This window comes from Bemisia tabaci, chromosome 3 (assembly GCF_918797505.1).
Source record: "Bemisia tabaci chromosome 3, PGI_BMITA_v3".
Classification (NCBI taxonomy): domain Eukaryota; kingdom Metazoa; phylum Arthropoda; class Insecta; order Hemiptera; family Aleyrodidae; genus Bemisia; species Bemisia tabaci.
Window position 1 is genome coordinate 45,507,128 of NC_092795.1, and position 144,179 is coordinate 45,651,306.

The 144,179-nt window shown below is 38.2% G+C and overlaps 10 protein-coding genes across 16 annotated transcripts in view; 5 read left to right on the forward strand and 5 right to left on the reverse strand.

The window, feature by feature from the left end:
* Window positions 1-226: 226 nt before the first annotated feature.
* LOC109030528 (uncharacterized) lies at window positions 227-10,311 on the reverse strand. The gene is made up of 2 exons (XM_019041525.2): window positions 6,759-10,311; window positions 227-4,593 (listed from the first exon to the last, which is right to left on the reverse strand). The coding sequence occupies exons 1-2, from the start codon at window positions 7,275-7,277 to the stop codon at window positions 4,240-4,242; spliced, it is 873 nt and encodes a 290-aa protein (XP_018897070.2). The 5' UTR covers window positions 7,278-10,311; the 3' UTR covers window positions 227-4,239.
* Window positions 10,312-13,843: 3,532 nt separating this feature from the next.
* Window positions 13,844-26,067, reverse strand: LOC109030513 (putative serine protease K12H4.7). The gene is given in 11 exon segments (XM_072298455.1): window positions 13,844-14,046; window positions 14,746-14,915; window positions 15,305-15,437; window positions 16,760-16,874; window positions 18,929-19,073; window positions 19,075-19,079; window positions 19,595-19,734; window positions 23,072-23,304; window positions 23,727-23,905; window positions 24,656-24,883; window positions 26,044-26,067. Coding segments are annotated over 11 exon segments (1,506 nt in total). The 5' UTR covers window positions 26,053-26,067; the 3' UTR covers window positions 13,844-13,897.
* Window positions 26,068-26,519: 452 nt separating this feature from the next.
* LOC109030514 (phenolic glucoside malonyltransferase 1-like) lies at window positions 26,520-29,206 on the forward strand. Its single transcript, XM_019041511.2, has one exon. It carries the CDS (start codon window positions 27,131-27,133, stop codon window positions 28,514-28,516), a length of 1,386 nt encoding a protein of 461 aa, XP_018897056.2. The 5' UTR covers window positions 26,520-27,130; the 3' UTR covers window positions 28,517-29,206.
* A 4,171-nt stretch (window positions 29,207-33,377) lies between these two features.
* LOC109030575 (uncharacterized) lies at window positions 33,378-64,704 on the reverse strand. Its single transcript, XM_072297599.1, has 19 exons — window positions 64,483-64,704; window positions 62,917-63,138; window positions 60,706-60,893; window positions 58,841-59,073; window positions 57,887-58,022; window positions 56,112-56,298; window positions 54,591-54,705; window positions 53,388-53,520; window positions 52,259-52,428; window positions 51,251-51,399; window positions 46,420-46,653; window positions 44,545-44,726; window positions 43,472-43,704; window positions 42,070-42,208; window positions 41,433-41,607; window positions 40,538-40,649; window positions 39,495-39,627; window positions 34,809-34,978; window positions 33,378-33,610 (listed from the first exon to the last, which is right to left on the reverse strand). The coding sequence occupies exons 2-19, from the start codon at window positions 63,136-63,138 to the stop codon at window positions 33,459-33,461; spliced, it is 3,063 nt and encodes a 1,020-aa protein (XP_072153700.1). The 5' UTR covers window positions 64,483-64,704; the 3' UTR covers window positions 33,378-33,458.
* Window positions 64,705-67,727: 3,023 nt separating this feature from the next.
* Window positions 67,728-81,191, reverse strand: LOC109030576 (putative serine protease K12H4.7). Of its 2 annotated transcripts, XM_019041610.2 has the most exons (10): window positions 80,890-81,191; window positions 79,152-79,370; window positions 76,308-76,489; window positions 75,122-75,354; window positions 74,278-74,413; window positions 73,373-73,541; window positions 72,424-72,541; window positions 70,772-70,907; window positions 69,670-69,839; window positions 67,728-67,967 (listed from the first exon to the last, which is right to left on the reverse strand). In XM_019041610.2, the coding sequence occupies exons 2-10, from the start codon at window positions 79,368-79,370 to the stop codon at window positions 67,819-67,821; spliced, it is 1,512 nt and encodes a 503-aa protein (XP_018897155.2). In that variant the 5' UTR covers window positions 80,890-81,191; the 3' UTR covers window positions 67,728-67,818. The 2 variants fall into 2 exon arrangements, with proteins under 2 accessions (XP_018897155.2, XP_018897156.2); XM_019041611.2 differs by lacking the exon at window positions 80,890-81,191 and having other exon boundaries at window positions 76,308-76,391; window positions 79,152-79,369.
* Window positions 79,504-103,767, forward strand: LOC109030579 (putative serine protease K12H4.7). 4 transcript variants are annotated; one of them, XM_072298458.1, is made up of 10 exons: window positions 79,504-80,311; window positions 94,871-95,074; window positions 96,015-96,196; window positions 96,561-96,793; window positions 97,350-97,485; window positions 97,955-98,135; window positions 99,113-99,239; window positions 99,462-99,594; window positions 102,079-102,248; window positions 103,564-103,767. In XM_072298458.1, the coding sequence occupies exons 2-10, from the start codon at window positions 94,961-94,963 to the stop codon at window positions 103,707-103,709; spliced, it is 1,422 nt and encodes a 473-aa protein (XP_072154559.1). In that variant the 5' UTR covers window positions 79,504-80,311; window positions 94,871-94,960; the 3' UTR covers window positions 103,710-103,767. The 4 variants fall into 4 exon arrangements, with proteins under 4 accessions (XP_072154559.1, XP_072154557.1, XP_072154558.1 ...); XM_072298456.1 differs by lacking the exon at window positions 79,504-80,311 and adding an exon at window positions 84,528-84,671; XM_072298457.1 differs by lacking the exon at window positions 79,504-80,311 and adding an exon at window positions 93,639-93,929.
* On the reverse strand, window positions 86,024-92,842 carry LOC109030577 (uncharacterized). Its single transcript, XM_019041612.2, has 6 exons — window positions 92,683-92,842; window positions 91,675-91,777; window positions 90,393-90,506; window positions 89,435-89,667; window positions 87,695-88,103; window positions 86,024-86,779 (listed from the first exon to the last, which is right to left on the reverse strand). Exons 2-6 carry the CDS (start codon window positions 91,775-91,777, stop codon window positions 86,523-86,525), a joined length of 1,116 nt encoding a protein of 371 aa, XP_018897157.2. The 5' UTR covers window positions 92,683-92,842; the 3' UTR covers window positions 86,024-86,522.
* A 1,923-nt stretch (window positions 103,768-105,690) lies between the features above and the next one.
* On the forward strand, window positions 105,691-117,760 carry LOC109030578 (putative serine protease K12H4.7). The gene is made up of 10 exons (XM_019041614.2): window positions 105,691-105,850; window positions 106,757-106,978; window positions 108,411-108,592; window positions 109,622-109,854; window positions 111,005-111,140; window positions 113,585-113,765; window positions 114,184-114,310; window positions 114,868-115,000; window positions 115,721-115,890; window positions 117,201-117,760. Exons 1-10 carry the CDS (start codon window positions 105,845-105,847, stop codon window positions 117,350-117,352), a joined length of 1,542 nt encoding a protein of 513 aa, XP_018897159.2. The 5' UTR covers window positions 105,691-105,844; the 3' UTR covers window positions 117,353-117,760.
* Window positions 117,761-119,669: 1,909 nt separating this feature from the next.
* On the forward strand, window positions 119,670-125,442 carry LOC109030580 (cuticle protein 7). Its single transcript, XM_019041616.2, has 2 exons — window positions 119,670-121,501; window positions 124,605-125,442. The coding sequence occupies exons 1-2, from the start codon at window positions 121,487-121,489 to the stop codon at window positions 124,920-124,922; spliced, it is 333 nt and encodes a 110-aa protein (XP_018897161.1). The 5' UTR covers window positions 119,670-121,486; the 3' UTR covers window positions 124,923-125,442.
* A 2,532-nt stretch (window positions 125,443-127,974) lies between these two features.
* LOC109030681 (long-chain-fatty-acid--CoA ligase 1) overlaps window positions 127,975-144,179 on the forward strand; it is a 52,064-nt gene continuing 35,859 nt past the window's right edge. Inside the window, exons 1-3 of one of the 3 annotated variants that reach the window (XM_019041768.2) lie at window positions 127,975-127,993; window positions 131,740-132,031; window positions 143,986-144,109. In XM_019041768.2, the coding sequence (XP_018897313.2) occupies window positions 131,936-132,031; window positions 143,986-144,109 (220 nt within the window). In that variant the 5' untranslated portion in view covers window positions 127,975-127,993; window positions 131,740-131,935. Of the gene's footprint in view, window positions 127,994-128,225; window positions 128,242-131,355; window positions 132,032-143,985; window positions 144,110-144,179 lie in introns of those variants that run through there. The other 2 variants (XM_072298461.1, XM_072298460.1) reach the window with 2 other exon arrangements.

The following is a 144,179-nucleotide window of genomic DNA, read 5'->3' on the forward strand; positions in this document are numbered from 1 at the left end:
AGCTCTCTGTAATTCAGCTCATCGTGCTCTAGGGCTAGGAAAACAAAGTGATGGTGAAACTCCCAAACCTCGTATCTCGTTGGCAGTGTTTTAAAATCTCTATCTCCATTTTACTTTACAAAAGAGAAAAAATCAACATAATTCCTTGGGGATCTCAAATCATTTTCTTCGCACGGAGAAGGAATAAAAAAAAAAAAAAAATAATCACGATGGTTTGCAAGCATTACTGTCAGGTAGTTTTCCATTTTAAAAAAATGCATTATGACAAGAAGTCTACAACGTCACAAACCAATATACCAACCTAGAAGATTGGGAGTTTCACCGTCAAAATGCTAAGGAGGTAGGTAATTATATCTGTATGATATGAGATGTTCTAGTTAGTCCTCACACTCTTCAAATGCTGGTTGGAAATAACAATGTTTGCGTTGAGCAATTATGAAGGAGCAAATATACGGAATTGTAAACCATTGATATGGAATCACAGTCAAACAAGGAAAGGACGAACAATGAAAATAGCTTAAAGGTCACTGTGGATAAACGTTTTTTAATTGATCAAACATGATTGGAACAATGAGAAAAAGGTGGAAATGGTTATACTATCATGAATGTGAAAACAAAAGTTGAGCTATTAGCCGATTTTAAAAATATGCAATGATTGCGACTCAGGCCATGGTTTAATAAAATAGTTAGTTAGTTAGTTATTTTATTCATAGACATTCAGCATCCGCGGCTATTAACGTCTTTACAAAGAACTTGAAAGATGGATGTATATACAAAAATTTACATTTTTTTTATATTAAGGGAGGCAAAGAGTTTCAGCAGTTTTGTTGTGACATTGGGTTCATCGTATGTTGGTGGGTTTGTATTACTTTTGGCTGTTGGTGAGTAAATCTGTGATCGGAGATCCCTGAGGGTAGAGCAGTCCATAATCACGTGTTTGACGGTGAGAGGTGATAAATTGCAGAAGTTACAGATGGGTTTATCTCCTCTACAGATGACATGATTGTGACTGAAAAAAGTGTGACCAATCCTAAGACGCGCAATTTCAACTTCATATGATCTTATTTGTGTAAGAGGATGTTAAGATATTTATACAATTTTGCCTTAACATGGTGGACAAGCAAACGTTTCGAGCAACACTTCGCAAACACTTTGAAATACTTTGAAACGTTTGAATTTGGGACCTTGGTTATAGAGGACGAAGTATGGAAATCATTAAATTCTACAAAAAACAGTGAAAAAAGCATCGCAGCTATCGAATAACCGCGTATTCTCAATACGGGCCTTGCAGGCCCGGGTTACTCATTCGTGTAGGTAAAAACGGTTACTCATCTAAGGGTTAAATATTGGCTCAAGGAAATACGTTGACAAGGCGCTTTTGAAAACTTCAATTCAATTTTCAGCTGAACCTCAAATTCCACCCACCATATAGACGAATTTATAGTTAAAGGAACGAGAGACGGGTGGGAATGATGGAGTGTGTTTGTCAGGTGAGAGCCGTACTGCCGTGATAATGCCGCAATCACACGCTGAATGTGGGAGCTGAATGTGGCTTGAATGTGGAAGTCATCGGCCCGATGCCTGAATTTTGCGCGTCACGCGCAAAATTCAGCAACGATTCTCACCAACCATCGGACTAATGTTGAATTTGTCTGAGCTATTCGAGTAGATTTGATACACATCTGTATGAAAATAACTCGAATTTACTAAATTTTAGCCGTTGGGCGATGACTGTTGACTTCCACATTCAGCTGCTAAAATCAGCGTGTGATTGCGGTATAAGGATGAACGCCGTATGAACATTCGAGAGTTGCCAAATTTCCTTCGATAAATGTTCTCAAATAATTTGCTTACACTGATTTTTTTCATTTTTATCAACAGCAGACGGTCAAATAGATCGTATTCGATAGTGGTTTGGTTCGAAACACTATAGAACATAACCTAAAAAAAAAAAAAAAAAAAAAAAAATAGGATTTCATTTGGAAGAGCTGAAAATGAACAAATTCCTGACAATTTCACTTTTCATTGCCATTTGATACTCGAAAGAATAAAAAATCGACCACAAAAGACCCGTTACATTTCATTTTTAAATTGACTTTTGAGGCTATGTTTACGTATTCAACTAATCGATATCGATACAATCGCACCTGTTTGATGCATTGAATACGATCTATTTGTTCTCGGCCAAAACTGCAATGTTGTTAAATGGACCACTAGACAAGGTACGAATTTCAGCATTCTGATACATGATCCTAAACCAAAATTTCGGGTTTGCATGCCCAGAACCGCACATCCATCGCGAATCCAGCCCTAAACCGCACAGTATGGCACAGCCCAAAACAGCAAATTTTTTTGGCGGACAAAACCGCACACACAGCGTAACAACGTACATGCGAAATGAAACAAATGCTTTTACTGCAATAATTTGACAACATGGGATCGCGAGGCCAGTTCGAAGATGATAGGAAAAATTGAGTTGTTACGCAAGTATGTGTGCATTATCGCATATTTTCGACGAGGATCGGCAGTATTTTTACGCCTCTGAACCCTCGGTTTTTTTAGTTACTGACGTCCTAGCTCAAATGCAGGTAGATACTGATCTGAATATTAACTCCTTCCTGAAGAACCGGCGAGCAATAATTAAAACTGCTGTTAAAAAAAAACAGAACTTTTCATTGAGAGAATACGCAGTCCTTCACACTACAGTAAAACCTGCAGAAGATCGCGATGATTATGAAGAGAGAGATGAGTCTAAGCTGCTGCGCTTTCTTCGGCACGTTGGCGTCGCCAACGTGCTGCAGGAAGGCTGCAGGAAGGCTGTACCTGGCGCTTACAAACCTAGAGGGATACTTCATGCATTGCGCAATGCGTCAAGTATCATTTAAGGTTTATAGGCGCCTATGCGCGTGTCACGCTGTTTGCCCAGCGGACAAATGTTTGTACAGCCTGTAAACGTCTTTACGGAATATATGAAAGTCGGATACAAATACGATAGTGTTGCAAACCAGTCAAAATATAAGGTACGTTCCTTTTCCCCTCTATTGCTAATGACACATCATTGTGTGCGGTTTAGGGTCTCTGGTTTTCAGGTAGGGTATTTCGATCTGTGCGGTTTTGGGTCGTCCCCCAAAATTTCACGTAGAACATGATGCGCACAACAAAAATTACGGAAATAACTCCTTAAGAAGATGTTTACTGATTCTTAGTGCGTGGATTCAAACCACCCGCTCATGAAAACTCAATGCTCTACGTGATTCACATCGTGCGCTAAACGTTATCATGACAGTCTCTTGCGGTATAAAAATCTGGCAACCTCAATCTTGACGCTTTGGCTTAGCTATAGCAAATTGCTTATATTTTGAACAATACATGGTGGGAAATTAACATGCTTATTTGCGAAGCTTGCTGAAACCGTTGTAGTGCGCGATTTGCCTCACGTAGAGCTTTGAGTTTCTTGTGAGCGGGCAGTTCAAAATCCGCGTAACAAATGTGAAATAAAAAAGGTTAATATCTTCATTAGGAGTCAGTAATTTTCGTTGCGCGAATCGTATTCTACGTGAAATTTTGGTTTAGAAACATGTATCAGATTGCTTAAATTCGTACCTTGTCTAGTGGTCCATTTCAAATTTCGCGCCACAGCTCCAGGAGCGGAAGTCGAAAGCCGAGTTCTAGCTGGAAGGGTCGGGCAGAGCATACCTACGTAGTTATAGCATGTTTAATGTTAATTTCCAGTTCCATTTAGCAGAAATACGTCCATAACATCAAATGGCCTGTTAGGTATGCATCACGTTATTTGTCTTCTTATGGAGATGCGTTAAAGTCCATTCTATATGTATCATGCTGGTGGACCAAGCAAGTAGAGTACCTCTATAGTGAGAGTATGGACAGATTGCTTCATGGAGAGCTTAATGCCCAAAAGTGCAGCCACCCTTCTAACCAACTTCTAACGCACAAAATTTCACTGCCAGTCTGCAGATTCCAATTCTAACCATGATGGCAAAGAATGTACAGAAATGAGCGTTCTTCCGCGAAATTGAGTAAATTTATGCAAAAACTGAGTCAAACACGTGCTTAATAAACGACGGTTCGTAACAATAGTATTAGTAAATCGTTCTGGATAATTGAAATTCATAGGTTGGCTGCATTTCTGGGCCCTAACTTTATTCGCAGAAGTATCGGTGTAGGCCTGATGGATTTTCGGAGTTTCACATCTGTCCATACTCTCGCTATACAGGTACTCTAAAGCAAGTAACCGTCCGTTTCTCGCTCAACATTCTGCCTGTACTCCTCTGGTTTTAAATCATTGACACAATCTTTCAATAAGAAAGCTAGTCCGGTAATAGACGGGACAACAGTGGGATTGTCGTGTACGAAAATGGAGCATTTGTGGACTTGAACACCGGTACGTAAAGGCCACCATTGACACATGGCCACAAATGCAGATCTACATGTGCCGCGCAAATCTCTGGGGATTGACTGGAATTCATCAAGAGCTGCCTGGCAATTCTCATCCGAGATTGAGACGTGATTAGAACAAGTGTCTAAGCGCACTTTTTGAAGTAGAGAGGCTTTCTTCTGGCTGAGTTCATCTGCCTGAAATCGAAATGACACAAATCATCATCAGAGCATGAGTAAGAAAAACTCCTCAAATATCAAATTGCTGAACATTCTAGAAGCTTGGCTACGTGAGACTCTGCAAGGATCTTGTAATACTAGACGCGACCCGACCCCCAGAGGGCGCTTCGCGCTCTCTTAGGCCCACAGGCCCACGTCGACAAAAGAATGACAAAAAAAAAAAAAAAAAAATGAAAATATTTTCATACCCGACTCTCATTTGTCCAATCTCCCTCTGACCAGGAGCGATTGGACCAATAAGAATTGAATGAAAAAATCGGAATTTATTTCAAACTTCACAGAAATTCGTGTAATCATGGGCTCTTAGGAAACTACCACATGGCTAAAATTGGCAATATACGAGTTCCAGTGCTTAAAATAATCGTGCGTAGGAAATGCATCAGGCATTGAACTATCGAGTCAATTTCTGTTCAATAATATAATGGGATTTTCTAGCGGTGATTTAGCTACAGCCCCAAAATATCTACAAACCTAGCTTTACCAACCGGTCTAAACAGGCCCTAGGATGAAAATTTTTGTCATTTTCCAATTTTTCCACCTAAAATGCTGTGCTTCATAAAGTGATTCACAAAAACCCTCTAAAATCGGGTGCTAACGTGGTTTTGAAAAGAAAACAAGAAGAAACATCCAACATGAATATGTTGGAAAAGCGTGCCGAAGAACTGAAATCTAGTGTGTGCACTATTTCCATTTCAACGAGATGTGTATAAATTAGTACTCTCTGCAAATTGGGGAGGAATTATTGATTTGATACCGTTGAATGTAAATACATTTTATTGAAAATACATTTTATTGAATAAAGAAAGTAACATAATTATATTGGATGAACAAAGAAAATAACATCATAAATCATTTAACTGAATTGGTTCATTCAGAATTTCAAATTAAAGTTTGGAAATTGTTCAGTTTGTTGCGTCATGTTGGAGATTGCTCAGTTTGCAGCAGCAGAGTATGGAGTTTACTCTGTTTAATGAGTCAAACTTTGTCTTTTCTCTTTTCTTCGATTGATTTGTATTAAAATGAGACTTTAAGGTATCTTTTCTGGAAATAAAAAAAAAAAAAACGTGACACCAAAAAAAAAAAAAAAAAAAAAAAAAAAAAAAAAAAAAAAAAAATGCAACTTACACTCAAGGGAACCTAACCTCCAAAACTCTGCCTTCCAATTGGTCGAATTGGAGATTGCTCACTTCGCTGCAGTTGTAACTATGGAGATGCAGCCAACTTGGGTTTAACCGCTTTTGAAAAGACGCTGATTCGCTAAATAGTTATGGCGGCATTTAAACTTCTAATTTAAATCCTCCGAGCGTAGAAAAGCTTATTTGACGTACCTATGAAAGAAAATAATACGGTTTCCACGGGAAAATGTTCTCAAGGGTTTCCAGTAACAGGATAATTCGGTTTCTCGATGAATGACCTTCAGGGCTTGACACTATAACGGTTCAAAAACGGAAGAACGGATCCGACGGAAAAAAAATTCGGACCGCCCCTTGAAAAGCATTGGTCGATCGGTGTGCTGTACTACAGTACATCCGAGTGATTTCAAAAAGCGAGCCCTATAGGCACGCTTAAAAAAAATTGTGGCCCCAGTGAGTTTTTATTCATCGCTACCCCTCAAATTCCCAACCGCGGCCTTTATAGAAACTTATTTAAAATACATAGAGTTCACAAGTTTTACCTGTTAGCTCCACAATTAGGTGCAGTGAGTGAATAAGAAAACAGTGACCGAGAGTTAAAATATAAAAATGTAAAAATTGCAGTTATGTAAATATAGGCATAGTTTCGTGGACGTAAGTGCTACTTTTTTTAATGTGATTTTAGTGTAGGTTGTTCCTCATCAATTCAAGATAGCCGTTTACAATATTTGTATGGGTATTGGACAAAAATTGCTCCATCCCTAGTTCTGGACAGCATGTTCTTCCTCGAAGTTTATGCAGAATTTCCTTCGCACAGACAAGAAAAGTCACAGAAGTTTTAAAGAATTGCCGCTGAATAGTTTTCCGTTAAAAAATAAAGTATGAGAGGAAGTCAGGTCTGCGACATCGCAAAACGAGTTATTATGTGATTGCTTACCTACACCATCGAAATAATACTGAAACAGTCTAAGTAACATAGAGAACAATTACCGTCATTTCACCCGGTTGCCTGTGAAACTTAGCGATGTATCCCTGGATTTTTGTGATAACCGCTGGAGAATGCGCTTTGATGGTCACGGGAATGGCCGGGTAGGGGTACCATGGAAATAAAATCGGTTGGGGCTGTGCTGCCTGGGTTGGCTGTGGGGGCAGTGGGGGCCGTGGGGGCAGTGGGGGCCGTGGGGCCAGTGGGGGCCGTTGGTGAGATTGGGGCCGTTGCTGAGTTTGGGGCTGTTGTTGAGGGAAGGACCATGGTAGCTGAGATGGGGGTCGTGGCTGAGGTTGGGGCCATTGCTGAAATGTAGTCGGCCTGGGTGACAGTTCTGCGGGTGAAGTGCCACGACTTCTACCCTGTCTGCTTGATGAGGCACCGGTGGAGCCGCGACTGCGACCGCGGCCAAACACTGAGTTACTCAAAGTACGCCATCGCCCAGAGCTTTTTCGCTCGGGCGGCCCTTGAACAGCACCGAAAATCACAATACACACAAACGTCCAAAGATGCAGTTTCATCGCGGCTCTCAACCCTCTACTGCATGGAATTTTTTTGGCGACGCCGATTTTGATGAAAAGAATATATGTTATAGTAAAATGTAATCAAAAAGGCACGTTTTTGAGCTTTTTTTGAAATTTAAATTTTTTCTTTAACTTTTAAAGCTTAAAAAAGCGCGTTGCCATACGGCAACAACATGTGGTAATTTCTTGCCAGAGTATCCACTTGTTTCCATATGGTAACAACATACAGTGCAGGAGTGGAATAGTGATACCGGGGCATAACTCTTGTGCGGGACTTTTGACAAAAAAAAGCTAGGGAAACAAGTTTTTTTGATTCTTCTAACATTACCAAATTCAAAAAGCGTCTAATGCTGAATTTTAAGCTCCATTTTTGGACAGCACACGATACATGATTGCGTCGGAGCCAGTATGTTGGCCAGTACGTATGGCAACAGGAAAAATATTGGGCCAGAAGTTTGTCGGTATATTGTTGCCATATGGCACCTTGCCGTTTTTGAGTCGAAAATAATATTTCAATAATATTTTTTTCTTATCAGTCCATAAAATTTTCAATCTAGATAGTGTAGGCAATGACTGTGATTTTTTTCCCGTCTCTGAAGGCAAGCTAAGTCATTCAAGACATTCTCCAAAGTTGGGGCTACTCGCTGCTACTCCTTGAAAATGGCCGCGTTAGAAAAACGGGATTATATACTTGATTTGGCAGCTCCAGTTCCATCCACCACTATTTTTTTTAGGTTGGTAATGTTGTTAAGTTCCCTAGAATCCACACGGGGTACCGATATGAGCGTTCCTGAATTTACTATGAATTAAATAATTGCTGTTGCCATATGACAACGCGATGCGGTAAAGGGTTAACGAGCGCCTAAAGTCGCCCAGAGCTTCGGGCGAGGGGTGGTATCACTGCACAAGTATTGATCAGCATAGACACTAGAGAGACACTGAGCACTTTAGTGAAACTGAGCGACTCGGCTTCGAGGAGATAGTAGTTGCGCTGACTTTTTTTTTGGGGACGCATCAGTCGAAATTGGTGGATTTTTTTGTGCAGTGGCGTCGCGTAGATGCTCGATTATCGATATTTCCCCTAGGTAAAGGATCGATTATCGAGGTCTCCGTTGCAGACACCACACTCTATTTATCGATCTTTTTCCATGTAGGTTTAAATGGATGAACAATCGATTTCTCGCAAAACACGCCACGGTACTGTTTTCGTGTTCCGAGTACGACGCAGAATTTTCGAGCAAGAGACCCGGAAAAAGTAGCATTAAAGTACAAAGTGCTCCGAAAATAAAACTTATGAACGACGCATGACACCGAAACGCAGAAGCCGTTCTGAGTGCTTTCACAAATTCACTAATGATGCATCATCAGTCGACAGCTCTATAGCTCTATAGTTTGCGTTAATGGTAGCGCTCAATGTCAAAGCCCAATCACTGACGACAGTTTTTGAGAGATTCGGGATGTTCTATGCGCCCTAAAAAATTCAAAACTCGTGGGAATTTCCGCTCTCACTCGGAAAGCATTAGATTTTCCTCAGAGGAAATTTTCGAATAAAAAACTAAAGCAGCAAAAACGCTTTAGTGATTCTGAAATTGCATGACTACTCGGAACAGAAACAGGAAATAGCTTTTCACAAAATGGGAAGTGCTTACATCAAAGTCGAGCAAGTTCGCCTTAAATTACAGCGCAGGCACTATAACCTCCCAAGTAGTCGAATAATGGTATCGTCGTGAAATGGCGCGAAAATATTGAAAAACTGTAGCTATATACCAAATCAGAAGACGTAATTTTAACGGTACAGCGGTTTGCTGCAATGTTCTGTGTAGGCAACACAACTTCCCACGTAATCGAATAGTGGTATTATCGTGAAATGGCACGCTCACTAAGAGATTACATTAAGCAGGTGATTCGATGGACGCCGTATTTTGTGTCAGAACGGCATGCGATATATCGCATCAATTGGTTCCATTTTTTCAGCTACTCGTCATTTTTCTCCAATTTTGAGATCGCAATTCTGTTGTCCGGAGACTAAAGCACGCACTTACCAATTTTAACAAAGAAATTCAACGTAATAAAGGCGTGGTTTTTTTTTTAGAGAGAAAACATCGCATTCGATACTGATATCGAAACTGCACTCGAATGCGATGTTTTCTCTCTAAAAAAAAACCACGCCTTTATTACGTTGAATTTCTTTGTTAAAATTGGTAAGTGAGTGCTTTAGTCTCCTAACAACAGAATTGCGATCTCAAAATTGGAGAAAAATGACGAGTAGCTGAAAAAATGGGACCAATTGATGCGATATAACGCATGCCGTTCTGACACAAAATATTGCGTCCATCGAATCACCTTAAACGAGCTCTTATTTGGTTGAAAAGTGGTATCATCTACCACACAATCACAGTCCGTCGTCGAATTTGTTATTCACTCGATTATTTTTTTTAGAGCCGCGCGTCGAGCCCACCCACTCAAATTATATAATGGTGTGCATTTTGGTCGTATTTTGATTGAGTTTCTCAGTTCACGGGGCGATTATTTCATACTATTTATAATTCACGAGCTTTTCCTTAGTGTATAGAAGCGAGAAGGTTATGCACATAGTTACGATCCTACGCCATCAGGAGAACAACTATGAATCACTCGCAATTATTTTACTGAATTAGTGATAACAATGGGATGCCAGCTGTGTTACTGGAATGATTCAACGGTGGAGCCTTGAACGTCTAGTAACACTTAAATTACATGCTTGGTTTTACAACAGAGCACGCCTGAGGATCTAAAATTAACTTTTAGCTTTTTAAAAGTGAGCCGGTATTTCATGCTTCCTGTGAACCGCGCTTTGACTTGTCAGGAAAAAGGTGTCAGAATACATTAGTGCGAACTGGAGTACGTGATGAAGTAAAAAACCCTCCGCGTCATACCGAAAAGTATGAGGAATTTTGTGCAATACTAGGTGGCGGCTCAGGATATCAATAAATTATACCGACGAAGATTAAAAGTCAAGCGTCATATAGAAACGTTTTATGCGGGTAAAAATAAAAAATGTGTAGATTGCTCTTTCATTTGGAAGGGTTTTGATGGGCATTTCAATTACTCTTGTGGACTTTCACCCGGATGAATTTCCTCGAAAAATAAATTCTAAAAAAGTAGTTTTCCAGAACAATTTACTTGATGCAGGGTATGTTTTTAGTAAAAGTTTACATGGAGGGCCAGTAACACGCAACTGTTGTCGATGAATCCGAGAATGACCTCAATTCGTTTCCTCGGGGCACCAATAATTGTTCAAACATAAGATCCCCTCCTTCTTTTTCTTTAGAAAAAAAAATAGAGATCGATTTTCTAGAAAAAACCTCTTGCGCGGTCGTCTGCAGGGCCGTTGGAACCTTTGAATCTAACCCTTTTATGTTAGATAAAGGTCAGGTCTCTACTTATCACACCCATCGCCGTATTTTCTTTTCTTAAGGCTTTTGTTTAAGCGTGCCAGTAGGGCTCGCTTTTTGAAATCACTCGGATGTACCATAGTACAGCACACAGATCAACCAATGCTGTTCAACGGGTCGTCCAAATACTTTTTTCCTCGCACCCGTTTCTTTGTCTTTGAACCATTACACTGTCAAGCCCTGATGGTCTTTTACCAAAAAATCTAATGAACTGCTAATTGGAAACCCTTGAGAACATTTTTCTGTCAAAACCGTATTATTCAGTTTGACAGAAACCTCATAGGAGCTTTCTTACGCTCGGAGGACTCAACTCTAGAACCATCTTTCCCGCCAAAACTCTATAGCCAATGAGCGTCTTGCACTGTAAGTGCAATCTGTGATGAGCCTCGTGACTCATTATACTATGCACTAACCATGGCCCCTGCCGAAATCCACTTAAACCACTACAGTTATCTCGCGATTTAGCTTTGGGTGTCCGGTTTCGAGCAAGGCAATAAAAGACGGCGAGGCGATTAACCGATTAACCATTCACCGTGATGCCAGGATCCACCAAATTTTCTCAAAAATTGTTTTTCGTCTATTTAGCGAGTTTTTCTTTACTTTCCGTTGAAGTACAAATAAAAAGAGACCTCATTTGTACAAATCGGCCGAATAGGAGAGAAGTTACAATTCGAAATCCAAAGAGATTAACTGAACGCGATTTCGATGCACGGCAGTTCGCCCAAATCACGGTCGTGCGCAAATGCCGCATATCAGCTTAAAATCAAGATAATTGGACGGAATCTTTAAAATTAATTTACATTCAACGTTCATGAATCAATATTTTCTCTCAAATTTAGCAAAAAGTACCAATTGATGCAAAAAGCAAAGACGTGAAAATAAGAGGTATTTGTCCAACATTTCAGTTATTCGGCACGCTTTTCCAACATACTCATGTTGGATTTTTTCTTCTTGTTTTTTTTTCTTTTTTTTTTTTAAAATATACAGTTGAACATAAATTCTAACTATTTGGATAAATTGATATACGACTATTTCTGACCCATCTAAAAAACCACTTATCTACATAGATCAGGTAATGGCGCGGCGTATATGTTGTTTTCCAAACGAGTCACACATTGTGGCTCTTAATCGCACAATGAAGCTTACAACATCTTGATTTTAATGTTAATTCTACCTGTATGAGTGAGGTAAATCAAAAGGACAATCTTAGGAAAGCAGGTTCAGCGGCAATTAGATTTCAAATGACTAAAAATTCGTGTTTCCCGTCCATAAATAGTCCACGTTACCACGTTTAACAAAATTAAACGAACGGAGGCCGAGATAGCACTTAAAGTTCGTCCGCGATCTTAAATTTTAGAACTCAGAAAATTAGAGTTAGGACGAGTGATATCCAAAATCTAAGCTCAGATTCGGATTTCTCGTTAAAAATCTGTAATATTTCATGTATCATACGATAGTAAAGAGTGATGGAAAGAGGCCTAACCAAGGCATGCCGATTCTAACATATCAAGTCACAACTTGGCAACATGGGTGCTCACTGAGCGGGTCAGCTGATCACCAAGAGTTTTCTCGGAAATTATTCGGGACGAAACCAAATGCTTAGCGCCGGCGCCAGGGCGAATTCCGAGAAGCTGGCGGCATATAGATAAGAGGGTTGAATTCCTTCATGATAAATAAATTCTTCTTCCTCCTCAGCTGACCTACTCAGAATGACCATGTTGCCAAGTTGGATTGATATGTTAGAAGCCTTTGCTTCATGCTATGCTAACGCATGATGCATGAAATTGCATAGATTTTTCACGAGGAATCCAAATCTGAGCTTGGATTTTGGTTATTTTGCGTTTTAATTTATTTACAACTGCATGATGAATTACAGAGTGTTCTTAATTTGTCAGGCAGTAGCGATTGTTATATTTTTTACTTTTTTTCGATTTTTATAAATTAAACAACGAAGATGAAAAAGCTCAGTTCTTACATCCAGTAATCAAAACACGCATTTGAACCGCATTGCAAGTAAGCACAGTTAAATTTTAGGTCTCTTCTTTGCCTTTTTTAATTAGGGACTGAGAGTTACGTATGTATTGTCTGTTTTTGTTTTTTGGATGAAGGATTTGGCTCCATATTTTTTAGGGTAAGCTGTCTTATTCTGGATAAAGATCACATGAGGAGCATTGTAATACTCAAAAAGTTTAATACGATGTACAAATGGATAGAAAGGCAATACAAGTTTTGTGTATCTACGTATATTTAATTTATTTATTGATTATCAACTTTTTTTTTTAATCACTGCAATGGAGACGGAGGTTGAATTATTCCGCCCGACCTAAATTTGTGTTGTACGCAACCTTACTAATAATATTGAACAGCGTGTTTCAAGTTATTTGATCAGCAAAAAAATTATGTAATTTTAACTACTTAAAACATTAGTACAACTCCAATGAGTTGACGTGCTATTCCAATAAGTTGAAGTGTAGCCCGAATAAGTCGGAGCACAACTCAAATTTGCTGCACGGCACCGATAAGTCTTTGTACAACACTAATTTGGGTTAGCTGAGTCGAAATGCGGAGATGTTGCATGTGTGAGGGACTTGCGATTTGACTGTTGATTCGAACGTAAAATTTCGCGAGAAATACGATGGTGCCAATGGTTTTCTCTGAAATCAACTCCCAAGCTCAAAAAATAAGCTCTCAAGTTGAGGCCAAAATGAAGGGGATATCCCACGCTATCCTGAGAGTCCACGTCTACATCAAGACAAACTCTCCATGCAAAGCTAGGGAGCAAATACATCAGCAGGGTTGACGTGTTTTCAGTTTTAGAGTTCCCAAATAAAGTGGCAGCCCTGTCAATGTATTTTCTCCGTATCCTTGCAAACTCTGAGTTTGTCTTGATGTAGAGGTAGACTCTCAGGATAGCGTGAAATATCCCCTACATTTTGGCCTCAATTTGAGAGCTTTTTTTGAGCTTGGGAGTTGATTTTAGAGAAAACCAGTGGAACCATCGTGTTTCTCGCGAACTTTTACATAAGGATTAATAGTCAAATCGCAAATTCCTCACACATACAACATCTCCATTACCTCCTAAAACACATTGTGCAGTCAAAGTCATGGTAAATGATAATACTTTTGCAATGGATTTGATGTCACTGTTATTCTACACTGTTTTGATTTTCCAAAGTGTGATTTTCAAAAATCTGCTAGAGACAATTCTTCATCTTCAGAAGTCTTTGCTTTTATCCATCGTTCCAACATCCGTGATATCCTTGCTCGCGCGTTTTTGAGCGGTTGTGAATCAGTGTCTTGATCTGGCATCATGTCCGCACAGTGAGCAACTCCTGTAATGACCGTTATTCATTATTCGATGGCAAAAAGGAGAAGAAGAAAATGAACTCAAGTCTCCATGGTATAGAAATAAGGTTAACCCAACGACTCGGAACTGAGTTTCATTTGGACATATTTCTATCAAACGGAACTATGTGTATTATAACGTGAGCCCTGTTATGAACATATTCTTATGGGTCCCAGGGCTCATGTGTTAATGTACATAGTTCCGTTTGGCAGAAATACGTCTATTTGCGAGTGAGCATGAGTCAGTTGCGCTAAAATCGTGTTTTGATGGTTTAAGCTTATAAATTAGCAAAACAATAATATGATCTCCTCGAGCGCTGAGTTTCTGCGTCCAATATTAATAGAGATATCGCCCTAAAAAAATGACGTCATCAATGTATGACGTCATCCACTATGATAGTGCATATAACGATTTTTATCGGAATTGCATACTGTAAAATTGTATTATCAACTGCTTTCCCTGAGGAATCTCCCCGTCTTCCGAAATTCATTTGAAAATGTACGTAAGTCCTCTAGAATTGCTCGTTGCATGGATATGGTTGAGAGATGAAAGGTAGGAAATCTGCCTAAAATCTAAAAGTTTGTAACCTCCTTACTAAGGCATTCTCTAATTCAAATGAATCAGCAAGAATATTCGTCAAATTACTGCACACGAATGAATAAAAGTACAAACGTTTGCAACGAACCTTTAATGGTGATAGCGACACTTCCTTTGGGAGCTTTTTTCATGATGCCAAGTGGAGACCATGGGTCATTCATTCCGTGAACAAACGCCACTCTGGTCACAGGTAAGTTATACCCTCCGTAGTTCAAATTAGTCTCGTTCACAGACCTTTCGACGAAAGATGTGTCAAACCTGAAAGTAATTTTCAAAATAAAAGTTCTGAGCCTTTAAGAAAATCAGTCAATACTCGTATTCCATAAATAACTCTACATGTATGAATGTAACTCTATAAGTGTGACTTTGAGGGTATGATGATATTTTCTAAATGCATATATTGTGCGTAGAAGTATTATCACTAAATGCGGACGTGCAGAGATTAATAACTTTTAAGGAGTACTTTTTCTTGTGGCAAACCTCAATTTCTGCTAAAGTTTATAAAAAAAAAAAAACTTAGTTTGAAGGGACATAGTTAAAAATGTATCTTAAAATAAAACTTCGATACACAACGATATGAAAGCTTATAATGAAACGATTCCTGATTGTGGTAACTTTTTCCAACTAATTAAATGCTTTTGACTTACTTTCTATTGTACGCGTCTGTGCAAATGCTGTCGCCAAAGTCAGTAGTTATTTTATCTCCAAATAAGTCATTCTTCCTGTTGGACGTAAAGAACCAACCGAACTCGGTGCAAGTTTGGTAGAACCATTGTCGAACTAAAAATGTGAATGAAAATTGATGGTATAAGAAAACATTCGCAATTGCAATATATCGACGGTATAACCGAAAAAATCCGTACTTCGATATGTGATGCTGCAGTAGCATGATTCCTGCATGTTTTAATTTATTTTTCAAATGAAAAAATACGTAACATAATTTCTTGAAAAGATCCCTGATTTCATTTTCTCTAATGAGGAATGTTCCGCAAAAACTCCAAGCAAGATTGTTGCTTTGCTCCACTAATAAAATACAATTGTAGCGGCGATTTTGCATCACCGCAAACGAGATACGCGTTTTTGAAAAGTCACCGTCAATATCTGGGTCAAAACGGGCTGCAGGCTGATTACTGAAACTGATAGACGAAGTGATAGACATAAAAGACATATATAAGGAGTATGGAGCGTTCTTATTGGTTGAAGTGGGTGGTTCCTATATACTAAAGGAGAAAACGATGGACGAATTATAAGCCTCTTGTTGGTGGCCGTTATTTAATCTATTACCGACCTCCTTTGTCCATTGTAACCACCCTTTTCCACCAATAGGATCCTTATTCTATATCCCTTTTTTCTTCCCCTTGTCTATAGCTTTGTCTATCAATTTCAATAATCGGCCCGCTTGCTTCTCCGGCGAATTTCCCTTGCTCGATATAATGTTGTATATCTGAACGGTAGTGGAATCCCGTGTTTATCATTCATTAACATCTTTAAAGAGACAGCCTATAGATACAGTTGTATTGACATTGCAAGTGGTTATCGATGTAAGGTGACATTTACAGAAGACTGATGCCTGTCACCGCAAAGAGGTAGGTCCCTAACCACCTCCGACCATGATGAGTGACAGAATTTTCTAAAAGGGAATATCATTATATCTCAGAAGCTTTGCGCACTGGAGAGCCAGGAAAAATTGGCGGGGATTTTGGAATTGCTTATACGGGTGATCCAGACCACCCGTCCACTATCTCTATCCGGAGAACCACTGAAAATCGAGTTTTGAGGGTCAGGCCCGCCACAAAGGTGGGGACACTGGGTCCAAGGCCCGGGCCCCGGTACCATGGGCCCAGTATCCCCACTCTTGTGGCGGGCCTGGCCCTTAAAAATCGATTTTCAGTGGTTCTCCGGATAGAGACAGTGGACGGGGTGGTCTGGATCACTCAGTATATTGCCACCGCTAAAAGCAAAGAGAATCGTAATATTCCTCAAAAGTATTTTCGCGACGTGCTTGAAAATTCTCTGACTCAATGATGAAGGGTGAGAGATCAAGAGAGGCATATTAACGAAACCAGGTAAGGATACGCATAGTGCACGCTTAAAGAACTCACCTCCAAAAAGAACTCCCAAATTAGTATCCTTAAGAAAAGCCACCAAGTTCGCAAATTCATGGGCGAGGCATTGGCCCCCTCTGATGAGTTTGCTGAACTCGGCATATCGATGAACCTGGCAAGAATAGAACATTTCTATAGCTTTAATCGAAACTAATGTACAGGGTATGTTTAAGGTCACTGCAGGCACGTATTTTGTGGACCGTAATGAGCGTTATCACTACTTTATAGTTGTTTTTATTTTTTGGAAACAAGCGAAACAATGAGCTTACAGCCCCCTTCCCTAGATTTTTGGGAAACTAATCTTTTTCACTGAATTTTGGCGGTATGTAAGGAATAAAAGGAATAAAAAGTGGCTACTTCCATGCTATTTTGCCTTGAAATTATCAAAATGAACTATATGTTATCTAAATAATAAAAGGGAAATGAGAACCTCAAAAAAAGTTACATCTCAAGTTGAAGGGAAATTTTAGGGGGTCTTGGGTCTTTCAAGGGGAAAGACTTGCCTCCCCCTCCTCCTCTTCTTCTTCGGTGCCCCAATCCAAAAGCAACCCTTAAGTTGAGAAATCGATATTTTTGAAGTCATGGATGAATTCATCGCTAGAAAGTGTGAGAGCTGGAGGGTTATTTTTCTGACTTATGGCGCATCAATGCCGAAATTTAGGAAAAATCTGTTAGATAGCCACAAAATAGAAATGCACAATCAGTAAATCGAAAATTAGAAGATGAATTTTCATAGATCCGGTTGGCGATCAAGTATACCTGTGATGAAATTGATAATAATAGCCAAATTTTGGCTATACTACATCCACAATATGTTCCACACTAATAACAGTTCACTAAATAACTGTCCCAAAAATGGGAGGAAGATCTTGGCATCGACTGAAAACGATGTAGACAAACTTTTTGCGAAGGTGAAAATATCTTTTTTGACCCATGGATTATGCTTCTGCAGTCAAACTATTTAGCCCAGGAAGACCGTGCAGCGCAGCGTACTCATCAACAAGACCATCATGCCGAAGATACTGTCCACAAATTACGTAAATGCACCTAGGGGGAGAGGAGAGGGGGTCAAGAGGTGCCTTACGGGTGCCTAACGGGATAGGGGGAAATCAAGGGCTGGCTTAGGCGTACGTCGTTTTTGTTTGTCAAAATTTAATTTTCTAGATTCTATTTCTTCCAAATTTCGTTACTTTAAAGACTGACTACAGTCCAAATTTCGTTCTTTTTAAACGTTTAATGTTTTTTTTTTGTTAAAATGTAATTCTTTATGAATTTTTTGAATTTAAAAAAAACTGATTATTTTTTCAATACAGCTGTTATGAATTTTTTGAATTTAAAAAAAAACTGATTATTTTTTCAATACAGCTGTCATGATCTTATACCAGCGATTAGTAATGTTTAAAACAATACGATTTGTTTCAACACCATTTTTTCATTAAATTATGCATTTAAAAGATAGAAGAGTGGGGGGGGGGGGTCTGACCAGCCTTACGTAATTATTTAAGGGGGGTCTAGGCTAGCCTTACGAGTGTCTTACGGGGGGGGGGGGGGTGTAAAAGTCGGGGAAAGTACCGTACGTAATTTGTGGACGGCCCCTTAAATTGAAATGTAGATGGCTCATTATTCAATTTAAAGTCACTCATTAATTACGATTTTATGAGGTATCCAAAGATAGCGGGAGCGCGTGAACTTATATAGGGTCGAATTTAAACCATCTTGACAGCGGTGTCTCAAAATTTTCTCTCCTTAATTTTTAGAAAGGTAACCAATGAACATCCTCTTTCTAAAATTGTTAAAAATTTTCTTGCTCGTATGAAGGTTATTATCACAAGCAGTTGCACTCAAAAAATAATATCTTAGATTTTACCATACTCTGACACAGTGATACGGGTATGGTAATAAACACCAGACTCTATGGTGGCATTTACCATATTGTTGTAAGTATCGCTGAAGTTCTGGAAAATACAACCATAATTCAGGTGATTTTCACTAAATAGTTTCACTGTGTGAAGAATCGAGTAGACGTATGGTAGATGTTACCATATTTTTTTTTTTTCAGTGTGGTACTACCTTTCAAAAAATTATAAAACAGAAGATGAAATAATGTGACTGGTTTGCTTTTCTCTATTCAAATAAAAATCGTGAACGTGCTGAATCACCACTTACGGGACATTTAATACTCTCGTCCGTCATGTATTCACAGGCATTCTGGATTATTCCCACGTCCCCATACTGGGCGGCTGAACCGATAGGTATTGCGAGACTCAAGAAGAAATAACTGATATCATTTTTATTATCCTCCAGTGGTCTACAAGTGCTAGAATATAAATTTTCAAAATGTAGAACAGGGGAGACATAATTATTTCATACCAATAATTATTAAACAAACAGATCTTATGCAATAAAGATTAAACAAAAACAAAGACAACGTTAATGATTGCGGGGTGCTCATTCTTTTACGAGGGTCTAGCCTTAAAGCAACGACTGTATAATTGTCCTTGTCATCGTGTTGCATAGCCATTGTCTAGAAGGCAATTTTTTTAAACTGAAAAAGCAAACAAGAAAAACTACACACATTGTATTGCATCGTGTTGCATCGTATTTGTAGCCGTGCATGAAACTGAAAGCCGCAGCATGAAAGCTAAAAGACAGTGTTCTCGTGAAAAGTATGGCGTATTCATAATTGCACGAGACACGTTGCTGGGCGATTTATGCCCATGACATGTTCGACATGCTCATTAATACGAGACTATTCGACAAGTACATTGATACATTTTCTTTTCCAATTTCGTTTTTGTTTCTTTTGTCGGTTTAAAAATAGAGAAGACTTACTCGAAAAGATCGTGGTAATGTGCTCGCTTTGTTGCGTTTCAGCACACCCTCGCTCATAATTTTATTCGCAGCTCTGACTGCTTCCTCGCACTTGTGACTACCCAGGGATGACAATGACTTCGAGACGGTTTCGAAATATTCTGAAAATTAAGAGTCTTACAATTTTCAACGATAGTACATAACATCCTTTATTTTTTGTACTTTTTATCGACAAAATACGTATATGAACACGAATGTATGCATGCTTGCAGTTATTATGGCAGACGTTTATGAATGAGTTCTTGGCTGCCGTTATTTTTTGTAGTGCTCCGAAAACACAAAAAAATAAGGCCAAGAAAAAACAATCAACCGATTTCAGCTCCCTCTTAAGACAAGCGTGGCGCGCGCGCCTTCAACCTGTTCGATAGGCAATCTGCCTCGGTTTTAATGGTCACAAATTCTTGTATCTAAGGTAACCTAGAATCAAAGCGGGTACTCGGTACTCGTAATCCCATCTTACGCGGAGTAGCGATCGACCAATTAATAAATTGACTATCCACTTTCTGAGTGGTCACGCAATTTGAAGCTAAAGCGCACGAAAAAAAGCACGGCAATAAGGGAAGCATTAGAGGAATTTTAGCGATTTTAGACGATAATTTCTCGAAAAAATGGCGAGCCTGCATGAAGGCTATTTCCATTTAAATCTTCCGTCACATTCATACGGCGCAATGATACAACTATTTGAATTCTCCGGAATGCGTAAGATATTACGCCGCATTCGAAGGCGTTTTCAAAACAGCCAAGTTCCGATACCCGGATAATCGTTTTGCCTAGTTCATATTCTTTTGTTATATTCCGTACCACTCGTTTATTTTTTATCCTCGTAGAAAAACCACCCATTTGCTAAATACAATTCTAGCTGGAGCGCACTTCAGCTATGCATTCACCACTGCAAAAATGTCAAAGGAAATCGACACGCCCAGCGTGCATGGGGGCTATTTCCATTTAAATCTTCCGTCACATTCTTACGGCGCAATGATACAACTATTTGAACTCTCCGGAATGCGTAAGGTATCACGCCGCATTCGAAGGCGTTTTCAAAACAGCCAAGTTCCAATACCCGGATTATCGTTTTGCATAGCTTATATTCTTTTGTTATATTCCAAGCCCTCTTGTTTATTTTTTATCCTCGTAGAAAAATCACTCATTTGTAAATACAATTCTAGCTGAAGCGCACTTCAGCTATGCATTCACCACGGCATAAATCTCAGAGGAACTCGACAAGCCCAGTGTGCATGGAGGCTATCTCCATTTAAATCTTCCGTCACATTCTTACGGCGAAAGGATACAACTATTTGAATTCTCCGGAATGCGTAAGGTATTACGCCGCATTCGAAGGCGTTTTCAAAACAGCCAAGTTCCGATACCCGGATTATCGTTTTGCATAGTTCAAATTCTTTTGTTATATTCCGTACCACTCGTTTATTTTTTATCCTTGTAGAAAAACCACCCATTTGCCAAATACAATTCTAGCTGGAGCGCACTTCAGCTATGCATTCACCACTGCAAAAATGTCAAAGGAAATCGACACGCCCAGCGTGCATGGAGACTATTTCAATTGTAATTTTCCGTCACATTCTTACGGCGCAATGATACAACTATTAGAACTCTCTGGAATGGCGTGAGGTATCACACCGCATTTGGGTCGCGTGGGGATTCGGCCGGTCGGATTTTTCATGGGGATTCGGCCGGTTTCCGATTTATTATCCAGAGTGCGGAAAGTTTGGCAACAATGTACTAATGCGAAGCAGAGGAATACTCTTATCATGTTGGTGACATCTCGAGATTGAAATCACGCTTACCGGGGTCGTGAACTGACAGTCGGACGGATCAAATTTTTTAATTTGTGACGACGGTCAAAAAGACCGAATTTTAGTGTTTGGATGGACAAAATTAATCCAAGAAGTACTATTAAACAAGACTTTTTTATTGACGGGACATTTTTTGCATGTCCAAAACAATTTACTCAACTGTATACAATTCATGCAAAGTACAGAAGCACCCACCATTCTGTTTGCTGCATTCCTATTTTTTACGCTTTACTTCCGAACAAGCAGAAACGTACTTATCAACGCTTATTTCATTTGTTAAACGAAAAAATTTCCAACGTGGAAGCCAGAAAGTTTCTGTTTAGATTTTGAGATTGCTGTCATATCCGTTTTGTCAAAATATCCTGACGCAAAATTGCACGGGTGTAACTTTCATTTTAACCAGTCAATTTGTAGGAAAGTTCAGGAATTGGGTCTCAGCGTTGAGTATAAAGTAAGTACACCACGTTTTATTCATGTTTCTTCTGTGCATTGTTGCCAAACTTTCCATACTCTGAATAATAAATCAGAAACCGGCCGAATCCCCACGAAAAATCCGACCGGCCGAATCCCCACCTAATCCGCATTTGAAGGCGTTTTCAAAACAGCCAAGTTCCGTTATCGAAATAATCGTTTTGCATAGTTCATATTATTTTGTTTCCATTTCTAACCACTTGTTTAATTATAATCCTCCTATGAAAACCACCCATTTTTCCCTCGGACCCCCCCCCCCCTCCGTGCTAGGGGCTCGGACCTTAAAACTGGTACCAGGGCCCGAGGTGGGATGTGGCGAGCCTGCTTCAGGCGCTTGCTTGAAAAAGGCGACTATTCAGGCAACAAGCTTAACATGAATCTGGTACAATTTTATTTCAAACTCCCCCTCTGTAATCGCAATTATCGTCACACCGAAAATTGGAATTATGTTCCAACTATTCGCGCAATTTAATTGCAATATTTCTCGTGTGGTATAAATTTACAGCTTTCAACAATCTAATATATTGCAAAGTTCTTGCAAGACGCGTTTCTTAGAAATTGCCAAAAGTATACAATACATAAAAGTCATGACAAGATGCGGAACTAAATACTGAAGATCCACCGTAAGATGTAACCCATAAAGTTTTCTGGTTAAAGGATCAAGTATTTCTATTGAATTTGGTCCATACTGCCGTGCTGGGGAAAAACGCCGTATGAACCTTCTGGCGTTGCCAAATTTCCTTTGATAAAACGCTAATTTCCCGGTAAATTAATGAGTATTTACCTTTCGATTTTTCAGAATATTTTGCATGTAATTTCACCTAAAATTCCTGAAAATTCCAAGGGAAACTATTCATAACTTTCCTCAAAAATAAACATTTAATAGAAAGAAAATGTGGCAACTCTTGAATGTTCATACGGCGTTCTTCCTCAGCATGGCAGCATAGCGTCGCGTATTGTGGTGCCGAACATAATCGCCGAACTCCTCATAAATGCGATCAAGCCTTCTCATCTTCTGCGGCTCACTGGTATCTATTTAAGCCACATTTTTATGGAACTTGTTGTTGCTGTTGTTGTTGTTGTTATAATTTTTGTTGTTTATTTTGATGCTGTTGCCTTTGTTTTTTTTTTATTTTTATGAAGTTCAAATACTCACCGTGAAAATCAACCTTCGCGAGTAGAGGACCACTGGAAGCTACAGCAGCGTATACCAAGTGAGGATACCTATATCTGAGCCAAGCAGCCAAGGATCCAGCGTAGGACCCTCCGAAGACGATCCATTTTGGATTTTTGAAACCATGTTTGATGTTCATCTGAGTGATAAAATGCGCCAGATCAGCCAGTGCTTGTTCACTGCTCAAATACCTCAATGATTCTATTGATAAGTCCCTAAACAAAAGTAAAAGACGGTCAGATTCGTGGACAAAATCATTATGAAAAGTCAGACGTTTCAATACTTAAAAAATCAATTTTTTCGTGAAATTATCTGTCTTCATCGTTGTTATGTACACTTCTCACGGGACAATAAATAATTGAAGGCTTCACCTAGCTGTACTTTAGGACACTACTCAATGAGTTATTGCATGTAAGAATGTTGCAGCTATTGAAGAGCCCTTATTAATTGCACGTAGACTTGCATGTTCACGTTGAAAGAGTACGGCAGAAATTTCTAAAATCCATCCCTTTACGCAATACTTGCTCATGGCATCCTACTCGCAATTCTTGCAAGTAGTTTTTTTTCTTTATAATTCTAAAGGAAGTGCTTTAATAACAAGTGCTACAAAAATTGCAAATTGATTAAGTTACGATACCGTGGTATACTTTTTCCGTAGAATCTATGTTCAGTTGTAAAAGTTGCAGCTTTAAATTTCTCAGCTTGCTTAGACATGAAACTTCGCCGCAACCAGTCAGTGCTGATTGAACTTTCTCCTCCTATCATTAAAAAAATTAAATTGTTGCCACCATAATGCTCAAAATTTTCTGCATAAAGCTGGAAAAAATAACGAAAAATATACTTTAAAATAACGGTAAATAACTTTAAATAGTGAGGAAGTTAATTAATTTATGTTTAAATAGGTATAAATTTTAACTATTTTGCCAGGGCCTTTATTGTATTGAATAATTTCTCATTGCATTGTTTAATCAATACACCATTGTTTTCAGCAGAAACATCAACCACGATAGCAGTAGAATTCCAGTTTCTGGTATGTAATTGAGAATCATCTTGTCATTTTATAGTTAACACTTTTGCACATTATTATTGCAAATGGTAAACATGGTACTAAGTTCATTCGTAAAACCAACTGAACACAATTGTTGCCATTCATAGTAAACAGATCTTTGCTTCCAACTAAAATTAGACAAAAAATATGATATTTGCACAGTTGGTTGTTCGATAAATTGTGATGATGTCTTGCTGTCTTGGATAAAAGCCCTACTTGACACTTAATCCTCAGATTTTGTTGGCCAGAAATTTGTGACACAGTGATGTGCATACGTTTTGACTGGATACATTTTTTGGACTCGTTGAAAAAACATTTCCATTTTATGAGACCAAACGTGAATCGGAAACATCTGTCGTAATAAGGGTGATTAATGTGAGTGTTTATTTTATTAATATTAAGGTAAGATTATTTTTATTCTAAAATCTCGCAGAGGCCTAAGGAGTCCACATATTTATAAGTTTTCTCTTTTTGCATCTTCAAAATGTATTCCAGCATTTCGCGCATTAATCGCTTACCTGCTTCCAAGTATCCGTAACGGAGGGCGTGAAGTGGTCTAGTCTCTGCGTCAGATACTTCAGATCTATATCTTTGTATCGCTCTTCAAGCGATAGTTTTTCGGCATAATTTTCTAGTCTCCTCTTGACTCCCTCATAACCACTCAAAAGTCCAAGTTGTAAAGCTGAGTCCTGTGCAGAGACGCTTGCCAGTAGAGCAGCACATGTTACCAGTGGGAGCATCAGCATCTAAAACCAAAGGACGTTTAAGGCATGCTGGATCAACTTAATCTCTTTTTTTTTTATATGTACTCGCACTAAAATATTAAACTGAGTGATTGCCGTTAATTTGCGTAATATTTTAGAAAATATACCTCTAGTGTGTGTTGGGCATAAGTATAAGTGCCACTCTTTTTCCTGAGAGTGTACGAACCGAATTTGGAGATCTTAACAATTTTTAACGAAAATTTATCATTTCTGAATCACAATGACAAATTCCTGAGAATATCGTGTTCTAAGAATTTACATCAAATTCATATCTTACATTGATGGCTTAAGTGTGACGCTGCGTATCTTCATTGCGGTGTCCTATTTTCACTCCTGTCTTATTGCTTTAAAGAGGTACAAACCAACTTAAAAAAATATTGAATCATTCAAAATATTCCGCTTAGAAAAAAGAGAAATAAAAAAAAAAATGATTTAAAAAAATTACGATGACTAGTTATCCGACGTAAAAATGGATCGCGTTTAACAGGAAGGAATCAAGTCACATCAGCTATTGGCAAATTTAATCGAGCAATTAAATTTTATACACGAAAAATGTTCTGCGGATTTTCCTGCAAATTTTAGTGAATTTTCTCCATAAGGCGAAGCAAATTCCCTAACATTTTCAAAGAAATCCGTACAGACGTTCTCACATGAAATGTTAAATTGCCCTGTTAACTTTTGCAATAGCTGCTGTGGCTTGGTTCGTCTCTGTTAAAAGCGGTCCAAATAAGGTGTAGCAGGAGTCCGCAGCATCTCAAATGAAGAAACGTGATTTTACAGTTTGCTAATGACGTGCGTTTTAAAAGCACATATTTGGATCAATTGTTTTACGCGATTTGTGTTTCATTACTTACTATATCCTTTCATGCCATTCAAAATTCAGACAAAAAAGCTGGCGTGAACTCATGAGCAAAGACATTAATACCTACAAGCTAAAACAAGTTGATAATCAGTGGCGTGGCGTGAATTGCGATATATCGATTGTCATGCCATTTAAACCTATGGTAATGAATCGATTATTAAGGTGTTCGCTGCAAACACCCTGTTTATCGATCCTTTTCCATAGGTTTAAATGCCATACCAATCGATATATCGCAATTCACGCCACGCCACTGTTGATAATTTAGCAAAAGAGGATTAACCGGTTTCATCCGCCCACCATCACAATTACTGGATCGATGAACAGACCCCCGAGAGTACCGTGACTCTCTCCTGCGGGTCGATTGTTGAAATCGTTATCGAATGAGCCTGATCGATACATTCCTATCGCAGCAATGATTTCTATCGATTCAGGTCATTCGATAACGAGTCAAAAATCGATTGGGGTCTGCGGATCGATTGTTGAAATCGTTATCGAATGAGCCTGATCGATATATTTCTATATCGCAGCAATGATTTTTATCGATTCAGGTCCTTCGATAACGAGTCAAAAATCGACTGGGGTCTGCGGATCGATCGTTGAAATCGTTATTGAATGAGCCCGATCGATATTTCCCTATCTTAGCAACGCTGTCTATCGATTTAGGCCATTCACTAACGATTTAAAAATCAACGTGCAGATCCAGGGGCCCGGGCCCCTACCCAAACGGAAGAAGTGGTAGTCTGGTAGTGACTGGTGCGCGAGAGAGAGAGAGAGCGGACTCGTTTTCAGCAACAACGGAAGTTCGGCCCCCTTCATGGTTGTTACCTACATATGTTGAGCTTTTCGACTGCAGCAGACATCTTATCTCACTGATATTCAAGTACTGGTTGAACTTGTCGCATCCGCCTCCGAAAACTCTTCTCTCTTTTTAAAGCAGTGGAACTCTCTTTTTATCACCCACGTGATCGCGCGATGATTAAGGTTTACGTTACTCGAGTGTCTACATCGCGTGTTTGAAAGTGAAGTGTCTCTTCCTTCTTTTTCGTCTCTTTTTTTGGAAAAAAAACTAGTCAACTCAATCGAGCATCATTACAAACTGTAGTGTAATTTCTTCAGCCGTGTTAAAAATATGTATTTTACATATTATCCTATATGAAATTCTGAAATTCATAAATTTTCCGAGTGCATAAATGGCCTAAACTTGATGTTCCGCAACGACGTTCAGTGATATCTTAAATTAATCGGAATATTCGATATCGATGTATTCGATATCGATATAATCGATAAGTTTACTACACGCCAATACATATCAGTTTTCATTGATTTTCACACAGCGTTCTCCGACTTTTAGCTTTCAACGAGCAGTGATGTCAATATCGAGCTCAGTAGCCGTACTAAACGTAGTTCCAGTTTCTCCACCGACCGCCCCGGTAAACAACGCCTTTCAAGATCGCATCGGTCTCACTCATTTCGACTTATTGGCCCTACGCGCTCCTCCCAATCAGCGTCTCTTCTTTTACGAGACGCATCTTCCTATCTCTGCTTTTGCAGAGACAGTTATTCCAAAACTCCGTGATTCCCTTTCTCTCACCCTTCAAAACTTTCGACCTTTGGCGGGGACTTTGATCTGGTCGCTGCACTCTGACGAGCCCCACATCCGTATTAAGGACAACGATTCAGTCCCTCTTACGATAGCCGAAACGGATGCCGACCCCCAAAAATTATTCGACGATCCCTTCCAACAAGAAACAGACCTCCAGCAATTGCTGCCTCCACTGCGAGTTTCAGAAGCGGAAGCATCACTGTTGGCGCTACAGATCACACTGTTCCCGAGTGGTGATATCTGTCTTGGCATCACCTTCCACCACGCTGCGCAAGATGGGGCATCATTGGCTCTTTTCCTCAAATCGTGGGCTCACATCTGCAGACATGGAGACGACCCACCGTTACCTCAAAATTTGATACCGATCTTTGACCGTGCCTTTATCGACGATCCGAAAAATATCAAACAACTTTTTTTGGATCACTTATCAACACCCCTGACACCAGGCGGACCTAGGAATAGGAGCGTCAAACCTATGGAAAAGCCATTTAATGATAGGATGCACGGATCATTTAGATTAACAGTCGACGACATCGAAAACCTCAGGAGGCGAATAACCTCTTTGCAGGTTCAAAATACCTCACAAGAGCCGCCAGTCAGGATGTCTACAGTTGTAGTTACTTGTGCATACGTGTTGACATGCTTCGTTAAGGCCGGGTTGACAAACAAGCACGTTCGGTTTATTTTGCCTGCTGATCTTAGGAAGCGATTACAGCCCCCCGTGCCTGACAATTACTACGGGAACTGCGTGTTCGGCTGTACTGTTGATATGTCTAGTGATGATATAGCTGGACAAGATGGTCTAATAGTAGCAGCCAAAGCTATCAGCTCCGTAGTGAGCGAATTGGATGCAAATGATCATCGGAAATTTTTTGAGAATTTTCTGTTGAATAACACGATATCTCAGGAGGAAACAAAAGTGGGTGTGGGAGGGTCAATGTATTTCAGTCTTGATGAAAAGGATTTCGGCTGGGGTGGCCCAAAACATTTGAAGAATATCCCTCCGTGGCCCAACCACATTTATTTAGCGGAGAGGCGGGATGGTGATAAAGGTGTGGACTTTTGCTTGATGCTAGCGAAACAGGAAATGGCAGCATTCGAGTCAAAGTTCCTTGATGATCTTAAGTTATTGGAAAAGTGGAGCTGCTGACAGCTCTGGGTGAGACTTTAAATCTTTTCGATCGCGTATTCCGAGTCTCCAAAAACAATATTTTCCTTTTGGCAAAGAGGAAAAAAGGAGTCACTAGTTTAAGGGATGGAGATTAATCAATTAATTATTGGTTTCGTGAATTTCACGTATAGTATAGAGAATATTAATTCCGGCACACAATTTTAAGGCAAAATGTTGCTTGGTTTTATTGTAAGAAACAAAAGCCGAGAGAAAATCAGGCAACGCTTGATGTGGATAGGCTGATGGTAATCGATATTCACACTACATATCGACGGTAAAACTCAGAAACCACGTATCTCGTTTGGGGTGTGTTCAAATTTCCGCTCCAATTATATTTTTTAAAAGAAGCGAAAATCAACTTCATTCATTGAAGTTTTCAGAGGACTTCATTCACACGAAGATGGAAAGTCACTGCAGCCTTTAAAAACGATGTTAAGTATTCAAAAAATACAGTCTATGAGGAAGTCTGTAAAGTCACAAACCTATATACAGGGTTTGGTAGTGCTTCCGTTGATATACTCACTTTTATTAATTTGTAAATGCTTTACATTTCCATGTTTAATCTCAAAAAATAATTATGGTTAAAATTGATTCTTGTTAAAAAATATTATAATTTTCATTTGTGACTTTTAAACTGTTCGGGTATAAATAAAATAATTTTTATCATGATGACGTCTAAAAATTGGAGAAAAATACAAAAAAAATTTTTTTACACATGTCTGTTTTCAACAAATCGTATTCAAAAGTGTGAAATCGGGGCACAATGTGATAAAACGTCCGTCTCCGACTCACACTATTCTTCAGTGGCGTGGCGTGAATTGCGATGTATCGATTGTTATGCCATGTAAACCTATGGTAAAGAATCGATTATTAAGGTGTTCGCTGCAAACACCCTGTTTATCGATCCTTTTCCATAGTTTTAAATGGCATATTAATCGATATATCGCAATTCACGCCACGCCACTGTTATTCTTAAGCGTCTAATAGATAGGCAGAAAATGATGATGAGATTAGTTTGAACAACTTTTTTCATCAACCATCAATGTAAGAGATCTCATCTTTCGTAAAACCTAGTGATTGATATCTTCAATCTCATTAGTGCGCCTGCGCATTCACATCATAGTTTCGTTCACCGCAATCAAATAAAGTAATGACTGCCACTCGCAAATTGTGCGCACACATTGGAGTAAAGACAAAAATGTATTTGTTACTTTGGAGACTTCATAAGTCTCATTCAAAAACTGGCGATTATTCAATTATTGCAACTTGAAAGTACGCTGGAAAAAAGTCTCTACGAGCCAGGGTCCAGACACTTAAAAAAAGTGACATGAAAAAATCCTCTTGATTCAATAGAATTTTTGCTTGAGTCAGTAGGAAACCCGCTTCAATTAACAGATTTACCTCTCGATTCAAGCGAGAATCAAATTAAATAAAGAGATCTTTTTCTTGTCAATTTTTTTAAGAGTCAGAACTTTAAATCCAATAGACTTTTATTCCAGTGTAGCAAGAACGGTAGCAAAAGGATACCATGATGACCAGTATGTAAGAACTATCTTATTTCACATCAAAATTTTGGGCTTTGAATTAAAGTTCCTATACGTACCTTCAAATGCTAGAAATAACCAATAAACTGATTCACAAGAAAATTGTATTGTTTATATCATGAATTGGTCTAATTACTGGGTGAACTAAGCAAGTCTGATCCAGTAACTGTCCGCTGATATCTTCATAAACATATTTATGGAAGTGCTCCTATTTAAATTGCAACGTATCTTGGGCGGAAGTGAATAATCTTGAGAAGAGTGACACATTAAACGACTGATGACATTACGAGCAGAGATTGATTCATGCATGCACGGAGAAAAGAGATTGGTGGCCGCAACCAGGAAAAGGGCTATGTTTACCAACCCGCCTATTTCGTTTTCGTCATAGCTACACTCCTGTTTGATCCGAACAAAGCGGGTTGGTAAGTATGGCTAACGGTGTCACGGGCGGGCGGGTTGCCTTCTCCGACTACGCGGGTTGGTAAATCTTGCCAAGTATTAAAGTTTCACTCCTTACTCGTATTGTTATGTAAGAATAAACGCCTGGTAGGCTTTATTGAATGCCTGGTTTACAGAATGAATCGAGATTGTTCCAGCTCCAATCTGGCGGCACACAAAAACTGGGGCTTGTAACAGAAGGTGTTGGAAAAGAGCCCTTTTCCCCCCAAATAAAACGATTATGCACAATTAAACTCACCGAAACCGTGAAAAATGAAAAAGATTAATCTCTCGGAGGCTAATCCAGTGTATTTTGGCGACATTATTTTTTCACCTTTGTCGGGGTTCGAACCTACAACCTACCTAATACTAGCCGAGAACCCTACGCATTAAGCTAAAACCGAGCGATAATCGTCGCGACGAAAAATCGGCATATAACTTTGATTTTGTTGAAAAACTAGAATTTCTGCAATCAACTTAGATTTTTCCGCCAAGATGTACAATATATTATGAGATCCATACCGACTTACTTGCAATTTTTTGCTAAGGCCTAAATTTCATATAATTTTGTTATTTATTAGGTAGATTTTTTAAATTTATTTTTATTTTACCTAATTAATTAATTTTTTTTTACTTAATACTGTACTGTTTGCTATTTTTAATTCATCTAGCTCATTTACGCAGGTACTTTATTTTCTTTGTTATTTAATTTAATCTTTAAGAACTCAATGGATAGAGCCTGATCGAATTCTGAACTAACACTTGACTTTCACTAGTTTTCACTGGAAACACCTAATTTTTCCATCTGAAGAAACATTTTCAGAAAAGAACAAGTATAACTTCTTAGTTTGTAATTAGTAATTGGAGCATGGAAACAACAAATACACATACTTATCTACATCAGTAAAATTGTTATTAGGATCTTAAGCAAGAAATGCAGAAGTCACTAGAGTGTACATAAATTTACTTACATCAGAATTAATATCTCGAATTTGATTCTCCCACCAATTCTTTTTAGAAATGCAACTTATTTCATAGTACGCATTACCTTCAAATAAGTGTATGTTGAAAGTTCCAGATTGGTCGTAAAATACAACTTAGTGCTGTCTTTGTTTACCATATTTCAAGGTAAGCAAACCTGACGAGGTGGACAATGCAACTATTCCGGGTTGGTAAATTTGAGAGTGAAGGAGTTGGGTTTCTGTGACTAGTCGGTGTGTCAAGTGGTATCACGGTCCCAGTTAGGAGCACTAGATCATCATTTACCAACTCGGGTTAGCATAGGCCGCTAACTCAATGAGTAATAGTTTCTAATTTTTCTGTTGCGTGAAACTAAATCCTGTTTTACCAACCACGAATAGTCACAGCCACTAATCTTTTTTCTCCGTGTGAGTGTATCGGAAGTGGAAATATAGAGATCACGTCGTCTGGATTGCAATCTTTCATAAAACCTTCCGATTTTTCTTCTTTTCTTTCAAGATGATATTTTTACATGCGTTGTTCAACTTTGTTTGAATCTATAGGTATAAATATAAGCAATTTTAAGATGACTAAACTTGGCGGGGTTTACCGCAAGATAAAAATTTTCGGTCGCGAAAATGTTTTTATAATGCTTTTATAATGCTACACAAACTTTTTCTGAAAAGTTTCCGCGAAGTTACCTAAATGATTTTAAATAAAAGGATCGAAAATTTCGACGCAATATTTTTGTTCGTTCTATTTTTTTTTTAATGTAACCAAAAAAAAAAAAAAATTAAATATCATCGAAGTGTCCCAATTGTTACAATGAGGATACATATTCTCCCTTTAATTATGCTAAAATCTGGAGCAGAGAGTCAAGAATGATGATACGCAGTCCTAACAGCATTCCTACGGTCTTGTAGACGCTAATATGCGTTCCACGCCAACTGACCGGCTGCCCTACGTTTGGCGTAATGCGAGAAGTATTCACGCAGTCTCGTAGGCGCCAATATGGGCTGAGCGCTGACCGCACTGTTTGGTGCAATGCCTGAAGTATTCCTAAGGTCTTGGAGGCGCTGATATACGTTTAACGCCGGCCGCACACTGTGTTTGGCGCGATTATTCGAACTCGCGTTAGAATAATCGTGGCATCGAATAACAGAAAAACCTATCTCGTGTTTCGACAACGTACGAGCATTCCAACGTTGCCTCGTTTTTCCCGATTAAATGTTTTCTCCGAGAAAAGTTAGGAAAGTTATTAAACGCCCGACGATTGTTCAATCTTTTCACTTCCTTTTATCATCAGAAGGCAAGACATCGATGACTTGTCAACGAACTAACCCTTAAGTAGCGTTAACATTGAAATACGTTTATTTTCAAACTGTTCCCTGTTTTGCCAAACTTCTATCTTAATTAACTTCAAATAAATTTGAGCATTCCTGTAGCATATGTTAGGGTGTCTATTCGCGCAATCTTTGTGCTTTTTTTGCGCAATCCTCATATATTTTCTTCAACCTTTCGCGCAATCCTGGATTACCAAAAACGGTAGATTTCACCCGCAGATCAGTGATGGAGATTAATAGTAAAATAGCGTTTTCGAACTTTGAAAAACTGCTGTTTCTTCGACGAGGATTCGAAATTTCGTCCCTCAAAACTCCTGCTTACATATTTTTTGGATGGAGGTAAACAATAGTCTTCTTTGAAACTTTTGAACCATAAAAATAAAACAATAATTCGTTCAATGAAAATTATGGCTTGCTTACACCTGAATAAAATTCAATAAATACACTACATATGCTTCGAAATTGAAGTCCACAGCACAAAGTGAGAGTGAAAGTGACAGAATTTAAATCGGAGGTAAGAAACTCAGAGGAGATAAAATCAGAAAGCATAGTAGATCCAGTTGAAAATCTTGTAATTTAGAGTTTAGTATACGTTAGAATGAAACTATAATTTTGTGGGTCAGTTGTTTACAATTTCTAATAATAAAATACGGATTCTTTTTCAGACAAAAACTCTTTTCTTCCATTCACCCAGCGTTTGACGATGCGTGAAATTTTGTCCTTTGCCTTTTTTATCTGTGGCAGATCCTTTCCATTGTCAACAAACATATCCGCGCAATGAGACGTTCCTGAAATTGGGAAGACGTATTTTATTAATATCATGGCTAATGACCTCTTTTAATTCGGCCCTCGGTCAGAGGTTAAGATTTTTAATTCGGACTATTAATTGCAAAATTAGGATTGCGAATCCATCATGAAAGTAATCAAAGTTTGCCTTCAAACATTGTTAGGTGATAATCAGTGGCGTGGCGTGCTTTGCGATATATAGATTAGTCTGTCATTCAAACCTATGGAAAAGGATCGATTAACAGGGTGTTCGCAACTAACACTTTAATAATCGATTCTTTGCCATAGCTTCAAATGGGGAAATATTGCTTTATATCGAAGCACGCCACGCCACTGGTGATAATCCGTTTCAAGGTCTTTATCAAAAAGGAAAGAAAAAATTGGCATGGAAAGATACACGATTCCGAATGAGCTCCAGAAAGCATAGATTCATACGGAAAACAGGGCTCACGTGAAAATCGAGATACCCCCTTACATCAGAGGGCTGTTCGATTATTCGAGCTTGGAGGATGGGCTTGTTGCATAATCACATAAATGAAGGCTTTGCGGCTTGCCTAGTTCTATCGACACTAATGTACAGGAGGGAGTAGATGGCGCATCGGCAGCGCCCGATGGGTTACCGGCAACATTTCAACTTATTTTATTTTTTCCCCTCTTCCTCATTACCTGTTAGCGAAAATTTATTTTCCAAAAAAAATAATTCAAATTTGTCAATAATATGTTTACTGAAACTTTCAATTTTATTTTTGGCTATAATACAGCATTATGATCTCTCGCATACCTCTGTAAAAAATACAAAGATATTTTTCTGACTGAATTCATCAAAGATCACCAGAGTTTTGTAACTATCACAGTTTTGTAAAAATTTATGTCAACGCCTCTTTTTCATAAATTAAAGACATGAAGTAACTTTCAAGGTGCTCAATCCCCCAAGATTTGTGGTTTGAAAGAGAGCAGTGGAGGTTAGGGGTCGTAGAGCGCGAGGGAGTGCTGTAAAGCGACCTATATGTATGTAGTAACTTTCAAATATAGGATGATAAGATATGTTGGGAACGGAAATACGGCATTAGGTGAAAGCCAGATATTTTCGTGTGTATTGCTGATTTATTAGGAATTTGCCAGCCTTGAAATTAATATGATTGTTTAAATTTCTACTGTCTCGTTAGATGTGAATTAATTTGATATCTTAAAAGTACGAACCTTTAATGAAAATTGCGAAACTTCCCTTTGGGGGCTTCTTCTTGATGCCGAGAGGATTCCAGGGATCGAGGGATCCGTGGACAAAGAGGACTCGGCTGACTGGTATAGAATAACCCTTGTATTTTTTATTCGTGGCTGTGGTGGCTTCGTCTATCGTTGACGCATCAAACCTGAAAATGTCATTCCTTTATAGTGAGACATGTTGGCAAAAAAAGCAAAAAGAAATGCTAACATGAATATTAGCAGCCGCGTATCCCCGTCAATATTATGGATGTATTACAGTACTGCCGTGCTAAGGAAAAACGCCTTAAGAACCTTCAGGCTTGGTCAAATTTCCTTTGATAAAACACAGATTTTCCGGTAAACCTGGGGATCTTCTCCTTCCAATTTTGGCGCGTATACGTAGTATACCGCCTTTGCGATCGTTTCGAACCCTGCTCGATACAATAACCGAGTCCCTTAGTTCCTTACCGAAAAGTGACTACCGCGAACTTTTGAGATTTTCCAAAGCGTGTAAAAAGTTTATTTATCCATCAATAATTATGATTTAAAGTTGTTTCTCATTCTGGGGGTCGCTAGTTTATGTGCAGTGAATACCAAGAGTCTACGTTACTTGGTTTTTTTAAAAAAAGCCTAAGAATGCGACGCGCTGATTTAAAATATGCATATATAAGCAGAATCAAGCGAATTGATTCGAGGATGGCTGAGCAGGTCGGCACTCTCGGAATGAGAATCTAACTCCTCCGTTTTGTTCAAAACGTTGCTTTGACAGATCTGTAACCTCGGTTATACTGTTCAAAAGTTGGTACCCGTGCTCTGAAAAACCCAAATAAGCCAAGTTCGTGTAACTATGGTGTCATTGCCTCGACCGGGCTGTGCTGTGTTGCCAATTGTTGGAGGATAGGTTACTTGCCCGGTGGTGGCTACCGCCACTCATGATAGTGCAATCTGTGTAAGTGCAATCTGTGATGAGCCTCGAGACTCATTAGACCATTAGCTAAACGTGGCTCATACAGGAATCCACTTACCCCTCTCTTCCCCACGCTCCTGATCACTGCGTCGGCGTCTCGACGAACAATACGAAAAACAACAGAAAAAGCAACTAAATTTGAGCTCAACTTAAGTAAGCTAAAATTCAATGGTATCTAAATAATATGGAATAATTCTAAGATAAAATTTGTTAAACTCAATTTATGTTTTAATTTTTGCATCTATATATAATACTCACCTTATATATAAATATCAAAGATTAAAATGCAAAAATGATAATAGACAACCATTTTTTCCATTTAGTAAAATATAGTCCATGACCTCTTTTAATCGCATTAAACTTACAAAGACTTGGCTAATGACGGTCGCCAAGCGAGGCCGGGATCCTCAGCCCCTCGCCCAATTACTTACGCTTCATTAACCATTTCACCGTCACGCTAGGATTCGCCCAATTTTCCAAAAAAAATTGTTTCGCGAGTTTTTAGCAATTTTTTCCTTACTCTCCGTTGAAACACGAATTAAAAGAGGTCTCATTCATAAAAATCGGCCAAATAGAAGAGAAGTTACAGTATTCGAAATCCGAAGAAATCAACAAAACTTCTCCAAACAAAAAATTAAATAAAGGGGGAAAAAAAGAAATGTATAAATTACAATTTAATATGATTGACCTCAGAATGTGACAAGCAATTCAATTATAAGAAGGAGAAAAAATTGAGTGAAATTACAAAAAATTAGCCTCTTGCAAGGGACTTCCTTGTATGAGTTTTGACCTGAAGACAAGTAAATCCCGTTACATTATTAAAACGAAATTGACTCCATAGTTTAATGCCTTAGTTTCTTGAATACGATTATTTTAAGCTCTCGAAAATTTATACCAGCAATTTTACCCATGGGGTGATTTCCTGAGAGCTGATAATATCACGAATTTCTCATAGAGCCCTTCAAAAATGGCTTGCTTTTTGGGCAGCCGATTCGGCCATCAAACCGGGGTTTAAATGGAAGCTGATAATAACACAAAGCTCTGATAAAAATTTTGAGATGAGTATAGGAACGGTTTGTAAATTACGAGGAGAGGCGGGCATTCTGTTCAGCATATCGATACATAAGTATTTTCACACGTAGAATTTAATTTTCACGTCAGGGAGTCGACATATTTTGATTTTTTTTATTTTATACGGAAAATTTATGGTTTTTCGGGATTGAAATTACTTACAATTGTTTCATGAAAAATGAATGCACCCAAAATGACTATAGCATTTTGACTTTCACATACGTGCACTCACTAAATTGATTGGTAAATTCAAAGAGTGGGTACATCGACCTGGTATATCAAGTTTCTGCGATTTTTTACGGCAAATCGGTAGATTTTCGGGATGTGGATTGCTTACTTTCAATTCATGAATGAATAAAGCATGGGCATGGTTGAGCTTCTTTGCATGAAAAGACGTTTAAAATAACAAAATCAAGACATATTTAAGACAATGGACCACTAGACAAGGTACGATTTTAGGCATTCTGATACATGTTTCTTGACCAGAATTTCACGTAAAACACGATTCGCGCAACGAAAATTACCGAAATCAACTCCCAAAATAAGCCCCAAAATACCTTTAAATCGACTTTATCTTCTAGGAGTTCGACAGAATTTTTCCTTTCTTCGCTTAAATTTTTCCGTAGCACTTTTCTTCAAGAATCTGAAAAGATTTTGCTTGAGGCAGATCAAAAAACTTAAATTTGTTCGAATAGCTTTCTAGATTCACAATACACGGTCTCGTGAAGGTGCGTCGTTGACCTTGCAGTGTTGGATCGTGAATTCTCTTGTTGTGCTGCTTGCCTTTTTTGAAATCTCTGTAAATGAAAACTAAAGGGGTTGATATGTGCGAGTTAATGACGCGCCTTATCAACACATTGTGTTGGAGTTCACTGCTTGTTTTTAGATAATTTTGCTCTCAATTCCACCAAAAGTTTCTGAAAATTTGAAGGCAAAATATCCATGGTGTTCCTCAAAAATAAACATTTTATCGGAGGAAATTTGGCAACTCTCGAATGTACATACGGCGTTCTTCCTTTGCACGGCAGAATAGCACTGCATTTTGCAATAAGGATCGTACTATATTTCTGGCTCGCTCATAGAAGTTCATAACTGCAAAAGGAAACTAATAGCATAGACGTTGTTTCTAAAATGAGGCATGGATGATTTTCCTCACTGCAGAATGTTACCTGTTCATGCCTGGTCAACTTTCTCGAGAAGAATCTCAACCTGTTTAAATAAAAGAATTATGATGCAAAGTTTTAGTTCACCTGATCACTCAGTGGTGAACTCAAAAAGTAATAATGTTTAGACTTACATGATGAATTAATTTAAGTCCGTGAAAAAGTGTTTCGGTTTAAGGGGCCATCCATAAACGGCACTACTACGAGTAGTTGGCACACTCACCCATTCTCATAATGCTTCGTTTTCTCGAGTTAAAAACCTCCCTCGCCGGGCCGGATTTAGGAGGTGACCATATGGGCCGCGGCCCATGGCAGCTAATTTAGGGGGCGGCAAATTTTGTAATTTTTTCAAATGTAGGTATCAAGAAAAAAATCGGATTAAAAAAAAAATTCACGAACGAGAAAAGGCGGAAAAATCTCTCATTTCCTGAGAGTCAAAGTATAGTAATTTCTAATTTGTTCGTCTTTTGGTGATACATGTGACAGCGCCTTTCATTCGTCTAGTTGAGAGAGAAACCAAACACGCAGTCTGGCCTGGAGCGGCGCGGTGCAGAGAGCAATGATGACGCCGCGGACCTGAGATGGAAAGGAGAAGCCCTCGGCGCGGTGGAAAAACACATATTATAGCGCCTACAAGACTGAATACTTGAAAGAATGAATACTTCATGCATTGCGTCAAACGTAGTGCGGTCAGTATAGCTGTTGGCGTGAAACTCATAGTGCCTACAAGAATGCATGAATACTTCCCGCATTGCGTCAAACGTAGTGCAGTCAGCAGTGGTCGGTGTGAAACGCATAGCGCCTATAGGACTGTAGAGATACTTCACGCATTGCGCCAAACACAGTGCGGTTGGCGCGGTGGCGGAAATTAAAATCATTCAATTGCATTCATGTTTATTCCTTCATAATTTTTTCGTTCTTTTCTTATAAATGAAAGGCCTCGTCCACACAGTGATAGGTTTACGGAACTTAATTTTCGCGCAAAGTTCCGTGAACTTTTGCTAGTGTTGACAGGGCTTTCACAAAAAATGTGCCCAACACGGTGTAAACGCGTGTTATACGCCCCTCTTCCTCCGGCACGTTCACTTGATGGTTTGTATCGATGTTTCAAAACGAATAAGAAGGGGCGGCAAAATACAGGCGGCCTATGGGTGGCAAGTAGGTAAATCTGGTCTTGCCTCCCGTACACCCTTCACAAACAGCGTGGCCACGGGCCTATAACTAAAACCACTTCTTTTTCCTAAATATGTGACAGAGATCTTGTAGAAGCGATCGGAAAGATCAGTGTCATTTCAGAGATGAAGATTATCAATAATACATATTTGAAACGCATTGAAGGGAGGGAAAATGTGTGATTCCTCCGTTTATTTTTCAGATAGTATACGATATTTTGCAATGCATGTTCTGTCTTAACATTTAACAACCATGTGTTTTTGACCGTTACGTAATTCATGACCAACTCTTAATGGTGGTTAATCTTACTTGGCATTGAAGACGTCCTTGCAGAAGTCTGTGAAATAACTAATGGGAAGTTTGTTCCCGAAGATATCGTTTTTCTTGCTGGAGGTCTGGTACCAACCAAACTCGTTGCATGTTTGATACAAATATTGGCGGTCTGGAAACGATAGAAAAATTATATTGACGTAGAACTTATTTTACGACACGATTAAAAATACCATTATGTTAGAATCTCTTATAATGGGATACTCGTAACTTTACAGAGCAACAATGATTTTAATACTGTGATTGTAATACGTCTTTAGTAATTGGCTTATTGATGAAATTGCATTTATTTTCCTTCAATTTTTGAAGTTGGCTTTAAAAGGGAAATACTTACTAATATAGTAGAAGTAGTTGCTTTGCCAAGTAAAATAATAACTGAAATAATGTTTTGATTTTTCCAGGAAAATTACCTTTGCTATCCTCTCTTTTAACCTCTAGTTGATTTGTCCATATTATTGGATACATTAGTTGGTTACCCTAAATTAGTAATTACGCAAATATTTTGTTTGGTAAAGGTATTTTCACAGTTGGAGCTGTTTTACGTGCCCCTTTTGCTAGTTATTCTTGCACAAATATCGGTCGAGTTAAATGTAATATCCGCCAGGCAAGTAGTGGCGATTCTGCAGGTTTTATTGCTGCTTTTCCTCCATTTATAACCATTAAAAATATCGATTTTTGGGTGAGGCAATCGATTATGTTACATTTATTTAAATGGAAGAAAAACAATGTTGCCAACATTCAAGAGTCGTCATTGCAAAGAAAGATAAACAATCCGCTCAACTGCATAATCAAAACTTCAATAGTACATTATTAAACTGACAAACTTTAGGATTGAATGGGATTAGAACTTATTGCAAAGATCGTCCTACGTCATTTCTGTCGTGCAGATCTACTTACGACCTACCTCCTCCTCTGAAATGTTCCTCATTAACATGATTTACCAAGTATCTAGTAGAAATATATATTTACATCACTCAAACTTCCTGATAATATAGACACATGGGCACATGGGTATAACTTACATGGACAGAAAGAATATTTTGTTGTATTTAAGGCATTGACGAGTGCGGAATAATTAGCATTTAAGCAGTAATCACCGAATATTTCTTTCTTCCACTTGGCATAGCGCTCAACCTGAAAATAAAATGGCATGTTAATGAAAAGGAATTTCACGTGCATTTGGACGTATTTATGCTAAAAGGAACTATGTCGCACACGATCGATCTGCCCATACTTCTTTTTAGCGTATATTCGTCCATTTATGCTTCGCAACGCTGTCAGATCTCTTAGACCACACTGAAAGTTTTGACCCTATGATTCAAAATGAAACATTGTTGCCATCATCAGAAATGCCGATCCTCTAAGTCATATTTTTTCTTGATTTTAATAAATGCTCCAGTTTGCCTCTCGCTGTAAAACGCGTGCAATTTAATATTAAAAGCTCTCGTTGTAATTATGTTGTTTGCCCAATCATAAAGGCTCTACTCTTCGGTTTTATTTGAAAATTGTTACTTCTTTTATTTAATATTACAGTCCTGAGACCTGCAAAAAATCAAAAAAATTTCGTGAATAATACAAAAAATGTAGAGCAAAATACACCGGAAAATTCGTGAAAATAGCCCAAGAGTTGGCAAAGCCTTAAAAAACCCCCAGACCGAGTTGACACGGGTTAAATTATTAAAGCGTTTAATTATAAATGTGCGCTTCACAAAATTTCACCCAAAAAAAGACAAGAACCGCAAAAAGTGGAGACATTCCATTATTAAAGGATAGATGGTTTTGATCTTTTTCCAACAACCATTACATAGAACACTATCATTTGATTAAATTTTCGTCAATCGCATTACATTCTGCCTTCGATAGAAAAGAAATTCCACCAACTTAATCACACCGAAAAAACTGATGATGACGACTTACAGGACTTTCGATGGATTCGTCAGTCATGATCCTGCATAGTCCAACTGCATTGGCAGACACACCATGTGTCTTTGCTTCCGGTCGATAAAACGTTACCACTCCAGAGACTGTATTAGCGAGTGTTGCAAAGAAAATGGAAATATCTTTCTCATTGTTTTCCAACGGTTTGCATATACTGTGGGCAGAGAACATATTTATGTCAGGCCCATTTATTCACATGAAAAATGTGTAAGTAACTATAATTCAAATAGATTCAAATGACTGAGAAAGAAAGGCAAAGAAATAGAAAATTTAGGGTAGATACAGAAAGGAAAAGTAGTTTGATGTTAAACACACGAAAGTGAGTGAAATATCTCGATTCCGAATGGTTTTCACTACGCTGAGCGTGATTATAATTAAATTTTAAATGTCAATTTTTTGTGCATTTTCAAGTACAAAACTTTTCGTCTATCAAATTTCAAAAATTGTGTGGTCGGAAAACCCAATACATACTATAATTTTTTTTTATTCAAATTTATTTTTAATCATCAGAGGTTTGAAACTGATTATTTGCGACAGACAAGCATCAAAAATATTACTCTAATGCACGCTTAGAAGATGTTTTTTGTTCTTTCTTTTTTTTAAGAAAGGAACTTACTCGAAAAGATTCCGATATGTCTTTCTCTTCTCTGGATCATGGATGTTCTCGCTTATTTCCCGGTTGGCATTCCTGATGGCTTCCGAACATTTAGGACTGGAAATTTTTCCCAACGAGTGTGAAACTGTGTTGAAATATTCTGAAAACGAAACGTTTAGAGTTTCCTGGAATTAATAGTTGTTTTTCAGTCTTCTCGAATAGTTTCATCTCATTTTTCTTGGTGATGATATGCATTTATGCTCTTATAGAGCTGTAATTTAATTGGCCTGGTAATGTCGGAGTGAGAAAAGGCTTCCTAAAAACACGTTCTCCACGGGTCGGATGGGGCTGATACATAAAGGCTTTAGATTTGGGTCTATAAATACATCTTTAAAAAAATATCTGACAATAAATTGAAAAAATAAAAAAAAATCCATCGTAAACACAGCCGAAGATAGGAGAGACTATTGGGACCTCGTGTTTTAACTTTTCCCCCAACTCTAAACAACACCTCATTGACAGTATAAAACAAAGCATCGCGAATTCACGCTTCGCGCCATTCCGCCTTCAATTTTGCAGATGCAATACAGGCATCCATTAAGCACGAATAGTTGTATCTCTATAACGTCAACATCGCGTTGAGGTGTCTCTGTTTTGCATTTGAGACAGTGTAGGGTTGAGTTTGCTCAAGACTATGCTATGATGTGTCCAAATCAATAATTATTTTGAAAATATATAGACTTGTCTCTCAAATGCCCTCAAGGTGGAACGTCTAAATATTGGTGTATTTGGTGAGAGAGTGCTTTCGCGTCAAATTGAATTGGAATATTGGTTTAGCGACTATCCCTAGAATTCACAAGCCAAGACGAATTGACCCGATTGTCTCGGGGGGTGGGGGGTACACGTGGTGGCGGATGAAAAGAGGAGGGTATGAGAAAGTGCTAATATGTCACCCAAGAAATTAATATTTCAAAAAAAGTGCATCTCACCTTCAAAAATAAATAAATAACTTACAATATACATTAAACTTTGAAAACTATCAAAATAAACATATTTAAACATATGTGTCAATCTGACTTAACTTATGGGATTATGCGCACAAAAGAAGTCTTAGGTATCAAAGTTTCAATAAGAATTTTTTTTCTTTTCCAAACAAATGCTTGAGGAAAACAGTTTATTTTGGGTTAAATTGATCAAACACCTATTGCAATTACTTTCTCGACATGTGTTACTTCCAGTAATGAAGCAAATGAAAGAAGATCCATGGGTAACCAACAAGAGGTAACCAAAACTCCGTATTGAGTTTAAAAAATCAAAGTATCGGCGATAATGCAAAATGTTTTGATTTCAATGTAGTCCAAGAGTAGATTAGATGAATTCCTCATCAAAATCGATTTATATATACACTAGCTAAGCAGCTTACCGGGAAAATTGACTTGCGCTTGGAGGGGTGCGCTTGAGGCGACAGCAGCGTAAACCAAGTCTGGATATTTATACCTCATCCAAGTAGCCAACGATCCCGCATAAAATCCACCAAAAACAATCCATTTTGCCTTCCTAAACTTGTGTTTCTTATTCATTTCTTGGATGAAATGTGCATAGTCAGCCAGGGCTTGGTCACTGCTCAAATATTTCAATGAATCTACACTTATGTTGCTGGGGGAAAAAAATAAATAAAAATTAAACAGATTTTGATTATAGGACCATCATAATTAGTTCTTTTGGATGTTGCAATACGAATAAATGTAACGGATAAATGTAAAAAAAATTCAATTTAAGAAGAGCATTTGGCTCCAAATTGTCAAAACCACATATTTTACGAGGCTAATTGTAAGTTCAATACTTATGGACGGTCATGCTATCCTAATGTGGCACATGTATACCAAAAATTGCCTCTCAGTGCACGCGCTGATGTAGGAAAATATGAATTAAAAAATTCGGCAAATATAATTTTTTGCTACGGTATAAAAACGATTATATACGTCTTTTCTGGGTTTATGGGGGCGGAAGTAACTATAATTTTCAAAAACATTTTTTAAAGCAGCAAATTTGCTTGTTTTTCCCCTTTTAGAAACAAGTTGGCCATTCTAAGCTCATGAAAGTATGATTTGTCTGAAAACTATCTCCGCACGACAAGTTTGAATGCCAAAAATGTTGCTATACAGTCAATAATATGATAATTTTAGGGGTTGCATGGTTTAGTAACCTTGAAAGTAAACAATCCCTTGATCGAAATATCTGTTTTAAAATAACAAACGACGCACTGTGTTTTTGCCTAAAATTTCATGCATGACGTTCAAATTTTACGCCTAAACTGATATTTGAACTTACATACCTACATACGACTCCTCCTCTTATTATATTTTTAAATTTCTTCGAACATTTCTAGACGTGCGTTACATGATCTGTTTCGTATGTGTAATCTATGTACTGAAATTGTCAACATGAAACAAAATCATAATGTTGTCCTCTATAGATAATTTGTTACGGACATACTCTATTGGTTGACTAGCTCCATAGAATCGGTGTTCAATGATGAACATGTAGGCATTGTATTTCTCAGCTAGTTGAGACATAAAGCTGTGCTGGAACCAGCCTTCGCTCATTCTAGCTTGACCATCAATCATCAGAAAGGCCAGGTTGTTATCTTTGTAGAATTGGTTTCTCTCTGCAAAGCGCTGAAAAATATTTGGGAAACACGACTATTATTCATTGTTTTTGTTTTCATATTCTCCTGGTATCTATTTTGGCGTTCGACCCATTAGGTGGGAAGCAAGACACTTCACCCTATTTTTTTACCTGGTATCTAGTTTGACCAACAAATGCAATTCAAGTTAAACTTTGACTGTGTTGCTCACATAGCCTTTTAAGCACCGCTATAAATAAGACAAACGAAGCCAAAACAACATGGAGATCGAGTGAGAGAAAGGACTCACTTTGATGACGGCGTAGAGATACAACTATTCGTGCTTGATGGATGTCCGTGTTGCATCTGCAAAATTGAAAGCGCGATGGCGCGAGTTGTGAACTCGCAATGGTCCGCTTTATTCTAACAATGAGGTGTCGCTCAGATTTGGGAGAATTTTTTTAAAAAAAAGCCCAATTACATCTCTCCTATCTTCGGCTGTTTTGCTAACGTAGCCCTTGAAGCACTACTACAAATAAGACAGACAGAACCAGCACAACGTGGAAATAGAGGAAGGGAAAGGTCACGCAGGGATACAACTATTCGTACTTGATGGATGTCCGTGTTGTATCTGCAACATTGAAGGCGCTAGGGCGTGATATGTGAGCTCGCGATGAGCCGCTCTAGGCTGCCAATGAACTGTCACTCTGGTTCGAGAGAAAAGTTTTAAAAGAACCAGACCCAAAACGTATGTACGACGTATCTTTGGCTGTGTTGATACTTATGTGATTTTTTTCAATTTGATATCTTGTTCTTTTTTCAAGCAGTATTTGTAGACTTACATCTCAAGTTCGGATGCACCCGCCCTATAAAACCTGCGGGGCATGCGTGTTGTCAGCGATCTTTGGGTCAGTTTGACCCGGTCTGGGCATCTAAGGGTTAAATTTCATTATTTGGCGAAATGTAGCACCTATGTCGTTGCTTGTAACTGGACTAAGTAAACTCATTTTAATAAATTACCAAGTCCTAAATAAACTATTAGTTCAAATAACATTGCACAAAAAACTATCGGACAAACTTAAAAATGGACCACAAAAACTTTGGACCAAACGAAATTGGGTAGAGTCTGGCCATTACTAGCTTTGGAAGAGTGGCGATTGGGAAAATAAAATAAAAAAAACTTTCAAATTTGCAAGGTAGCTATTTCGCAACATTTTACTACTTTTATTAATATGACCGATCATTGTAGTCGTGCGGAATTTTTTATGATTTCGTTTTTCTTTTTAAAGATATTTTCAGAGATTATCATGCAAAAGTATATCAGATAATCTTTCCAACGAAAAACAAACTGCGGAGGGAAATTTTGAAACACTGCCTTAAAGTACGTGTTTTTATTCCACCAATTTATTTTCATTAAACGATTTCTTTAGGCGGCAGTGCAAGGAAACACAAATTGTATTAAATTTTGCAGCAAGTAGGATACTACGATTAAAACATCCATTCTATTTCACTCCACTGTAATAAGAATCGAGGAACTCCCTCTGATCACCAGATTGTTTTTTCAAAATGTATTATTTATTTTTCTTGCTATTTGCTTCGTCACCTTGCAAAAATATTTTATTTTTAATACGTAGCTTTCAAATGAAGCGTACTCATTTAATTTTTTATTTGTAATACAAAGTATTTGCGTGTTTTTCTTCCATATGTGTACGACCGATTTTATGAATGTTCATGTTGAAACCTACCTGTCTCCAAGTTTTGTTGTTCGAGGAATCAAAATTATCCAGTTTTTGCACAATCCACTGTTTCTCGTCGTCATCTTCGAGGACCGCGTCTTGGGCAAATTGTTTTGCTGTGTATGTGTCCAATCGTCTTTTAACTCCTTCAAATCCATTAAAGAAGTCCACTTGCTGATGAAAGTCATTTGCAAAGACCCTCACCAGCGTAAGAGCGCAAACCACTAAGTGAAGGTGAATCATCTAAAAACATGATTCAAGCCGAAGTCGCGATTTTTGTAAAACATTACCAGTAGAGAGGAAATGGGGATCCGAGCATCATTGTTTCTTATGGACGGGGATCCGAGAATACTTAATTGGTTCTTATGGATGGAGATCCGAGCACTAAAATGAAACATTACATTGGTTCTTATGGATGGGGATTCGAGCAATAAAATGAAACATAGATGGGGATCCGAGCTTCATTTAGTGCTCGGATCCCCATCCATAAGAACCAATGTAATAATTCTCGGATCCCCATCCATAGGAACCAATGTAATTATTCTCGGATCCCTCGTATGAATAAATAATGAATTATTTTTTGTAAAAACAATACTTAATAGATGATCAAAGTTGTACATTAAAGTAAAGGTGAAAACTTTTAGATTAAAAACTGGCAAAACTTTCACGCAAATTATCGGTCATTGTGCCTTTGATGTGATCAAATGTTTGTCATATTGTGTCGGATGACCAAAGAGCATGTCTTAAATTTTCCCGCTAAAAGTAAAGGTCTGCATTGCAGTTCCACGGAAAACATTTTGAAATCTTCATTTGAGCCATTGAGAATCAAAGCAAAACGACGGTGTAAGTCGGCAATCACCTAACTCACGCCTCTGTGTTATTTTTTTCAAGAAGAACAAATTTACATCATTTCTTGAAGTTTTTGCAGAATGGACCACTAGACAAGGTACGAATTTCAGCACTCTGATATATGTTCCGAAACCAAAATTTCACGTAGAGCACGATGTGCACAATGAAAATAATTGAAATCACTCGAAATCCTCACAACGATATTTAATGATTCTTGATGCGTGAATTCAAACCACCCGCTCATGAAAACTCAATGCTCTACGTGATTCACATCGCGCGCTAAACGTTATCATGACAGTCTCTGCGCGATGTAAAAATCTGGCAACCTCAATCTTGACGCTTTGGCCCAGCTATAGCAAATTGCCTATAGTTCGGACAACACATGGTGGGAAATGAATATTGCGCGATTATAAGAAACTTGCTGAGACCGTTGTCGTGCGCGATTTGACTCACGTAGAGCTTTGAGTTTCTTGTGAGTGGGCAGTTCAAATTCCTCGTAACCAATATGAAATGAAAAGGTTAATATCCTCGTTAGGAGTTGGTTTCAGTAGTTTTCGTTGCGCGAATCGTGTTCTACGTGAAATTTTGGTTAAGAAACATGTACCAGAATGCTTAAATTCGTACCTTGTCTAGTGATCCATTGTCTTCGCATAGAGAAGAAAAATCACGACAGTTTTAAAGAATTGCCATTGAGTAGTTTTCCGTTAAAAAAAATGAAGTATGACAGGAAGTCTGCGACGTCGTAAACCGAGTTATGTGATTGCCGACTTACACCGTCGAAAAGTAGTTTCCTTGACGGAAATCTGTCGAAAGTATGTAAGAAAATCGCGAGCTAATTTAATGCAAGGATTATTTAAAGAAAGTTGGTTTTTTGATTTTTCAAAACTGAAAAAACAGGCTTACCTTCAAAATGTATCCTTAGATTCAGATGAGATGCATGTCGCTCAAAGTGAATGGCGAATTTGCATACGTTTTGAGAGGGAACAGACAAGTGCTCCGGGGCGTTCTTTTTCTGCACTCGGTGGCGAATATTGCGGATATTTGTCAGGAAGTTCACTCAACGTGTCTTAACTGATACGTTTAGTTATTTTCCTATCCGCTTTGTTTTAAACAATATAAGTGGTCAACATTAAGGACCCCGTTAAAATGTTACAACATCGATAATATTAGTAAAGTATGTCCTCGAGATGGAAATTCTGTTAAGTGCAGATGGCTACGTGGCAATTGACTATACGTGGCAAGTTTTAAAAACTGATATCATTAGAATAAAGTGACAATATTGCCATATTAGGGTATGATTAGGATTACAGCATACAATACAAAGGGGGCTCGCTTTTTGATCCATTTAATTTTTAATGCCCGAATATGAAGTTCTGTACTCTCCAAAAACGCGAGGTTGAAACCTCCCAATTTCATCAAATTGGTAAATATGCTATGGTTAATATGCATGGTGGGAATTCAAGGATGAGTAGTCTCGAAAAATTTCACTTATATGTCTGCCCGGTAAATACACTAAAATTATAATTTTCTTCGCGTTATCAAATGATAAAATCCTAAAATAATGAGTCAGTTGTACTTGTCACTGCATCTTGTTTTGATGGAAAAAAATCCCATTAGTATGAATCAGAAGTAAGACTTAAGAGCTGTCCATTCGTCGACTTTCTGCGTCAAAAATTGAAGGTTACGTTTCAAATTGGACCCTCCTCAACCCCAGGAAATAAACGGTAATCTGTGAAATGGGATACTAGAAATAAGTTGATGAAGTTCACTATTGTCACTGTTTCTTCCGCTAATGGACCTTTAGACAAAATAGACGAAGTCAAGCATTCTGATACATGTTTCCTGACCAAAATTTTACGTAAAACACGATCTTTGCAACGAAAATTACTGAAATCAACTCCTAACTAAGATATTCAATGTTTCTTGGCGCGTGAATTCAAACTTCCCGCTCATGAAAACACAATAGTCTACGTGAGTCAAATCGCACACTAACTTTACTTTGACGATCTCTGCTATATAAAAATCTGGCAACCTCAATCTTGCCGCTTCGGCTCAGCTACAGCAAATTGTTTACTTTTTGACCGATTAAGGGTGGACAAATATTCACCGCAATACTCGATTGAGAAGCGTGCCAAAACTTTTGTGAGACGCGATGTGACTCGCGTAGAAAATAGCGTTTCTCGTGACCGGGCAATTCAAAACTCCTGGCATAACCAGTGTAAAATAACAACGTTAATATATTAATTAGGAGTTGATTTCAGTAATTACCAATGCAGGAATCGTGTTTTACGGGAAATTCTGAATATAAAACATTTATCAGAATGCTTAAATTCGTACTTCCTCTGCTGGTCCGTGTGGTGTATAGATTAGCTCAGGAAAATCTGTGACCTCTTGAAAGAAGGTCATTATGCCAATTAAGACGGTAAAGGACCATCACTGCAGTAAATTTCACAGCCAGCATTAGTTACATTATCAATGCCGCAACGGGTGCATTAACTTTCCTTTGGATCGTATTTGATAGTGATTCGATACATCGTTTGGTTCAAAATAATAGAATATAATCTCAAACAAACATTTTAGGATATCAGTTGAAAAAGCTGATAATGAGAATATTCCTAACAATTTCACTTTTCATTACTATTTTGCACTCATAAAAATAAAAAAATCGATCACAAAAAACCCGTTCTCTCTGATTACCCAATTAACTTTTGAGGCTATTTTAACATCTTTAACCAATCGACATCGATACAACCTCACCTGTTTGATGTATCGATTACGATCTTTTAGCACCTCGGTGCCTAGAGCTTGCATTCACAGCTGTAGATATTGCAACCTTGGCACCCTATTTGACACTATTTCAATAACTCGCTGACTGTGGTTTTTCGCACGTACTCTCACTTTCATTATGATACTTGAAAGATATGGTAACAACGCAAATCAAGTTAATGTATTGATTAACTCTTAATATCCACGCATTTCGAGGATATTGTGAGTGGCTGAATTTTTTTGAGCATTGCCTCTCTTTAGAATCAGCCGTCGAATAAACGGTCTTTGATAAGTGCATTGCTTATTTGTTTGTATCATTGAATGCCACTATTAAAAATTGCCTCTCTTCAGAATCAATAGCCGTCGAATAGAGTGCCTTTATTGTGTGCATTGCTTATTTGTTTGTATCATTGAGTGACACTTTTACAAATGAATAGGTATTTTGACAGGAGTCAACTGTGTGACACTTCTCAAGTACAAATTATGTATGCCAATCTTGCAATTAGTACACTTAATTTCATTTCAACGTTTCATCCGAGTGAATTTTCCCCCTCCGGATTAGCAGTTTTTCAATTCTGTTTTTAGAATTTTGTAGAATAGTATCAACGTCTCTAAAGAGACAATGTAATAATTTCATAATCAAATTGAACCAGTTTGATAAATCGGTCAAATCGATGTAATATTGCGGATGGGACAAAAAAAAAAAACTTAAAACATGAGACAAGAAATTTCGGTCCTCTCCAACCTCTATTTACTTACATTAAAATTTGAAACATCATGAGGCAATAAAATATGAAGACAACAGAGTACAACAAAGTTGATCAATATTTGAATGCGTGTCATGACTATTTTTTTTTTTTTTTAAATGTGTATTGTTTTGATTGTCTAATTTTAATTGCTTGATTTATGTAAAGCGTTTCCCTCGTCATGTATCATTAAGTTCAGAACATAATGTAGATAGATTAAAAAATAAGGTAAATTAGTGAATGACACGTAAAAAATGTTTATTCTAGTATAGAAACACACATATTTTTTAATCAATTGAGACAACACGGCTTTGATTTCATTGGATAAAGAAGGGTACCTCTGTGAATCTTGTAACTCACAATAGTTACTTGATCCTAACAAATATATTAACGTTCGCTATAAAAAACGACATTTTATATTGATTGCATTTATCGGAAGCTACATTTTTGAATGATCAGTCTCTTATTTCGGGTGGTCACTGAAAGTGGAAAACAGATTCTGCTTCGGACTCCATTTTCTTTCCGCTCGTCCATCGTCCTAAAATTCGTGAAATTTTTGCTTTTGCCTTCTTCAATTGTGGTATATCCGAAGCGTTTTCTGTGAACATATCTGCACAATGTGCTACTCCTGAAAAATTGGAAAATAATGACCGGATTACACTCAGAACGTTCATAATCTCTCACAAAAAATGGAAGAGGAGGTAGAAGGTTTCAAGGTTACGACCTTTCTTAGGCTCTCTATTTTGAAATGTGCCTCCTGTTAGAAGTTAGCTTTTTTCAAAAACCAATGTTAGTCATTAGGGTCTACACACAGTTTTATATTTTCAACTCGAATGCTGTCACCTCCCAGGCAAAGTATCACAAGCGCCATACTACGTTCAAAAAATTCCGCAGCCATTTATTAGAGAAACTGTTCAACGAATTAAGCTGTCCGAAAATTTCACTGAATTTTCTTTCTGCTGCCGATAAAATTTGGTGAAATTTTCAAACAGATTAAACCAACAATTTATTTGAAAAAAATAAAATGGCGGTGAAAATTTGTAAACGTTGCATGGCGCTTGTGATACTTCGGTCGGGAGGTGACGATATCTCTATGACTGTTAAATAATTTGCCGTCTCTTATATTATTTCAGTACCGATACATCAAGGGCGAATGAAAAGGTTGACATTTTCCCCAAAAGATCGATGTTTTACAAGTAAGTGTTCTACTAACCATCCGTTTTATGAACATTGTTGTTACAAACCTATTTTTTGTTTATCAAGTTTTATTCCTCTTCACGTTATATTGGCGGATCCAGCAAATTGGCGATATTTTTTTCTCCACCTAAACCTATGGAAATGTATCGATTCTTAGAGGGACAGGGTACTCCGACAAGAATCGATTATTTAACTCAGGGTTAAATGGAGGAAACCCGGCGTTGCCAAATTACTGGATCCGCTCCTGATCCGTTACTATTTACAAAAATTATGATTATTTTACCCCATACCTTTTACAAAGATAGAAACGCTTCCTTTGGGAGGCTTTTTCGTGATACCAATAGATGACCATGGATCGATGGTTCCATGAACAAAGATCACCCTGCTGACGTCCAAGGAAATGCCTCCGTAATTCAAGTTTGTCTCTTGAATAGACGATTCTAAGAATGAAGCATCAAATCTGTAATAAAAGAATCAAGTTAGAATAAATAATGTATTTTAAAGGTCACAATCAATATAATTATTCGTTAAATAAAATTAACTAACTAACTAATTATTTTATTTCATAAAACTTTTTAATTACATTTGTGTGGAATTGACATCACAGTTCAGAACGGTTTGATTTCTGCCATTTTCATATTAACTGGCAGGTCTCACCTTATGTAGGTCTCAATGATTGAAACTTAAGTTCATGGCATCAGCCGCGAAGAAACTCCGCAGAAGTTTATTTTTCCGCGCTTAAAATTCATTCTCATCAATGTCTATAGCCGTCTTCGGGAAAATAGACCTTTGTACACATAGTAAGAACATTTCAATGGAATTACAGTTGTCACGTGTGGTTGAAAAACCGGATTTTGAGATTCCCATCGGAAACTCTCATGCTACGAGAGGTTTAGTTCGTTTTGTCGCGGCTCTGAATTGCACGTATTACTGTCAAACGGAACTATGTGCATCAAGACATGAGCCCTGAGACCCATAAGAATATACGCGTAACAGGGCTCAGGTCATAATGCACATAGTTGCGTGTGACAGAAATGCGTCCAATTATGTACGTATCTCTGACGTGAGCTGCGGAAATGATATCTCGTGGAAATGATATGCACCATGCACCAATACGTCGGAAAGATGACGTTTAATTTAAACGTAACTTGACAAACAGATTGTCATGTTGTCATATAATTCGGGTTGCAAATCAAATTCTATAATATTAAATCACAACAGGAACGGATATGCATAACGCCTAAGAGGCCTGAAGGGCGGGGGGGGGGGGGGGGGGGGGGGGGTTGGATAGCGAATCTGTTAGGGGACGTGGCGGCGTGGAATTTCGTGCCCCCTATTCGCGTAAAAAGTTTCGGTCCTGGATTAATTTTTTTGAGTTGAAGCAGATAAAAATAAATCTAAAAGTATAACAAAATAAACCTTTTGTCGTAAACGTCTCTGCAAAGGTCGACGTAGTAATCAATACGGAGTTGATCGCCGAATGTTTCGCCCTTCTTACTAGACGTCTGATACCAGCCAAACTCGGTGCATGTCTGGTACAACCATTGCCGCACTGGAAGAAAAGTTTCATTTATTTTTAAGGATTCCGTACAAACGCACGAAGTTTGGTAGTCTTTTGCACCTTGCCAGCTTTAAGTTGCAAACTAAGATGAATTACCCGTAAGTATATGAAACACAGGTGGCAAGTGATTTTTCTTAGAATGTTTTTTCCTACCACGAGCTTACACCAAATACTTTTCTCCCACTCGTTTTTTATCCTATTACAGTTAATCCTACGAGTGGGATGAAAAAAAAAAAAAAAAAAAAAAAAAAAAAAAAAAAACCCATAAATGACGAATTAACCCCCTATGGCATGATTTTATTTCCAGGGTCGGATTGTAAGGGACACGCATCCTTGCTGTAGCTTTCGTAAAAACATAGAGTCCCAAATGTTTTCCACAGAACTTGAATATCTTGGCAATACATTTTTCAAATAAGAAAATTTACCACAGAGAGGTGACATAGAGCGTTAAATATACATATGAGTTATAATAGTGGGGCTGTCGCTTAGAGACCAATATACGCTTCGAGCTCCTAGGTCGATGACTTTTCTTTCTGTTCTATTCATGTTCAAGTTAGGACACATTAGGTTCACAATTAGGACAAATAACCTTGGGGAAAAGGCCGGTAGGTCATCTTATTCGTCGGTTTTACTGCAAATAGACAAAAAACGAAGGGAACAAAGTACTAGGAAAACTTGTGGCAGAAAAACAAACTTTAGGACAAATATGACCTGACCTAGCACCGAATCACAGCGTATAAGCTAAGAGCAGAAAATAGTTATTTTTTACGTCTCGTAACGAATTGTAACCATTGAACATTGACTTACTGGCCAAAACGTGAAACGTAAAGGTAGTTCATTACATAAATTTATGTGCGTTATCTGGGACGCAAGAACAGCAAATAGGCTAAATATGTTGAACTGTCATTGCTGCATTATTATGCGGGTTATTGACCACTCATGGTTTGTTTACCTTGGCTATCATTGAACTGGAAATGCTGGAAGCTTGCCCTTTGGTTATTCGAGAGAAATCACAGCACATATCTTCAAAGAATAAGAGCGTTAGGTCATAATATACTTACAAATCATGTGTTCGTGAGGTTTAGTTATCTTCAGCTCTTCAACTACTTTAGAGTATCTGTGCTCCCAGCATGTGTTTCCAAAAATTTCTTTCACCCAAGCCGCATGTCGATGCACCTGTAAGAAAGGGATATCATTCATCTCTATTGCATCCTTTATGACCACTCCTAGAGTTTGTTAAGTGAATGAATTAAATATTGTCTTGGTTCCAACATCTTCAATTATGAGTTATTATAATTTAAGATGGAGCATAATGAGAAACATGTACCTTAAAAATAAGAAAGGAGCCAAAAAATGCAAGCTTTATTTAGGAACTGTATCCAGGGCCGGATTTACTTACTTGCCGCTCATATGGGCCGCCCGTATTTTGTCACCCCCTTTCTCATTCGTTTTGAAACATCAATAAAAACCATCATGTGAACGTGCTGGAGGAGATGGGGGGCATAAGACGCGTTTACTCGTGTTGGACACATTTTTTGTGAAAGCCCTGTCAACACTACTAGCAAAAGTTCACGGAATTTTGCGCGAAAGTAAAGTTCCGTAAACCTATCTCTGTGTGAACAAGGCCGTGGTTTATAAGAAATAAACAAAAAAAAGTATGTAAGAACAAACATAAATGTGGTTTATCATTTTAACTTTCGCCGCCGGCGCCGCGCCGCGCCAAGCTGACTGCACTGTGTTTGACGCAATGCGTGAAGTATTCATGCAGTTTTGTAGGCACTAATGTGTGTTGCATGCCTACCGCCACGCATTACTCTCTGCGCCGCGCCGCTCCAGGTCAAAGTGCGTGTTTGTTTTCCCTCTTAACTCAAGTGATTGGAGGTTCTGTCTCTTGTATCACCGCAGGACGACAAAATTACAAATTACTATACTCTCATCTTAGGAAATGAGAGATTTTGTCGCCTTTTCTTGTTTGTAATTTTTTTCCTGAATCCGATTTTTTATTATACCTACAGCTAAAAAAAATCGCAAAGTTTGCCGCCCTCTAAATTTGCCGCCATGAGCCGCGGCCCATGTGGCCACTTCCTAAATAAGGCTCTCACTGTATCTAAAACTTGCTACCAGATAAAATGTAGACTTTGGGTCCCACCAATTATTTGATTTTTAGGTATTGTATTTACTTAATATAATAATTAATCTCCTTAACATGAGAATTGCAGTCTACGATTACAAATGGCGAATGGAAATACGATGAGTTTACCGTGCTTCAAAATGATCATAACACATATGAAAACATATTAATGTAACGGTTCCGTAGAGTGCAGCTAGGAGCATATATCAGCGTTAATATCTGACGCTATTTAATTATTTGATGAGTAAGAATTTCTGGAAAAATGACCTTACTCCATCAGTTTAATTGCATTTCTGCCGTGCCGCAATTAGGTCAGAGATGTCAAACATGAGTACAAGTTTGAAGTTGTTGTCACGTTTTCTTAGAGATTATAGTTTACATGTACATGGTATATTCTGGACGTTTTGTCGAACGAAGCTATGTCTAATATCTGCAAGATACAAAAACTTACTGGGCATTTATTTGTTTTATCATCCAGCATGATATCACAAGCACCCTTCATGTCGATGGACTTCAATCCATTTTTGGATCCACTTAGTGATGGTTGATGGTACTGAACGACGTACGCAAAAGAAGTCATGATACCCTCAAAAAATGTGTAGATGTCATTCTTATCATCCTTCAGGGGCTCACAGAGACTGAAAATGAAAGAGGGGAGATATTTACAAGATTTTCTAATATCAAGGCGCTACCTTCATTACATGTAATTAGTTAGTTAGTTATAATTAATTTATTTACATACATTCAGCATTTTAGGTTATTAACGTCTTCACAAAGAATTTGATAGATGGGTGTATACACAACAATTTAGATTTTTAAATTAAGGCAGGCAAAGAGTTTCAAAAGTTTGGTAGTGGCATTGGGTTCATCGCATGTAGTGCGTTTGTATTCATTTTGACTGTAGGTGAGTAAATCTGTGATTGGAGATCCCTGAGGGCAGAACAGTCCATAATCACGTGTTTAACGGTTAGAGGTGATTAATTGCAGAAGTTACAGATGAGTTTATCTTCTTTGCAGATGATATGATTGTGACTGAAAAAAGTGTGACCAATCCTGAGACGCGCAATTTGAACTTCACATGATCTTGTTTTGTGAACAAAACATTGACCACTAACAGTACGTATACAACGAAATCGACGTACACACTAAACTACATGTTTACATTTAAGGAAACAAAAACTAAACAATTGGGAAATTAAGGCTAAAAACAAACAAAATGCCATGGGTGTCTCGAGGTGGTTCCAACTCCCTCTTCAGTTGGGAAAAAAAAATACAAAAATCAATGAATCCCTAGGCTCAGTCCTCCAATCGTGATAATAAAAAGAGAGGGCCTCTCTTTTTCTCATCACAAATGGGAGTCTGAGACGTTCTTTGATTTTTGTATTTTTGTATTTTTTTTCTGGTCGAGGAGGAGGTTGAAATCATTCCAAAATGTCCCGGGCATTTTGTTTGCTTTTAGCCTTGATTTCCTTTTCTCTCATATTTTGTTTTGTTGAATTATTTATGGGTTATTTTCTTGCATCATTTTTATAACTAAATTGTCTTAGTTGTGCTGCAAATGTATCTAAGACTATGAAGCATCAAAATGCGGTGGGTGGTATAGTAGGTGGTATTATGGGTTCAAAAATTGCTCAGGTGGCCTTTAGACACATAAAAGTTGTCTATACCTTGGAGTGAAGCGGTATGCATGAAACATCAACAATTCGAATCTTTATACTTTCAAAATTTTAAATCAATGTTTTAAACTCATGCTCTCGTAATTTTTGTCACACAACTTAGAAATATTTGCGGTTTTTGATGATTCGATTTGAATTAAGTACATAAATTGGATTCTAATTCATTCTGGTCCAAAATATTATCTCCTAAGTTTAGAGTCCACCATGTGGAATAAATTATTTTTGGAAGAGATACTGTGGATCTTGAGAGGCATTAAAAGCCATGTCATATGCATATTGAGTAACAAGTAACCGAAACATCGTAGAAAGTAATACATTTGGCATCAAAAATAAAAACGACGGAATCAGACGGAAGCTTGCGAACACAGGGCTGAGACACTCAGGAAAATCTTGTATCTAGCGCTTAGTAAAAGAGAAATGTGTGATCTTTACAAAACGCAACTGAGGAGTTCGCCAGGAGATTAAATAACGAGTGCTCTTTGAAAAGTATGAGAGGTACTCAACATGATTTTTACGAACCATGAGTTGGCACAAATACTAAAGAACTCACTTGAAAAGTTGCCGGTAGTGTTCCCGTTTCGTTGAATTTTTAATTCCGTCGCCCATAATGCGATAGGCATCTCTAATAGCATCCACACATTTTGTGCTCACAGTCGACAGGGATTTTGACACAGTTTGGTAGTACTCTGAAGCAAAAGAAAAAACGAACAATGTATTGGAACGATTTTCCAATGAATTGAATATCCCTATTCGCGGGAAAAACCTCAGTTTTCCGATCTAATGTTACCCTGACGTGAGTTAATCACTTTAGAGCAGTTAAGATTTAAAAGAACCGAACGCTATATTTTTTGCTTTTAAATTTCACACGAAATACGTTAGACGTATTGAAATGTTCTAAAATGGATAGCTTAAAATAAAAGTCAGTGTTTATTTTTTTACATTAGAAGGTAAAACGTGGTTCCGTTTTTTGGTCATCGATGAGAATAAAATCGTGTCCTCGCTGCAGTATAATTTTTGAAGCGGGAATCTCAAAAATGTGCCCATCATGCACGCAAGCGTGTGGACTTTGTCGATACATCAATCAATCATATCAATTTTTAGTTACAAACCCATTTGATTTTTGCCCTATGGCACGGAAAAACGTGTCAGGTACTGTACCCTACAATTTTGGTACAGCCCTGATTTGTAGAATGATATGGACATGCTACTGATGAGACAGGTTGCCGAAGAAGGTCCTTGATTGGGTTCCTCCTGGGAGAAGACGCAGAGGGCGCCCAATAAAAGGTTGGAGGGAAGGGATTGAAGCGGAAATGTTAAGGTGCTCAGTCCCCCAAGATTTGTGGTTTGAAAGAGAGCAGTGGAGGTTAGGAGTCGTAGAGCGCGAGGGAGTGCTGTAAAGCGACTTATATGTATGTATATGGACATGCTCTACCTCTTTTTCCGTGCTGACTTATGCAGCAGGCGCATTTGTTTTAAACTAAAAAAAAATAGAAATCTTACGCACCAGGGAAATCGACTTCTGCGAAAAGAGGACCACTCGAAGACACAGCTGCATGGACCAAGTGAGGGTATCTGTATCTCATCCAGGCTGCCAAAGATCCAGCGTAGGATCCGCCAAAAACGACCCATTTTGGATTTTTAAAACCATGATCGATGTTCATCTGCATTATGAAATGTGCGGCATCAGCCAGTGCCTGCTCACTGCTCAAATATTTCAAATTCTCTATTCCAAGGTCTCTGAAAAACAGAATTGCTACTAGAGTGCAAACAGTGCAAACAGTGCATTACAGTACTAGCAATCAATATTGATCATCTTACATAATACTTGAAATTTTCCTTCTATTCATTCTTCTACTAGAAAATTAACCAGGACCAAGAGGAGAAGATAAATAGGGAAGCGGCAAAGCTTATTTGAAAAAATAGTTATGTTTTGCATTTCAGCATACTGAAGAATCCTCAAGGAGACACTATTGCAGACAGTAGCGATTCTTGAGAGTTGGCAAAACTGTATTTCCTTAATTCAAATGTATGTAAACCAATCGATTCTTGGTGAGGCACTTTGCCTCGTCCAAAATCGATATTTTTAATGGGATTAAATGGAGGCAAAACATCTGCTGATAGATCAGGTAAAATCGAAAACACCTCGTGGCATTTTTTAACTTCAAAATGTATATAAAAAATGATCGTCACAACGGAGCGTTTATAAATCAATTTCTTAAGAAGATTTAAGCACGTGTAAGTAAAAGTATAGTTCAAAGACAAAAATGAGAATCCGTCAACTGTTTTGTATCATTCATATTCCCTCTGATCAAAGTTAAATGTACGTAATAATATTTCACCTATAACTATCAACTTCCGAATTTATCGCTTCTTGAATCGTATCCCACGTAAAATATGAGAGAAAAAAGGACAAACTCACCACGAGGTGCTTTAATGTATATAAGTACATTATTTATTGACTCCTTGTACGAATTTATATGTATACAGGTAGGGGGTGGCCAATTTCGTTTTAGCGTTTTAAATTCATCCAATTATACAGAGACGGATCATGAGTCATGACGTTTGAAATCAGCTTTCATTCAAAAGATCGTGATGAAGAACTTGACGGCAAATCGACCACTAATAACGACTTTTCTTTTTTCTTCTTTTTTTTTGTAACTCGGAAGAGGGAACACCGGAACACTTCCGGTACAAGTATTACTGACGGGCCACAGGCCAAAGTCAGTAACACATACTATCTTGCTTGAATAAAAAGTAAATGTTATTTTAAAGTAAAATTAAAAAATTTAAAAAAAAAAAAAAATTTTAAGTGAAATCAAAAAATTACTCGATATTAAGAAACGACCTAACAATACTTGACGTGCTTTGACGACGGACCTCTGCAAATCTTCTTTAGCAATATCCGTATTATTCACGGAAGTATAGTAATGGAGCGTGTTATAGTGTGAACACGGGACACGGGACACCGGACCCATGTTGGGCGTTGTGCTACATACCATTATTCTAACTCGGAGGATGTCTATATTGCCTACCTTGTGAAATGAAGGCGAATCTGTTTTTAACGCATTTCGCAAGACTCGGGTATCCTGTACACATCGCAGACCACGGTAATGCAATTCATTTGTTTTGTTAGTTTTGTGGTGGTTATCCCGACAACGTGCTGATTTGATAATATTCAACATCATTACTAAACATTTCCTGATTCCTTGTCTCAACAGAGGAATATGTCATTTTCAAATGGTTCATTGATTTCCTCTTCATTTTAAGCGCATTTCACCGAAAGAAAGGTCATTTGACGTTATTTTTTCGGTAATATCACTTTAATTATGGTGACACATCAAACAATGGTGTCACTGATAAACAACTCACCCTTTTGGCATGCTTTTGCCGTAGAATCGATGCTCAAGTACAAAGGCTGCGGCTTTTAGTTTTTTAGCTTGTTCCGACATAAAGCTGTATTGTAGCCATCCCGCGCTCATGGGACTCTCACCCTCGAGCATTAGAAAAACAAGATCGCTATTACTCCGAACGTAATATTCCTTGCTCATGGCATACCTCTGTAATAATTCAAATAAACAGTCATAGTTTAAATCTATACTGCGGGGTTAGTTACACCGCTACGCCGGAAAATGTAATGACACCCAAGCATCTGGTATAAAAAATGTGTCTGGTGATTTGTACATTTCAGCAAGTATAGTGAACACAATGCCATAAATGTGGTCTAATTTTTGTGTGAGCTAAACATTTCACACTGATCTTCTCATTTGATTATTTTTGAGAAAATTGAACTAAGGAGAGGAATCTTTGATTGGTTCAAAGATCAAGTACGGGTAGAGTCACCAGCCATCGCACAGCACGAGGTAGTGATCATATGATCCTAGCCAAGGTGACGTCATTACGGTGCATCATACAATGCAATCTCACTATTAATGGAGTATGCATGTATCGTGTGAGTATAATTTTTCCTCTTGGAGTTATGCTCCTTGGCGCTACACTAGTACGTTATACCCATACAAATGTTTTTCCCTGAAAAGTGAGAATGCACTGCGTAATGCAGTGTAATTACGTCACCTTGGATTGGTTCATATGATAACTACCTTGTGCTGTTATTTTGGTTCAGTTTTTGTAGCGAGATGATTTCTTTTATCCAATTGATGAAAGGTAAAAAATAAAGAATAGGCGGGAATAGAGTGACGATTTTTTTTTATTTTTTTATTTTTTTTTATTTTTTTTTTGATGGGGGAAAAATTCAATGCACGGAGAAAAGCCCAGTGCACATTAATGATAATCGGTTTTCAACAGTTTTTCTCACCAACTGATCAGCAGATCGCTTGTTTCGTCCCAGAAGCTTGGACATTTTCGTCGCATGCAGTCCATTTATTATAGGTACATATTCTGTCAAGGACCACAGATTGCTTATACGTATATACTTATTTAAGCAATGTGTGGTCCTCAACATGCTTCGATCTTGCTGTTTTGTACAAAACGCACGTTTAGATTCAACAATCTCGCTCGATTGGATAGAACTAATACAGTCTTTATGGGTTATTCTATTAAAATGAATTGACAGTTGAAAGTTAAAAATCTGTTTTGAATAAAAACCATTGGATATTTTTGAAAATTCGTTCATAGTCATATTCACAATTATTAATTTACTTTTAAGACCTGCATCACAGCTAACTTCGAGAAAAAATTATAAAAGAGGTCTTTAAGTTCAAAGAGTGCCTCCAGTATATATTCTTAGAAACCTAAAGAATATATCGACGACAATCACATAACTCGGTTTGCGACGTCGCAGACTTCCTGTCACACTTGTTTTTTCAAACGGAAAACTACTTAACGGCAAATCTTTAAAACTGCCGTGATTTTTCCTCTCTATGTGCGAAGAAAATTCTCCATAAATACAAGGAATGATGTCGATTTGTTCTCCTATAAAAAATAACACAGAGGCGGAGATTTTCAGACACCGCAAACGAGATAAGTGATTGCGGACTTACGCCGTCGATATTGTGAGGTGATTATATGGATTAAAATAGATATTAAGCGCTCAGCCGACAGGCAGCGCTTTTTGATTTCGACTTGCCTCTAAAGTACTAGTATACTAGTGCTAATTCGTTTAAATGGCGCACCAGCTCATCGATGTGTAGGCTTTTGGGGGGGGGGGGTCGGGGTCCAGTTTTAAAATAAATAAAGCTGTGAAAACCGTATTTTACGCTTTTAACGTAATGCGCAGGTAGTTTCGATCGTTTTTCTATAAGAAAATTTCGTAGCGGTAGAGTAATTCTTATCGAAATTGATCGTTGAAAATAAATGAAGCCTAAAAAAAACGCGCTTGATGAGCTCAACGATGACTATCATTTTCGGGAAACGAAAAAACGCGTTTACGGTTTCCTTGGTAACCTTTGTTTGCTATCAGCTGATGTTTTATTTCCATTACCCAGCCAAGTCGACGGAGTTTATACTTCCTTTCTTCACTAAATACATTGACTAACACCTGAGCGCTTTTCTAATACGACAGTATTAGAACTTTCCCGCTTGTTTTACTCTGTTTTCAATGTTTGAAACTTTACGCTTTATCACCTGTTGGTAAACTTCCGTGCTGGAGGGCGAGAAGTGATCCAGCTTTTGCTTAATCCAGAGGTCACCTCTTACTGACGGTGACAAGCCATGCTTGTGCGCGTAAGAATCAATCCGTTTTGAAATCTCTCCATATCTGTTGAGAAAACCAAGCTGCCGTAAAACGCCTCTTGCGCTGACGTTGGCTGCGAGCAAGGCGCATGTTATCAAATTTAAAACGAGCATCTGAAATTAAAAAAAAAAATTAAATTAAAAATTGTTTTACAAACACGCAAACTAGGAAACAACGTTGACACGGGATTAGAACTTCGTCTATAAACGAAAGAAACCCCATTGCTATTTTCCAATGATTATTAAACCCAAGAGAATGTCCGTTTCTGAAGCTTTGGAAAAGCTAGGTGCAGATGATTAGAAAATTCTGTAGCGTTTGGATGGAGGTAGTTTACAAATTTTTCAAGACAATTGAGGCGGAAGAGACATCACCCCAATCGACCAGAGATCAAGATATCAATTGAGGGGCTTGGAGGACAAAGCGTATAAGTGCAGTTTTCGAAAAAATTGAGATATTCACGAACGCAACTAAAGCTACTTTGAAAATATATTCCGTGAAAAATTCACTACAAAAATCCAACTTTAAAGCATCAAAAAGTGAGTTTGAAGTTCCTTTCTGTCATACGGCTCCATGTAATTTTGAAACTTTGCAAAAGTATTTCTTGAAATAGTAAAAATTGCACTTATGTGCCTCGTCCTTCAAGCCCCTCAATTACTCTACACCTTGCATAAGGGTCCCAATCACATTATTTTTTGTACTCGTAATTTAATTAATTGTTATGAAAAAAATCACAGAGATTGGTATGCATTTCATATCATGTTTTTCACGTTTTAAACCGCGGAAATGAAAATAAGGGGGGGGGGGGGTTCTGCGAGCATAGTATTTGAGGAGTTTCTCCCATTAAACTGCAATGGTGCCTTAAAAGTGGAGAGAGGATCTAAAAATCGAAGACAGAGCGCTACATGATTTTTGGATGGCCTCTTTAAATGTCCTTTAAATTGATCTTGACCTTCGCAATACAAATTCGACAACCTTCAATCATAAGTAGTCATGCTGGTTCATATGTTGAAAAAACATTTCTCATATATTTCATTTTCTCATTTGAAAAACCAAGCAACCTGTCTCTGAATGCAGCGAGTGTGCTTTTTATACGCTAAGAAAAATAAATCAACATTTTTAGGGCAGTATCTTATATTCTTGGTTGGAACATCTATACACAATATAAACTTGGACAACAGACTATGCAGTGAAGCCAATTTAATTAAAGTCCTCCGAATATGGCTACTTTTTTTTTTCTTTAAAAAATTTTCAAATATTGCAAATAAACACTGACTTTGAAACGCCCGCTTCAAAACGGATTGCAGGCATCTAAATAGACTATAAATACTCTTCCATCTTTTAAATAATTTTAGGTGAAGATACTGATTTGTCCTAATTAAAATTTTTTTGTTAGTTTATCAACAAAAAATGATGTACAAACGAGTAATATTCTAACTGAAGTACTGTAGGAAACGTACCTTAATGATCACGGAAAAACCTATTCCACGGATTGCACTGTCGGCGATTGTCGTGCAAAGGAAGGGGGGCACAGGTAAATGTGCTCCCTTGCACAGTGAAGCAAACTTTCATTCTTGATTTCGAAATATATACTTGGATCAAGTGCTTTTCTGCTGTTCCACTTCACAATTTCTAAGAGAATCCATTCTTGAGTCACTCCCAGGAAATAGCAATTCACGACTCAAAAACATTTACACGGAAGAAGTTTATCGGCACAGATGACAACTCGGACCAACATTTGCCGACAAAATTCGGAAAAGTGTGATTAATTTCAAAGTTCCGGAATTCTCACTGGAAAATGGAACTGAACAAAGGTGACGCGCTAGCATCTAAAAGCGCAAGGGAAAATGAGGCCACGTTATGCCATGCCGTTGCGTCTGCATGCGTACGTTAACAAGCTCGATGACAAGTGGAAATCTCGATTTGAAGTGGTTTGGTTCAGTTTATCCAAATAAGACGGAAGAAAAAGTTTTTTTTTTTTTTTTTAGGAGGGGGGGCGATGGAGCCAGACAAAATATGACTAGGGTGGAAATTGAAACTGTTCAGAAGAAAACTGGTTGGAAGTAAAAAATATAGATTTCCCATTTTTGATACCCATCGCCTCTCAATACTGTAAAAAAATATTTACTCAAATTTTTAAGTCATAATTCATACCTTAAATGATGTTATGAGCGTTTAAACTGGTCCATCTCGGAATGGGTAGAAGTAGCGTGGGGCATGGCGCTGGCAAACTTCAAGTGCGTTTTTCTTGAAATCCCGATTTTCCGTTCTCAAAATTTGAAGTACACTCTGAAGGTCAATTTTGGTAATTTTTGGTATGTTTGGTGCCGAATCAACCCTTTTCATTTGAGTTATAGTTGCCTCGTTTTATTTTCTTCCCAGGCCCAGCTCTTAAAATCTCTATTTTTAGTTGAAATTTCGCCAAAATTCCCCCATTTTTTGAGTGGGCAGCTATTTGTCTCTCTATATATCACTTCAGAGTGACAACTCTCGGGTTCTGAGAATTGATAAAAAAGAAAGAAAAATAGACGAACTTTCGCATTCTCTACGTCGAAAGAGGAATGATAGAAAACAAGATAGATGTTGCACTGGTAAAAAATGGCAGTAGAATCTGTGTTCCAGAATACCATAAACCCACACAGCCGGCTGTGAGATTTCCAATCGCTTCTATAGCCGGCAACACAATTTCTTATAGCCATTTATAGCCGATGGCGATTAAGCAACAGCCTGACGATAAAGTGTATGCTAAACGTTACTAATTACGGATGCTAGGACTTGGTGAGTTTTTGGACTACCGCTCTCTTTTTGGGCCGCAGTATCTTGATTTAATGTGCGAGGAAAGCTCCGTACTTTCGAAGGATGCCTACCATTCCTGATATGTTCGAGCGCCTTCAATTTCGTATGATACTGTGCAATACCTCTGGTGTAAAATAGTTGCTTCAAGCGCCGTGGTACGCTGCGGCGCGGCGCGGCGGGCGGGCAGGCAGTTCAAAACGCGCATTGGCGCTTACAAACCTAACAGGGATACTTCACGCATTGCGCAATGCTTGAAGTATCCCTGTTAGGTTTGTAGGCGCCAGTGCGCCGGCCGCTCCGCTTTGTGTTAGGCTCTAATATTTCATCTCGTGGAGTCAGCGTTTTTCAACTCATGACTTTGAAATGTTTGCACATTCTGTATGGATTATCCTCATTTTAATTGATGAAAAAAAATATGTAGTAAAGGAAAATATAATGTGCATTTTGTAAATATTAAGGTGATTCCGTGCAAACTTAAGGATTTACAAAGCACACGGATTTCTACACAATTTCTCATAGCCTTTTATAGCCAATGGCGAAAAAGCAACAGCCAGGCGATAAAGTGTAAAGCAAAGGCGATAGGAACTATAGCCCGGCTGTATAATTTTTTATCGCTTCGTGTAGCCCGGCCGTATGATTTTTTCCACTTCCTACAGCCAGCTGTATAATTTTCTATCGCCTTCTTCAGTCGGCTATAAGAATTCCTATGGTATTTTGAAACGCAGCTCCTATCGCCAATTTTCACCAGCAGAGTGATGTTTAAGAAATAATTATTTTAAAACATTGTGCAAAAGAGATGGGGAATTTTGAGTCCATATAACTTCAAATCTAAAATGTTTACAAAGTCTGGATAAGGTTTTGACACATTGTAATCTGATAACATTGATAAACATATTTTCCACCCATAATCTATATTTAAGGACCTATGTTTTCAACTCGTGTGTTCGATACTTTCTAAAATATGTCTGCGCATGAGAGAGCGTCTGAAAAAATAACGATATAATTATTGCTTCATGAAGCTGAAACTCTATCGTTTGGAAGGTTGCACTTTTACTTATTGCATTCAAAAATAATCCTGAATAATATCTCACCGGTCACATCTTCAAATATGCTTCATGGTGCTAAACTCCATGAATGTATCATGCTTGCCCCATTAATACTCCAGTAGTATTGATACGACAGAAGGTGGATTTGATCACAGTTTACTACAAAGAGATGGATGTCCACATTAAAATGCCAGTGACAATTTAAGTGTCAATTTTTTATTAAGAATTTACGAATTTCAACGACTTTTTATCTTTCCAGTTTTTTTAGGATTATGGTCAACCTCAGTGGTGTAGTGGTCAAGGCAGTTCGCTGCCAACACTGAGGTCCCGGGTTCAATCCCCGGAGGTGACTGATATTTGAGGACACTCAAATATCAGTCATCGTGACTGTGGATGACTATGCCACTCCAATACCCTGACCCTTCGAGGTTACAGGGTGCGAGAGGGATACAGTCACCCAGTAAGTAATCCGTCTGCACTGTTCGACTGGGTTGTGAAAAATCGGTAATCACTCATAGTGTGCGCGACTGCCAGCGCTACCTATCAGTGTAGATTGCAACAACACAGTCCAACTCGGTGGAGGCATGGCCGTGCTCCGAAAGTCCGTGCTCTGCAGCGTCTGCCACAGTCTTTGATAAGACCTTCCGTTGGCTATCAGACGGCCGCTGAGCCTTGCGGGAATATAGATGATACTCAATGTGTCAATAGTACGAAGATATGTTAAGGAATACGGTCCAACTTCGGGGTGCACGACGGCAGTTGCCAGTTGCCTTGGCCCCTTGAGGGCGCCTCGCCGGCCAGCCCGGCCTTACTTACTTAGGTACTTACTTACTTATTTTAGGATTATGAATGGAAAACCCGTATTTTACACTGAAGAATGTGAGATTTATTTTTTGAGTATTGAGAAAATACAACTTAACAATGCTCGATTCTTCATCCTACATTTGATGGTTTTCAGAAGTGGTAAATTGACTGCATCTCAGGCTCCTGTTTTTTTCCAGTTGTCCACCTTTGAAGAATTCGCGACATTCTCTCGTGTACTTTCTTTATTTGCGGAGAATCCTCCACGTGTGTTGGAAATACATCCGCACAGTTGCCTAACCCTGAAAAAGTAAAACATAACAAATATAGGTGAGTTTTCAGATGTTCTTCTTTCTCCCTAGAGTAAAATATACACACTACAATAGTGGAAAAGACAAAATCAATCTTTTTCATTTTTTTTTACCAGCTGAGAAATTTAAATGCAGAAGGGCCACATATGAATTCTTTATGCATGTAATGTCTCGAATTATGAGGTACTTTTAATTTCCTTTTAATATATTTATCTTGTATTAGTAGACAATGGCTTCCTCTAAGGAAAAATGTCAGGTCATAAAGGTGAGGTCAGATCGCATTCTTTCTGACCTGTGGTCCATCATCGACAGACCAAAAGACGCGCGACAAGAAGAGTAATTATAGTGTGTTCTATGCAAAAGTGGCAAAACTACTACACGCAACAATACTTGCTCTCAAGCAGCGAAAATTGCCACCATGAACATTGTAGGCGAAATCGACAGATTGAGAGACACATAATATAGAAAGTGATAACAAACTATGTTCCTTGCCGGGACTGAGCGAAAGTGACAATAACACTGTACGCGTGCATAACTATTCTGCCGTGCTAAGGAAGAACGTCGTATGAGCCATTAGGCGTTGCCAAATTTCCTTCAACAAATAACGAATTTTCAGGAAAATCTGTGGATATTTTTCTATTAATTTTTCACAAGATTTCGTTCGCAGTTTGATCTAAAAAGTCCGAAAATTTCATGGTAAAATATTCGTAACAATCTTCAAAAATGAATATTTACAAAGAGGAAATTTGACAACTCTCGAATGTTCATGCGGCGTTCTTCCTTAGCACGGCAGTATTCGCGCTCCGAAGATGCTCATGAATGACCCTTACGGTAATGGCCATAGCCCAATACCGGGGAGGGGGGGGGGGGTGTACCTTATTTTTGAGTTTTGCAAAAATCAAGTTGGTCAACCCCTAAAAAGTTTCTATGTAGTCTCTAAATGAATCCCTTAAAAGGAAAAAATGTTTAAAAAATTTTAACCCGTGCCTCAAAGGGCCTAAAGAGCTTAAATTCAAAATTCAAACATTTTGGCAAGCTACATATCAATTCTGAAGGAAAATTGCAAGTTACAGGCCTTTGGCAGAAATTCCGTTCCGCTTTGGCGTATCTTGAAGTGTAAGGTCACAAACGGCCCAATGACGACGTGAGGCTATGGGCCGGCGCCGCTGCGCCGTGCTGCCAGAATGAATCGCGCACAAGCGCCTACAAACCTAAAGGGATACTTCAAGCATTGCGCAATGCGTGAGGTATCCCTTTAGGTTTGTAGGCACCAGTGCGCGTCTCGTGGTGGTTTTTCTCCAGTGTGCTAGTGTATTCTGGGGCTAATTGGCTTCCTCGTTGAGCTAGTTTTTCGCTCATAATGCGTAAATCGACGGTGTAAGTCGGCAATCACATAAATCGATCTGTGACGTCGCAGACTTCCTATCATACTTTATTTTTTAAACGAAAAACTGCTCAACGACTATTATTTAAAACTCCAGTGATTTTTCTTCTCTATGCGAAGAAAATTCTTCAAAAACTTCAAGGAATCATGTCAATTTGTTCTCTTTTAAAAAAATAACAATAGAGGCGGAGATTTTCAGACACCGCAAACGAGTTATGTGATTGCCGACTTACACCGTTGAATTAATATAACTGTTGCTCATACAGGTTTCTTTGGAATCGACACATTTTGATGAATGAACTTTGATACCTTTGATGTAGACAGCAATACTCCCTCTTGGCGGTTCCTTGGTGATGCCAATTGATGACCAGGGATCCATTGATCCATGGACGAACAACTCTCTGCTAACATCCAATGAAAGACCTCCGTAGATCATATTTGTATCTCGGGCCGCATCCTCCAAGAATGATGTATTGAACCTGAAAGCGAGAATCACAAAAAATTGAATAGGCTGTACAAAAAGGAGAGAAGAGTCAATTAAATTCATCCGCGGTCTGTTTTAAGTGCTCAACAAATAAGGGGTGCTTTTTTATTTCGACCTGCTTTTAGAATTCAAGTACTAGTGGAGATGTATTCAAATAACGAACCGGCTCAAAAATAAGATGCCGAATAGGGCCCTCATGCTTTTGGAATAAATTTATCTGTTATTACATCAAAGAGCGGAGGACGATATTTCGTTTTTCGACGTTTTTCTATATTTTTTCCATCTTTGGGGAACTTAAAATCGCGCCTACATAGCAAACAGCTAAACGCTTCTCTGATACGAACGTACTAGAGCTCTTCCGCTTATATCTGTTTGCAACCTTAACTTAAAACGCTGTAATCAGCAAACTTTGATTCTCAAACCGCGTTTACTGTAACCTTGAGAACGTAAAAAATCTCATAACCCTCCGAAATTCTTAATCGGAATTCCTGAGTGTTTCACATAACTTACAAAAACAACTTCATTCAGTCTTTCACTTTCCTGAAAATATTCTCCTTATGATACCTATTGACTGATTTCTTCCTTCCATCATTGTGTATTCTTTTGCCGCAAATGATTTCTTTGTCACGTGCTTCAGAGACTTTTGACTGGTTGAGATGATACAAATGTTTTCCGAAAAATTAGAAAGTAGACCTTACCATTATACTCTCAGGATGAGGGTTTTGCGTGTACTTTAAATCAGTCAAAATTGATTGAATTTTAATCTAGAATTAAATAGTCTCAAAGTTACATCTTGGTTCTTATTTACTGACTCATTTTGGTTCTGACCCCTTCACAATGATTATCTGGTGAACATTGTTATGAAAAATGTATGTCTGGTGAACAATGGTTAACACTGTTAATCTGGTGAAAATAATAGATGAGTACCTGGAGTCGAAAGCATCCTTGCACATGGTCGCAAAGAAATCCAAAGTTAATCTATCTCCAAACGTGTCATCTCTTTTGCTGGACGTATGGTGCCACCAGCCAAATTCTGTGCATGACTGAAAAGCCATCTGCCTGGCTGTAGTAGAAATGCACACAAGCTTGAATAAATTATGAGTTCTTAAAAACGGCTTGGAAAATAAGTAATTTCATATTAGACCAGCCGTCTTTTAAAAGTAGAAAAGGAACCTCAATTGAAAAATTCTCAAAATTTCATTTTGCAGATAAACAGCTAGTGCACAAACAATATTTTCTTTTTTTTACAATCCAGAAAATGAGTTAAAAGCTACTGTTGTAACTTTTGAACGGCTAACTTAATTGAATTAATCTTTTGCGATATGTCAGCTTGTAATTGCAAAAAGAAGTGAGTACGCATGCTTACCAACTGGGGAAAAGGTAAGTTGAGTCACAAACGCGATCTTTTAAGGGTAAGTTGAGTCCCGTCAATTATTCCCCTATAGGTAAGTTGAGTCCCGTCAACTTTTCTTCAATAGGTAAATTGAGTCCCACTGTATTTGCGTTGGTGAACAGGGAATAATGGTGGAAATAAATAAAAATATGAAAAGTTACCTGATAAATTTTCTAGAGTGCAAGCGCTGCGTCATTGAAGTGAAAGTATCAAGTCATTGGTAAAAACTTGTGGGAGACCGTTTTTAGGAACGCGAACCGTGTAATTTTCTTGGCAGTATACAAATACATCTGGAGGCGCAAAAAGTTTTCTTTGTTTCGTGTGATTTTAGATTTAATTTGAGGCGGACTTCTGGTGGCAATGTAACTTTCGGCTTGAAAATATTCTAAATAATTGCTGAGTTCAGATTGACAGTCTTTATGCACGGTCGCTAAGCCGCACCAACCAATGGAACAAATCGGCCTTTGTAGTAACCGTGAATCGTGAATACTTGCAGATAAAATGTAGGACAGCTTTTAAAAGTTCCATCTACATAAATTTGTTCAACGTCACACAGTCTCCCAACCTCACACATACACTGATAATGCTACCGGGACTCAATTTACGTACCGCCGAATAGGAGTCAGGACTCAACTTACCTTCTCCCGTAATGACCTAAATTTTCTGTGGGTCTCAACTTACATTCGTCCACCAACTGCACTTTATTCGCAATTCTGATGATGACATTTTGCAGTTGAGGACATTTTGTAGAGCGAACTGCTCCTCATAGTCATGAGCTTGCGAAAATGCAGAATAAATAAGCCTCAGGTCTCAGCTCGACACGACCATGTTCATGATATCCCAGTTAACTTGACGGTTGAATTCCGTAACGTTGAAGAAACCAAGTACTAAGCGTCAAACACGCTTTAAAAAAATGGGAGATACTAATGTTACATTCTGCCAACTGGTAGAATGTAGAATAAGTTCAGAAATTACTCCAAATTATGATTAAAATTCGAATGATGAAATATTCAATTCTAATGCTGAAACATAAACGCGTTTTGAGATTAAATAACATAATTCTGACATAAAATTAAGATTCAACTCTGGACGGGAGCCTCAAGATTTGACCTCTTTTTCTTAGAGAAAGAATTCTCTGAAAAAAGATTAACGAAATGTTGAGATAGGATCCAATTAAAAGACTTACAGTTGCCGTAATCTCTGGCTGTCGTGTTCTTCAGAATCTCAATCATAGCTGAATATCTGTGCTCCCAGCAACGCGAGGAGTAGTATAACTTATTAAACCAAACTGCGAGCCGATGAACCTACGAGACAGCGAACGTTCCTTACATAAACTTATTGTATGGTGGTTTCTACACCAGAGAGTTTGAATATGAATACAAGTTAAGGATATGAATTCTAAAAAATGGAGAAATAAACAAAACATATGAGGACGAAGAGGATAAATTCCTACATGTGAACTATAACGATCTCACAAAATCCTTGGTGTCGCCTTGTGCATGTACATGCTTTCAGTCCATTTCTAGCGTTTCATTACAAAACCCAATGCAATTCCATCTATGTGGAGGTGGCTCAGCTGTGACTAAAATAATACCAAGAAAACCTCATTTGTTTCTGTCCTCCATTTTTTAACAATAACATGAAAGGTCCTGAGCAAAAATTATCGTATAATAACTTTGCTTCTAGGTCGCATTATCGGTGGAGTAATCAGAATTGCGGTATATCTTTGCATTGTAAGAGATTTTTACCTAGAGTACGGTGAATCGCACTATAAATTTTAAGTTACTTGAAACGTGTCCCGAGCTCAAAGATTGATAAAACCGTAGTACGATTTACTAAAGATTTTCCGCGGGAGAGTGAGATATTTGTCGTTGATATTTTTTACTCAAGTCATGTGTTACGAGAGTAAGCTTCCCTGATCATAATTAAAAAATTGATAGACAGCTGGTTCACCTAGACGACCTGTTGGTAACTGCAAAAAGTATAAATACTGGCCTCGAAGATCTCCATCACGAACCATGGTCAAAAATGAATATTCACATCGTTCGCATAATGGGGCAATTCACAAATCCAAATCGAATATTCTGGTCCCATGGTATTTAACGAAATCTTTCCAAAAATGCCGGAAAACTTACCGGACATTTGTGTATCGTTTCATCAGTCATTATCTGACAAGCACTTTCCATACTGATGTCTTTAAACCATATTGAACCACGGTATTCGACGATGAAAGCGAAAGAGTAAGTGATCGTTCGAAAAAATAACGCAATATCATTTTTGTTATCCTCGAGAGGCTCACATGGACTGTAAAGGTAAGAGGAAAATATTAACAAATTTTATCTCCCTTTGTATTTCTGAGCACACACATGTGCTGAATAGGGGCGTATTATACTAAATAATAAATTACATAAAGCCCGTAAAGTTATTCTACCGATTTGTTTGATTTTTTATCATTTCCCGCGGATATGATACACCCTAACACGGGGCCGGAATTCTCAAAATGAACTGCGGTATTTATGTCCCAGGTCTATCCTCCCCATTGTTAAATAGAGAGCTGAAAAAGAATTTAATCTATCGTGCTGCATCTAAAATAGTCTATTCGATAGTTAAAAATATAACGTCTAATCGGCTGTTAATTAGAGTAATCTATAAAATGAACTATAGTGTTACTAGGTAATCAAGTGCCAGCAGTTGCTGTTAAACTTGAGGTACTTTAATTTTGTTGAAATAATGCTAGCTCAATGCTAGACATTTGTGAAGTCAGTTCTTAGAATTATTAGGAGACAAATTTGACAATAAAAATGTTTGCATTCCTGAGATCGATACCTTTTCATTTACCAATTGGTAGCAAACTCAATTTCTTTCTGGAATTTTGAGCTAAAAACTCCAATGGTAGTAGGAAGAAAACTCGATGAGAATGTTGCACAGTTTTCAGGATTTTTTGGACCTACGTTACAGGTGCCCCCCTAGTCTAGTAGGAATTAAATGACTGATGGGGAAGAACGTTACTAAATAAATAAATAACTCTTATGAAACTAACTGAAAGAGTTCGCGGTAGTGTTCCCGTTTCGTTGAATTCTTCATTCCGTCGCTCATTTTACGGTAGGCTTCTCGTATAGCATCCACGCACTTTGTACTAACAGTGGACAGAGACTTTGATACAGATTGGAAATAATCTGAAACATCGTCAATGAAATCAATTAACAATCAATGAGTACAATCAAATTCTAAATTTGAAGAAAAGAAACTCGTTATTAAAGAGTAAATTCTTGCGTGGCATGTTAAAATAGCGCGAGGAATGGAGATGTTGCATGTGCGAGGGATTTGTGATTTGACCGTTGTTTCTTACGTAAAAGTTTGCGAGAAACACGATGGTGCCACTGGTTTTCTCTGAAATCATCTCCCTAGCTCAGAAAAAGCTCTCAAAGTGAGGCCAAAATGGAGGGAATATCCCACCCTACCCTGAGAGTCCACCTCTACATCAAAACAAACTCTCCATGCAAAGATAGGGAGCAAAGACAGTAGCAGGGTTGCCACTTTATTTGGGGACTCCAAAACTGAAAACACGGCAACCCTACTAATGTATTTGCTCCCTATCTTTGCATGGAGAGTTTGTTTTGATGTAGAGGTGGACTCTCAGGGGAGGGTGGGATATCTTCTCCATTTTGGCCTCACTTTGAGAGCTTTTTTGAGCTTGGGAGATGATTTCAAAGAAAACCAGTGGCACCATCGTGTTTCTCACGAACTTTTACATAAGAATCAATGGTCAAATCGCAAATCCCTCACACATGCAACATCTCCATTAGAACATCATGCACAGAGCATCATGCATTCCTACTTTTTCCGTTATGTCGTTTACCAACTTAACAAATGTTTGTGCTCACCAGAGAAATTGGCTTTTGCAATGAGAGGCGCACTTGAAGACACGGCCGCATAGACCAAGTGGGGATATCTGTACCTCATCCAGGCTGCTAAGGATCCGGCGTAATTCCATCCAAAAACTATCCATTTTGGATTTTGAAATCCATGTTTAGTGTTCATTTGCGTTATAAAATTTGCAATATCTGCCAGGGCCTGCTCACTGCTTAAATATTTCAATGCGTCCATCTTAAGGTGACTAGAAAAAATTGAAGTTGCATTAGTCTGTAATATTAAGTACATCTACAAGCACCATTACGGTCCTATGTGGTCATTCAAAAAGCTTATTCTGTGGCATTCTTCTTCTTTCGAACTATGATAAGGAGCAGTGGCGAGGCGTGAATTGCGATGTATCGATTGTTATGCCATTTAAACCTATGGTAAAGAATCGATTATTAAGGTGTTCGTTGCGAACACCCTGATTATCGATCCTTTTAATGCAATGGCAGATCAATCGATTTGTCGCACAGCACGCCACTCCACCGATAAGGATCCTAAAAAAACATTAAAATGAAATTCTGTGAAGCAAATCCGTCCGCATATTTATTAAATCTACATTTCAGTTCGTAAAATTTTGAACAATTATGCTTTCTCACTGATGAAAATGAGGCTTTTCCATCTTGGACACGGATTCTGTCAATGAGGGTTTTTCATCCAATTAGAGCTCATCGCTTTGCAAGAATAAACCATTGACTGATGGATGTGTAAGTTTATTAGACTTAAAATAATACCTATGACGTAAAAGGTGAAACCTATGTCGTTGATAATGATCTCAATACATCATATAGTTAATCAATCACAGTTTTTTTGCAACCTCATATTTTTTTAAATTAAATAAAAATCACTACATCATTCAATCTCAAACTCAGAAAGTATTAAGTTTGTCAAATAAGCCATTCCTAGACCCGATGCTTGTTAGATCATAAACTGAATTTTCAGCTGATTTGATAAAATTCGGTGAACGCTTCTTGTTTCGAAATGAACGTATGCTCCATTATTCGTCAACTCGTGCATGTGACATTCAATTATTGAGTTTCATAAAAACTTAGCACACTCAATAACATACGTACATTTTAAGGTCTTCGTAGATTCTCACGTCTGATTTATCTTTAGCATGAATCTATAGTCTGCATAGATTGAGAAACGACTCACCCTTTTGGTACGCTTTTTCCGTAAAATCGGTGCTCAAGCATGAAGGTTGCAGCTCTCCATTTTTTAGCCTCATCTCCCATGAAGCTGTATCCAAGAAAAGAGTCTATCATAATTACATCTCCGGAGATCAATAAAAACGCTACACTGTTATTGCCATAATACTGTTTGTTCATCGCATACCTCTGTAATATATTTTAATACACAATTATAGTTTTAGGTAACGTTTGATTTACGCTAGAAAAATACCAAAGGTCATCACTTCAAGCGAAGGGGGTTAAATTATTGACTTCCGAACTTTGCACAGCAGACCCTTTTCAGGTTCTTAAACTACATATAGACGGTCCGAGTCTACAATTTTTCTGCAGTTGGACCACTTTTCATAATATGTGGGTGCATGTTAATAAATATTTGGCGCGTTCGGCTTAAGTGTAAACGTGCCTAGCCAGTGGCGTGGCGTGCTTTGCGATATATTGATTGATATGTCATTTAAATCTATTGAAAAAGATCGATATACAAGGCGTTCTCAACAAACACCTTGATAATCGATTTGTTATACTAAAGCTTCAAATGTAGGAATATCGATAATCGATCTTTCACGCCAAGCCACTGGTGCCTACTAGTTACACATTCTAGCATATCGATGACCGAAGTGCATGCATAAGCACGTACCTCCATTGCGATGTTCCAAAATTTCCGCTCCAATTTTATTTTTTCGAATAGAAACAAACCGTATTCATGGGTTGAAACTCACACAGCATATTCTACTAACAGAGAATAATAATTAAGAGAGTTTTCAAGAAATTACTTTGACTAATTCTCCAAGGAAAAAATAAAGTATGGCAGGAAGTCTGCAACATCGCAAACGGAGATACGTGGTTTCACTTTTGGCCATCAATATTTGGACCGCGTTTAGCAGGAAGGAACCAAGCCACATTAGCTTTTCCAAATTTAACCGGTCAATTTAATTTATTACAAACGAACGTTAGTGGGGACTCCTTTAAAAATTGTCAGGAATTTTCTTCGTACTTTTTCGAAAATTCACTAAAAGCAGAAAAATCCGCAGAATCGCTTTCATGTAAAAAATTAAACTGCCTAATTGAATCTGACAATATAGTTGATGTGGCTTTGGCTCCTCTCTGCTTAACGCGGTCCATTTGAACAAAGTATAAAGAGAAATTTATTACGTAACTCACAGGGTACACGGACTTTATGTCCACTTTTTTTACGTCCACAGACTTTTCGTCCATAATTTTTACGTCCACAGTTCTAAAGCCCACACTATTGTTAAGTCCGTTACTTATACGTCCACTAAGTTAAGTCCACAAATGAATCTCAATGAGCCGTAGTTGTGATGAAAGAAACTTTACAAAAATTAATAAAAGAGGAAAAAAACTAAGAAGCACGCATTTTTTTGTTTTTAACTTATTTGTGAATCGACCTCCTTTAGTCAAATACGTCCAATTTTGAGCGTTTAGTTGCGCTTACACCACGCTGCAGCACAGTAAAAGCCCAAAACATAAAAGAATAAATTTGAATGCTTTGGAAATCATTAAATTTGACACGCAACCACTATTATATTTACAAAAAACACATTATATTTTCCAGTAGTACATATTTCTTTTTCATCAGTTTAAAAGGGAATAATCAATGCTAGAGTGCAAACATTTCAAAATCATGAGTTGAAAAACGCTGACTCCGCGAGTTTAAGTATTAGAGCCGAACACAGAGCGGAGCGGCGTGTTAGCGTAGAACGCGTACTCAGCGTACTGGCGCCTACAAACATACCGGGATACTTCACGCATTGCGCAACGCGTGAAGTATCCCGTTAGGTTTGTAGGCGCTTATGCGCGTGTCACGCTGGTTGCCTGCCGTGCCGGAACGCTTTAAGCAACTATTTCGCGTCAGAGGCGTTGCACAGTATCCTACAAGATTGAAGGCGCACGAAATAACTAGTTAAAGAGGACTTTCAATTTTGACTGCATCTATTACTGAAAAATGTTTAATTTGGCATTGGAGCGTTTCCTAGGCTCCCGCTTTGATTTTTATCTTATCATATCCATACAGTGTACACATGAACATATGTTTTTATCTGCTCTTAGAGTCTGTTCTCTTTCATGACTTGATTCATGAATGAAATGTTTTTAAGATGCATTTATTTTTGAGGTAGTTCCTGTCATTTAAATGAGAAGAAAAAAAATGTGGACATAACATGTCCACAATTTGGACAGTTTTGGACATATTCATCGTTGGACATTAAATCATGTGGACTTAATAAAGACTGGACTTAACGTTTAGTGGACATTAATAGCGGTGGACATTTATTTAATGGGCCAAAGGTAGGTGGACATAAAGTCCTGGAAGCACTCAAATATCTTTTTGAAACAGCCGTAATTTTTTTCGCATATTTGGATATCGATTTCATTTAAATCTTACTCAAATATTCGAATGTAGTTCGTAACTGCGCATCCAAAAACTTCTAATATTTGAGAGTGCCAGGTTTATTTAAATATAAACTCCCACGATTTAAATTTGATTTATAATGATCTGCGTGATCCACGATTTGTATCATCTCACTTATTTTGCATTAGTATAGTCTAAACAACAATGCATAATGATTGCACTTGTTCTCTTTTCCCTAGTTTAAGAGTTTTCGCTTTGGTGAGTGGGAAAAACTTTCTCGCAGCATAATACTCCTGAATAAAAGATTTAAATAATACGAGAACGAAGGTCAAGCCGAACAGAGAGCATTTGAGTATTGAAATCTGGATTTCGATTAAGACCAACCGAGTGATTGAATAACGGATACAATTTTCTTTCTTTGCTTCTGATTGTAATTAATTTTACCTGAGAAAAAACCTCCGTGTCGGAGGGTGTGAAATGATCAAGTTTTTGCTCCAACCACAGTTCCTCCAATCCTTCTGGAGGTCCATGCTTTTCAACGTAAGATTCCAATCGTTTATTGATTTCTCTATTTGGGTCGAAGAAATCAAACTGCGGCAAAATACCTTTTGTGCTGACCGTTGCCACAAGGAGGGCGCATGTTATTAAATTAAATGATAGCATCTGAAATCAAAATGTGGTTTTATGAACAGACCTTCGCTTCGTGCAAATTCTGAGTCGAAAAATCTATATACAGGGACCAATTTTATCGTCGCTTGAATTTGTGGCTTATATAATTTGGGATTTTAGTAACAACTGCGTAGTTCTACAGTGTGCTGACTCTTTGAGTAGAATTTTGAAACAACACATAACTCATGACTGTGCCAGGGTACATACTTTTTTTCTTCCTTTTTTCAAAAATATTTCCTAGTGAAAATTTTTTTTCTGCTTTTTGACACCCAAAATTTGTGGTGTATCATGGGTGACGGTAGCCACCTCCGGACACAGTAAATATTACAACTAATTTATTTTGTTTGCATGCTGACGGATCCTTATAGAACAAGGCGATTACGATAATTCGAGCCAAAATAATCCGAACTGGGCGTTGGTCGTATTTTATTTTGAAAGACGTAAATGAACCAAAAGACAAGGTGAGGATGAGACCTTTGAGACGTAAGTCTTCATCGAAATTTCATGCAAAACATATTGAATGTAAGGAAAACTTCATAAGTTAACTCCTTAGTTAGCAATTGATGTTTGTATTTATTACTAAAATATTTCTCGCCCTCAAAACCCTTAATATTGAACGCTGCAGCTGTATGCAAAAAGGGCAATCCTTGGTGTCTCATGATCTAAACTGACGTTTCATCCATTATGACACTGGCAAATACATAGAATTCGTTGAAAATGTTACTGAATTTTCTTTATGATTTTACAATGCTAAATTTCAAAAGAATCACCCAATTTTTTAAATTTCTCTTTAGAATATAAGTTAGCAGTGAAGGTCCTAAATTTTCTCAACCAAGAAATTCCCTTTTTGCACTCAACGCCTCCATTTACGAAGGCCATATTAGTTATTCATGAGCAATCCTCAAGTCAGGCAAATACCGTTTAAAAGCTAACAGGTAAATAATTTTTAGATTTATCATTCCTAACTAAATATCACGCTGAGCATGAACATCAAATTCTTGATTCCAGTTTCCGTACATTGATTGAGCCAAGAAATTACTTTCCATATTAGCAACCTACATAATGGTTTATTGTGAGGGAAAGCAGCCTTGATTGGTGATTTAAATAAAGGCTTCAGCAGCTACTAATAAGTTTCTCAATTGTAGCTGTAGAATGCCAACTCTTCGATAAATTATTGAATCCATTTATTTTATTCAGATAATTTTTGAGCCTGATATAATCGGACTCTTTATCTTTAGCTCTAAGATTCATGTGTTAGTTAAATAACGTGGCAACTACTATAACAGGACGGCTGTTGAAAGACATTCACTTTCAGGTAGTTTCTATTATTGAAGGGAACTCAAAATACTCTTTTATATTTCTGTTTTGTTGTTGTTGTTTTTTTTCAAAGAGCGATGTGTAGGTTTTTAATTTTCATAAGTTTTATCCTCTTGTTTGGTGTTCATAGTAATTTAGGACAGTATTATTTTACTAGCACTTGAGTAGGACGCAAAAAGAGAAGAAAACAACGTACCTTGATAAACCGCAGGAAATCTGGTTCATGAATGTAGATTCTTAACGGTCTACAATATGACAGTGGCTACTTTGAAGTGTGATCCCTCATGAGTTGAAGTAGTTCCCTTTTCCTATTCCTGTTTCCGAAAATCACTTAAGTTGCGGATTAATTGTTATCCATTCTCTCCACTTCAGAGTTTCTGCAAGACTCCTCTCCAGCCATTTTAAGGAAAATCACCATGCAAAATTTAAATTTTATCTTTAATAAAAGCGTTGTCAATAAAAATCAATGAATTACTTTCCTCCTCATTATATTCGCGTTAACTAGGTATTTGTGTACATGTTTACTTCATATTACAAATATTACAACATTCGTAACGCTGCTCACTTGACGACTGGAATAATGTTGGGATATCGTAACAAACTTGCATTTTGGTTACTTCCTCTGGCATAAAGTCATTGTCTTTTACTGTAGGTTTACCTACAACAAAGGCGGATCTAGCAATTTGGAAACACCGGATTGCCTCCATTTAAACCTATGCAAATAATCGATTTTTGTCCGAGCACTTGGCTCCTCCAAGAATCGATACATTTCGATAGTTTAAATGGAGAAGTGACGATGTTGCCAATTTGCTGGATCCACCCCTGCCTACAAATGAAACGCATACCCACTTATTTCAAGGAATTCCACACATTACGCTCCATTGAAAATCTACATTGCAGGTTTGTTACGCATTTGAGGAGTTGCATCGAATTTCTTAGACCAAAAAGTAATATCCCTCCGGACGAAAAGTTACTAGGTTCAACATAGTAAAAGCATTAAAATATTTTAAAAAACATTAATCGATAATTTCATCTCCGACTTTGAGTGAACATATTCCACCAAGCCTCTATGTCAAACAAAAACATATTAACAAGGCAACCCTGTGACTTGACGGACAACTGAAACATGCGCATTAAGTGCTCAGTGGCAAAGTCAAACAAATCGTCGCTTGGCTAACATGAAGGTGTAACTGCACATTGAGATGAGCCCGGAAAAGCATTGAATTGTATGGAAGACAGGGTTCATTGCAAAAAGTAGTTACCCCCTTAAGTCGGGTAGGCGACGAAACAATGTATTGTTCCTTTGGAAAACTCGAGTGGGCGAGTCTTAAGATATCAATGAATTCATGAAATGTTAATCGAGACGAAACAATAATATGACGTCAGATGCGTCTAGAGATAAAAGTTGCAGTAGTTATTTCTAGAAATCTTTGAAGACCTTTCTGTCAATAATTGTCGAATTATTAAAATTTAATTAGTAGTCGGAAACGCGTAATTTAATCTGCTTAAAACTTATCGTTAAGGAGACCTCAGCATTATAAAAATGTTTATGTCCATTTCATAGAATAATGAGACGAAAACAAAGAATGTTCGAAGAGTGATCTCTTAAAGAATGTTGGGGTGACTCGATGAATATTTGAAATGGGTCAATTAGTGGGTTAATCTGATTATTTTAAGGCGGCATGACATAATATTAGCCATTAACATCTTCCAAATTTACAGGGATGGAAATAAGTACCAAGGAGGAAAAATGAGAGGGAGGGAAATGAAGAGGGAATGAGAGCGAGAGAGAGTTTTAACTGCAAGTAAGGCAAAAATGGGAGGAGATAAAGACAAAGATATGGGGGGGGGGAGGAATTAAATCAAGGTATTGGCCACCTTTAAAAAAGAAAACATTTGGTGATAATGTTTTCTACGTTCATATCCAATGAGTTGCATGCGTGGGCCTTTACAGTGGTAGAATTATTATACTTTGTGTGAAAATGAAATGGACTACATTTTGCAATTTGGACCTATAAATTCAGGCCCAGTTTTAAAACAACGTAGGTATGTGCCATTAGTTTCCCTATGCACATAAGTGTTTTTTCAGATGAGCCAGAATTTATAGGTCCAAATTGCAAAATGCAGTCCAAATAGAGTGAGCACTCCGTGAGCATTATTGAATTTTAAATCGAATGTTTCTCCTCGGCATTTACCACTCATGCTCTACTCTATGCTGCTAATGAGGCTTCGCTCAAATTCGGGAGAAGAGTAAATACCTAAGCGAGGACAGATTACGTCTCTCCTACCTTCAGCTATATTGCTCCCGCAGCCATTGAAGCACCAATACGAATAAGACACAAGTATTCAAATGGAAATAGATCGAGGGGAATGAGGCACGTTGATGACGGCGCAGAGATACAACTATTCGTACTTAATGGATGTCCGTGTTGCATTCACAAAATTGAAGGCGCGATGGCGCGAGGCGAGAACTCGCAATGCCGCATGCCGCTCTTTACTCTCCGCTCTTTGCTTGATGCGCTCTATACTATGATTTGGAAGAAAAGTTAACAAGCGAAACCCGAATACGTCTCTTTTATATTTTGCTGTGTTAACACTCACTTTGTTTCTTTGTTCTCAATTTGGTGTCCGATTCTTTTTTTATAGATGTTTTTGCAAAGGCTCGTATGTACCGGTCCCATAATAATTTCAACATTTTTCATAAAAAAATGTTGATGTCAAGATTCATCATCATCGATAAGCTTCCTTGTCAAAACTTTTGGCATCAAAACAATTACCTAAGATTTCTTAAAAATTTTAATATTTCCCTTCGTCACAATTACTTAAAGATAAGTACGCTAAAACTATACTCAAACTTTCAAGAGCTTGAGGTAATCTATCCAAGTTTATTGTTGGTATCTTTGACATTGATTTCCCTTCAGAATAGTGTGAACCCAACAATATTCTAACATCTTATCATTCATCATCTATATATTTAATATCCTAAGGCCTTTTTTGGCCTCCAACAGTTTGTGCTAATTCGATCTCGGAAACTACTGGACCGATTTTCCTCGGATTTGTCTTAAATGAAAGCTCTTAGGCTGTAGACGTGCCAACATTCCTTGGTTTTTCGATTTGCGCGACCGACGTTGCAATATTTACCTTGATTTGATAACGACATATTTGCATTTTTGACGCTGGACAGTTTGTGCTAATTCGATCTCGGAAACTACTGGACCGATTTTCCTCGGATTTGTTTTAAATGAAAGCTCTTAGGCTGTAGACGTGCCAACATTCCTTGGTTTTTCGATTTGCGCGACCGACGTTGCAATATTTACCTTGATTTGATAACGACATATTTGCATTTTTGACGCTGGACAGTTTGTGCTAATTCGATCTCGGAAACTACTGGACCGATTTTCCTCGGATTTGTCTTAAATGAAAGCTCTTAGGCTGTAGACGTGCCAACATTCCTTGGTTTTTCGATTTGCGCGACCGACGTTGCAATATTTACCTTGATTTGATAACGACATATTTGCATTTTTGACGCTGGACAGTTTGTGCTAATTCGATCTCGGAAACTACTGGACCGATTTTCCTCGGATTTGTTTTAAATGAAAGCTCATAGGGTCTAGATGTGCCAAGACCCCTTCGTTTTTCGATTTGCGCGACCGAAGTTGCAAAATTTACCTCGATTTGATAACGACATATTTGCGTTTTTGACGCTGGACGAGTCATATGGTTGGGGGACCTCCCACCCTCTGATTTTCCGTTTCCCTCTCCACGTAAACCCATCCCTACCTGCTCACAACACGTGTCACCCGTCTACCCTAGCATTGGTTCTTCGGCAGTTTCACTCATGTCGGGGGTCGGCTCATGTCTTCTTCCAAGATTGGTGATTTATCTTCACCCTTTCGCACCGTTACATTTTCAAAAAGTGTTCTGATTTTCTTTTCCAGGAGTGTTATTTATTTTTCAAGGTTGTTTCTTTTTCTAAAAGTAGGTAATTTTTAGTTTCCTATTCTTTGTTTTTGAATTTTTCATTTTGCCTCCAGGAAGTCCTCTAAGCACTGGTAGTAGCAAAATTTGGCTCGCGGAGCGAGTAACTGGGGGTCCAGGGGGCTTGCCCCCGGCTAGCGGCGCAAGCGAGCGTAGCGAGCTGAAGCAGCTAGTTTACTTTACTTCTATAATCACCGTTTGATTCTTACTTACAAACACTCCACAGTTTAACCGTATGGTAAATCAAGGTTGATATAATTTATTCACAACTGTTGCTACTTGATTTGATAACAACTTTTTCCCAAAAGCGTGAATAGCTCCAGTACTACATTTTTGAATATTTTAAACACTATATTATAAGTGAATCAAAGTAGGAAAAATAAAGAACATAGAAATTTGAAGAAAAGGAACAGATTTTAATGAGGGCCGATATATTTCAAGAAGACGTTCACCATCATACAGATATTTCTTAGTATATAGAATGAAGAAACGAGGTAAATATTTCCAATCAACTCATGCAATGCTGTGAGTTGTTCAGGTACTTTAAATCCAGGAATTTTATAAAATAACACGCGAGCGAAAATACCAAAGTTCTGTTTTAATACGATACTTATGAACATAGCGTGGTGTTTATCTATGTATGTCAAATTATCTACACTGTTAATTTAAGGCGACTTTTGTTCCTAAGAGAAACGTATCGACCAAGGAAGTTGATCTCACGCAGCAAGTAGTCCAAATTGGAAGCACTCATCTTAGTTTTTCATAAATGGTGACATTTTATGTGATAGAGCAGTTTCCGATTGAGTTGTCCTATCCCAAGGGACGTCATTTATTTATAATTTTAGGGGAAAAAATAGGAAACGCTCCCGAAAATAACGAGGCAATATATTGCGATGGATGACCGTTGAAAAGGTATGAATACAAATACTTGGTAGTCGCAATACTTTAGAAATATGTGTTAATAAAGTTCAAAAGAATCAGCCTCTAAAGAATCATAAAGAGAAATATTTATGTGTCGGTTTATGGGATTTATTTTTTGGTCGTTGTATCAGTAAGAACGCCTCTAAATTGAACTTCATTTTTCAATTTGGTGTCAATTAGGTATTGAAAATTCTTGCTTAGTTTAAAGACGACTCTCGTACTAATACTTTTTCGTCACACATACGTGTTTTTTTTTTGTTTTTTTTTTTGGATGGGCCAGAAATTATAGTAGCTTTAATTGCAAAATGATGTCCAATTAATAATAACTAGCGTAAATTTCATTTTTTGCAATTCTTTCTTATCGCTATCCAAATCCAACAGAATTTATACCTATAGTCAGGAAAAATCAAAATAAATACATCACAACATCGTAAAATCGATCGTTTATTACATAAGAATCCACATTCACGAAATCAGAGCAAATGCGTACTTTGCACGGTGTATTTTTACGCAAGTCACTAAGTTGAAAGAGTATGAATTAGTGTTTAAAAAAAGCAGGAGAGAAACCAAATTAAAGCGAGCACGATGTGAACAGACCGCCACGGCAAGGTCACATCAAATAATCCGTCGTTCGATTAAAAGTTTCAAGTGCGCAAGTTTTGTGATAGCAGCGTGTTACAGAACTTTTGGTATTCAAAATAAACCACGTGTTTTCGTCACCCACGTGTCTTGCACAGAAAGTGATAACAACCGTAGTCACTTGCTGCAGGATCGTCTAGACGCCATAATTTTGCTTGAGGCAGTATATAAGTGCACTTCTGCATCATCTCCGCTCACAGATGTCTTTGTAATTTGACATTTTTGCAAATGCTCAAAAGCAACTCTTTAAAACTCGTTTGGTATATACTAAATCTGGTATTTGACGTATTATTACATTCCAGAGTTTTCTGAAAGATCGAAAAGATCCCATTCTATCTTACGAGTGAAATCTGCCGGAAGATTTAGGTATGCAGTATGCAGTGATGACTGGTTAGAGGAGTTGAAAATGCCATTGTTCAACAAGAACCGGTTCCTTCGCTTGTCCGATAGCACACATTTCTCCATTCTCCGTCTTAGCATCACGCATTTGGTTCTGAACGGCATCGCATCATTCTGGTCATTCCCGTACATCGCGTACAAATGTAAGCCTATATACAAAAGTAAGTTTATGATGGTGATCAAAAATATCTAAATACATAAGGAAGAAGTCAATTAATAAGTATTAAAAAGGAACCTTCAAAGTAGATGAACTAGTAGTGTTAATGGGAGCACCACTATATTTTCGATCTTATCTCGCTGGAAAAAAAGTCGCTAGGATTTAAAGTCCCGACTCTTAAAAACATTGGCAAGAAAAAATACTCTTGATTCAATAGGGTTTTTACATACATACATTAAGCCGCTTTTATAGCGCCGCCTCGCGCTCTGCGACGCCCAAACGCCATTGCCCCCTATTCTCCCAGAGATCATCAGGCAATTGGCATATTCTGATCTCCTCCTCCACCCCTTGTCGCCAACCTTTCACAGGACGTCCACGCCGTCGCCTTCCGGGAGGAACCCAATCGAAGACCTGCTTGGGCAACCGATCATCTGCCATCCTTCGCACATATTCATACCAGACCAACTGCTTGGACCTGATATCGTGCACAATGTCCTTCTCCACACCCATTATCTCGCGTACCTTTTCATTGCGGATACGCTCTCTTCTCGATATCCCAGCAGACCTTCGCCAAAAGTCCATCTCAGTTGCCCTAAGCATGTCTTCAGTTCTTTTCTTGAGTTGCCAGACCTCACTCCCGTAAGTTACGATACTTTTCACGATGACGTTGTAATTTTTTTTTTGGTCTCCTCGGAGATACTCTGGTCCCAGTGAACCCCATTTAACATCGCCATCGCTTTCCTGTCTTGCACATTCCGATCTTTAATGGCAATAGGGTTTTTGCTTGAATAAAAAGAAAGTCCGCTAAAATAAAGAGTGATTTTTCACTAAAATGAATATTCAGCCGGGTTAAACATTTAAATTTTTCCTAACCATGCAAGGAAATGCTGTGATTTGAAACATTTACCTATGAGTATTTTCTGGTCCAGGTCTTGAAATCTTGGGATCAACCCGCCAAACTCCGGCCGTTTAAAAATCGCCGGTATTTTGTATTCGGTGCTGTAACTGTTGTACCTAGGGGTGGTTGTAGGCGATCTTCTCTTGTAGTATGAGTTGTAACTGTCTGTTGTAGTGTAACCGAAAGGATCATAAGTGCTTCCTCCATTCATATTCAAACTAATTTCGGACGGAGCCGCCAGAGGCTTTTGACCAAAGTTGAGGTAATGAGGAAACATGAGATTAAGTCTGGTTGCTGTAACGGAATCTGAACTAGCGCATTCTGAGCTTACGTTGTATTTCTTTTCCAGACGTTTCAGCTCGTTCTTCCAGCCCTCAGTCACACGCTTGAAGAGCGTGTCACTAACCCCTAATGGAAGCTAAAGTAAAAAGAAACAAAGGAAGATGCGTAAACAAGGCGGATAAACCAACTCGCAAGAGTTTAACAACGCATTTTGAACAGAATTCGTAAGAAAATGTCACGGATGAAAAAGCTGTTCAGAGCCGTATAAAATTCAACTGAAAATTTAGTATTCTCCTTTCTATTATTAGGGCCCTGTTTGTCCAGGGATCACCGCACTAGGCACGTATGAAAGTGAATAAAATATAATACAAATTTGTTAAAAGTAGAAGATTAATTTGAAATTCAAAAAAACAAAAAAGTGAGCGGAGGAATATTTTTGAAACTTGAAGCTACAGCTCTGAGTCTTCTTAATAAATTATTTAGTGGGTGCCAATTTTTTCCTCCCATATTTACACAAAATCATGAACCTTTTAAGAATCGGCTTTTTCCCTCAGGAACTTAAAAATTCCTAAATATTCGTGAGGTTTATAAATATGGTTTTTATGATAGTTAGTTAGTTAATTTTATTTAACGACGATCAGCATCTAGGCTATTTACGTCGGGGACTAGGCAATTTTAAATTTTTAAATTTAGTTTCTTGAAGAGTTTTAAAATTTCTGTTACTACTATTGGACTATCTGAACACAAAGGGTGCATATTAAGAGGGAGGGAACTTCGAATTTTGATACGTGTGGCATAGGTTTTAGGGCAAGAAAGTAAAATATGGTCGATTGTAAGGGGGGAGTGTTGACAAAGAGAGCATAAAGGAACTGGAGATTTTGAAATTAAATGAGAATGAGAGAAAAAAGTATGGCCGATTCGCAGTCTTGCAGATAATTTCAAATCACTCTCTTTCAAAATTTATATGCATCATTTTTGTTATTTGTCGGAATATTAGAAGCCTTAACTTGTCGTTAGAATCAGTTACATTTTCCGAGACCTCACATAAAGAAATTAGTCGTTACCCTCGGTGTAATACCTGTACCAGTGGCTTGGCGTGCTTTGCGATATATCGATCGATACGCCACTCAAACCGATGAAAAAAGATCGATCATTAGGGTGTTCGCAGCGAACACCTTAGTAATCGATTCATTACCATAGCTTCAAATGGCGAGATGACGATAATCGATCATTCACGCCACGCCACTGACCTATACCGTTTAGCCATAGGTACAATGTCATTTTTGCGGTAAAAATTATTTCGGTCTCGGTAACAATGCTTACCGGGCGCACATGGTCATTAGGACCGGAATTACAGTTACCACCAAACTAAAATTGTAACCGCGAGTAGGGCCTGGAATCCATTATGACCTGACAAAAGTAACAATTCTTTTGTCTCCGTACTGACTTGAATACATATAATAATACCTCGTCACGAGCGGTGTTCTCATCCGGTTCGTTGCTAGATCGATTCTGTAAACTGATCAGATCATGGATTTCCTCCATAAATTGGTTTGGGGGTGTATCGTGTGCCATTGCAGAGTCAGCGAGTTTTTTTACAATTTCTGTACTATCAAAGTCATACTCCTTCATTTGAGCCTTTTCACTGTAATAGTCCAGAGAATATTCCAAATCGGAGTCTTCCAATGGACTTGTCATGCCTAGAGTTGAATTCAGAAAATAATCAACATAATAATGAGCCTGGAGCGAAGTAGGACTTTTTCTCAGATGCAGCTTACATTTTTGGATATTAACGATACATTTCGTCATAGAGCTGACTTTTAGTGGGTGATACTCATTCATTCTGAAATTACCAAATGACAGCAAAACCGCAAATCAATGGAGATCACACTAACTACACGTGATCGCTAACATGATAGGTACATCATTTATTGGACACATTATTTTAATTTACTGGAAATTTACTGGAATTTGGAAATACTTAGATCAAAATGGAACTATGATGATCGTGGCCGGAGCCACGGACTCATAATACATGCATAATAGGGCCCATTTGAAAACAGAGATAGTTCATTTTTATTTTAAACACGTCCAATATGTCAGTGTCAGTGCATAAATGAAGCTATGTTCTTTTGAAAAGGTAGGAAGGGAGAAAGGCTCAGTTTGAAAACGTCAAGCAGATGGAGTAGAGTTTTAAGATCGCTGACTGAGCTATTTCTTTTTCAAGTATTAAGATCTGTAGGAGTCTTCGAAAGGAAGAAAAATCACGGCTCAAAAATAATTTTGCTGCGCCCTTTTGAAAGTTAAACCATTGTATTTTTCAAGAGCCCTTCACCCTCTCTCTAAAAAATTTTCGCAAGAGTCATGGGTTACATTTCCTGGAGTATCCGAAATTATAAGAACTGCGAAAAGGCGCTTCTTATACCTATATAGTAAGGCTCATAGCGGTCTTGGCTTTTTGTGTGAGGGATGAGAACACCATCCTTTATTGTGTCCGTTGAGGCATTCAATGAGATAATTGATCCACCCTTGACTTCTCCTGTAACACGAATAGATCAAAAGCGTTACCTACATTAAAAATTTCATTTTGATGTACACAAATATTATGATGCAGGTGCAGTTAACTGCACTGATATTTGTTGGTTAGTACTGTCATAAAAATCATCGGATTACAACAATTTTATCTCGAAAATCGTGAATCGACTATCCTTGGTCAAAATTGGCGATAGGAGCTGTGTTTCAAAATACCATAGGAGTTCTTATAGCCGACTAAAGAAGGCTATTGAAAATCTTACGCTGGTTGTAGAAAGCGGAGCAAATCATATATCCGAGCTATACGAAGCTATAAAAAAGTATACAGTCGGGCTATATTTCCTATCGTCGGGCTTTACACTTTATCACCATTGGCTATAAAAGGCTATAAGATATTGTGCAGAAATTTGTGTGCTTTGGAAATCATTAAGTTTGATCCGGAACTACCTTAATATTTACAAAACACACATAATATTTTCATTTGAAACATATTTTTTTTTTCATCAATTAAAATGAGAATAGTCCATACAGAGTGTGCAAACATTTCAAAATCATGAGTTGAAAAACGCTGACTCTGCGAGATTAAATATTAGAGCCTAACACAAAGCGGAGCGGCGACGCACTGGCGCCTACAAACCTAACAGGGATACTTCACGCATTGCGCAACGCGTGAAGTATCCCTGTCAGGTTTGTAGGCGCCAATGCGCGTTTCGCGCTCTCTGCCCGCCCGCCGCGCCGCGCCGCAGCGTGCCACGGCGTCTGAAGCAACTATTTCACACCGGAGGTATTGCACAGCATCATAAGAAATTGAAGGCGCTCCAACATATTAAGAAAGACAGGCATCGTTCAAAAGTACGGAGCTTTCCTCGCAAAATAAATCAAGATACTACGGCACAAAAAGAGAGCGGTAGTCCAAAAACTAACTGAGTTCAAGTATCCGTAGTAACGTTTAGCATAAACTTTATCGTCTGGCTGTTGCTTAATCGCCATCGGCTATAAAAGGCTATAAGAAATTGTACAGCCGGCTACAGAAGCTATTGGAAATCTTACAGCCGGCTTTAGGTCTATAGTATTTTGGAACACACATTCTACTGCCAATTTTTACCAGGGATTCCATTGAGTTATTGATGTTACTTATCAAATGTCTGTGATAGAATTAAATTTTGGTTACTCACGAGTATTCAAGGTAGCCAAAACGAGAAAAGTAGCGAACAGATGATAAGGAGCATGATAGGAGAACCGATACCCCTCGGTAAATCTAGCTGCAGCTCGCGCCATCTGAAAAGAAGGTCACATCCGCATTCATAATCATGTGAAGCAAATAAAAACATATGGTTATTTGAATACCTTAGAAGAGGAGGGGAAACTCCTTCTAGTGAAAATTACCTGCATTACTCTTACTCTTATCTCTTGTCAGGGAGAAATGAAAATTTCCTGAATCTTTGAGGAACTGATAATATGATTAAAGGAAAAAAGTATGATACTTTCATCTATATTCCTGGTTGCTTTTAGCACCAGCCAGGAAGTGATATATCCAAGCATTACAACGCATGTTTTCTCAAAAGTGTATTGCGTAAAACACGGCAAACACATTAACAATTTCCAATTCAATTCACAAAAAAAGAAAAAGCTCATTTTGAATTTCGTAATCCATACCTCTCGCTCATAGACAAACCAAAGCCTCTGAAATTGAATTGGACGCTGAAACTACTCTTAGTGTACTTTACGATGAAATCCTTTCTCAAAATTAGCGATCTGATTTTTTTTTTTTTTTACAAACAATGCTTTGCATTGAAGCAAGAGGTAACTTTTGTTGAAACACAACATCGCACACAACATGCCTAACGACGAATCTACTCTCAATGGCCAATTTGACGAACGTTTACGGGAGGTTTTCCGGGGGGAGGGGGGGGGGGGGTAGTTTGAAATGACTTTTAATGTGAAAGACAAACGCTAACTTAAGTATCACTTTCAAGTTTACCTCAATAACTGCCAATACATTCATCAAATTAAGACAAACTTCAGGTGGAAAAGCATGCCTTGCAAAAGTTTTAATTCTCTTGTTGATGGTCCATTAGGAAGAAATCTACTAACGTTTTGAGCAATGTTTATCCAAAATCCATCTCCCGGTCCGTTTTAGGTTTGAAATTGTTGAGGAGAGAGATGTTTATTTTGAAACTCACCTGATGATGTTATTTTCTGCACGACTTTCTCGTTCTTTATTTTGTTTCTTTCACTCAACCTCTACCGCAAACTCTGAAATATTTTTTACATGAACTAATGTTGGAACATGACTAAGGTCTATGTAGCAAATGATGGGGCAGCGTTTGATTCTGTTTTCATTTAAATGCCAGTTCGATCTTTTGACCTGTGATTATACACATGGTCACGTGCATTGATAATATTGTAGGCCTGCTATGATAAGAGTATCCTCCTCGTTGTCTGCAGCTTCGAAAATGCTACCGTTTGCAAACATTCTTAGCAAATTATTACCTTGTAAGTTGGTTCTGTGAATTACCCGACTATTGGTGTATATATAGCTAGATATAGATCCACCCCCCCCCCCCCGAAAAATGATCTCCAACCATAAGTCTACTTAGGATGAGGGTTTGGAGGATACAGAATGCCGCCATTGCCGCCCACCCTGAAAAAAGGGGGTGCGGGAGGCCTCTCTAGGAAAGTTTTGACAAATTAGCTCTTTTTTAGATGCACTTTCAGGCACATTCCAAACACAAAGTTTCATTAAAGTTTGTGGATTTTGTGGTTTTATAGAGGGTTTCTATTCTTTCCTTCTCATTTTTCATTTAGCAAATGAATTTTTCCTAAACGATTGTACGAATTATGGCTATATCATAATTAAAAAAGTCTCTCATTTCTTTCAAAGAAACAAAAAGACCATTTGCTGCAGACAATGGTTTGAGGCCAATGATGCCGTATATTGTAAAAATGAATAATACATTCTAAAAGATCAAAATTTAATGTATTGGTACTGATTGAAATTATAAAATTATAAAAACTCTCTACCCTCGCAGCTCCTCGTAAAAGGAGCCCCATCAGCCGGGCTAGAATTTACGACACTATTAGAGGACAGGGACAGAATCGGACCGTTTGATTACAAATTTTCATCACATTTTAGTGCTGAGAAAACTAGATCCATTTTTCGGAACCTTAGTGTCGTCTGAATTGCATGGATTTACGTACAGACATAAGATAACATAACTTCAGACAAGACACGAATTTTTTTGAAGTGCTCGAGGATTTAGGAGAGAGTGATCATTAAATACGGTTTGAAATATCGAAGTTGGACAGTTGTGATTTTTTGTTCTTAATGTAAAATTTTGCAGTATACAGTGCGTTTGTGTCTGATTAGTTAAAATATCTTTAAACCTGCTTTGGTTATGAAGAAGATATGTTAATCTTACTGAAAATGGTGAGTAAACAGTTGCGTTTCTCTAACCTTTTTTTTAATTCAGCATCTGAATTGGTTCGTTGCAGAAAACGGAAGAAGAGCAAGGTAAAATATGAGACTAGACTATTCAAATCTGATTACTCTATAAGCACACGTTTGAACGTTTCAAGGGTAAACCAAAGACCATCAGAAGGGTCCCAACTTTATGCAGATCTAATTTTCAAATTTGTATACGTATTTGGAAAAATAAAATGTTCGTTCATACTTATACTTACACACGAATTGGCACCACGTTGTGGGTTCCTTCTGCATTTCTAAAATTTCCTCAAACAGGAATTTAAAAAGGCTAGAAAATTCCATTTTTAATGGTTTAAATAGGTTATCTCCTATTTACAGCAGTCTGCGTTACACATTTCTCTACAGAGTACTACTAAAAAATTTGAGATAATGGCAAGCAGCTATTCATTTGAGGAAAAGGAAAATAAAGTTGCAACAAGTATTTTAATTGAATTTTGTCGGGGTTCCACTGAAGGACCTTAATGACTTTATAAATTGACGGCGAAACTATCAGAGCACGTATCTTGTTTGGGGTATTTAAAAATCTCCAGGAAAACAAATCCGTATCATTCTTAGAATTTTAAATACAATATTCCTCGCCCTGAGAAGACATATCTCGGAAGTTTTCACTAATTGACGTTGAGTGGTGTTCAAGTTAAACAATAAAATATGACAGGAAATCTGCAACGTCGCAAACCAAGATACGCGGTCTGGTTGTTTCAATGTCGATATGCATATATTCCAGAACTCCGCTTCAGAGCCCGATGAAAAATGTAAAAATATGGTCTATTTTGGAGAGCTCTACGTAGTTATGAAACTTGGCAAAACCCTACGGTGTCTCTAAACTTTATAGTTTTCACACCAATCAATCCACGAGCTGTTCTAGGATCTTATTTTGTTTGCAGACACTACCTATCCACCTTACAGCGTATACATTGCTCCTAATTTCTGCAGCATCAGCTTCTACTTGGCGACCAGGATTCGCCTCTGAGGAAATGCTGAGACAGCTTGACTTCCATGATTCCGTTCCAAATGTCGAGGATGGACTGGAATGGTTCGAGCAGAAGCTTGATCATTTCAATCCAGCTTGCACGGAAACTTGGCTTCAGGTACAATAAATTTTTACTCCGTACAACCTTTAATATAATGGAGAGAAACACCACAACTTATAATGGATCAAAGATGTGAATTATACCAATTAAACATTAAAGTGTAAAACTTTTGTCACAGTTTGCTCTGAAGATCTGATCCGACCATCATGATTTTTGCAGCTATCGATAGAAAATAGTCTCTGGGTGGAGTGGTGATCCCGCACTATTTAGATTACATTACGAGATTTCGCGAAGCTATAGCCTCAGACGGTGGTGTGGGGGGGGGGGGGCTAGAGTTCCTTTATACTGAGAGTAAAGACAATGTGAATCTATTTCTGATTGGTTCCCGCATTTTAGGCTTTCACAGCGTCACAAACGGGAATAAACATTACATTTCCACCAATTGCAAAGATTATATACCGGAATCAGTGTTCCCGGATGCTCCGTGTACGAGATCCGTACGCTCTACCGCTCTCCGTGCTACTATTGGCTGAGCGTCATTCTGTGACGTCACGCGTACATATATTTTAAGATAGGGAAGCGTTTTTCCCATAAGGTTTTTGTCCGTACGCGGTCCGTGTCGGTATAGGGAATGTCCGCGCGGCACGGATAAATCCGTACGCCTGGCATCACTGACCGGAATGGACCGGGGAATGGGGAGCACGGCAAGGAACAAAAAGAATGAGAGAGGGAACGGAAATAAGAATTCGGAAATGGGTTAATCAAAGATTACAAAAATCGTCCGATTTGTGTAATGTTTATTCCTTTTTGTGACATCCATAAGCCGCGTTGTCTCAACTCTCTCTATAAAGGTACTCTAGAGCAACCATGCGCGTACTCTTAGTTTTATATGAAATTCTAACTTAAGTATGAAAAGTCGGAACCCATCGGATCGTGTAAAATTGTCTAATCTGTACCATTACTCTTGTCTTGCACTATGTACGGTTGTATGTTCTAGCGCTATGCGGTGAGAATGGACAACTACGGCGATAATAATTTGGTGTTTCTCTTCGTCGAAGGCTACGGCGCTGTTCGTACAAAATGGCTTAAGCACGGACATATGAGTAGAATGGCCGAGAAGTTCAGTGCTGCTGAATTCATAGTTGAGCATAGATTCTATGGTGGAAGTAAACCCAAACCGTACGTTTTTTCACCTCTTTCATCTAGTTAAGGAAACAGTTGTCCTGAATGGAATACGCACTTGAATAGTTGTACGTTGACGATTGACTATACTGATTTTATATTTTTATCTAATAAATACAGCGTGAATTTTTTAATCTGAAAATAGCTTTCGATACCTGGCCACCCGGTTACTAACATTTAAAATTGAAACACATGCCTATTAAGCTCTATACCATTAGCTGATGCACTTTAAGAAGATCCAAAGCCTGAATACTCGAAAATTAACGTACCTTATTCACTCATCAAAAACGTTGCATTACAAGCATTGGGTAACTCTTGTGTATATCATTTTACTGACCTAGTTGTCAATCCTGTTTTTTAGAAATATATCCTTAGAATCATTAAAGTTTTTGAGCAGTGAGCAATCATTGGCCGATCTTGCGCATTTCATCAAAGGAATGAACACACTTCACGATTTCAAAAATCCAAAATGGATCGTATTTGGAGGCGCCTATGGAGGATCACTGGCAGCTTGGCTCCGATATAAATACCCTCATTTGGTATTTGCTGCTGTGACCTCCGGCAGTCCTTTACAGGCCAAAGTAGATTTTTCAGGTAAATATGTTTCTATTCCATAAACAGTTATTTTCATGTTTCAGTCTCATGTTCTCCTGTAAATCAATTTTTTTTTCTCTGGAAGAAATATACATTATATACAATATTGAAAATACCTTACTGTGGATTATTTCTCGCTTTGAAAGATCCTTTATAAATCTCTGTAAGAATAAAATTTACTCATCCTACCTGGTCATATTCCATTTTACCTTTGGTATGATTCTCTGTTTTGTTTTTTGCATTGTATCATAGGTAACGCAAACTTAGACCTTGTATTCCTTAATGAAGTACTCAGTTACTTCAATAAGACGATCAGCAACTATGGCTATTTAAGTCAGAGTCTAGGAGGAAACATTAAATTTTGAGTTGTAGTTGCGTTGTTTAAAAAGTTTTAAAATTTCGGCAGAGACATTTGGGTTATCAGAGTTGAAAGGGTGGATGTTTAAGGGGAGATGATTTTGAATTCTGATGCGTGTAGCATGAGTTTTTGGGCAATATAAGATGAGTATTGTTATAATTGAGAATATTTTCTAATGTGCTCAACTTTTTTCACCAGAATATATGCAAAAAGTTAGCGATTCACTGGCTTTGGTGAATCCACAATGTGTTGACGCCATAAAAGCCGCCAATCAGAAACTCATTGATGGTATGAGCAACGCAACAAAAAGAGAACACTACCGTGAACTTTTTAGGTTTGTATATTCTCCGTAACGTAGGTATGCAAAGATAATATGAATATCACAGCGATCTCTGTAAATGCTTATCTCATTCATCACGCTAGAATTGATACAATGAAATCATAAGTTTTCCGAACATTTTAGACAGCAGAATAATACGCAACTGCTGACAGAGAGAAGTATCTTTGTGTTGTTGAAAAAGTCAAGGAGACTGTTTGTGTCTAGACGGATCAAAAGTACGAAATTTAGGTAAAAGTAAAATCCATTTTGCTGAAATTGCGAACGTCTTGATTTGAGTTTTAAAGTACGAAAGTCCCTCTCCTGATGAGCGGCTATTTATATGCATGTTACTCAAAACAATTTACCTTGTGCGTCAAAGATGAGGTCATGAAGGAATGTTTCCGTTTTTTTTATGAGAAAGATTCAATGTGTTGTATTTCATCAGTGCGAAAGGAATAATAGTTGGGGTTTACTTCTTTCTTAGGCTTTGTGAGCCCCTTGAATGGAATGAAAAAGACATTATGACATTTTTCAACAGTCTCAGGATTGATTATACTCACGCCGTCCAGAGCCACCACATCGGCATGAACACGGACTCAGATGCAGCGTATATTGACATGAACACTATGTGCAATGTCATGACCGATGAAAGCATTCATTGTCCTGTAAGTAAATCAATGCTTGGACATATTGAGGCTGATTTTTCGTGCTCCACATAGGAGCTCATAATGCAGTCGTCTTTGCCCTCTCCGTTTAAGTTTTCATCATTAAAGGGACGACCAACAAACAGTTCACGAGGCACGCTGAAGTATATACAGTGTGATCTAAAAGTTCCGCACGCAATTTTTTTGCAAATCAAGTAATGCGATAGAAAATTTAAGAATGTTCCAAAGTCAAAAATGTTGGCCTTCTTAAATATTTATATCTTAAATATTATTAATACTTCTAATAGCCCGAGAAAACGAACATCCCATACGTGCGAAAAAGTTTCGCGCTCTAGCCCTGCTTCCAGAAAAAAATGTTTTCTTCGTGTGCGATAGATCAGCCGTTAAATCCAAAGACTGGTTCTCATCCCCCTTCCAATTTTCCGGGAAACCCATTTTTTTCCGAAAATAAGCATTTCCCGGTCAATTTGCGTCCTTTTAAATGCCCAGGAGGTTTGGTTATATGAAAGGTCATTTCTGGATTTACGGGTTCAGAATACTTGATAGAGAACCATTTAAAGTCGTGGAGAATTTCGTTCGATTATTTTTGTCGAGCTGTGTTATCTGACCCAAAAATATTGATGTGCATTTGAGCCTGAGTTTCATTCCTGTATAAATAACCATAGAGTCTTTCCGTGTACTTCATCAATGGCTATATGATCTGTCTCCGTTCAAATTCCGAAAAAAACAGAACAATTTTCCAAATGAGGATGAAGTTGAATTGTTTTGCTTAGCTATCTAAACTACCACATACATTTACATGATGAGTTATCACTAATTTATACTAAAATATGTTCGAAAGTTACTTTAATGTTTTTCTACAAAGCTTTAATTCATAATCGAATTATCTTGTTATGATCAAATTAAATTAATGAAAAATAGACAATAAATACGCCCTGTGATTCTGAATTAGCAACTGTTCCTTTTGAAACCTACAGGTCCACCGTTACGCCGAAGTGCACAAACTTCTTTTGGCTTCTTATGGTGAGAAATGTACGGATCACAAATACGATGGGATGGTGGAATGGTTAAAGGATACTTCATATGGTCCGGAAACCAATTTCTGTAAGTGACGACACTTGTTGCCCTTGTTTTAATAATAATTGTTTCCTTGCGTACTGTAAGTTTTTGTTTGTCACATTGCTATGTTAAAATCACTCAAAGCCATAAATTTTACTCAATTTCTATAAGAGATTGATCCAGGGACAAGATATATTGAAAATATTGGAAACAAATAGGCTGAAATAACAGTATTGCTCATGAAGTTGTCTTTCCCATTTATTTTAGGGCGACAATTGTATTACCAACATTGCACAGAGTTTGGATGGTTTCAATCGTCGGGTGAAAAAAATGATACATTCGGGGACCAGTTCCCGGCGCAGTTTTTTATTGACTTGTGCACTGATGTGTACGGACCAAGGTAAATTTTAGCAGATTAACCTCAAAAATACTTTAAATATTATTTTGATTACTCTTAAATAAAACGTCACAAGAGGTGGCGACTCTGGGTCATATTTGTACTGAAAATTTACTTATTATAAAGAAAAGAAAAAAAAAGAAGAAAAAAAATGAACTCACTATCGACTAAAACAGCCTAAGTACTTAAAAGAGCTCTCTCTTGCTGCGGTTGATTGAAAAAAAAATGCTCTTGATCCGTAGGTACTGGTCCATGCATAGCAAAACAAAATCTTCAGCTTTGACTTTTTTTCAAGAATAGTATAAAAAGAATCAATGAGTTATTGCAATCAGATTTTAGCATATGGACAATATGAGGAAATCAATTTGTTGGGGGTATTGACACTCAACCTTTGAAATTTCCTTCTCTTTGGCTATGGTTTCAGGACATTTTGTCAGAGATTTTTTGTCCGCGCACCTTTTTTGTCCAGTAGTTTACGCCCACGCGTAAAATAAGCAACAGTGACTTGGTCCAAGCGTTATATTTTAGTCGGTATGTAAAATTATATTGACGATATGGAAATGGGAAATTGAAAGAGAAGGAGGTGTTGTTATGGTTGTTCATTTTCTAAATGAAATGTTATTACTTTCTCCTTTTGAATCATCTTTTTAAATCGTCATTGGTGAATATTTGGTTTTATTTCTATCCTTAAAATGTTCGATGTACAATATACCTCATATAAGTATAGGTACTATTTTATTTTTTTAATTTTTTCTTTACGAAATAATTACTTCATTTTGAAAATATTCATATTTTTAAAACGTGACAAATATTTGTAAAACCTTTTCCAAGCGACATTAAACTCAATGAGCCGCAGTTGTGCCGACAGAATCTACAAAAATGAATAAACGAGGGGAAAAAACCAAGAAACACGCAATCTTTAGTTTAAACCCATTTGTACATCGATCTTTTAGAGTCAAATACGTCAAATTTTGAGCGTTTGGTTGCACGTACACCTCGCTGCAGCACAATAAAAGCACAAAATGTAAAAAAAAAAAATGAAAGTGCTTAAGGAATCATTTTTGACACGGAACAACCAATATTTAAAAAATACACATTATATTATTATTCCCCTTTGATAAATTGATACATATTTTTTCCCATCAATTTAAATAAGAATACTCAATGCAGAGTGTGCAAACATTTCAAAATCATGAGTTAAAAAACGCTGACTATGCGAGTGTAAATATTAAGGCCTAACAGAGCGGAGCGGCGCGGCGTGCTGCCAGAGCTGAGAGAGGCTCAGGGGCGCCTACAAACCTAAGTGGATACTTCACGCATTACACAATGCTTGAAGTATCCACTTAGGTTTGTAGGCGCCAATGCGCGTTCCGCGCTGGCAGCCCACCTGCCGTGCGGCGCCGCCTGAGCCTCAAGCAACTATTTCACAACAGAGGTGTTGCACAGTATTATACGGAATTGAACGTATTAAGAATGACACGCATCCTTTAAAAGTACAGATCTTTCCTCGCAAAATAAATCAAGATACTTATCGTACACAGGAAAAATCTAAGATCCTTTAACTGAGGCAAATATAGAGGTTTATCCGGTTCAGGTATAACAAGATGGGAATTTCTTGAAAGGTAATTAAGTCCTATTACACCAAAGAGGTGTAGAGAGTTTTAGTGAATTTTGTCTCATGGAATTGACGCTCCCCCATTTTTACCAAAACTCTCAACTATATATTATTCTCCGTTGGACCAAACAGACAAAACAAAAAAACAAGCAAACCCTCATTCTTCCAAGACATTATTTATTTTCATCCAAAAACGTCGTGAGCAATTATCGTTTGTATTTACATGTGGGCCAATTAACTTTGGGTCTCAACTGGCACGTGGACCAAAACTCCCGAGCTGGAAAAACGCGTGGACGTAAATTACTGGAAAAAACAGGGGCGCGGACAAAAAAATCGTTGACGAAATGTCCTATAACCTTGGGTATTAATAAATGTTTCAAGATATTTGTTGAGAAAAAAGTTGTGTTTTTGGCAATCTTATAGGGTACAACACTCATAAATTGTAGCTCATCAGTCTATAATAGAGGAATCTACACTTCGCTGCACGAATAAAAAAGCTGATTCTACGCTTATGAAATCAGTTTTTTCAGGATACTGATAAAAAATCTTTGAAAGGATTTGCCTATTGACTAGATGCATGCTCACTGAAGAGTTGGAGCTTACCCGTTTGTAAGAGGATGTAGTTCTTATTGAATTGTTCCAAAAAGCAATCACTCGGAGTTATATGCACATCGTGCTTCAATACAAAATCAGATATGAGGGATTATAGGGGACAGAGAGACAAAATGACAGAAAGTATCCTCACTTAGAATACTTACAGCTCGCAGCATATAGGGGAGCTTGCTTACTAAAACTTAAAAAATCATCATGACGACTCGATTTTACTAAAAATGTGTTTTGGATCTACGTAACAGTGTAAAATTTTGCTATAGCTTTGATAGTGAGCACCTGAATAAATCCGCGGAGGAGACTAATACCAACTACGGAGGTCTTTCACTGCCTGTATCAAGAGTAGTGTTTATTCATGGATCAATAGATCCCTGGTCTCCCCTTGGCATCACGACAAACCCGCCGGAGGGGAGTTATGCGATCCTCATTAATGGTAAGCTCTAATCTTAACCGTAGAATAATTTGTCCACACTATAATGACAATTTTTGAGACTTTCATTTTCCAAAAAACTTCAATAAAAGTCATAGGCGTAGCTAGGTCATTTTGCTGGGGGCGGAGGCCTGGCCACCCACCACCGGGGGGTCGGGGGAGGGCATGGAATACCCCCTAGCTTATCGGGGGGTCCGGGGGTCCTCCCCCGAAAAAGTTTTTGAAAATTTAACTCTATTTGAGCGCATCTCGAGGCACTTGTGGCGCTAACCTTCCTTCAATTTCTACCTAAAAATCACCCAGTTGTATGCATTTCAAGGTTAAAATACTTTGAAATTGTTGCATCCAACAGGTTATTCTATTTATAGGCATCCTCTTACGGGCCACGGCGACAGAGACTTGCCGTTAGCGGAAGAAGGTGTTTTTGCATCATCCAGAATCTCTGGGAGGGGGCATACTATTGCCAATTCTGGGGGGCAGGCCCCCCTGCCCCCCCCTCCTACGCCTCTATTAAAAGTTATGAGATGAAATTGTGTCATTAGTGATGCACAGCTCGCTGGAGTACATACGAGTAAATGGGTACTTAAAAATGGATCCCGTTTCGCAGAAAGGAACCAAACCACATCAGCTATTGCCAAATTTAACTGGTCAATTTAATTTCTTACAAGAGAACAATTGTGCGGACTCCTTTGAAAATTTTAGGGAATTGGCTTTGTACTGTGCGGAAAATTCACTGAAATTCGCGCAAAAATCCGCACAACAGTTTTCTTGTATAAAATGAAATTGCGCGATCAAACTTGGCAATACCTGATGTGGTTTGGTTCCTTTCTGCTTAACGGGGTGTAAATAATGTAGCCGGGAATATGAATTTGCAAAAATAACGAGAAAATAGGACAATTTTGGTGAAAATAAAGTGAGAAAAACTGCGGTTACTGCATACTTTATCATCTTCAAATCGAGCTCGGTATTTCATGTTCCACGGAAAACATGCCATGAATATTTGTACTTCAAATCACATTCAACAAATTTTCAGCTTTAAGCAATATCAAAGGTTTTAAACAATTTCTTCTATAAGAGACAATTCATAATTTAAAATGCCCCAGATGCGCCTAAATTTATACACAAAATAGTCAACTAATGAATTGAAACACTATTAGTTATATTCAGAGTGGGTTTGGACTATTGTTTTAAACAATGAGATTATCTCGGAAATATGTGTACACCTGGAGACTTAGTATCCTCCAATTAGCTCACCGTCATCTTTCTTTGAAACTTATTTTGATGTTGTTTCAATTGAATCTTTCTTTCTGGGTTTCAGGAGTGGCCCACTGTGCAAGCATGTTGCCCGAGACGCGAGATGATCCGCCTCAACTAATTGAAGCCCGGAAGAAAACCGAACAAATCGTTGGAGATTGGATTACGGGGAAGAAACATCGGTTGGCAAAACGGACGTTTGTTTTTTAAGACTATTGTATGAATAAACAAGAATGCTGATCCTACTTACCAAAAACTTTGTTCTGAATTTGATCTTAATTAACGAGTATGCTAATCTTACTTCTTACAACAGCTACCGTCCCATTTCTTTTCTTTCGTGTAAGCATTATGGCAAATCATAAACGTGCGATGGTATCGAAACAAATGTTGAGAAGATCACGATTGGTTGTCATTGATGCCGTTGTCAACCGCTGATGAGGCAGAGGCCGGTTAGTGTCTGAAGTCAAAGTGCCTTCACTTTCGTGGGTATGCAACACGGATATCAATGGGGCCCGAATAGTCGCACTCGGGCGTTTTAATCACATTTTTTTAGTATCCGTCGCATTTCACCTTAACTGAAGCTTCAATTTTTTTCTCATACCTTAATCTAATTTCAGCGTTGTCAGTGTCGATGAAATAATCTGATTTTAATCGCGTATGACTTACATGATTTTAATCGTAATTTTCCGATAAATGGATAATTATAATGTATCACCACGTTGCCGGCCTCCGTTTAATGAGTTTCCATTGTTTGAAACTCTGTTATTTTTCCCTTTGGGAAAGCTAATTTTAACGTTTCAGTGCTAAATTTTCAAAGAACAATAAATTGCACTGATCCTGGGGGGGGGGGGGGGGGGGGGGGGACGGCGACCATTCGTCCCTGGAAAAAATGAGCAACGACAGGAAATTATGGCACATTACAAGCCTAAATACACGGCATTTCTTCCGACACGTGGGCTGCGTCTAGTCTTTCCTTATGTATTTAAGGTACCTATCCACCGCGAAAAATTGTTGCATTCTTTTCTCCGAGGAATGTTCATGTATGGCATTTATCATTGAAGATAAAAATCATTATTGCTTAAAGTCCCACTTGACCTTTGTGACCCTTCTCAATTTAATGAAAAATACGTAATGCCGCAATCACACGCTGAATATAGCAGCTGAATGTGGAAGTCACCAGTCATCGCCCAACGGCTGAAATTTCGCAGATTCGAGTTATTTTCATCCAGATGCGTGTGTCAAATCTATTCGAATAGCTCAGACAAATTCAACATTAGTCCGATGGTTGCTGAGAATCGTTGCTAAATTTTGCACGTCACGCGCAAAATTCAGGCATCGGGCCGGTGACTTCCACATTCAAGCCACATTCAGCTCCCACATTCAGCGTGTGATTGCGATATAAGACTATTTTTTTTTTCATTAAATTCAAAAGGGTCACAAAGGTCGTCGTATACGACCGAACGGGAATAAACAGAGACTCTGATACATTATAAATTGATATGAACACTGTTAGCCAAATCATGACCGACGAGAGCATTCATTGTCCTGTAAGTCCAATTGAGGGTTTGACAACTGAAGGCGATTTTAAGCTCTGCAGGCAGATGCTTAACAAAGTTATTGGTACTCCTTTCAGCGATCTCATCAGAAGAGAAAAAACGGAATATTGAGAAGTGCTGGATGGCAAAACAACATTTTTTAGGTAAAATCGAGGGTATACACTGAGGAATAAACCCTGATTATATGAATCAATGGAGTTCAGCAACCACGTTCGATGGAACTGCCTTACATATAATTTCTTTCTCTGTTTTTGACGGCATTTTATCAACAGAATCCATTTTTTCGACTGGAGTCATCAAACTAAGCGTCAAATTGCGACTGTGCGTCGGTATAAGTTTGAAGAAGTAAAACAGAAAATATTCGGTTCGAAGCTCGAAATAATAAGCAAAATCAAATCTCTTATCTGGATTACTAAAACTTAGAAACAGTTGACGGATTCAAGATAACGTTAAAGTTCGATCTGTACCCAGAGAGGGTGCGCACGTCTGTGTCTTTCTGTCGCATTCGCGATTTTTTCAACTTTGGCAATGTGTATTATTTTTGACGCATGACAGCTCTACTGAAGACCATACACGATTTTGTCACGTCTCATGTTTCAAGTACTTTTGAAGTGCTATGAATGAGAGGAACCGTCGTGACTGACAAGGAGTGTTAATAATTCCGCATCGGGTAAAGATGAGAGTGTGTGTCCGTGGTGTGGTGTTCGTAGTGCTGCAATGTTTGAGCGTTGATTACAGTTGACAAGTTAAACTCAACTCGGTAGCCAAGAGGATTTTTTAACATTATTTATGATGGTAGGTAAAATTAGTTTCATCTTGTTAACAGCACTACTAGTTTTCACTTATCTACCAACGCTTACAGTAAAATCTAAAAATTGCTGTCACCAAGCATTCAAAATTTAATGGCTCCGCATTTATCACAAAATACCTATTCTTTGTTCATTTTCCAATGCCGAATTCTTCTTATTTTTCTCCTTGTGAAACCTACAACTGCTTCCTCCTTCCCCCCCCCCCCCTAAAAATTCCCTTAAACCTTAAAGCTCATTTGAAAAAGTGGTGGAGCGTGGGGCCTAAAACTCCGCTCAGTTTTGGAATTTTGCAACACTAGTACTGTCATGCTAAGAAAAAACGTTATAAAGGCATTATTCGGAAAATATCAAACTTCTCCTGACATAATATTTATATTTAAGACGAGATGATTATATGTATTTCTCCAAAATTTGTAGATGCCTGGTTTGTAATTGCTAATTAAAGTCTCTGAAAAAATCAAAGGAAAATATATGCACTATATTTTCTCAAAAAACCTGAATGTTACCATGAAAGATTTGGAAACGTCTGAATGTTCTTAATGCACACAATGGATCGAGCCAATTAGAGAGGTCAGACTTAAAATGTTTGATCAAAACCGCAAATTTTAATGTTCATCCCATCATTTAAAATGTTGAGAGGTGCTTCATGAAGAAAATCCCCCGAGAAAACCAATGAAACCACTCCCAGAACCTCGAAGTCTTGCATTTGTAAACGGAGTTACAAGCGTATAAAGTTTTAAAACTATATCCGACCTCTTCTATTGACTCAATCCACTGTAAGGCGTTTATCCTTAGCATGGTAGAGTCGGTATTTGGAAAATAAGTTGTTAAACATTTTTAACCGATACGTAACCATCCACCTGCTGCATCTATGAACTAATTTTGTTGGCAGGCACGTAGTTCCTACTTTGCAGCACTTGCAGTGTTCTCGATTTTGGCACCATCAGTCTCTGCCCGACGACTGGGATTCTTGCACAGATACAAGGACGTGCAAGAACAACTGGACTTTTACGGGACAGAACACGATCTCGAGGATGGTCTCGACGCAAGGCTTCAATGGTTCGAACAGAAGCTCGATCATTTTAATCCAGCTTGCACAGCTACTTGGCTTCAGGTACAAATATATACTGCCCTCACTTTTCAGACACAAACTATTGAAGGAATGGGGAATATGCAGGTGTCAATTTCGTGTTTAAGTGGACACTACTGAGTGAATTGAAAGCGAGGACAACCTTGGTTCATGAATTGAACAATTATTGGAGAAGATACGGCAAAACGATTTAATCTGCTAAAATATGTGTGTTAAATGGGAATTGCCACCAGATGACTTCACAAGGCGGTGCATTTTCTCACTTTCCAATCTATTTTTATAATCTTTCCCATATCAGAAATACATCATAAAAAATACTCTGAGATCAGCTCTTTAAGCACTTTCAGACGAAGCAATAAAAAATGGACATGCAAATTCTCCATTGTAGGGTCAGAGATATTAAAACATAGGAAAAGAGAGGGCGTTATATCAAAGCCATACTTGGCAAAGTGGTAATTTCGTCATCCCTTTGACGTGAGGGTGCATTTCAGTTTCCACGTGAGCCCTGTTTCACATATAAATCCATGTTTTCTGGGGCTCGTACGACAATCGAGATAAATTCTCACGTCAGGAGAACGACGATTTGTATGCTACAGGTATGACCACTTGAGTAGACTAGTTACAGGTGAAATCGCACAAAAATCATAGTCAGTACATTAGGATTGTCTAAAATTTACCCTCGATGCACAAGTTGCATTCTAAAACACATTCGTATACACATTTCTACTGCAAATTTGTCGCTGACTATCAGGTCAAACCAACTGTCTCGCAAACTGGAGTAAACGCATGTTATTAACTAACGAAAAGTCCGTGACTGAAGTCAATGCAGTGGTCTGGATGCTCTCCCATAAATTGTAATTTTAATGATTGATCACTTCATTAAAGCGGTGGTCTACGAAAAATTACCCGATAGGGACCGTCCATCATTCTTGGAATAAGTCGACTTTAAACAAGTACTGCAACTTCGTTGGTAGGATGTCTCTTCAGCAACCTGTATCTCTTAATCTGCAAAAAAAAAAAAACTCAAAAAAAGCCTCATCTATGTGAGTATTTTTTATCATTTTTTAATACGTGACTGCTAAAATTTTTGTGAAATAGCTACAATTTTCATAATATTCATCTCAGCAGTTTACTGTAACAAGGGAAAAATGACAAAATCCTGAAGTATTCCATGAGTGAAAAAGTATAGTGTTTTATGTATTTAAAGTTAAACTGCCCGTTCGCCAAAAAATTACATTATTTAAAAAAAAAGTCAAAGTGCGGCCACAACACCATAACTTCCACCATTAGAGGACGTGATTTTGTCAGTTTAATGATCTTTTTGGATATGCTCGTGATGTTTTACTCGGCAAACTCACATCGGCTAACTTTACGAATAAGTGTTGAGGTCCAGTTACACGATCAAATTGAGCCATCAAATTGATCGTGTATCTGGACCTTTGCTATTATGCTTCAGCGCTACGCAGTGAGAACAAAATACTACGATGACAACAATCTGGTATTCCTGTTCATTGAAGGCGAGGGCGTCATACGCAAACAATGGCTCAAGCACGGTCACATGGGTAGGATGGCTGATAAATTCAGTGCTGCCGAGTTTATCATTGAACACAGATTCTACGGAGGAAGTAAACCCAAACCGTAAGTCTCCTCTTTTTTCCTGCTAGAGAATCAATGCGATCGGAATAACACTAGAAAACGTTCAAAGCAAAATGCAAAGCGTCATTCTTTAAAAATTTTCAAATTTGTCAAATTTTTACTAATATCGCACTGAGAAAAAAAAAAAAAAACACAGTTATTCTACCGTTACAACGGCAGTAATGTCACACGGGATTCCACGGTAATAGAACCGTGGATTTTGATTCTTGTAACGATGAGCACGGTGATATTATCGTATTCACCGTAATATTACTGTGGGCACAGACATACTATTCTGAGCATGGTTATGCTACTGTGCTTATCAATAATATTATCAAAATCCACGGTTCCACTACCGTAGAATCCCGTGTGACATTATTATCGTGGTAACCGTGTTTTTTTTCTCCGTGCATGTAGATGAGTATGTGTGTGATGTTTCTTCTTTTTTTTAAAAAAAAATAATTAGAGGTTTCTTGCAAGAACCGGTTTTTCTATTCAAAAGAAATAAACATGTGTGCTTCTTTTGAAACATGGTAGGACAAACTCACCACATCGGTGATGCATTGGAACCATATGGTTCCTACCTCAGTCTTATTATCAGTATGTTATGAATAGAACAAGCAGTAGCTACCTGTTACACCAACAACACCATTAATGAGGTCATAATTGAAGAAACAACAACATCGACCAACTTTGTGGATTTTTTAGTGTTCTTTAAATGGTCATCTCTACACCCATGGGCGTAGAAACTTGCGTTTTTGTCAAAACCATATTTTAGCTAATCTAGAAAATGCCGATATAAAAATAAAATTCCATCTCAAACGTTAAAGACCCATGGATTAAACAAAGAGAGTTCCAAATCTGTAAATACAGTGGATATCGGATATAACGACATATCGGCATATGTACTGACTAAATGTTACTCTTTTTATCATTTTTCCTAGTTTTTTTTTCAATCCTAAACAAATATAGGTATCCAGTCCTTTTAATCAGTGTAACCATCTCAGTTTTTTAATCACTCCCATTTTTCAGTGACCTATCTTTAGATTCGTTAAAGTATTTGAGCAGTGAGCAAGCACTAGCCGATCTTGCGCACTTCATCAGAAAGATGAACGTTATGCACGGTTTCAATAATCCAAAATGGATCGTTTTTGGAGGTTCTTATGCAGGATCCTTAGCGGCTTGGCTCCGATACAAATATCCTCATTTGGTATTTGCTGCAGTATCCTCCAGCGGCCCTTTACATGCCAAAGCAGATTTTCCAGGTAATTGTGCGTCTACAATAGGTATATAAGATACATGCCTGAATTTGAGTGAGAGGCTTGAGGTATCGTGCATTCGTAAATATTGCTTCCAGAGATAGATTATTTAAAGGAGTACTGATTTTTCCTTTTTTCAAGAGGATAAATTGGAAAATTTCTTCCGCGGTACCTATGCTATGATTAAAAAATACGCAATTTTCAAACTGCAGGGAGTTTCTATTACTGATTCTAAGCTAATTTAATTACTTGCTTAAAAGCTGAGAGAAAATGGTCTGAGAGGAGGCAAAAAATTGCACGGTGAGCTATTTGAAACTGAAAAATAATTTGTTAGCGTGGATCGAACTTTTGGTGTTCCTTATCATCTTAATTATTGGGTTTGTCAAATTGAATGTTCGATTCATGTTACCGAACGCAAACCTTGTTCATTAGTTTACTTTACCGACGAAGTTCGGTTACATGACGGCCAGACCAAAAGTTCGGATTGACAGACTTAATATTTGAAATGATATGGAATATCGATCGCTCGGTTCATATGACCGAATTTTACATCAGTGTAGTTCGATAATACGATCCGTTCGGTATCTCGACACGAGTGAATGATAACATGATGCTGCAAGCAACCATATCTGCTCCTACGCCGATGACATTGCCTGCTTCGGTCAGCGAAGGCGAACTGGTCAAAATGAGCAGCAACTAAAAAAGAGAAGCAATATTAGTCTTTCTCGGTTTACAGTAAATTAATGTGATAAATCTGCTGACATTATCCTCACGAGTAAGATGTTGACGAGCATGTATTATTTAATATCTCTTATTTAACCGTGCATTCAAGGTATTTATAACTTCGTTTTTAACCCTCATCCTGATAAAGACTAGCGCTGAATCCCAGAAATAATAGTTTTTTTCACTTTTCTAAATTTTGTATTAAACCATTATTTATATAATTTGTGCCTTTTTTGATATTTTATTTGAGCAACAAAAATTGGCTCTACTACGAGAATCAATACGGTGCTTAAAAATATCGCTAACTTTTAAACTTTCAAAACAAGTCTATGTTACAAATCTATATTTGCATGAGGAAACAGTTCATAGTAAATACCTTTTTGTGTCCTCAAGTGTACATTTATTCATTGTCGGCTTCCAATTTTGTTTGCAGAATATTTGCAGACAGTTACCAACTCCCTAGTCTCAGTGACCCCAAAGTGTGTTGATGCCATTAAAACCGCCAATCAGAAACTCAGTGCCGGGATGAGAAACGACACAAAAAGAGAACATTATCGAGAGCTTTTCAGGTTTGTCAACTTGTAGAATAGGATCAAGCAAACGGGACCAGTGGCGTTGAGTGCTTTGCGATATATCGATTGATCTGTCATTTAAACCTACGGAGAAGAATCGATGAACAGGATGTTTGCAACAAACGTCTTAATAATCGATTCTTCTCCATAGCTTCAAATGGGAAAATATCGATAGTCGATCATTCACGCCTCACCACTGAACGGGACGCCTAAAATAACTACACGTGGGTTTCTCAGGGTTTATTTAATAATGTTGATAGGTACACTTTACTTATTTATGTCAATTCATGTTTTTTATACTGGGAATATGATCTTATCGACCTCCAAAATGGTCAAAATTAATTTGCACTTATACTTACAGTTTGTGCGGAAATAAGTCTCAAAAGATTGACGTTCAAAATATATTTCTTCCTTCGATGAAATAATGATCTTGTTGGGGAAATGTTTTCAGTGCTGGAAAAATCATTGCCATGCGCGGAACTATATAGGAACGTTTCGTCGGGGACCAGATGGCACCTGGAAGTCTGGGAGAACAGAAAACAAGCAGAAAAATCCAACATGAATATGTTGGAAAAGCGTGCCGAATAACTAAAATGTTGGACACATACCTACTATTTTCACGTCTTTGTTATTTGCATCAATTGGTACTTTTTGCTAAATTTGGGAGAAAATATTGATTCATGAACGTTGAATGTAAATTGATTTTAAAGATTCCGTCCAATTATCTTGATTCTAAGCTGATATGCGGCATTTCGCACGACCGTGATTTGGGCGAACTGCCGTGCATCGAAATCGCGTTGAGTTAATCTCTTTGGATTTCGAACTGTAACTTCTCTCCTATTCGGCCGATTTTTACAAATGAGGTCTCTTTTTATTTGTACTTTAACGGAAAGTAAGGAAAAACTCGCTAAATAGACGGAAAACAATGGGCCTGTTGCATGCATGAGATACAGCCGCGAGAATAGACTTTATAGAGGTTAAATGACACGAAAATTACGATGGTCACATTAAAAAAGTCTGAAATACACTCCTTACTGCGCAATTTGCGTTGTTAGGAACGCGCTTTTTCAAATTTCCCGCGTCTGGGGGCAGTTTTCTAATCACCGGAAACGAGCAAACGGCGGGCTTGGTGATTTCCGGAAGATGTCGAGTCGTTGTTGTTGTTGTTGTTGTTATTTTTTCCTTCAGTTTGTTTACAAACCCAACGTGATCTCTTATAGTGGTCCATATACGCTTTATGCAGTAACCAAATCGATCAACTTTTAAATATCCAACGCAATCCTTCTACATTTCATTTCACGATATCACGAGCTCCGATTTTTAGGTTATGTTGTCAGTTTTAGTTGACCGGAAATAGCCGCGAGTTGCCGTTAGAAAACTGCCCCCAGACGCGGGAAATTTGAAAAAGCGCGTTCCTAACAACGCAAATTGCGCAGTAAGGAGTGTATTTCAGACTTTTTTAATGTGACCATCGTAATTTTCGTGTCATTTCACCTCTAAGAAGTCTATTCGCACGGCTGTATCTCTTGCATGCAACAGGCCCATGTTTGTGAAAATTTGGTGGATCCTGGCGTCACGGTGAATGGTTAATCGGGCGTGGAAGATAATAGGTTCGACGAGGCGACCCTCTCCTCGCCGTCTTTTATTGCCTTGCTCGAAACCTGACACCCAAAGCTATATTGGGATTTAACTGCAGTGGTTTGAGTGGATTTCTGCAGGGGCCACGGTTAGTACATGGTATAAAGAGTCACGAGGCTCATCACAGATTGCACTTGCAGTGCAAGACGCTCATTGGCTAAACAGTTTTGGCGGGAAAGAAGGTTCTAGAGTTGAGTCCTCCGAGCGTAAGAAAGCTTCTATGAGGTTTTTGTCAAATGAAATAATACGGTTTTGACAGGAAAATGTTTCAATAGGGTTCCCAATTAGCAGTTCATTCGATTTTTTGGTAAGAGACCATCAGGGCTTGACAGTATAATGGTTCAAAGACAAGAAAACGGGTCCGAGGAAAAAAATATTTGGACGGCCCGTTGAATAGCATTGGTTGATCGGTGTGCTGTACTATGGTACATCCGAGTGATTTCAAAAAGCGAGCCCTACTGGCACGCTTAAAAACACACAACTAAGGGGAGCCCGCCTGCGCCTGCGGGACTTTCCTAACTTTATGGAGAGTTCGGGGGGTCTCCTCCGGAATATTTTGAAAAACTGAGTTGTCCCAGAAGCAATTTTGAGCTGCTCTCCAAATTGGTCCAATACCGATTTCCAAGATGAGATCCATGCACTCGCTCAGCAAAGTGACTCACATTTCTTTGGAAGGGCCAAGTAGATTTCTGAGGGGCCAAACCCGCTGCCCCCAACTCTTTTGCGCCAATTCAGCCGTTTTTCTGCTACTATATATAGTGCATAAGAAAAGAACAGATTGTTATCTTTTGAATCTTTTACAGGCTTTGTGATCCGATTGAATATGATGATAAAGATATTGCAACATTCTTTGAATTACTCACCGATAACATCGCTTACGTTGTTCAGTACAACCGAAACCGAATGAATACAGACAGTGACAGAGCATACATTGACATGGATGCTGTTTGTAAAATCATGACCGATGAAAGCATTCATTGCCCTGTAAGTCAACTTGAATTTTTGGCAATTAGTTTAATTAATTACATACGCATTTTAAGTGTGTAAAACTTCGCAAATAATTAATTTTAATCACTTATATCAAAGATCTGTGTGGTTCTGACAATATATTGCCAATGTTTTAGTTTTTAGTGATTTTTAAAAATAACGAATCCGCAAACTAAGAAGAAATCTTAAAGAAATTATGCCTCATCTTGGTCAAACTTGAAGCAAACTCGTTATTTTACAAAATATAAGTTATGCGTTGGTGCCTAAGTTACATGCATGAAGCTAGACTTTTATCATTGAGCACAATATATGAAAAGCACACGTTTTTCAAGAAACATCAATAATTTTTATTGTTTGTGATGTTGTGACTCAATATTACGTTGTAAGAATCAGCTGATCATTTGCGATTGAACAGGTCCATCGTTATGCGGAAGTCAACAAACTGCTCCTGACTCACTTCGGACAGCAATGTGCGGATCACAAGTACAATTCAATGGTTGATTATTTGAGAAGCACCGCGTATGGCTTGGAAACCAACAATTGTAAGTTATCGTACTGTTAATAAAATAATTTCAAGAAGGGGTACGGCCTCTAGATACTAAAAGTAACCCCATGACAATAGAAGTATTTTCTTGAAAGAGACGAAACTAAGTACATCCCCATGAATTCTTGGAATAAAATTCGGGGAAAAAATAAGTGAGATATTTTTTGCACTTGCGGATTAATTTAAGTGAGTTTTGCATTAAAATACTTTGATTAGCAAATTTATACCTCGGAATTTTCAGCTATTACTTAAGATTGAGAATTGTAAACACTCGCCGAAAATACAAAGGCTCCGCTGACCAAGGTAGTTTTTCAATTTTTAAGCACCACAGTGATGATTCTACGCAATTATAGATAGAAAAAACATAGTCTCCTAATAAATTGAATCAGATTATGATTTATTTATTTTTTCATTCCATGTCATATATTTTCAAATAATGTTTATAAAGAGTTCATCCAAGAGGGTGACTTTGAAGAACTCAAGAAGAGCAGGACAAAATAATAATAGCATTGTTCATTACGTATTATGTTGTTGATCATTTGTCCGGTATTTCAGTTCGGCAGTGGTTCTACCAAACATGCACAGAGTTTGGATGGTATCAAACGTCTAACAATAAAGACGATGTTTTTGGTGACAAAATTCCGGTGCAATATTTCATTGACCTCTGCACTGACGTATACGGACCAAGGTAAATTTTGACGCATCAGTCTCATGTTTTCATGTTGATTTGCTTCAGGTATGCATGAGTAGTAAACAGCGTTTGAACTTCTTTGTTATACATACAGATCCGCATGATACTTTTGTTGTTGAAAGTTCATCGAACCTTTGGGAAGAATCCGTCTCAATCCAATTATTTCACCTGCAGGATTTACAGGACTAAGACAGATATCTCTCTTGAAATCAAATATTTTGCTTGCTATGATACTATACTCATTACATGTAACAAGGTGGAGATATGGTGCTAGGTCCACACCATTTCAGGGAGAAATCAAAGCCAAGAAGTTCCAAAAATTATAATTAGAGTTAAAAATAAATATTTTTAACTCCAATGAGTAGGTACCAGTACAAAACCGAGGTGGGAGGAGTGTTCATTAGAGGTACTCACTAGAGTTAAAAAGATTTATTTTTGACTCTAATTATAATTTTTTGAACTTCTTGGCTTTGATTTCCCCGCGAAACGGTGTGGACCCAGCACCATTTCTCCACCTTATTACGTAAAGTATTCGGGCCATTTCTTCTAAGTCTTTTTTTCCTCATTATATGTAGACATACATATATGTATATGTATGTGTAGTGATAATCTTTTTCTATGTGTGAGCTGAAAAACTTGGCATTGTTCATTATACTTTCAACAGTATGGAATTGGATCTTTTGATGATCATTGCAGTTTAATTTGTGTTGTTTTCAGCTTTAACAATCAGCACGTGAATGCATCCACGGAAGAGACGAACACAAACTACGGAGGGTACACGTTGCCCGTGTCTAGAGTGATATTCGTGCATGGATCAGTAGATCCATGGTCACCACTTGGTATTACCTCAAATCCACCAGACGGAAGTTATGCTATCTTTATCAAAGGTGAGTTGAAGGAATCCCTAAAGGTAAATTGTATCTAGTGATGTTGCTTGAGATGCCATCATCGTGCTACATGGGTAAAATCTGATTGATTTGCAATTTAACATGATGGTATCAATTTGCATTAAGTTGAAAACATACTCATGTAGTTTTATTCAAAAGCTGTCTGAAGAGCAGACGATGATATTACTCTGCGAACAAAAAATGAAACTGCATTCAAAAATTTTATTTTTTTAAATGTACTTGGATTTCTTACAACGTGCAGAATCCAGGGCCGGATCTACCTACTTGTCGCCCATGGGCCGCCTATATTTTGCCACCCAATTCTCATTCGTATTGAAACATCAATAAAAACCATCAAGTGAGTGTGCCGAAGGGGGAGGGGTGTATAAGACGCGTTTACTCCTGTTGGACACATTTTTTTGCGAAAGCCCTGTCAACACTATTAGCAAAAGTTCACGGAACTTTGCGCGAAAGTTAAGTTCCGTAATCCTATCTCTGCGTGGACAAGAAATGAACGAAACGATCATGAAAGAACAAATATAAAGGTGGTTTAATAATTTTAACTTCCACCGCCGCGCGCCGCGCCACGCTGACCGCACCGTATTTGGCGCAATGCGTGAAGTATTCCTACAGTCTCGTAGGCGCTAGGCGTTTGGCGCCAACCGCTGCTATCCGCATTGTGTTTGACGCAATGCGTGAAGTATTCACGCAGTCTTGTAGGCGCTAATATGTGTTACATGCCGACCGCCGCGCTGAAGGCTTCTCCTTTTCATCTCAAGTCCTCGTTGTCATTGCTCTCTACGCCGCGCCGCTCCAGGTCAAATTGTGTGTTTGGTTTCTCTCTTAACTTGACTAATTAAAGGTGCTGTCTCTTGTGTCAGCAAAAGACAAATTGATCAAAATTGAAAATTACCATACTCTCAGGAAATGAGAAATTTTGTTGCCTTTCTAGTTTGTAATTTTGTTTTATATCCGTTTTTTATACGTACATTTGCAAAAATTGCAAAATTTTCCGCCCCCTAAATTTGCCGCTATGGGCCGCGGCGTATGTGGCTATGCCCTATAGAGCCAGCCCTGATAGACTCTCTTTCGTGTGCTTGAAGTTGCATAGTTCCAACTGAAGCAAAAAAGCACCTAACATGATTTTTCGTTTTATTTCCATAAAAGTGACCCACCTACATTTGCAGTACTGCAAATCAACTTTCGAAGGTAGCATAGTGCACCCTTGATTACCTACTTCCAATCTACAATGTTAATGTAAGAAATTTTTAATTTCGTGAATAATTTAACCCCTATTATGGGAGTTTCAGGGGTGGCGCACTGTGCAAGCATGTTACCTGAGACTCGAGACGACCCACCTCAACTGACTGAAGCCCGGGAAAAAATAGAGAAAATTGTCGGAGATTTGATCATAAAGAAGAACCATTCGTCGAGAAAGCGAACTTTTGTCTTCGGAGAATGAAATCTATCAACTACTTTTACGATAAGAACCACCAAGAACGTTTTATATAACCCGACATAATATTCACCGCAAGCCCGCCGCCGAATAATGGTATCCATAGAAAAAAGAGAGAGAAGACTACTTTCTAGTATACCTCAGTGTAACTATTCACTGAAAACCCGTTTAAAAACGCCAAAAAATATTAATTCTTGAATCAAGAATGATATTGCTTAGTTTAATAGACTTCTTGTCAACACTTTCTATAAAAGCGTGTTCTGCCGATTATTCTTGGTTCGTTCCACCCAGACCCGTGTGTACACACGTACCGCCGCATCTCAACCACTTACGCATTTTTCATTTAGTGTGACTATTCTTCTGTAAATCGTGTCATATTCAAAATTTAAATATAATCTTTTCAGCCCTTCAAAATTCTCTTTTTCATTTCATTTGCTCTCCTATTTTATTATATGACACTCCTTTTTGCTTATCCCAATCAATTTTTTTCTCGTTCCAAGAAAAATTTAGATTAAATCAGGATGAAAAAAAACTCTCGGCGGCAAATTCAAGACTCATCATCTTCAGCCAACCATTTTTCTCTGTGAACGGGAAAACTTCTGTCTTGTTTGAACTTGGCTTTAAACAAGGACAGAATGGCTTGAACGTAACTCACATCAGAAAGGAAATGCTATCACTTTTGACGAAACGAAGTGGATCGGAATGATTTACAAACCGTCCCTTTCTGATTAATTGTTTTTTCTAGTTTCGTTTTTTTTTTTTTTTTTTTTTTTTTTTTTACTACTTCAAATAGCCCTCAAGGGCTGATCCCACGCTTTAAGTCCCATCCCCCCTCCGTCCCTACTGAACCAGTCCCAGGCAACCATTGTTTGAGACCATCAAACTCGGGTCGCCTGGCCGGGAATCGAACCCGGGACCTCCCGATCATAGAGCAAGCGCTACAACCACTACACCATAAGAGGCCATTTGTGCCTGGTTTTCACTCGTTATCTATTAAGTTTACAACATTTAAATGTAATTTATGAAATTCTCGTGTAGCTCTTGTCAGAAAATATCATTATTTATTAATTAATACTTTTCTGAAGTGGAGTGATTTCTCTCCTCCTTGTCTAAACTGAATTCGGTTTTATTTTGTATGTTTCTGTATATTTTTTATGGATAAAAAAGAATTGAATTTATATATTTAGCTCTCTCTGCTTGGAGATCGCAGTATCATAGTCGTTGAATTTCATTAAGAGACGCAATTTTCAAAAATTGCAATAAAAGTATGGTTGTTTCAGTAAAGAGTTGAGTACTAAAATAACAAAACATGCCGCTCGAGTGTCCAAACGGAAAATGGGAAACAACTTGCCTCATTTTTCTAAACTGTACTTTCATTAATCTGCTGCAGTGGACGCCTCTTATCGTGACTTATATGGACTGAATTTTGACAATATTCTAATAATTGATATTTGAAGCAAGTATACCTGAAGTTTCACCACAGTAATCATGACCCAGCCACTTAAATCCAAGCTCAATTTTATTATACTGATTTGCCTTCATTTGATGGAGTAGGCAAAATGAGCTTCCAAGAGCATCTATGGTAAAATCAATCGTTCAACTATCTTAATTACGGCTCTTCAACGGTTTCTCTTATCCCAAACCCGTCTCCGAATGTTAATTAAGAGGGTTTCAAACTGATTCATTATTTGATTAATTTGAAAATAATCGGCAAAATATTTTTTAATTGCATAATTTTTTACACACTGATGATTCATTCATTCTGGCCCTTCAATTATTAATCTCTTCACAGCACACCCATTGAATTTGTGAAGGTTTGTTGATTGATGCTGACCAAACGCTCACCTCTTGGCAGACATTCTGCTACGGTTGCGAATTCACATCACGTTAAAAGACGAGTCAGTTTCTAGAGCGGAGATCAGGAACTGCATCTGAGCTTGCCCAGACCGTGTGACGTCCGTGATCTGTTAGTGACGACGAACAAATCGAAATGTCATCGACGAGACAGCCGAATTTTTGGCAGGTGCGGCTAGCCGTCGGCACATTGCTAAGTAGCACTCATATTCGGAAATTCAGTTCAAATTTTAAACGATGGCCGTCCGGATGAACTTTTACCAAGCATTTGACAACCAGGCCTTTCAGCAGACTTCCTTACCTTGTATCGCTTTTGATCATGGCGGAATGCGATCTAATCAAATAATCTCTCCCGCGTGTTGTTACATTGAGCAATGCACAAATTCACAATGTTCCGATGCGATTTTCCATCGGTCCAATGTTCACGATATTGATTTTCCACCAGGTCACAGTATGAAGATTGTTGTTTTTTTTTGTGTGTAGACAATGCAAAGTTATGGAATTTCACTTGAACATTTCTAGTCCTTCAGAGCTGAAACGAAAACCGTCGATGGACCAAATAAAACACAATTTACTGAGGAAGCACATGAGTCTTTGGAATACTGATCGGTTGAATACTATCTCGTTTATTTACGGACAGGATTTGCACAACACTATTTATATTAAGAAAAAAAGAGAGAGAAAAAAGAAATACTAGCACAAGTACATAAATAAAGCTTTATTTTGACCTCAGATCCCTAAAACACAGAAATTTGAATGCCTTTCGGCGCGGTCGGCTTACGCCAACGACCCCCCCCCCCTCCCCCTAAAAACCCTTGCTTAACAACTGATAATATTCCTAAGGGGGAAAAAATCGACAAAAAGGATAGCGATATAGATAGGACGCGAAGGTGCACATGTGAAACCCTTATTGCGTGCATCTTGGTTCGGTACGAGGGCGGTGGCGAAGCGTGAATGATCGATTATCGATGTTTCCCCATTTGAAGCTATGGTAAAGAATCGATTATTAAGGATCTCCTTGCAAACACCCTGTTTATCGATCCTTTTCCATAGGTTTAAATGACAGATCAATCGATACATCGCAAAGCACGCCACGCCGCTTGATTTAGGGGACGTCAAAGAGCCACGATAAAGCTAACGAACTAATCGATACCACTATAGACGCTCTGGGGAGCTCATCTTGCCTACTCAATCAATTGAAGGCAAATCAGTCTGATTGACTTTCGTTGTAACTTTCCCCAAACACCAAGAATTAAAAATTGCTTTGATGAGTAGCTATTTTATTATTCTTTTGTAAAAGTTGTATTCATGACGGAGACGAACTTACTTAAAATTACATTTAATTAATGAATGATGTCGACATTAAATCTGTAAATATAACGCTGAAAGGTTTGATTTAAGTACGCTACGCAACATAGATTTAAACTATCATTCATGAATTATCTCACTATCTATTACTGATTGTAGTCACGATCAATTTTATTGCTTATGTCAATATAATCCACACTAAAAAATTACAATTCGGTATTATCGACACTACAGTTTTAAAACAGTCATGAAAAATTAATTCAGATTTACACTTAAGTGTAACAAAAATTTGGTGTGAAAAAAAGAGAGAAAAAGAATTCTTGATTCCCCCTTCCTTGAAAAGTTCATGAGCCTTGAAATCTCTATTTTTATTTATGATCGTGCATTTTTTTCGGCATGTACTATGATATATCGATGGTTAAACTACCAGACTACGTATCTTGTTTGCGGTGTTTAACAATCTCTCCTCCCATTTTATTATTTTTTTTTAAAGAGAACAAATAAATATTATTCCTGGAATTCACAGAGTTTTCTCGGTGCAGAGAAAAAAAAATCACGGAATATTTCAAGAGCTCTCATTAATTAGTTTTCCACTTAAAAAAAGAAATATGACAGGAAGTTTACAACGTCGCAAACCGAGATACGTGGTCTGGTAGTTTCACCGTCGATATACAATGTATGGATATGACATTACGAATGAGATGGTTCCAAAGAGTTTCCCAAATTTTTACTTCACGGTGCGACCAGTAGATCACATTCGCCAAATCTGGAATCATACATACAGCATCATACTTGCTTTCCTTCCAGTCCACATAATGCTAGTAATTAAGAGGCAATTTCTCCGGCTTACGGAGCTACCACTTGCCCCGGTATAAATATCCCAGCCCTGATTCCGCGAAGCTAGTCCCACTACTGCTATTACGTACTAGCATACTGATTGTAAGTGCCGCGCGTGCTGAGGCTTCGGACGGTCGGATTATGTTATCGTTCTACGTAAGTACAAACAACGAGTGCTGATTGATATATTTTCTTCGTCTCTAAAATTTAATTCTAAAAATGCAGTGTTTTAGTGTTTTGGGACAGTTTTAATAATTCAATGTCTCTGTTGAGCAGTGTCCAGTGAGTGTTAGTTCTCCTTAGTAGGTGGCTACCTCCATCTTTTACCCCGATTTGTGCCTCCTGGATGCTGCAAGATAGAGAAAATAACTAATGTAAGAATTAGTTTTACATATACACTATAATCAGTTAAATAGGGGAGTCCTAGGATGCACCAGCTAATTTACCTACTTTTACTTCCTACATTCACCAAAAAAAAGGGGTTCAAAAAATGTGCAACTACTCTTGAATGTTACTAAAGCACCTTTTTTCGGTGTTTAACTGTAAAGCGATACTGTTAAACAATTAATTTCGTGTAGTCTTATAATCAATAAAAGTTTAAAAAAAAAAAAATCAAAGTGCACTTGCTCCGAAAAAATACATTGAAATTTTTGCCGGCCCTGTGGAAGGCCAAATGGGGTTTACCTATATCTATAATCACATGAAAAAATCTCATTGTAATTTATACGATGTTACTTAAATAATACAATCTAAATAACTTTTTCTTCTTCTTCTTTTCTTTTCTACTTTGATTCCTTGTATATTCAGAGAGAAAGATAATTTGCATAAGCAACAAAGTTGAATAAAAGGAATTATAAGAAGACTCCTGATTAAAAGTAAACGAAGCAAAAAAAAAAAAAAAATTCCTGGTACAAAAGAGAGATTCAATCAAAATGCTACTGATGCTTAAACCGCCCAATTTAAACCCTACAAACCGAAGAAGTAATACAGATTCTAAAACAATAAATAAAAAAGAATAACAGAAATGATACATAAAATTCTTCATAAAATTCAGGGTCTAGAATCTGAGAGAGAAAAAGAAGAAGAGTCTCCGATATTACAGTTCTGTATACCATCGGCTTAAGGGGAGGGGGGGGCAGTGGGGGAAAAAGCAGAAAGCGAGGGCTGTTCAGAAATAATTTCAGGTATTTAATTACAATGAAAATACGTCTTACGTAAGTTATATTTGGACCATGTTTAGCAGAAAGGAACCAAGCCACATCAGCTACTGCCAAATTTAACCGGACAATTTAAATTACAAGCGAACGTCTGTGAGGATTCCTTTGAAAATTTTAAGGAACTTTCTTCGCTTAGAAAATTCACAGAAATTTGCACAAAAATCCGCACAACCATTTTCAAGAAAAAAATTAAATTACCCAACTAAATTTGGCGATAGCAGATGTGACTTGGTTCCTTTCTGCTCAATGCGGTCCCTTTTTCATCGGGTGAGACTCAAATGTTTTTTGACGAATTACGGGTCGGCTGTACAAAAATGTATTTGTGTTCAAGTAAATTATAGGAAAAAAATAATAATACATAATAATAAACTAATTCGCACCTGCTTTTTTCCAAATTCTGTTGCAAATTTTTAACCCAATGATTTGATCGGTGCAACCTAGAAAAATGTAACCGCACAATCAGGTTACTTTCAGTTCTACTTCCCATATTAAGACCAAAAGTGGTTTAATTTGTCCTACTATGTAGCTACCTGGTCCATTCTAATTCATATATTTCCTATCAATGATAGTGTAATCTTCCCGAGAACCACAACAAAGCCTTTAAAACTTAGAGCTAATCTGATTTTTCTCAACTTAGAGTATAAACTTAAAGTCCACATGGCGAAACGCTCCCGTAAAGGGACCTAACTTCATCCCGAAAGCAGAAGTTTCCACTTCTCACCAAATGGGTGGTAGAAAGTCTCTATTTCTCTTTGCCTATAATGCTTCCCTCCCTCATAGATTACAATCTTTAAATTCAGAGCCGGATTTAGAGGGTGGCCACATAGGCCGAGGCCCATGGCGGCAAATTTTGAAATAAGTTCAAATGTAGGTATAAAAAAATCGGATTCAGAAATAAAATTACAAACGAGAAGAGGCCACAAAATCTCTCATTTCCTGACAGTAAAGGTATGGTAATTTATAATTTTGTCGTCTTTCGGTGATACAAGAAATAGCACCTTTAATTAGTTGATTTAAGAAAGAAACCAAACACGCAATTTGGCCCGGAATGGCGCGGTGCAGAGAGCAAATTATGACAAGGACTTGAGATGAAAATGAGAAGCCTTCAGCGCGGCGGTCGGCATGTAACACATATTAGCACATACTATAAGACTGCATGAATACTTCACGCATTGCGTCGAACACAGTGCGTTTAGCATTGATCGGCATAAAACGCATAGTGCCTACAAGGCTGCATGAATACTTCACGCATTGCGCCAAACACAGTTCGGTCAGCGCGGCGCGGCAAGGCGATGGCTGAAGATAAGATTATTAAATCAGATTTACGTTTATTCTTTCACAATGTTCTCATTCATATCTTATAAATGGAGGGCCTTGTCCACACAGAGATAGTTTATGGAACTTAACGTTCGCGCAAAGACATAAAGACGGAGTGCTCGTTTCTGAAAGCACGGGGAAAAATTGAAGCCTGGTTTTGTGCTGGGTGCTTGTGTGAGTGTGTAAATGAGCGCGGGAATTCATGGCGGCAAATGTAAAGATTTGAACTTGTCCTCTTGATTCTTCCACATTTCTTCTTCTGAACGTATTTTAAATGCCTACAACGAATATAAGAAAGTTGGGACATTGAATTTTTATAATACACCTACTTTTGCTCGGTAACAGGCAGTAATCTCACATAAAGTTAGTTCTCCTTGTGCTCATGGTGGTCCTGCCGGTTCAAACAGGCCGTTACAGTCCTGGGTGACCGTTACTCCCAAATGAAATTAATTGGTCTGTGACGGACCAAAAATAACCTAAAGCTAACAAAATATATGTGGGTAAGTGAATCTGGGCAAAAATCAACCTAGAATACTTTGTTTACGCAATTTTATTCAGTTCCCGCCCTCCATTTGAATTTCAAACTTGTCCCGATTTCGCCGCCAATCCTCTAGCCAATAGTAGAGGTGGTTGAAAAGAAGCTTCATTTTTTGCTTTTAGCCCTCCGTCTTTATGTCTTTGGTACTCTGGATCCAGGTTCCTAACCTGATGTTGTTTCGTTTCAGCTGCTGGCGGCGTGCCTGGCGGCGCTGGGCCTGGCGTGGGGCTACGAGCACGAGCACTACCCACCCCCGCACTACAAGTTCGGCTACTCGGTGTCCGACCACCACACAGGCGACTTCAAGGCGCAACACGAATTCCGCGAGGGCGACGTCGTCCACGGTTCCTACTCCCTCGTCGAGCCAGACGGACATCTCCGGACGGTCAAGTACTCGGCCGACCACAAGCACGGCTTCAACGCCGAGGTCCACAGGAAGTACCTCGGCCACCACCACCACCCCCCACCCCGCAAACACAAGGCCCACCACCATTACCATGGTTGATACTCGAGGCCGTTCCAGGGACTCGCTTTAAGAGCTAAGGTGGGCATTGGCGGATCCAGCAAATGGCAAGGTTGTTTTTCTTCATTTGAACCTATGGAAATGTATCGATTCTTAGAAGGGCCACGTGCTCCGACAAGAATCGATTATTTAACATAGGTTTAAATGGAGGAAATCCCGTGTTGCCAAATTGCTGGATCCGCCTATGAAGGTGGGACTCCAAACCGGAAAAAAGTGAGGTTGATATAACTTTCTGGATGTAAAAGAAGTGTGCGAGAACTCACAAAATGCTGAATTACCCGCTACGATAGTTAGTTTTGCACCTTGACATCGCTAAAGTAACTGCTGTAGCAGTTAACTCAGCATTTTGTGAGTTCTCGCACACTTTTTTTTTACATCCAATGTTAAATCAACTTTATTTTTTTTTTCGGTGCACTGAGAAACAAAATGAGGGGCTCGGAGGCACGGCGCACAAGTGCAGTTTAAGAAAAAATTGAGGTATTAATGATTTCAATTAAAACTACGGTTTTAAAATATATCGCTTATGAAACTGCAGAAATGCGTATCTCGGTTCGCGGTGTTGCAGACTTCCTGTCATGCCATATTTTAATTATAGAAAACTGCTGAACGTCATGTTTTGAAAATGTCAGTGATTCTTCTTCCGTTTATGAAAAATATCGTGTGGAAACTTCAAGTCATAATGTTGGACGGTCTCCCTTTAGAAATTAAATTAGGAGCGGAGAATTCGAAACACCGCGACCGAGATACGCATGTTCGCAGTCTCGCCGTCGATATTTCGTGAAAAATTCACAACTAAAATCCGATTTGTATGCATCGAAAAGTAAATTTGAACTTTCTCTCTGCCATAAGGCTCCATGTAATTTTGCAGCTTTAAACACATATTTCTTGCAATTGCAAAAAACTGAACTATGTGCATTGTCAGACCTCTTAAAATGAGACATCGGTTAATATGGAATGTTGAACAAAGTGACCTAAGCCATCGGTCGATTCTGGGGTTTCCTGAATTTTCCATTGAACGATAGATCTAGTTTGGTGACAAATAAGCTAACTTTAAAATGTTTCTATTAATCTAGTCACTCCGATTGTTTTTACTTTTATTACCAAATAAAATTCAAGTTCTGGGGGGCGATTTAAATTTTTTAAAAGGTAAATTTTTGAAAAATCAATTTCTGCCAATTTGATGAAATGTTTAGCCTTTAAGATTACCCAATCGAAAAGTTCAAAGCTCTGTCAATGCGGACATGATATTCATACCACTTTTTTTCAAGTACGAACTAAATATGAAAACTCATGTGGCTAAAAGAGTTCATAATTTTTGGATCAAGAGTTATATCAAAAAACTAACGTTACTTAAAATGTTTGAAAATATATATTTGTGTCATGAAAACACCAATATGTTTGGTAAAAACTTGATGTAATTTTAATCCTTTGTTTTTGTTATTATTGATTAAATAAAACAACAAGTTACCAGAGTTTATTTATGATCATTTTCACTCAATCTCTGTCCTACTTTAGTAAAAAATATACGTTAAGAAGTACTAAACCAATATACAGCAACACTTCTGCAATGATGACACGCAGGCAAAGCGATTTAGACATAAGGACATAAGGAGAATGGGGCGGTCCTATTGGTGGAAACGCGTGATTGTCATGGACAAAACCGCCGTGCTAAGGAAGACCGACGTATGGACATACGAGAGTTCCCAAATTTCCCTTGATAAAACATGTACTTTTGACAACATTTTTGCATATTTTTCCTTGGGATTTTCAGATATTTTAGATTAAACTACGTAAACAATTGCCTGAAAATGTTGGAAAATAACATTCATATAACTTTCCCAGTACATTCGGTCTTTATCGGAGGAAACTTGGCAACGTCGGAAGGTTCATACGACGTTATTCCTAAGCACGGCAGAAAGGAGGTAAATAATAGACTAATCAATGGCAACCGACAAGGAACCCTACAGCAAGTCCACCGTTTCCACCCATAGTCAATAGGAGCCACCCGTTTCAACCAACAGGATCGCTCCATACTACCTATGTCTGCTTTGTCTATGGCCTTGTCTATCGATATTAATAATCAGCTCGCAGGTAGGACTTCGTCTTGTCTTACTATCTTGCTGACGAAGCGAGAAATAATTTCAACGGTCGGCCCGCTGGTCATCCATTGCTGAAAAAGCTCCATTGAAGTCACCGAAAAAAAAGTGAAGTTGATTTAACATTCTGGATGTAAGAAAAGTGTGCGAGAACTTATAAAATGTTAAATTACCTGTCGCAGCAGTTAGTTTTACATCTTGGCTTTGCTAAGATAATTGCTGTGGCGAGCTTTTTAGCATCGTAAAACTTCTCGCACACATTTTTTACATCCAGAATGTTAAATCAACTTCACTTTTTTTCGGTTTTTTTTGCTACGAAAATATTATCGAAGGGAAATACGGCCGTGCTAAGAAAAAACGCAATATGAACATTCGAGAGTTGTCAAATTTCATCAGATAACGCACGCATTTTGGAGAAACTGTATGCATATTCTTCCTCGAATTTCCAGGTATTTTCGATTGAATTGCGAAATAAATTGACTGAAAAATTTGAAAGAAAATCTTCCCAATTTTTCTAGTAAATTCATTTTTTATCGAAAGAAATATGCCAACGTCTGAAGATTCATCCAGCGTTCTTCCTCAGCACGGCAGAATAATAGATTTTTACGGTGCAATACGGCATCCATGATTACATCATAAAGACAAAGACAAACCCGGGACGACAGCGATGACGCTACTACGAGCGGTATAATGCCGTAGCCTACGGCCCGTAGGGACGCGCTGCCCTACGTAAGCCGTAAGTGAATTTCCCAACGGGTCACGATTATAGCACATGCTGGTGCGTGTCTCGAAGCTCATCTCAGACTGCACTTACGGCTGTTATCCGTAACGCGGGAGCAGGGCTCTGGGATGGGCCCAAAATAACTCCCATCCATACCGCCCTGTCGAACGGGCCCGCGGATGTCCCCTGGTCCTCGCGACTGCATCCCAGTTTCCCGCGCTTCGCACCGCAAACAGGTACCGCACCCACCCGCGCGCTTCAGCCCTTGTTTCCAATCGCTCATGTCACGTGCTGTCAATACTCTCTTGAAAAATGAGACGCAATGCTGTGTTAACACGGGAAGTGAATTAGGGGCCAGCTTCAGGCGACTCGCATTTACGCGCATTTTGAATTTAGATCAGATAATTCCCCGGAAAGTGGAGCGTATATTGTCTTTAAATGAGGGGTGCATTAAAGCTATGAGAGCAATGGACCACTAGACAAGGTACGAATTTCAGCATTCTGATGCATGTTTCGTAAATAAAATTTCACGTAGAACACGATGCGCACAACAAAAAATACCGGAATTAAGTCCTTACGAAGATATTTAATATGATTCTTGATGCGTGAATTCAAACCATCCGCTCATGAAAACCCAATGCTCTACGTCATTCACACCGTGCGCTAAACATTATCATGACAGTCTCTGAGGTATAAAAATTTGGCAACCTCAATCTTGACGCTTTGGCTCAGCTATAGCAAATTTATAGTTTGAACAACACATGGTGGGAAATGAACATTGCTCGATTGAGAAGCTTGCTGAAACCGTTGTAGTGCGCGATTTTGACTCACGTAGAGCTTTGAGTTTCTTGTGAGCGGGCAGTTCAAATTCCTCGTAACCAATGTGAAATAAAAAGGTTAATATCTTCGTTAAGAGTTGGTTTCAGTGATTGTTGTTGCGCGAATCGTGTTCTATGTGAAATTCCGGTTAAGAAACATGTATTAGAATGGTTAATTTCGTACCCTGTCTAGTGGTCCATTCCCCGGAAAGTGGCATGCATATTGCCTTTAAATAAGGGGTGCATTAAAGCTAAGAGAGCGATTATTGAACTTTTTTGCCACGATTTTAGTTCTTTAGTAAAAATACTTGATGAGCTGCGTTCATAACATTTCATAAAAATTTTCTGACGAAAAACGAATTCAAATTCGAGGAATACCATAGTGATGTCTATTGCCCGTAGTGATGTCAATTTAAACCCTCTTGTATTCGATCGAATTTTCCTTCACAGTCGAGGTTTTTAAAGTCGAGGACATACCGATAATTGACCTAATCAGTGATTTTCTCTCATAAATTATTTGTATCAATTCTTAGGCGTTTGCAAATCCCCAATGAGGATGAATCTCCATTTTTTTTGTGGGATGAAAAAAGGGGCAGGTAGAAGTGTAGAGAATCAAGTCTATCAATTGACTTCCACGAAAGACATCAATCCCTCTAGTTCAATTTTCTCAGATTTTATAAATGCAAAGTGCCTCGATGTGATCAAAGAATAGAGAATTTTGCAATCAGAGAATATGCACGTGAATGATATTGCGGCTTTGATATTTCAATTTATGGGGGGAATATTTTTCGTAAGCTGGATTTATTATCAAGACGCTTTTAAAAAGAGGCTAATGATTTAGTATTTATATTTGGCTGATTTGTGTTATACATTGTGCTTAGCATGGCAATCGGAACGTGAAAATTAGTGTGGCATAAATGAATGGGATTGTAAGACCCACCGATTTCAAAAAGGTAGCTTGTTAAGGAAGACTCGAGGGTCTGTTTAAGAACAACTAACCCTGGCATTTGCTAGAAAAGCTTTAAATTATAAACTCATATGTCCAAAATAACGATCCTAATCTTACATCATTAGCCTGAGATAGAGTTATCCGCTCATTTCGTTAGTTTGCGCCAATTCGTCATGGAACCCAATTATACTTTTCCAATAGGCCACAAAAATGGGTTTACGTGACAGGGAACTAATTTGTAGAGGCTGTTAAAGTCCGCCCCCCATGGACTCATAGTCACTCAAAAATACATTTAAAATCTTGTAGGAACTCCTTTCCTTTTGTCAGAAATAAGAGTTTCGTTCAAAAGTTGGCTGCAATGTAATCTAATAAAGGATCTTTTTCATTATTCTTTTGGAATATTGCAGTTTTGAGTACTACGGTTAGCTGAATATTAAGACGTGCGCCTTGTTTTTGCGTCACTGACATGAGACATAAGTAATTGGGGGTATTTAGACGGCTAATTCAGTTTCAATGGATAATAAGTGACTACCAAAAAAATGAATTTTTTTTTTATTTTAAAAAAAGAACAAATATTAAAACAGATAAAAAACTAATAATACACGAATTTACAGTTAATTACAACTTGCCTAAGAGGAGATTGTAAATTAGGGGAACCTAATCAAATGTGTAATTTGACTCAATATTTTGATTAGGATGACGAAAAATAATTTATCCGTCCTAATTCTTCATCTTCTGATGATTTCTCGGTCATTCACTACAAATTACAAGAAAAAGTGTCTCTTTTCCATATGCTTCTCTATAATTACCTTAAAAATTAAAAATTATTGACAGTTTTCGATCCGTTAGTCGGAAATTTAAACCCTAAAATAATTGCTGTCCGAGAGGGAATAGTTCTTCGGAGCAAGTATTGTTGGACTCATTTTTAGAAGAACTCATTCGAATAGTAATTGATCGCTTGCTTTTCAGCATTGAGCTTCTGTTTAGCTTAAAATGTTGACGATGGTACAGTTCAAAAAAAAAAAAAAAAAAATGTAACGGCTTTATTCACTGGAGGGAAGATAAGCTAATACGAACTGTCGGCAACGCTTTAAAAATCATCCACCCCAAACCCCAAATCTTTGCCGAGGCAGAACGATTGAAAAGGACACAATTGCTCCAAAACTCATCCGATAGTCGAAGGAACGTAGCCTCTATCAGAAACTCTATGCAAAGAGTGGTTTTTCCTCAACACAACAGTAAACTTGCATCATTTTATGTGAGATGTAGCACGCGGCCCATGACAATGGGCTCGTTCTAATGCGACCCAGAAGTTGCCAATCTATACCATATTGCTTTGGTCCATCATTTCTCTCTAAACATATTCATGAAGATAAATACATACTTTTCCGATGATTTGACAACACAGATCGTGACTCTATCCCTCTCTCTCACCGAGTTGCCGTTTTGTGGAAAATTTTACAGATTTGAGTGATATATTCACAGGGTGATCCTTAAGTCCCACACCATCTATGTAGCCCCTAGAGTTTTTGTTCCTTTCGAGGATAATCCTTTCAAAATTTTGGGGATTTCCTAAAGTCATTTATTCGGACCTTGAAACACTTAAAAGACTGGGAAAAAATCACATTGGATCTAGAGTCCAGACTCTTAAAAACATCAACAAGAAAAAATACTCTTGATTCAATCGGATTTTTGCTTAAATCAAGAACCAAGCCTCTTAATTTGACCGGATTTCCTTTTGATTTAAGCAAAAATCTGACTGAATCAAGAGTATTTTTTCTTGTCAATGTTTTCAAGAGTCAGGACTCTAGATCCAATCTGGTTTTTTTTCCAGTGAACATTTCAAGGCTCTATAACGATTTGTACAAAAGTTGATGTCTGTTGCTGGTAGTGGGAGACTTCGGGATCACCCTGTATAGTGGAATAAGGAGAAATCTGGCTACGCTATCTCCTCGCGCCATGCGCGATGACGTTGCCATTTAACGTTTAATTACGAGAACTTTTCAAAGAAAAAAATACCAGGTGGGTGAATTTTGACGGGGAGATTTGGCAAGGCTGAGGCGCGGCGGGTCTTTTTTTGGCCGGTGCGACTCATCCCGTAACAATCGTGTCACTCGGGGAGTCGAACGCTCAGTATATCAATCACTGGGCCGAGGCATTAGCACGGTTCATAAAAAAAAACAAAAATAAAATCAAAGGCGCCTTTGTTTTGCAGTTTCGCTTGTGTGCCGTCGCGGATTGCAAGTGACAGGTTTCGCGGTGGACCGAGGGTCCGTTTCCGGGAGTGAAGTTCGGGTCGCCGGAAGTGCAGTCGCCGGAAGTGAAGCCACCGGAAGTGCGCCCGAAGATGCGTGAACGAAGTTGAGGTTGAAGTTGGTGCGTTCGAACTGGACTTGTGCTCCGGCGCGAAAATGTGCATGTGCTGCAGTTCCTGTTGCGGCAAGTGCTGCCATTCGGAGCCCATGAAAATCCCTATTGACCTCAAGAACCAGTCGGATATTCTCAAGGTGAGGTCCTCCGTTTCATCCTCCTCGGTAGCACTCCAAAAACGCAAATCTCTGTTTGCGATGCTCCTTCACTGAAAAAAAATTCTCGGCGTTTTTACCAAGGTCCGTTGGTACCTTTACCATCTCACTTTTTTTACCAATTATTGGTAATTATACCAAGACAGACTGGTAAGCTTACCTAAAAACCGGTATTTTTACTGTTTTTTTCAGGTAAGAATACCACTTTTATTGGTAATCAATTCCCGGTAACTTTACCATTTTATCTCGGTAATTCTACCACACTCGATAGAAAATATTGGCGTTTTTACCAAGGTCCAGTAAAATTACCGCGAAAGTTCAATAATTTTACCGAGATTTCTCGGTAAAATTGCCAATTCCATAAATGGTAATTTTATCAAGAAAAAACTGGGATCAAATAGAATTCTGAATTCTTGGTAGTTTAACCATTTCCTTAGTAAATACACCGAGATTTTTTTTTCAGTGTTAGACTTCCTACACGGAGAAAAATGGATTGCTAATTTAACAATTGAATCGTTATGTCCGACATGTTTCAAATGTACAATTTACAATAATGGATAGCTAATTTAACCACTGAGGTGGTTAAATTAGCATTTTATCATCGTAAAACCTACATTGAAACATGTCGGACACTTCTCTTCACTACAAACTTGTTAAATCAGCAATATCATGTTTTTCTGTGCGTCAGAATTGATTCTTTGAACGCAGAGTGGCGCAATCCAAAACTTTTTTAAGCGCCATCAGACGTTGTTAAGATTGGACAACGGTTGCTCTCATTCATTGCAGGAATCCAAAGGTTTGAGAATACCAATTCTTCCTATAAAAATGAGACCAAAATTTACAGGAAATTTCCTCATACAAGATCGATTAAGCGAACATATTTGGGCTCATTTATAATGAGGAAAAACATTCACAATCTATATGGCACTTATAAGTTTTTCAATTTCCATTCTTTAAATGGAAAAAATACTTAACGTCATCTCTTGAGAACTTCAAGGGTTTTTCCTCTTCGTGTGAAGGGAAATCTATGCAAATATTACATGCCAAACTATTAATTCGTCCTTCTTTGATATAATAAAATGAGAGAAAAAAGCACAGTTTCGAAACACTGCAGATGAGATTCTCGTTTTTGCAAATTCCACCGTGGATGTATCGAAAGTGACTTTCAATAGAATAGCGCTGTAATTTTTTGCTTATAAAGCAATGAAAACAAAGGGCGACTAGAATTTTCCGTCCACGAGGTACCTCTTCTGCATCTCATAGCATTTCATAATCATGAGTCAAAAAACGCCGACTTCATAAGTTTAAATATTAGAGTCTAACACAGAGCGAAGATGCGTGCTGCCGGCGCGTAACGTGCACTGGCTCCTACAAACCTAAGGAGATACTTCACGCATTGCGCAATGCTTGAAGTATCCCCTTAGGTTTGTAGGCGCCAATGGTTTAACCGAATAGTTAATGTGAAACAAGACACAAGTCCTGGGAAGATTACCATCATTGCAAGGAGGATGTTTTTGACCTACCTCAAAAATCGAAGGCGAAACTTTTGTGCATACGCCAGCCCCCCCCCCCCCCAAAAAAAAAAGTTAATGTTGCTTTCTTTAAATTCTCAGTCATAATACGCCCCTGAATTTCAACAAAAACCTGTATTTTTATGGTCTATGTGTATGAAACAGTAGAATATAATAATACCTGTCCCAAAAGCTAGTCGGGCGGGTCTTATGATCTCTTGGTGGTATTTAGGATAAAGTTATACGAAAAAACTTCCTGCTCTGACGCGACCTACTCGGTGTTAAAACATACACTTTTCAAACTTTTTGTTTGTTTCTTTGGAGGGAAAATGAAATTGAGGTCACATTACGTTTAAATACCTAGGAATATGTGGATTACATTTTGCAATAAGGAACCACTATCTATGGCTCTTCCATAAAAGCACCTTTCTCCATAGGGAAACCAATGGCATATACGCTGTTTCTAAAATAAGCCAGAAATGGTGGTTCCTTATTGCAAAATGTGGTCCATGTGAGGTTTTGGTAGTGCTCCGTGATTTCGGGTGCATTGTAAGGAGGAGGGGAGGCCAGAATAAGGGAAATTACCTTACGTAATATTCCACTCAACAATGTAAATGTAAAACAATGTTGTGAAAAGTAAATTTACATTCCTTTATTATTCGATATTTCGCGTGCAATTTGCAACGCCGCAGGCTAAAATAAATGTAATTGGCTTTACACTGTCGCAGGCTGACACAAGTGTCATTTGATTTGCATCATCAATATTGTGTAGGCGGTGCAAGAGTATGTTGATCTCGATTGTTTTTATTTAGATGAGGATTGTCTCTTTGCTGGCAATCGTCATTATAAACGAATTTTCCTTACACAGTTCGTAAAGCAAGGTCATTAGACAGCGGATATATGCATACATTCCAGTCGCTTTACAGCGGACAGCGGATACATATTTATCATAAATCAAGAAAATATTTGATTTTTTTTGGAGGCTGGCATCATTCCCCCGAGCTGATAGGGAAAAATGAAGAATTTGTCGGCACCGTCAATAAATCAAATTTCAAGTCTTCGCAAAAAATACGCCCTCGGTCTAGGAACAGAGGTTTAGGGGGTCCCAACGTTCAAATTGCAAGGAAGCAGACATTTTCTTCAACGAGCCATGGGACCAAATCGCAGAACAGACTGACATACAGTGGTATCTGGAGGAAATTTATGAGACAAATTGGATTTTGTTTAACAATAAGGAACTATCTGACTCCTCCGTCAAATCAGTTATCTACATAGGGAAACAAATTTCAATGCGTCAGTTGAAAAATGAGCTAGAATTAGTAGTTCCTGATGTCGAACTTTAGTCAAATTCTACCCAAATGCAGATATTTTTTACATATTTGAGTCAGTGAAGCAAAGAATCGAGGAATTTTGAGGCAACTCCTTGATTTATTCAACATCTAAATTTATTTAAAAATTCCATAAACGTTTTAGGAATTACAATGGATAAAAAGAGCAGTTCCGGCCCTCAAAATCGCGGAAACACGGGGGCCCACCTAATTTCGCCTTTTAGCACTCACGATGTGACCACGCAATTAACCTGACCATAACACCATAAAATTCAAAAGGAGATAACAAAATAAGAATAGGAATGATCAGAATATAAATTTAACGACATTCTCACGGCCAAAACAAAGATGTATTTTGAAGTTGCAACGAGAGGTAAATTTGTTTCTGAAATATCCTAATAAAATTTGGATTTTAGTAGCAACCGTTAATTGAGGATTCCACGTGGCACATGCATAGTGCATTTTCTTCTCAAATTTCGAGTATCATGTCACGTGTTTAAGCAGAAACCTTTCTTTAAGGTATGGGTCATTGAGTACGTAAGAAAAGGAGAGTTAAAATGCCAGAAGAACGTTGCGTAATGGTTGCAAGTGTCTAACTAAACATGATGTAACTGCAGCAGAAGTTTTAGTAGACGCACACGTAAAAAAAAGGGAGCAGCTAAGATGCATATTGAATATATTACCATACTAAACTTGTCACACGATTTGAATTCAATTTTAACTGATTGTCACAGAAATGCCCAATGGTCTCACTTTGCGACGACTCTTAGAGAAAAATATATAACGACACTAAGTTTCTCTATCGTCAGGTCAGCGATCGCGTTGTCTTGAAACATCAGTTCGCGAGGAAGCTGGGAATCTTATTTATGGGTTAGTAGCTCAGACAGAAACAAGCATCTTGGTATTTCTAAGACAATATTATGTGCCATTTTTTCAAAATTAGCTATTTCCACCATGAACCAACAGTGCAAATTTTAAGTTCGTCTCATAAGAATGCTGCATGTGTGAAGAAATAATCGTGCGGACTGTGTGGTAAACTATGCAAATAATTCCAATGAAAGTAAATTTTTCCACAATATTCAGGGTAAATGTAGCAGCTTTTCGTTCAAGAATGGTTGATGATTGGAGCCAACGAATGCAAGCATTTTGATACATAAAACTTCCACAATACTTACATGAGTAATAGTTGGTTGCAATTTTTTTAAATTTTTAATTAAATACATAGAGAACTACAATAATTCGTATTAGCCTTATTAGTTTTATAAAGTAACGGTTTCAGTAATCATGAGTATTTGCAATCAGCACAAAACTTAAAATTCAGTCATAATTTTACTTTAAATGAAATTTCACGAAACTCGTAATTTTTCATTCATATATGGCTAAATAAATATTATATGGTATTGCTTTCATTTTATCAAATCAAGCGCCACTAGGAATATATAAATGATGAAAACGCATCATAATAATTCATTTCTTAATATTCTAAATTGACTCTAAAGCATCAAGATTATATGGTCGATCGATCGATACATGATTTTTTTTTTTTTTTTTCAAATTTTAAGGTGGTTGTTTTTTGTAAAAATTCCAGCGAGTAGACGATTCCAAAAAAGCAATGTATCAAAACCATTTGTTTCAATTATAACCATTATATGATAAGCTCCCAGGGTCGGATTCATGATCGTTCTTTAAAAATTAAAACCTCCTAAAGCCATAAATATTGCACCGGTCAAGGAAGCCCTGATATTTCAAAAATAATGACTATGAAATATGAATTTGGACCTCATCTCTTTATAAAGGAACCTAATAACTGGAGCAAAAACTTCCAGGGGCTGAGAATTGGGTTACCTTTTATTGGCTGAGCGATGTCAAAGTTCTTTGGAGTACTTACAGGTGGTTTTTTTCTGTCTTTCTTTCCTTTTTATTACTTTCAGAAGATAATAATATTATTATTTAAATGCTTGAAGTACTATCAATACTGTCAAAAAGGTTGCTAAAGATAAAGTGATGTTTTGCGGCGTACATTTCCTCTTGACAAATTATGCATAGAACAATGGCACAAGATTTTGGATTGCTGGATTTTAGCTGTACTATTTATACCTAATTGCCCATCAACCTATAATGACATTGTCATACAAAATCGTTATTTCAACTCCCATTTTCATATCTTTAGAGGGAGTCCCTCCTCCAAGAAAATACAGAATTGGCTCAGAAAAGAATGGGAGTGTAGAGACAAGCAAAGAATTCGTTTTTTCACTCATTAAGTGACCATTAAATCATTTTATTTGATGTTAAACTAATGGTAAAATATTCTCTGAAACGGAGGAAAATGCTCGATTTTGAATCTAACAGGTTCACCAACGTGTTCCTTAAAATATCTCATTCTTCAGCCATTGTTGAAAGATTGCCCGGTAATCTTTGAAATTACAGACATCTCACGCTTTAAAAAATAAGTATCAAAATAAGCTAACTCATGAGCCTTGGGCATACAACAAGAACGTTGTGGACAGGGCTCATGAGTTAGAGACTCACAACCTCGTTGTCGTCGCTCCTGTTGTCAATACTGACGTCATCAATGCTTTATAATTCCCATTCATTCTTAGGGCTGTTAACTAACAAGCACAACCTTTCTTTCCCACCCGACTGTAGTTCCTTTCAGCATAAATACGTCGTCCAATTGCGCTTAAATCCTTCCAAATAAATGTAGGCGACGTTGTTAAACATTTTTCCCCGGTTTTACCTCCAAAATTTCTACAAGTGTAAATATATGTATCCATACTTGTTTTCAACGCCACACTCCAACTTCAGCAATTTACAATTGTGAATTTGGTGATAAGTAATAATGAGGCGACAACCGCGCCAAAATCCCGCCTCCGATTGTTGTGAGGTCGTTTTCGGTTAATTTTACACTTTACATTAATCCCAGTTTTACGAGTGTATTTTAATCTGTTTCCACGTTTGTCAACCTCCGAGCCTCCACGAATCCTCTCCTGCCCTGCACTCTATTAATATTCTTATTCATATATTTCGGCATTTATAATGAATCAGCGCCAGCGTCTAGAGCCCGGAGCCGAGCTTTAATGAATTGCTTTTCGGGCCGGTGTCGCGCCGCCGTCTAACGAAACGGTTCCGCTCGGCGATGCCAAATTCAAAATGAGAATTTACGGTGTCAAGTTTTCGGTCCTGCAAAGCCGTGCCAAGGAAGAACGCCGTATGAACATTCGAGAGTTGCCAAATTTCCTTCACTAAAATGTTCATTTTTGAGAAAATCTATGAATATTTTTCATTGAAAATTGCAGGAACTTTAGCTGAAATTGCGAACAAAATTATCTGAAAAATTGGAAGAAAAATATTCATAAGTTTTCCGGGAAATTTGTGTTTTATCAAAGGAAATATGGCAACGCCTGAAGGCTCATACGGCGTCCTTCCTTAGCACGGCAGTGTACTAGCATGAATCAACGTGAGAAAGTGGGTGTACCGAGTGCGAACAGCGTTAGCCAAGTTTTTCGGAGCAATGCAGGAGCACCATAGAAAAAAAATAAATAAAAAAAAAACCTCGTATCTAGTTTTTACTTTCTCGCTCCCCTAGAGGAAGTATTGTCATCCTCCAAGAAAATTTTTTTTTTTGAAATTTCATCATTTCTAGACGTTCTAAGGTCCCTGGAGTCAAAATAATCATACTTGAAAAAATGTGTGTCCGTCCGTCCGGCGTCCCCCAAATCTCGGTACAGCGATATCTCAGAATCTATCTGTTCGATTCCATTCAAAATTTGCAGAGAACCATATCTATGGTCTCCTTATGCACGTCAAACGATTTTGGGGTACGCTAATTTTTTTATTTTTTTTTGGGGGGGGGGGGATAGGGGCCAAGGTCGATTCTCAGCAAAATCACACGGAAAGCTTATTTTTTTATTTTGTTGCCTTTTTTGACCGTAAGTATTTATTTCATAGTAGGATCTACAACGCGATTGTCAAGAGCATAGTAGCCTACGGGTGTGAAGTATGGCCGATGAAACAGCGGACCCGGGAGGTTTTAGAGGCAACAGAGATGGACTTCTGGCGTAGATCCGCTGGTATTTCCAGAGAGGATCGCGTCAGGGATGAGACGGTACGGGAGATCATGGATGCCAAACAAACCATCGTGCATGACATTAAGACGAAACAACGTATTTGGTATGGTCATGTCCAGAGAATGGCAGGAGACCGGTTGCCGAAGAAGGTCCTTGATTGGGTTCCTCCTGGGAGAAGGCGTAGAGGGCGCCTAATGAGAGGTTGGAGGCAGGGGATTGAAGCAGAAATGTTAAGGTGCTCAATGCCCCAAGGTTTGTGGTTCGACAGAGAGCGGTGGAGGTTAGGAGTCGTAGAGCGCGAGGGAGTGCTATAAAGCGACCTATATGTATGTATTTATTTCATAGCATTTATTTTTGGCCTGCATAAACCATGACAGGGCCGGAATCAGGGGGTGGAATGCCACATGGGTCGCGGCCCATGGTGGCAAATTTAGGAGGCGGCAAATGTTGCAATTTGTTCAAATGAAGGTATCAAAAATAAAATCAGATCCAGGAAAAAAAATTACAAGCGAGAAAGGGAAATAAATATCCCATTTCCTGAGAGTTAAAGTATAGTAATTACTAATTTTTTCGTCTTACAAGAGACAGAGCCTTCTATTAGTCTAGTTGAGAGAGAAACTAAACACGCAGTTTGGCCTGGAGCGGCGCGGCGGTGAGAGCAATGATGACGAGGACTTGAGATGTAAAGGAGAGGAGAAGCCTGCGCGGCGCGCTGGTCAGCATGAAACACATATTAGCGCCTACAAGACTCCTCGAATACTTCGCGCATTGCATCAAACGTAGTGCGGTCAGTAGCGGTTGGCGTGAAACTCATAGTGCCTACGAGACTGCATGAATACTTCACGCATTGCGTCAAAAACAGTGCGGTCGGCATGAAACGCATAGCGCCTACAAGGCTAAAGGGATACTTCACGCACTGCGCCAAACACGATGCGGTTGGCGTGAAGGCGGAAATTAAAAATTTTAAACCACATTCATGCTCTTTCTTTCATAATTTTTTCGTTCATTTCTTATAAATGAAAGGCCTTGTCCACACAGAGGTAGGTTTATGGAACTTAACTTTCGCTCAAAGTTCCGTGAACTTTTTCTAGTGTTGACAGAGCATTCATAAGAAATGTGCCCAGCACGAGTAAACGCATATTATGTACCTCTCCTCCTCCGGTACGTTCACTTTGTTATTTGTATCGATGTGTCAAAACGGATCAGAAGGGGGCGTCAAAATACAGGCGGCACATGGGCCGCAAGAAAAGTACAAGACCGGCGAGACCAAGCAACGAGCACTTCAAAAATATGATGTTATGATTCATTACGAATGATCCTGAAAAAAAGCTTAAAAATTCAATCCTCATCCCATTTGGACGTACTTATGGACTATAGCCGTCATAGGAACTAGAGATGTGCGGGATAGATGGGGTGTGCTTATTTGATCTGCATAAGATACAATGTAAAACTGGGCGTAGTTCATTTTCTCACTTTTGAATCTATTTTTCTCTAATTTCCCATGTCAGAACAAAATAATGAAAAATACTGCAAAATCAGCTCATTAACCACTCTCAGGTGAACAATACAATTTTTGTGTGCAAATTCTCCACTCCTTAGCATTTTTTAAATGACAAAATTTGGGCCAGTTAAGGCCTCGAAAACGTGTAGTTTTCAAAGGGACTCAAAGACTTGCGTGCTGGTTCGCAAGGTGCGGAGCGAGCGAAGAAAGTGGTACGTGAGAGAAACAACGACCTATTTTGTTTCGTATTTTTTGTCTCGTCTGTCTAATATGCATGAATGCCATTTGACGCGGGTCTTTGCCAAAAGTCTCTCGGCAAGATGAAACAGCGCACCAACACGCCGCTTTACTTTTCCACGTTGCATTCCCTCGTTCAAGACGAACACATACTCTCACAGTGGTTTCCAAGGAGATGCCGTTCTCTGCGTTTCGCAGCGGTAAAGGCAGTTTGTCCACTTACTGCCCTGAGCATGTCCCAAGGTCTCAGGATCAAATGGGCCTGATGCAAACTTCAGCTAGAGCAAAAAAGATCGTTACTTACGATAGAAAATGGCTCAAAAATCACGATGAACGCATCGAGGAAGTCTAAAATACACTCTTAACTTCACAATCTGCGCAAGGAATATCGACGGTGAAACTCCCAAACCACGTATCTCGTTTGCGGTGTTTAAAATCTCCGCTCCTATTAATACTTTTTTTCTGAAAGCGAATCAATATTATTTCGTGAAGTTTTCACAGAATTTTCTTCGCACAGAGCAGAAAAATCACAGATATCTTAGAGAATGTACGTTGAGTGGTTTTTCTTTCAAAGAATAAAGTATGACAGTGAGTCTGCAATGTTGCAAACCGAAATACGTAGTTTGGGAATTTCACCGTCGATCAGGGCCGGATTTACCTACTTGCCGCCCATGGGCCGCCTGTATTTTGCCGCCCCCTTCTCATTCGTTTTGAAACATCGATAAAAACCATCAAGTGAGCGTGCAGCGGGGAGGGGTACATGAGACGCGTTTTCTCGTATTGGACACATTTTTTGCGAAGCCCTGTCAACATTACCAGCAAAAGTTCACGGAACTTTGCGCAAAAGTTAAGTTCGGTGAACCTATCTTTGTGTGAACAAGGCCTTCCATTTATAAGAAATGAAAGAAAACATTATGAAAGAACAAACTGATCGCACTGTGTTTGACGCAATGCGAGAAGTATTCATGCAGTCTTGTAGGCGCTATGCGTTTCACGGCGACCGCGCTGCTGACCGCACTGTGTTTGACGCAATGCATGAAGTATTCATGGAGTCTTGTAGGCGCTGTGTGTTTCATGCCAACCACCGTGCCACTCCGTTCCAGGTCAAATTGCGAGTTGGGTTTCCCTCTTAACTCGACTATTTAAAGGTGTTGTATCTTGTATCACCGAAAGACGATAAAATTAGAAATTACTATACTTTTACTCTCAGGAAATGAGAGATTTTGTCGCCTTTTCTCGTTTGTAATTTATATTCTGAATCCGATTTTTTTCTCTCTTTTTTTGATACCTACATTTAAAAAATTGCAAAATTTGCCGCCCCCTGAATTTGCCGCCATGGGCCGTGGCCCATCATGTGGCCATTCCCTAAAGCCGGCCCATGACGTCGATATGAATTATTTTAAGCTTCCCGCTTCGAAAAGTATACTACGGCACAGATGAACATTTTGTAAGAGGATTCGTTCCTTTCAACCCTTGCGCACTAATTTGCCACACAATATTCAACATGGCTGACGCCTCCGCGCGCATATCGAGAGGGAGCACCACGTTCTTTATCAACGCAAGGAAAATGTCATCGCAAAACACGGCGGTTGATGAATTCCCGTGTCGTTACTTGTGTTTTGGCGGGTTGTCGTCGACCATGTTGAATATTGCGTAGCATCACAGGGCGGAAGGATTGGGTGGATCGACTCCTCTTACGAAATTTTCATCTTTGCCGTTGTATCTTTTTTGAAGCGGGAGCACACAAAAAAACGAATATTTTTTGCGCAGATTGTGAAGTTAGGAGCGTATTACGGACTCTAATGATACGCTCATCGTGATTTTTGAGCCTTTTAATTTCTATAACAAAGAACTCGTCTTTTTGCTCTAGCTGAAGTTTGCAACAGGCCCATTTCAAGACAACCAACAAGATTAGGTATTGAAAAAGAAACCAGTGCAAAAACCACCTGCAATCCTCCACTTAGTGACTTCAGGTGAGAAGAGAGGAAATAGAGAGGTGAGAAGATGGATGAATTTAGCAGTCGTGACATGAATGTGACTGATGCCAATGAGAAACATGATCATGATTAATTGATGCCGCCCTCTCAGGAAGAGCGAATGTTATTTTGATGTATTTGCTCGCAAAGACGAATGTCATGGCTAGGAATGTGACATCAGCGGGTCGGTAGCTTCACACTTCGTCAACCATCTTGACGAGGCACTTCATCATATTTATGATAGCAACTTGTCAGAATGCTCAGAGCTTCCCCTATGAGTTTGCTTGGAAATGTTTTCACCCTCCTTTTTGTCTCCAATGAATTTACGGTCACATCAATGGACGTGCATGGTGCTCACTTAGGCACCTAGAGCATCAGTAATCATATAACTTAATCAACTGGTAAATCCACCAATAAGAGGATCTATTGGATATTTACCGAAAATATTAAACAAATATAACCCTCTAGTACAAGAATAAAAGCTGTTAATGGCCGTTCAAGTATTACGTAATGCACTTAGGGTGGTGGTGGGGGGGGGGGGGGGGGTTGAGGTAGCTTTACTGTGTGGTACAAGGGGGGCGAGGGGGGAGGTCAAGCCCAGCGTTGCATAGCGAATCCGAGCCGGGGGAAAATAGCTTTGAAAAAAACGTGCAAAAAACTGAAAATCCTACCCTTCACAAATACTTGAGTCTTTTCGGCGCGTGACCCAGCAAAATATCTCCCAAAAATAAAACCCGATTTTTTTTTAAAATCTGTTTTCTCAGAGTTTTGTTGATTTTTTTTTTTTAAATGGAGGGGGAGGTCAGGCCAGCGTTACGTGATGCAGAAGGGGGGCGTAAGGCTGCGTTACGGGTGCGTTGCAAGGAAAGCGAGGGTAAAAAAATCGAAAATTGAGAGAAGTTTTTAAGAACTTCTACTCATTTTCCAAAGAAAAAATAATGCATGACAGGTAGTCTGCAATATCTCAAACGAAAATGCGTAGGTTTGCGGTTTGGTAATCGATATATTGGACGTATTTATGTCAAAAGGAACTATGTGCATAGGGATTTCGTGTAACATACTTCGTTTTAGCATAAATACGTCCTATTTAGCCTTGTAAAGAATATGCATAGTAAAAATAATTGAGTGTGCTAATGTAAGTATATTGACAGGCCACAGCTCTAGTCTGAACCATCGACATGACGTTCTTAAAATTGTGTGAAAACCACGCCAATTTTCAGGTTTACCTCTCGCAGAAAACTTCTTTCTGTCGCAAGTGAATTATCCCCGCCTTAAAATAATTCCTCCTAAAACATACTTTTTCTCTTTTCTCTCAGGGGCCAGATACAGTTCGTGTGTCAAAGTTCTACAAAGATGCCAAAGACGGAAAAGTCTTGGGGTATCTAACTGAGGACACCAGGACGCTTTACGACAGTTTCAGAAAAGGAGCAAAAGAATCAAGTGAGTTTACCTTAATTTTGTCATTTTTTCTTTCTTTTCTTTCTCTTTTTGTATGGATAAAATAAGATTA

Bases quoted from the DNA above. Each gene is read 5' to 3' on its own strand.
- LOC109030576 (XM_019041610.2), bottom strand. From the start codon at position 79,370: ATGCTATCATTTAATTTAATAACATGCGCCCTCCTTGTGGCAACGGTC. The intron at 76,490-79,151 runs GTAAAATTAATT...AATATATTACAG, and splicing joins ACACGGAGGTTTTTTCTCAG to AGGTATGCGATGAACAAACA. The intron at 73,542-74,277 runs GTTAGTTTCATA...TTACCTTTACAG, and splicing joins CACTACCGCGAACTCTTTCA to TCCATGTGAGCCTCTCGAGG.
- LOC109030575 (XM_072297599.1), bottom strand. From the start codon at position 63,138: ATGCTCGTTTTAAATTTGATAACATGCGCCTTGCTCGCAGCCAACGTC. The intron at 60,894-62,916 runs GTGATAAAGCGT...GAATTATTACAG, and splicing joins GCACGGAAGTTTACCAACAG to AGGTATGCCATGAGCAAGGA. The intron at 40,650-41,432 runs GTAAGTCGTCAT...TTTTATTTTCAG, and splicing joins ACGAATCCATCGAAAGTCCT to GTTGAGCGCTATGCCAAGTG.
- LOC109030579 (XM_072298456.1), top strand. From the start codon at position 84,549: ATGTCTTCTTCCAAGATTGGTGATTTATCTTCACCCTTTCGCACCGTT. The intron at 96,197-96,560 runs GTACGTTTTTTC...CCTGTTTTTTAG, and splicing joins GGTGGAAGTAAACCCAAACC to AAATATATCCTTAGAATCAT. The intron at 102,249-103,563 runs GTAAGCTCTAAT...TCTGGGTTTCAG, and splicing joins TTATGCGATCCTCATTAATG to GAGTGGCCCACTGTGCAAGC.
- LOC109030514 (XM_019041511.2), top strand. From the start codon at position 27,131: ATGTCAATATCGAGCTCAGTAGCCGTACTAAACGTAGTTCCAGTTTCT.
- LOC109030578 (XM_019041614.2), top strand. The intron at 109,855-111,004 runs GTAATTGTGCGT...TTTTGTTTGCAG, and splicing joins TGCCAAAGCAGATTTTCCAG to AATATTTGCAGACAGTTACC. The intron at 115,001-115,720 runs GTAAATTTTGAC...TGTTGTTTTCAG, and splicing joins ACTGACGTATACGGACCAAG to CTTTAACAATCAGCACGTGA.
- LOC109030528 (XM_019041525.2), bottom strand. From the start codon at position 7,277: ATGAAACTGCATCTTTGGACGTTTGTGTGTATTGTGATTTTCGGTGCT. The intron at 4,594-6,758 runs GTAATTGTTCTC...TTTCGATTTCAG, and splicing joins GGCAACCGGGTGAAATGACG to GCAGATGAACTCAGCCAGAA.
- LOC109030577 (XM_019041612.2), bottom strand. From the start codon at position 91,777: ATGGCGCGAGCTGCAGCTAGATTTACCGAGGGGTATCGGTTCTCCTAT. The intron at 89,668-90,392 runs GTATAAGAAGCG...ATTCAACTCTAG, and splicing joins CTATGAGCCTTACTATATAG to GCATGACAAGTCCATTGGAA. The intron at 88,104-89,434 runs GTATTATTATAT...TTTTTACTTTAG, and splicing joins AGAACACCGCTCGTGACGAG to CTTCCATTAGGGGTTAGTGA.